General features: G+C 34.3%; 9 protein-coding genes across 21 annotated transcripts in view; 5 read left to right on the top strand and 4 right to left on the bottom strand.

The window, feature by feature from the left end:
- Positions 1-4098, bottom strand: part of LOC127802724 (alpha-L-fucosidase 2) — a 19384-nt gene extending 15286 nt beyond the window's left edge. The window contains exons 1-3 of one of the 2 annotated variants that reach the window (XM_052338710.1): positions 3632-4098; positions 2893-3038; positions 531-1435 (exon numbers count right to left, since the gene is read on the bottom strand). In XM_052338710.1, the coding sequence (XP_052194670.1) occupies positions 531-1435; positions 2893-3038; positions 3632-3839 (1259 nt within the window). In that variant the 5' untranslated portion in view covers positions 3840-4098. The remainder of the gene's footprint in view (positions 1-530; positions 1436-2892; positions 3039-3631) is intronic. The other variant, XM_052338711.1, reaches the window with a different exon arrangement.
- Positions 4099-9651: 5553 nt separating this feature from the next.
- On the top strand, positions 9652-12395 carry LOC127801291 (transcription factor bHLH113-like). Of its 2 annotated transcripts, none has more exons than XM_052336255.1 (5): positions 9652-10068; positions 10220-10333; positions 10435-10500; positions 10592-10657; positions 11804-12395. In XM_052336255.1, exons 1-5 carry the CDS (start codon positions 9781-9783, stop codon positions 11969-11971), a joined length of 702 nt encoding a protein of 233 aa, XP_052192215.1. In that variant the 5' UTR covers positions 9652-9780; the 3' UTR covers positions 11972-12395. The 2 variants fall into 2 exon arrangements, with proteins under 2 accessions (XP_052192215.1, XP_052192214.1); XM_052336254.1 differs by having other exon boundaries at positions 10592-10714.
- Positions 12396-25974: 13579 nt separating this feature from the next.
- Positions 25975-28036, top strand: LOC127802253 (protein MAIN-LIKE 1-like). The gene is made up of 5 exons (XM_052337966.1): positions 25975-26058; positions 26583-26765; positions 26846-27517; positions 27605-27757; positions 27827-28036. Exons 1-5 carry the CDS (start codon positions 25975-25977, stop codon positions 28034-28036), a joined length of 1302 nt encoding a protein of 433 aa, XP_052193926.1.
- A 27228-nt stretch (positions 28037-55264) lies between these two features.
- Positions 55265-96732, bottom strand: LOC127801073 (methylthioribose kinase-like). Of its 7 annotated transcripts, none has more exons than XM_052335912.1 (7): positions 96341-96732; positions 93949-94258; positions 90684-90858; positions 90361-90562; positions 88314-88528; positions 84692-84867; positions 55265-55474 (listed from the first exon to the last, which is right to left on the bottom strand). In XM_052335912.1, the coding sequence occupies exons 1-6, from the start codon at positions 96524-96526 to the stop codon at positions 84696-84698; spliced, it is 1260 nt and encodes a 419-aa protein (XP_052191872.1). In that variant the 5' UTR covers positions 96527-96732; the 3' UTR covers positions 55265-55474; positions 84692-84695. The 7 variants fall into 7 exon arrangements, with proteins under 7 accessions (XP_052191872.1, XP_052191867.1, XP_052191869.1 ...); XM_052335907.1 differs by lacking the exon at positions 55265-55474 and adding an exon at positions 64515-64968; XM_052335909.1 differs by lacking the exon at positions 55265-55474 and adding an exon at positions 64515-64962.
- LOC127801074 (uncharacterized) lies at positions 60522-83097 on the top strand. 2 transcript variants are annotated; one of them, XM_052335914.1, is made up of 2 exons: positions 60522-60772; positions 82386-83097. In XM_052335914.1, exons 1-2 carry the CDS (start codon positions 60576-60578, stop codon positions 82891-82893), a joined length of 705 nt encoding a protein of 234 aa, XP_052191874.1. In that variant the 5' UTR covers positions 60522-60575; the 3' UTR covers positions 82894-83097. The 2 variants fall into 2 exon arrangements, with proteins under 2 accessions (XP_052191874.1, XP_052191873.1); XM_052335913.1 differs by lacking the exon at positions 60522-60772 and having other exon boundaries at positions 82126-83097.
- Positions 60855-61509, top strand: LOC127801435 (uncharacterized; the record flags this gene model as incomplete). Its single annotated transcript, XM_052336595.1, has 1 exon — positions 60855-61509. A coding segment is annotated over one exon (426 nt), but the record flags the coding sequence as incomplete, so codon positions are not given.
- LOC127801072 (methylthioribose kinase-like) lies at positions 64515-75750 on the bottom strand. Of its 4 annotated transcripts, none has more exons than XM_052335902.1 (7): positions 75378-75750; positions 73045-73354; positions 69737-69911; positions 69414-69615; positions 67375-67589; positions 66475-66650; positions 64515-64968 (listed from the first exon to the last, which is right to left on the bottom strand). In XM_052335902.1, the coding sequence occupies exons 1-6, from the start codon at positions 75561-75563 to the stop codon at positions 66479-66481; spliced, it is 1260 nt and encodes a 419-aa protein (XP_052191862.1). In that variant the 5' UTR covers positions 75564-75750; the 3' UTR covers positions 64515-64968; positions 66475-66478. The 4 variants fall into 4 exon arrangements, with proteins under 4 accessions (XP_052191862.1, XP_052191863.1, XP_052191864.1 ...); XM_052335903.1 differs by having other exon boundaries at positions 64515-64962; XM_052335904.1 differs by having other exon boundaries at positions 64515-64928.
- Positions 96733-99411: 2679 nt separating the features above from the next.
- Positions 99412-118794, top strand: LOC127801626 (triacylglycerol lipase 1). The gene is made up of 9 exons (XM_052336905.1): positions 99412-99702; positions 100653-100763; positions 102329-102469; positions 103682-103792; positions 103881-104024; positions 104109-104149; positions 104252-104328; positions 112518-112613; positions 118207-118794. The coding sequence occupies exons 1-9, from the start codon at positions 99520-99522 to the stop codon at positions 118530-118532; spliced, it is 1230 nt and encodes a 409-aa protein (XP_052192865.1). The 5' UTR covers positions 99412-99519; the 3' UTR covers positions 118533-118794.
- A 4388-nt stretch (positions 118795-123182) lies between these two features.
- On the bottom strand, positions 123183-125123 carry LOC127802877 (gallate 1-beta-glucosyltransferase 84A24). Its single transcript, XM_052338953.1, has 2 exons — positions 123980-125123; positions 123183-123714 (listed from the first exon to the last, which is right to left on the bottom strand). The coding sequence occupies exons 1-2, from the start codon at positions 125015-125017 to the stop codon at positions 123340-123342; spliced, it is 1413 nt and encodes a 470-aa protein (XP_052194913.1). The 5' UTR covers positions 125018-125123; the 3' UTR covers positions 123183-123339.
- Between the last annotated feature and the right edge of the window lie 19056 nt (positions 125124-144179).

Below are 144179 nucleotides of genomic sequence, written 5' to 3'. Positions count from 1 at the left end.
ACCATGTCTCTCTTGAGGGAAGGAAGACCAATACACAAACTAGGTGCTGTTGAAATTTTTTTTAAGTCATTCAGTCATGATGGTCTCTACTCCCAAGGAAAATTCAGTCATCAGTTCCAGTAATGTGTTCTATGGATGGTTTACACATGGCTGCACTGTGCTGATGTGTCAGGTATATATGGCAGATGCCACATCACAAATAGGTGAAAAATTGCCATGTGCACCAGTAAATAGGATAGAAAATCACATATAACTTCAAGGTTTCTGCATCCACTTTTTTCAAGTTATGAAACATAAAATATTCATCCATGCATCTAATATAAACACATAATAAGAAAAGAAATTATAAACTTCTTTTTGCATTTCATATGAGAATTCCTTCCAAATTTCATATGAGAATTCCTCACATATATCGAGAAAACACAATTATCCTTCAAAACAGACATTGGAAGAAGCAAAAGATGAAACCACAAAAAAACTATGCAAAACAACATAAAAAGAAACAAGAGGGGGGAGGGAGGAAAACTTACTCCCATGCTGGCTCAATATCATTGTTCCATATTCCCTGCAAGTTTGCCACCTGAGTTCCAGGCCGGGAACAGGAAATTAGCAGATATCGACCATACTGAAACAAAAGCTCCACTAGAGAGGGATCTTCATCAGTTTGAAAAGATTTCACCCTCTTTGCAGTCGAAACTGACTCATCTCCACTGCTTCCTACATATAGACTGGTTGCACAAGAGAAGAGTTCCTTCATTTTCAAGTACTCATTTTTTCTCACTCTCTTTGAGCTCTTGGAAAGCTGCAGAGAGACACGGTGAAAAAGGTTTTGGTAGTCATCCAAATGTCGAGTATAAAGAACATTATATGACAAGTTTTTAATTGAATTCAATGTTCTCAGAGACTCTGAAGTAGGATCCCTTTTTGAATCTGAAGGTTTAGTAAACGGGCCATCAAACGAAGATGAGGCCACCAGAAGCATAACAACCCAATCTGAGCCCTCAACCTTCAACTTCTTGTCATCCAAAATATGTATTGAACCCACCCCATCACTAATCTGCAAATTAAGAATTGCAGAAAACTGAATACCCTTGGGATTGTCATTTCCATTCACTTTTGGTGGGATTCGTTTACCAGGGCAACTTCCTTCCATGATGATCTGATTGTTTCCCTTTACATATGAGTGATGATGTAGTTTGCAGTCAAGAAATACAGTAAATGACAGAGATCCAGATTTACTTCCAGAAATCCTTGTCACAATAACTTGATCTGGATTTGAGGCAAAATGTTCTCTTGTGAATTCAACTTCACCCACAGAATATTTCACTTTTGCAGTTGCAGTATCCAAGTCCAGCACTCTCTGATAGGTTTCCTCTCTATATGCAGCATGAGAACTATCAAATTCTAGCTTGATATCACCCAATAGCTGGTAAACCTTCATCATCACAAAAAAATTACAAGAATACAATCAGAAAACTTTGTGCTCTATCATCAAGATAAAAAAGTAGAATATCCCAGTGAGGAACAAGATACTGATCCATTAAAATATGCTAACCAAATCATAAGCAAAGCAGGTACTATTTGAATAATTGAATTCAGATGCCAAAAAGATCTAGGAATTTTTCAATCAATGAGCCTGGAAGCAAAGCAACTTTGTCTATCTTTAGTGAATTGCATTTTCTAGTTTCACCTACAAGCCTCAAAGGAATATGTGCTTATAGATGCTATAATTGAAGCTATGCCTCAGAAATGGCACTGCATAGGCATAACAACTATATAAACTTATAAAATTGAGGAGATTGTTTGAGTGAAAACTTGAAACAGCAAAAAAAAGAAGTTGCATGAAGTATCAAATCATCCAAGAAGCTCAGATGCTTCTAAAATGTGAAGAATGTGTCCTGACACTGAGTATCATAACAGCATTTTAACTTGTAGAATGATGGAACAAGCTTATATGATTGATAATTGACATGTTGGCTTTTAAACTGTGAAATACATAGCGAGAAAATCATCTTGCACTTTCTGAATTATTCTTCTAGATATGTATAAGTAACTCGACATATAAAGATATACAAAGACACATTCTTGCCATGTTCCCGAAATTCCATGTCCTGAATTTTCTAGAAGACCGTAACTTCAATGTTTCCATGTATGTTTCAATCCCACGTAACTTCGCCATGCTTAGATGAGAACCTGTTACTGGCATAAGTGTTTTAACTTTTAAGGGTATAATGAGGAGATGTTACAATAATAGCATATTTTGCATAAGCATATGCTATCCAAGTGCTTCAATGGGTGATGCCAAGATCAATTAAAATGATAGTCTGCAATCAACATACTCTAATATACAAGTAGCTTACCTGGTAGCTCAAGTGTTGAAATTCTGCAAACTTAAAAGGTTCGAATGTGTGTTGAAAATTAAACAACGGAGCATTGGGAAACAAGAAAGTAAGGGAATGTTTGGTTGTGGAAAACTTTTACAGAAAATTACTCCACATAAAACGGGAAATTAGAAAATTTGTTCAAATACAAAAATTTTCCAAATGGAGATTTGGAGAACACAGTTTTCCAAAATTGAACCAAACTTGAGAAACTCCAAACATGAGTTTTCTAAGTTTTCCTAATTAATTTAGAGATTTGTAAATATGCATTTTTCCAAAAATTTTCCACATATCATCTTCGTCTCCTTCTCTAACACAAGTTACATGAAAGAAATTCAAACATCTCTCCTTTTTTTTTTAAAATATGTTCTAATTTTCTAGATTGGTAATTAATTTATGCATTTCTAAAGCTTGAATGCGTTTTCAAATTTTTCTACGGAAAATGAGAACTAGAGATTATATAGAAAATTGAAGATAGAAAAGTGGAGATCATTTTCATGAAGGAGCATACATCAGAAGGATTGTCTGACAACTTCACGGCGGCAGCAGTAGCTTCAGCATATTGGCCATCATCAACAAGTTTTCTGACCTCTGAGAGTGCCTTTGGGGCATCTGGGTTCGTGTAGTTTCCAGGTATCCCGGTCCAAAGAGTGTCCTCTACCAAAAGAATTCGAGTAATCTGCACTCAGTTTTACATTTGTACAGAGAAAAAGAGAGAGGGTAGACAATATTTTTTTTTAACTACCTTACCTCAAAACCTCTAGTTTTAAGAATTATATATTTAGACTCAGTGTTGAATTTGCATTGACCCGCTTGATCTGAAAAATCACAATTCGGATTTTTCTCCTCAAAGTGGGATCAGATCAGTAATGCAGGCATATTCACAAATTCAATGCGAACCCAAAAAGGAATTCTCTCCGAATGATCAGTTAAACGGACGCATCTAACAGATTTGCAATCCACGACTAGAACAAGAAACAGAGCAAAGCGCACAAACAATTCAAGTACAACAGATAGATAACAAATAATGATGATAACAAAAAAGAACTCATCCCACATTCACGATCTACCATTTCCATGAAATTTCGGAAGCCTTGGTTGTAATGAAAGCATTCATTAACGTATCAAGAAAATGTGAGAAAGAGAATAACCAAGACTCAAAGAGAACATTGTTTTCTCAATTGTTTTATTTTCTTTTCCTGGGAACCAAACAATAGGAAACCAAAACTGCGCTCGCGTGTTCTGTTTACCATTGAGATTGAGAGTCTCGGACTGAACACCGCCCCAAACCATAGCGCCGAGCCGGCCATTGCCGACGGGGACTGCGTCCGTCCAGTGCTTGGCCGGCCCATCGAACCTGACCTCGAGAGGCTTCGAAGGCTCGTCTCCGACAAAGCTCGGCTCCCACAAGTCCCTCTCGGCGGGCCTACTCACCACAACCCAATCAGCGTCTTCCATTTCAACAAAAAGGAATGAAAAAGCAAGGAAGCTTTTGGCGTGTTCAACTCTTAACACTTCTTTCTTGGGTTGAATCCTTTTTGATCTTTCTTGCTTCTTTATCACTGTTCTTGCTCCAATGGCCGGTACGATGCGAACCCGTGACGAGGATTTGAGAAGATTCCAAGAAGGAAAAAAGTGAAGAAGAGTTAATGAGAAGCGTGAGGCTGCGAGCGAGGCGGTGGGTGAAACTGAACGGAGGAGACAGCGCCTGGAGGGCCAGCCAATGCCTTAAAGTCTCAACCCGCCTTGTACAGTACAATCCTCGCGGGACCATCACTTACATTAAATATTAAAATATCACATCAACTTTCACTTAAACATTTATGCACGCCGAGTTCATGTTTTCCCTCCTTTCACCCTTTCTTTTATCATTTGAATTTTTAATTATTTTAATTATATATATTTAAATTTTTAATTTAATTTTTTTATTATTTCAATTACACCCTTCTAATTTTTTTTCAAATCAACTTAATTTTTATATTTTTAAATATTTTTTTATTTTTACACAATAAAATATAAGAGTTAAATTCACTCAATAATATTAAGAATGTATTTGAAATAATAAAAAATTTAATTTATTATGTAAAAAAGTTAAAATATAAATATTAAATTAATTTAAATATATATATTTAAAAATATAATTAAAATTATATAAAAAAAAAAAAACTGTCAAAGCATATCTACAAAGTGGGAACCCATGCCGACCGAAATGGTCGTCATCACATGCAGCCCAGAAAGTGTTTTCAAGGATATTTACCAAAATAGGAAAGAATACCTTAATAACGCATATATTAAGGTATTTCTCATAAGATAACTAATTTTAAATAATATATGATATACGAAAATTCCTTTAAGGCATCATTTTAGTGTTTTCAAAATGATTATTGTATTGAAACGTTGAAAAACATTAAAAAAAATGTTTCTGAGTAATTTTTACAAATTTAAAAAGGTTTCAAAACTATTTCATAATATTATGAAAATATAAAAAATGCGTTTATGTCCATAAATATGTTAGAGATGGACAAAATTTCATCTCTAATCAAGTTATATTTGATTATTTTATTTTTAATTAATAAATCATGATTCATGAATGATAAAGATAATATCTCTATTTGTTTGAATGTATACAGACTTTATGTTTATTTTGAAATTACGTAACTATTTTTATATTATTCTATATTAAAATAATATTTATAAAAAATTTTCTATATATTTTTATTTATGCGTTGCCATTATTTACTTTTTTTAAAAATATTATTTTTCTATTACTGTTTCGTATCATATCCGTTTGTCATTTTCATTTCCATACAATCTACCAAGTAATTGTGAAGAACATACAAATATAAGAGTTAAATATATTGATTAAACTTGTTTTATTTAATTAAGGTTTCGTTTGGTGTGATTTAAAGTAAAATTTAAGTTTAAACTTATAATACTTTTAATAAGTAATACGAAAAATTTATAATGTTTGTTACAAAAATATGCCATGCATATCCATACCAAACCTCGCGAAACTTAAAGCCCAAAGGCACATAGGCAAGATAAATTAAACCATGTTAAAAGGGATTTTAGAAGACTTTATTGAGTAAATACCCTTATCAGTAATCTCCAACTAAAAAAAGACCAATAAGCCATATGAAAGTCTCCGACATTAAACCATTTATTTTTAAAATCTTCTCTTAAAAATGTGTAACGAATAAGAATTATCTATAACAATTATAATTTCGATATATCAATGACCGTTTTGGCTTCCCAACAATCTTATCTAAAAATATAATTATTCACCCCATGAAAGTTACTTTTGACTAGTTTAGGAGCTTTGCAAATTATTTTGTAATTTTTAATAATTTAACGTAAATATTATCATGTTTAAACAAAAAATATCATGTGTCTACTGACGAGATTATTCGTTGTAAAGTATTTAAAGTTTCAAGACCATTATCTCTCAACAAATAAATCTTATTATTGTGTTCAAGTAATAATAATATGAAATTTTATTTATTAATGAGCTTTTAACTTCTTAAAGTATTGCTAATAACCTAACAAGCAGATTAAATATTTTATTCAAAACATTAGTTATGTATTTCTCACTTTTAACTTTTTAACTAATTTATAGTAAACCTAAGCAAAGAGGTCATATAATACATGCCCTAATATTAAGGATTAAGGGGGTGTGGGTCCGATTTGGTATGATTCTAAAGAATTTTGAAACAAAATCATGTATTATATATAGTTTGATTTTGAAGAATTTTCAAAATCAAAGTCATATATTATTACTAGTCCCATGCCTAGACATGGCCGAAGCCATGGGTTGTGTTGGGACGAGTGCCATGCCATGGCCTGCATGCCCAATAAATCAAAATAACATTTTAAAAAAATGATAATTTTAAAGAAATATATCGACGTATAATTTTAGCATATAGATTAGCCATCTACCGGCCCATAAAAAAAGCTCGACGGCCCATGGGAGACGATCACTTGGGCCACGGGCCTGGCTGCCGGAAATGGCCCATTATGGTTCGCTTATAATCCAAAAATCCCACACGGACCAAGCTTCTTATTCCTACTGGGTACAATTAATGCCTTTATAAATAGTTTGGTACTTATTAATATTATAATAATTAAAATGAGTAATATCTCTCTCTATATATATCTATTATAACAAAATAGTCGTCAAATTTTTTTCCCGCCCATTTTCACTTTCTATTTCGATATTTTATTTATTTTTTTGCTTATCCAAAATATAATTTTTATAGGTCATTAATTAAATATAGATTTATGAAAAACGTGTAGTTCTTGAAACCTGTAAATAGTTTTATTTATGGTTGAATAGTGTTTAAAGAATGTGTAAATATGCTGTAAATAGTTTTATTTATGGTTGAATAGTGTTTGGAGAATGTGTAAATATGCTGGTATATGAAGAGGTAAAATCTAATCCATATTATTAATTTTAAATATTAATATAAAATTTAAATTAAAATAAATTACAAAAAAATGAGATTTTTTTAAATCGAGAGAAATCTTGAGATATCACGTAATACTGCCAAATACTGACTACCAAATATATATATTTTTTAAATAAATTTAATTTTTTATTTTATTTTCCATAATTTACCTCTCATTCTCTCTCAATAAAACTACCACTCAAAACTCTAAAACCCTTAATTAATTTTAAAACCATACCCAAAAAAGTACAAATCTTATATATGTTTATGTTACTACTTAATTTTGAAAAATAATTAGTTTGTAGGTTATGTTAAATTAGTTATTTATGTAAAATTGAATTATTTTAAATAAATCGTTTAAGTTATTTTGACAAAATTAATATTTTGTATAGACTATTTATATTTATCATATGTTGTCATATTTATTTTGAAAATTTTATTATGTTTTATTATTTATATTATTAATTTATTATATGTTGTCATATTATTTATTATTTTATATAATCTATTTATATTTATCATGTATTAAATTAATTATTAGTTTATGAAAAATGTGTAGTTTTTGAAATCTATAGAAGAAATTTATGATTGTAAAATTGTCAATTTTAAATAAATTTAATACATATAAACTTTTGTGCAACGCAGGGAGATAAATTAGTTATAAGTTATAACAAATGACACTGTCATCAGTTATGTGTCGCATCTTTATTAGAGGAGATGTTAGGCAAACGAGACAATGATCGTCATTAATTATGTGTCACATTTTCATTAGAGGAGATATTAGACAAATGAGGAGACAATGACATATAATTTCTTTAACCTCCTAAAACAACCGTAACTCATAGCATTAATTGAATTTAGTTAAATAATTTTTCTAACATGTTGAAATGCTTTCATTAATTGATAAAATATATATCAATATTTAATATTAAAAATAAAATAGATTAAACGTACCATAATCAATGAGATGTGATTTAGAATGGCTGACTACAAATTAACAGTGATTTTTGGTCCAAACCAAGAGGTTTATAATAAAAATATATAGTTAAATAATTATAAAAAATTCAAGTAATTTGTGCTGTTTAAATATTTATAATAATACAAAAAAATCACATTATTTACGTGGCATAGATAGTCCACGGCATGTGTTTGAGAGTATGGAATATCTTGAGATTATTGATTTGAGTATGTTTTCATGTGAAAATGGGATAGGCCATCGAGTTTCGATGCATAACGAACTTGTTCGTTTGCCTAGAGTTGGAGCAAGTGAATCGTATGCTTTAGAGAGGATGAGATATGTCTGAGTTGAAAGTTGACTACGATCGAATGACTCCTCAAGTTTTACACGTTAAAAAAAAAAAAAATATCTTGCTATTTAACCTTTAACTATAACACAGATGGTCCATCGCATGAGTTCAAGAGCTCGGTATATTGAAAGATCGTGGATTCGATTATGCTATAACTCGAAATTATACAATTACTTATGTTTATCTTATGGGCTAGATCTCGAACTTCGGTTCCCGACGAATCTATTCGTACGCTTAAATTATGTTCAAGGTGAATCATGAGTTTTAGAAATAGATAAACTGTCCAGCTCAAAGACTATCTATGATCGGGGACCTCTCGAGTTTTTCAAGTTAAAAAAAAAAAACTTATATTGGAAAATATTTTTCAATCAATATTACTATTTCGCAATTTTGCATAATTATACAAAATTTTTAAAAAATGGCAAGGGGGGGCGGAAGAAACAGGTGTCGACCCGTGGGTCTTCTTGACACACGTGTCTCCTCGATTAGACCTCTTCCTACGTGGCAGTCAATTCAATTATCTCCTTGTCCTTTCCGCCACCGAATTTCCCCAATAGAATTAATAATAAATTAATTTGTTAGCTACATAATAATAAATTAATTAACTTGAGAAACTACTAAATATAATTAAGATAAATCTTGACCTAATTAATAATAAATTAACATTGACGAAATAACTTGCTACAAAACATTATTTTAAAGTTACTAATGTTTATAAATTAACTAATAAAACAAAACATTACTAATAAAGTACAATTATTATTAATGTAAATTACATAATATTTTGTATCCTTATGTCATTAAAATATAATTATTATTAATATAATAATTGTTAATTGTAAAATTATTTTAAAGTTGTGAGGAAGGCTGGAAAGTCAACTCAACAAAATGCCTAATCTATTTTTGTTTTTTAATAATTATTTTTATGAAAAAATAAAGTTTTAGTTAAAAAATTAGTATCAATTTTATTTAACAGATTATGTATATTTAAAAGTTTTGGGATTGATTGCGACCATAACATTACTAATGCCCTTTTAATTTATGTCAATATAACAACTAAATTTTAATTTATTTTAAAATTAGTACCTTATTTTAATTTTTTATTAAATTCTGCTAACAAAAGTTAAGGCATCATATAATTAATATAAATCCCAAAATTACTTCATCATGGTGTTTAAGTTAATCTCAATATCAAGCAATTTTTGGGTTTATATCAATACGTGTGATACTAACTGAGCAAAATGTGATGAAAAATTAAAAAAAAGGACAAAATCTAATAGATTTGGAAGTTTAGTAGTTATTATAGTAATAAAAATAAAAATTTAATAGATAATTTAGTATAAAATGTAAAGTTTGAGGACTGAAATTATAATTAAGGTGAAGTGACAGGATAGAAGTTGAAGGGGGATTTGTGTAAATTAAAAGTCTTACAAATATATATGTTTACATAGTAAGGAGAGAGAAAGCGAGGAAGAAGAGAACAAGAGAGCACAGATACATATACTGAGAGAGAGAGAGAGAGAGAGAGGGGGGGGAGGGGCGGGGGGGGAACTCTTTTCATAGCTCTGTCTTTATACTCCTTTTGGCTCTCCAAAGAACCTTCCGTCGTTTACTCCCAAAAACCCCATTCCGGAGCTGCTGGCTTCCATGGCCGAAAACCGGGGCTTCACCGGCGCCGGCGGCGGGCGCTTCTCCAAGATGCTCTTCTCCGCCGTCGAAGACGTGGACGTCGCCCTGGACACCGACGGCTGTTACAACTACACCTCCTCTTTCTCCACCGAGAATCCCCCCAAAATGCTCTGCTTTTCCGACCACCGCAATGCATGCGAGTTTGGCTGCTTCTCCGAAACCGCTCCGAAATCGGGCCTCACATGCAGCGACTCGTCCTCCGCCTCTTCCACCGCCGCCGCCGCCGTCTCGTCGTCGAAATCCAATGTGAGTCCCGTTTCAATTTCTCTCACTCGGAAAAAGCAAAACATATTTTGGGCTTGTAACGTTTGTTCGGGAAAAACGACAAGTGAAATGCTGATGTTTTCGCTTTCATTGCTCTTGTCTTGTTCTTCCTCCGTTTTGTATTCTTCCGCAGAAAAAGCGGAGTGGGCCCGTGCTCGAACCAACTCCGATCACCACCGTCGCCGGAGCTCCGCCTGGACGCCAGAGCGACTGCAAGAGGGCCAAATCCGAGAACGGCCATGGAAAGGTCAGCCCAATCGCCTTGCATGGCCACCAATTCCTTCTTCTTCTTCTCCTTCTCCTTCTTTCTAATTCCTCAAAACCTGCATGCTTGGATTGTTCTATCAGGCGAAGAGAGAAAAGCTCGGAGAACGAATCACGGCTCTGCAACAACTGGTTTCGCCGTACGGGAAGGTCGATTCTAAATTCCGATCACATGATAACTTAATTAATATCGTTAATCGAAATTAAAAAATGTGGGTTTGCAACATTGAATTGATTACAGACGGATACGGCATCGGTGCTTCATGAAGCGATGGGATACATCAGGTTTCTGCAGGAGCAAGTTCAGGTCCTTTCTTCTCCATACTTGCGCCGTCTTCCCCCTCCTCCTTCCCTCAGCCTGCAAGTAAGCATTTTTCTTCTCCGATTTCTTTAATTAAATATTTAAATTAACTCCCCTTTACCATTTTGGATTTCCCTTTTTGTTTTTATTATCCAATTCCTATAATTAATTTTATCCCTTCTTTAATTAATCTTAATGATGTGGTTTAAGCCACTAATTATTGGGTTCTCATGTTTGTATTCAGCAGTTAATCCATTTTTTTAATTTAAATTTAATATTATAAATTGTTGGGCGGTTGATATTCAGACAAAAATCTCATTCTTCTTCCTATCTCCCGTGTCTTTCCCTTATTAAGCAATATTCTTATTGAATTTTAATTAAACAAGTGATCATAATGATTTGATAATGATTAGTTTTGTAACCATACCTTATTCACAAAATCTCTCTTTTTTTTTTTTTTTTTTTGGGAGGGGGGGGGGGGGGGGGGTTTCTTTACTTGTAGAATACATATACAAGCCAAGCCACATTGTAATTAGAAAGCTACTTGTATTATTACATTGCCCTTTTAATGTACAAGTTGTAAGTAGTACTTGAGTGATACAATTCCCATGCCTTGCCATCTCATGTGTTTTCTCATTCTTTTCCTCAGATAACTAAAAAATTTAGAAAAATATAGTTATTTCGATAAGTGTTATATTTTTATAAAAATTTGAATAAATGACGTGACAATAAGACCTTTATATTATCATTTACTTTGAGATCATTGCAAAAGTTTTGTATGAACTTGTTGTTCACATGTCTTTTGTTCCATATAAACTGGTCGAAGTTTATAATATTTCTAATACTCAGAGTCAAGATGGTAGGTGATTCCATTTTTTCAAATGCCATTAATGGCAATCAAATAATGGGTTCTATAGTTGTACATTGGGTTTTTCAGGTACCAATGTTGGCCGGATGTACCCTATGATCTTGTAGGACTAAGCCATCGGCTGAAATGGGAGGAGGCCAATGGGCTATTTTTCTTATCTTTACCCCTAAGTCAACATCACTCGGCCCAACTTTTGGGCCCTGTGTGCCTATCCTTTATCATTTATTTATTTTTTTGGTTTCCTCATTCTTGGAATTCCTTTCCAATACTGTGATTAATGACAGGAAAATGGAGGGAATGGAGAAGACACAGGGGAAGAGCCAAGAAAGGATCTGAGAAGCAGAGGCCTGTGTTTGGTCCCAATTGAGTCCACTACCCGTGTTGCCAACGACAATGGTGCTGATTTCTGGTCCCCTGCCATGGTCAACTATTTCCCACCAACTCGCGGATAAACAAACAGGGGGCTTTGAACTGTGAATTACAGAGGGTGGGAGAAGGGTATTTCTGGGATTTTGCTATCGGATAAAATGTCTGTTTTGCCACCACCTTTTTCCGGGTGGGGAGGAGGTGAAGAAGGGTGTTCTGGGGGTTCTTTTGTTTTTTTTTTTTTTTGGCGGGGGGTGGGTTCTGGCACTTCCGGCGGTGGCTGATGGTGGCGGGTGGAGCATGGCTTACATTACATCTGGGTTTGGGACCTTTGTTATGATCTAGGCATTGTCAAATACCAATACCGATGCTATCTGGGAAACAGGGCTTGTGTCCCTTTTACAGTTGGTTTCTTCCTTTTCCGAGTAAATCTCTATAGTTTGGTTTTGGAAGCTCTGTTTATTTTAGTGAAAATCATATTATAGAAAAAAGACTCATTGGTCGTGCCCAGTTTGTATGCTTAATTGTTTGGATGATCGCTCGTCATATAATTTACACATTTATAGGAAAATGCATTTGTTTTCTGGGATTGAACTAAATTATCATGGGATTAATTATTATTACACCCATATTTGAAAATTCAATAACATGGGTTAAATAATTTACATATTAACTCATTCCATCGTTCCTCTTGAGTTTAACTTATCTCATCAATTAAAAAAATAAATGGTGTTGTTTTTGTGTTTTAGTTTTTAGTTTTGAATTTATTTTTAATTTTATGTCTTGAGTGATTGTTTTGAAATCATTAAAAGTATGTTATTTTTGTTAAATTTAAAAATTATTTTTCAAAATAAATACTAAAAAAAACGTTTATTTTGAAATTTTAAGAAATTTTATTTTATAATATGTTGTTCAATAAATTTGATTCAAAATTGTAAATATTTATTAATAAATTATAAATTTAATTCAAATAATTTAAATTATAATATAAAAGATAACGGATAATCTAACCTATATAATATATTAAAATTACAAAGCTTTCTAAAATTATTTTTAATTTGACTTAACTGTTAATCTCATGATAAATTTATTTTTATTTATAAATTGAAATTTGACATTAATTTTGAGATTTAGATTACCCACAACATAAATATTAAAATAAATTATAAATCATAAAATAATAAAATATTAATTTATCCAACATTTTTAAATATCATTACGTTGAAGGAGCACGGTGAAGAAACGACTTATGGTGGATCTGGGTGTGGAGGACGAACGATGATGGTGGTTGGAGGAGGAAGAATGACGACAATTGGTAGAGGTTGATCTCAGTTGCTGATCGATGACAATAGTGTTCTTTGGAAGAGAGAGATAATATACAAAAGAGGCATGGGCATTTGTTTTGAGTTTTAATAACGTATTTTGGCTAAAAACAGTCAAAATGTATTTTTGGTGTTTTGAGTTGTGTGAATAAATTTTTTGTTGTGTTTTGAAAAATATATTTTTAAAAATTGATAAGTAAATACGTTTTGGATGTTTTAAAAAATTGAAAACAGAAAACAATAAAAATAATATGCCCTTGGCTATTTGAACCCATGGTTCCTAGAAACGCTAAGACTGTGTTCTCTTTACTTTTTAATTTCCAGTTTTGAGTTTTGAATTCATTTTTAGTTTTCTATTTTGATAGTCTATTTTTTGAAAATTGAAAACGCATTCTCTTTGTCATTTTGAAAAATTATTTTTCAAAACAGAAAATTAGAAAACGCGTTCTCTTTGAAATTTTGAAAATATTTTTTTAATGATATTTTATTCAATAAATTTGATTATTAAGTAAATTATAAATATTTAATGTTAATATATTATTAAAAAAGTATATACATTTTAAAGTTAATAAATTTTGTAATATTTTTTTCCATTACAATAATAAAATATGAATAAATAAATATGTTTTGAGTTTAGAATTTGTTTTGAATGAAAACACTCAAAATAATATTTAGTTGTTTTGAGTTTTCTTTATAATTTTTTTTTTATTTTTAAAAATAAAATTTTAAAAACAACAAAGAGAATGCGTTTTTATTATTTTAGAAAACTGAAAACTAAAAATGACTTAAAAACAGTAAAAAGAACACAACTTAACGCTCTAAGGTGTTGTTTTCACGTCTTCGAAATGTTTCTTAGATCGAAATGTTAAAAAACTAATATATATATATATATATATATTTAGATTGCTTTTATAATTTTAAAAATCTTTAAAGGTCATTTTGTAATATTAAAAAAAAGAAAACACGCTTTCTTTTGAAAATAGGTTACGGAATTTGTTCAGTCTCTAAATTAATTTTTAATTCTGTATAGAATTTATTTAAATGCATTATGATTTTTATATTTATTTTTAAATTAAATAAATATTTTTTATTTAAGCATTTTTTTCACTTTTTTGAAAAATAATATTTCACCATTTCCATTTAGTCTTGAAATATTTTCTGTTCCATTTTTGGGCAACCTATATTTAAGCAAAAATACTTTCTAACTACAAAAGATAAGACTTCTACCTCATAACCCAAGGTCCTGACTCCACTATTAATTAACACTGTTAGGTCACTAATTTATTTCACTTACCAAACTTAATAAATGATGATGTTATCTCGATTAGCTCTTTTATTCAAATGTTCTTATCTCGATTAGCTCTTTTATTCAAGTGTTCTAAATGATCGGGTGACCTAAATATTAATCACCCACCATCTCTTTTTGATGTAGTTATACCAATAAAAAAGAAATTATCGAAACCATTTGTTAGAAAGATCAAAAGCTCAATTTGTATATATGAAAAATTAATATTAATATATGCAATATAAAGTTATAACCATTAATTAATTAATGTTTGTAACATTATTTTGTTGCAATGTGAGCGCTTATATTTGTGTTGTTGTTTAGATATAATAATAAATTTGTAAGTGTGTCGAATTATCTTGATGAGATAATAAATGACTTGTTCGTTGATGACTTGAGTTCTAGTGACTTTCTTGAGGACGACTTATAAGGAAAAAATCAATTAAGGGTATAGGATGAGTGTTGTGCGTGGATTATTCGATAATGCCTAAGTCAGTCTTCAAATGAGTAGATAAAATGTGGAGAGCAAATGAAATTTCAATAGTATTAGACTTATGAGTGTATTTGAACAAGTTGATGGATCTCCTATTTATAGAAAATAGTATATTGGAAAGGCTACATTTTTTGCTGAACATCTTAAACACTCATTTGAAAATCAAAAGGAAGTTTGACCTATTTTTTGAGGTCTCATGTTTGGATATTAAATCTCTCAAAGTCTATAGTCTATCGCATAGCAAAGTTTCTCACCCCCACTTAATCACTCAGCCCATTCGATTGGAGGTTCCAACAGTCCCTTGAATTGGTCTCCCGATGGGCTCTCTTGATGTGTTCTGAATCCATTTCATTATATTTGGACTTATTATTGGGTATAACAGTTTGAATAAGTTTATTTAATTATTTTATTTGTTATTTATAATTTAAAATTTATTATTTAGTTACATCACTGTTGACTTATACGATTTGAAAATGACATTCTGTATAGTTTAAATGACATTATTTATAATTCAATTTTGTAAATCGTCTTAATCTTAAGTTATAAGAAAATATTGTTACTAATTCAACTTAGTAAATTCTCTTAATTTTAAGTTATAAGAAGACATTGTTACTAAATACAAATTGAACTGGACGAAAATGTTTAATTTATTAAATAAAAATTAAACATTTCCAAAAAATTTAAATTTTGTTTCAATATTGGACCTAGCACTGTACTCAAACGCAATTTTAAGGTGAATTTGGAAATTAAAACTGGGCCCAATACCGGGCAAAAACGAAACTTGGGCTCGGCCCAAATTTCCAAAACCATATTGGGTTGTGCCGGCCTTTTCAAATGGGCCGATGCATCACAGGAAGCACAGACCCGGATTGGGATGAGCCCATTACCTCTTCTTTTGAATCTTCAGAACATCAATATGATATTCAGTTTGAGTTTTACTTTTTCTGCATATTTTCTTGCTAAATTGACTGACGAAGGCACACTTTAAAATCGCAATAATCTTATAAAAAAAAGAAGAAAATACGGTGTGTCTACAATCTCCATGTTTTTTTTTTCTTATAATTTTAATAAAATAAAAAATCTCATATACTAAAGTTAGAACCCGATCCTTTCGATTATCACCCTTATATGGTCTCCCGTCACTCGCGCTTTTGATTTTGACACAGAAGATAAATTATAGGTAGAGATTTTGCCTTACTATACATAACACGAAATTAAACTCACGATTTACTGATGCAAATTTTAACTTATCATAATTCAATCATTTTACCTGTATCTTGAGAGTCCGATCATTTGAACTCTCGTTGAGTAATAAAGAGGAGTGGGAACATAAGCTAATTGATGGGAGATTGGCCATTGAATGAAGTATGGACCATGTTGGAATCATCAATCCGTTTCCCATGTAATGAGTTCCAGTTGAAGTATTAGTTGTTTGATACAACAGAAGGATGAAATGTTATGCCTACCAAAATGGACTAACATGTACTGTGAGACGCATATATTGAATGTCACAGGCTACCTTTCATTTTGTGTTGATTTTATTCCTTCTTGTGGCACATTCAAAAGTCACGGTGGTTGACGACGACAACAACAATGTCTTTAATTACAATGCTAATAAATTTTAAATTATAAGCTTTTTGGGCGTGATTTAGGGTGTTATAAATAATTCATCAAAACCTGTGTCACATGATTAGCTAGATTTAAGGTTTATAATATGAATTTCTCCTAAATTTTCAAACCATAGCCGTTATTTAAATAAGTCAAAGTCAACAAAATTAGACGAAAATTCTCAATTAGTGAGAAACACGCGTCCTTGACTTGAATTGTTCTTACAAATTGAATGCCCTTCACCACAAGATCCTCTTGCCCTGCATTGGTCAACTATATATATATATATATATATTATGATAGAGAGATGGTAGAGAATTGGAGTAAGCAATATTTTGGTTAAATCAAAATAATTGAATTGAATTGGATAAAATTGTTGGGTTAGTTACATTCAATTTGTAAGTTAGTTTAGTTCGATTTCTAAATTTAATAATTTTAATTATTTTGGTTCAGTTTGAACTTTATATTGAAAAAAATTAAAATAATCAAAATGTCAAAAAATGGCATCATTTTTTTTTGGATTGTTGGGCTTGAGCATTTATTTGATCGATTTGGTTTAGTTTTTGACATAATTTTATATAATTTATTCATTTTAATCAATTCAGTAACCTAACTAACCCAATGCACACCCTAGTAAATGATATATATTTGATCTATTGACATGTATAATAATTTTTGGGTTAGTCCCTTTTTCATTTGGTGGCTAAAGTTGGGTTCCTACTTGACCTATTTTGTTATTTTTAATATAAATTTGCACTGAAATAGTCAACTACTAGAACCCCTAAATTCCACCTTTTATTCTTTTTTATACCACTTTGGTTAACATTGTGACACGAAACAAACAAAGGATATAGATTTGACCGATTGAGATGGATAATAATTTTTTGATTAGTCCCATTTCATTTGATGGCTAAAGTTGGGTTCTTACTTGACTTATTTTGTTATTTTTAATATAAATTTGTATTGAAATAGTCAACTATATATTAGAACTACTAAATTCCACCTTTTATTCTTCTTTATACGTACCACTTTGATTAACATTGTCATACAAAACAAAGGATATAGATTTGACTGATTGACATGGATAATAATTTTTGGGTTCATTCCCTTTCATTTGAGGGCTAAAGTTGGGGGTCCTACTTGATTTATTTTGTTATTTTTAATATAAATTTGCATTGAAATAGTCAACCTATAAGAACCCCTAATTAAATTCCACCTTTTATTTTTTTTATACCACTTTGGTCAACATTGTGATACAAAACAAACAAGGCTTAACATGAGTATATATTATATATGTTTAAGTTATCAAAATTTAAACTAACAATTAGCTTCATATATATATACGCACACACATTATGAGTTGGTTCGTATTATGTATGTGTAAAAAAATTAAATGTAAATTATTTTTAGATGGGGTTAGACAATTATAATTTATTTTTTTAATTTTTAAACAATTTTGAACAAAATGTTTCTGGGTTTAGTTAATATTTATTTTTAGTGAATAAATAATTTTAAAAATATTTTATTAACAAGATTTCATAACATCGATTTGTGTTTTTTTATATAATTATTGATAGAAATATTATTAATTAATTATTTTGATAATAAATTTGATAAAAAAAAATATTATCTTCATGACCGCAGTTGCATGATCAACCAGAAGTTGGTCAATTCAACATTTCAAAAGTGGCTTGCAGTCTTTATGTTCCCCAATTCTATGTTGGAATATCTAAAGCTCTTCCCATTTTTTTATTTTTTTAATCTAACTTGCCAAAAGCTTATTTGGGTTCACATCATGGCAAATGAGATTCCTTTGAATCTAGTTTTAAGGGAGTCGGGTTCAAATATAGATCGAAAATTTTTAATTTTTTAGTGTTGTATTTTATAATTACTTTTAAGTAAGTCGGTTTGAGATATATAAATTTTTAAGAGAGTCTAGTTTTAAGGATGTTTGGCTCAAATATAAATAGAAGATCTTAAATTTTTGAGTGTTGTATTTTATAGTTAGTTTTAAATGAGTCGAGTTTAGATATATAAATTTTTGAGGGTTCTAATTCTTTAAATGTCTACATATAATTGTGCAATCTCATACAGAATTAGGTTTAAACTCACAAACTTGCGATATCCCAAATTTTTAAGTGTATGTGGTGTGGATTATCTACGCTACCTTAAAGAGTTTAAATATAATATTTATGTACGAGGTTTTGTATCTTATATTATATTATATAATATATTAATGTATAAATATGATTAATAACATTAAAATCAAGCCGTCTAAATGACATTAATCATCCAAAACAATAGTATAGTTTTGCAAATATTTACATAATTTGCATGAAGGGAAGCAATTAGGTATATATAGAATGAGTCAAATAAAGCAAATGGTTGGATGTTGGATCGCTCTATAAATATGCATACGCATAGAGAGAGATCAAACGAAGAAGCTTCTTCATCTTGAAGCCATATTAATTAAACTGGGACACGATGATGAAGAGCGGCCGCTACTCTTTCGTCCTGGCCTTGACTGCCATCGCCGTGCTTGCCTTCTTCCTTATGCTCTCGCATTCGCCGGCGCCGGCGGAGGGCTCGAGACCTCTGAAAGATCAAATTCAGCCACCTTTTCCTTCTTCGTCCTTGAAGAATATGAAGGGTCTCTTCATCAGTCACCAAGCTTACTCCGGCCCCAGTCACCGTGGAAGCGGTCACTAGCTAGCTAGAGAGGGTGATTGATTTCATAGAAATTAATCAAACAATCTGTTTCGTTTGTTCTCTTTTTTGTTCTTATTAATTGATTCTTAGAAACAAGATTCTCTCTCTCTCTCTCTCTCTCTCTCTCTCTCTATATATATATATATATATATGCAGGATGTAAACTGAAAAGTTACATGCACACAAGAAGGTTAAACTTCCAATTCTTTCTTCTTCTTCTTCTTCTTCTTCCACAGCAGCTGAGCTGAAGAAGAAACTCATCGCTGTAAGTTATCTGTAACCATCTTTCTCCGGAAGTTGTGGTCGCCGGCCGCCATGTGGGCGGTATGAACGGCAACCGCATCCCGGTGATGTGGGCTCACGTGCACACGCGTTGGCTCTTAGCGGGTTATACTGCCACTGGTAAAACTTGTCAAAAAATGGCAAGTTTTACCATCAATCGATCGATTGAACTGATCAGTTCAATCGATCAGTTCAAAAGCCCTCACTCTCGTTGGCTCTTAGCGGGTTATACTGCCACTGCCACCATTCACACAATTGGATTACATATACTGCCGCTGCCCCTGCCCCCTTCTTGGATGATGTGTCTGTTTGAGGTTTGAGTTTGGTTGAGGCTTCATTGAAACTTAATTTTGAATTCTAACTTGTTTATAGTACTAAAACATCTCTTCTATTGAGTTTAAAATTTAATAATAAAATAAACAACATTTAAAACAACACAATCCAATCACACTACTACTATTGTATTAGTTGCATCAATCTCCAACACAAAACCAAACAATTCCTGAATTCTAAACTTAAAAAAGATAAACAAAATCTTACATAGGTCGCAATAATATTATTTTTGACATTAAAATGTTGTGTACATTAAACCATACCGCTTCCTTGTGATAACATCCTTCCCAGGACCACAATGGGGTGAGAAGGGTGTCCCACATGCATGGTAACATCAATTCCGTTGTTAATAGCAATTTATTTATTTATTAGTGGAATGTGTACATTAATTTTAAATTCAAGTGTAGTTTGGGATAAAGTGTAGAACATTATTTAATTAATTTGTAATAAATATTTATTAAATAAATATTTTATTTTTGATTAGGTCCCATTCACTATTTATGTAGTAATGTTGGGTTAGAATTTTTGTGTATGTCTAACTTTTATATGCTTGTATTGAAAAGTTATATGTCTAAAAAGTAATGAAAAAAGATGATCTGACATAGAATTTGTATTCATATTAGTATAATACTGAATCACTTATAATTTTATTCTATGATAAATACAAATATGTCATCTATTGTCAATTTTGTTTGTTTTATTTAATTTATACAATTTTATTATTTAATTATATTATTTTGCAAGGCCAAGAATCAAAGATGCTACTTAATCACAATATTTTCCTTTATTTCTCCTTTTTCAAAAATTTCATTCTTGACATTTCATTATTGTTAAGTCGGTGAAGAAGTTTTTCTTACTATTGTTTCTTTACTCATCTTCTGACCACACCCCTTTATTAATTATCTCCAAAAACCAATTCACTAGCGAGAAGTCCTCGAAAAAGTCTTTCTCCTCCATCCATTTATATATATATATGTGTGTGTGTGTGTGTGTTTGCCACTAATTGTAATAGACATGAACACATAATTATATATAAATATATGTATATCTAACTAATATTTATTTAAATAAATAAAATAAGATTATAAAATTTTTCAGATCAAAATATAAAATGATTAAAATAAAATTGAGAAATACTTTAAAAATTTTATTAGATTGTTATTAATTTTTTTAAAATGCATTAAGTGACATATGTATTCTTTTTTTTTTTTTTTTATCTTTAAAGTTCAACATAACTTTATTTAGAGAAGAGGGATAAATTTATCTAAACAATTCCAAATAAGAAGTCATGTAACTCATTTTCTAAGTGTTGTCAAATAAATTTAACAAAAATAATACAAAACATTTTTATCTTAAATATTTTTTATATCTTATTTTTTTCAATATATATCTTAATTTACAAATATTACCATAAACCATCATATTTAGCTTGTTGAAAAAACAAGTGGAGTTAGAATGCAGGGGTGAATTTAAATACAAAAACTATAATTTTAAAAATAAGAAAATAGTAATAATATTAAAATACAAAAAATTTTATAGTTGTTCCCTACGCCTTTTCATACTTTGATAATATCGTATAATAATCTTATTATCAATTTTATTAAATACATCATTTTTAACATACATAATTAAATTGTCATTTATCTATTCATCTTCAATCCTATTATTCCTATCATTTTGCTTGGAGAGTCATTGTCATCACCCGCGAATGGCAATGGCAATGGCGGTACCAATTGTAAAAGTCATTATCATCACCCGCGAATGGCAATGGCAATGGTGGTAGCGGTGCCATTCGCGGGTGATGACAATGACTCTCCAAGCAATAGAACGACTCTCCAAGCAAAGGCAAAATGCCAACCCATTCTACAAACAGACATATATATATTATACACCACACACATATATATATATATATTATACACATATTAACACCAGTAGTACCAGAGCCACCAAGGCAACTCCTTACTGTATTTAATTTCCTATTCCCTTTATTTTTTCACTTCTTCTTCTCTTTCACGACTATGGCCCTCCCACTAAGGCAAACTAGTACTCCACCACCCTCGCTTGATCCTCAGCTCTCTTTGGCAGTCGAGGCCAAGCAGCCCACGACTGAAGTAGCAGAACAACCACAAGTTTCTGATTCTTCAACTACACCAGTAGGGAACCAAACTGCTGATCATAATGATCGACTGCAGCAGAAGAAGAACAATCGCCAGTTGGATTGGCCGACGCTTACGATCGGATTCTGCTTGGGGGCCGCGGCACAGATTGCCGTCGAGGCTCGCAAGACAGATGCTGTAAGCTTCCACTTGCTATGTATGCTGATGGTGCTTTCGTTTTCTGCCGTCCTCGTTGCCACGAACATTACTAGTAAGCACGCTAATGTAGCTCAACTCCTGGAGCATGTTGGTGGGTTTCTCGGGATCACTGCTATCTTCTTGGCCATCACAATTGCTTTCCCGTTGAGTCTCAAGGTCTTCTCTTGGGCCATTTACGCACTTGCATTGCTCGTCATCTTCATCTGCAACTACCGCCAATGAGCACTACGCTAGCTTCCCATCACCACCCTGCTGTTGCTAGACCTGTTTTGATGCCAAAAATAACATTATTGGAACTTAAATAAGGTTTTGTTTTTTCTTTTTGAGTGTATTTGCAGTTCTAGTAGAATTCAAGAGTTATTTGGTCTTGTGATCATTGTATTTGCAGGTCTAGTAGAATTCAAGGGATGTTTGTACTTTGTAGAATTCAAGGGATGTTTGTACTTAATTTGTAGAATTCAGCACATTTAATATATTTGGTTCGGTTTTAATTTCGATTCGGTGGCAATGTTCAATTAATTGGGTCAAAATGACAGCATTTTTTAAAATTTTTGTCTATTCGATTATTTTAATTTTTTTACAAAGTAATCAAATTGAACCAAATTACTCAAAAATCTTAACCAAATTTAATTATTATGCAAAATAAACCGCATCATTGGGCAAAATAAATCAAATCCAACCAATAATTTTAATTTGGTTCGGTTAATTTGATTTAATTAAATTTTTGCTCAATGCTAATGACAACCAACTTTATTTCTCTAATTATGTGTAACTATGAGAAATAAAGTTTTTCCTCAGACAAAGTATAAACTATTTTATAATAGTTATAGTGGTATTTATCTTAGTAAGAATTTTACTCTTTTTTTTACTGTAGATCCAAATATATTAATATAAGATATTATTGAATTAAGAATGTATTAAAAATGAAACAGTTACGATTTGAAAATATTCGTATTAATTGATGACAATACGTATATTTAATATGTTGACAACGTCGCTATGAAGAGAAAAGTTTGAGTTATCTTGTGTAACTCAAATGAATACGAAAAGAAAAGTATTATATATTATATTAACACAAATATATAATACTCTTTTAATTTTTATTTTTTTATATTTTATTTATATTTTTGCCATTTGATAATAATTTATATTCTAAAATAAAAGAAGCCAACTAATACTCTTTTGATTTTTATTCTAAAATAGTAAAAAAAGAAAAAGTTACATTTCACTGAAATTATTTTCTTGAAACCTAAGACCATTATTTCTATTGAGTATAAAAGTTCTCATATTTGTTTTCTCTTGGAGACTCTTTTTAATTAAAAATAAATGGTATAAATTAAGTACATCTAAAATTGAGTTAGGAAAAGAGATGAGGCATTTAAAATTGAGTTCAAAGATATATTTAACTAATATATATGTTAAATTTAGAATTTAGAACTCAAAACTTTACTTTCCAACATTGTTATGGTAATTTAAATTGTAAAAGTGTATTATAATTTCTATCACATAAAAGCAGTATCAGAAGCTTGTAAAGAGTTGGTGTAGATGAAAAAAATTATACAAGATATTAATTACTTTTCACTATAGATTGAAACATATTGATATAAAATATAAGATATCATTGAATTAAGAATGTGTTGAAAATAAAGCAGGCAGTGTGAAAAGATTCATATGGATGACCTCCGAGAGTGATGATGGTTTAATTTTAAATATATTTTATAAAAATTAAAATTTAATAATTAAATACACAATATTTAAGACAACACAATCCAATCTGACTAAAATAGTAAAATTATATTGAGGCAATTGAGCAATTATCAAACATCTCCACACTACTATTATATTAGTTGCATCAATCTCCAACTAGTAATTTATGAGGGCCGGAAACATGCCCCTTTATATTCACGTCACATTGTAATAAGATTATGTTATTATTGCTAAAATATATTATATATCAATCAACCATATAAAATACATCTATGGTCATTGATCACTTCAAAGTTGATGGCGCTAGTAGGGGGAGCTACAGGGGACAGGGGACAAATCTAGCTAGTTTATGAGTGAACGTCCATGAAGAAGAGGATGGTTTGCTATATCAGTACATAACCGGTAAAATATCACTGGATAATGTCACTTGCTTGAAATCTGCGCTAAATCAATGGTATTGCACAAAAGGATGTACATTAGTACATAACCGGCAATAGCTTTTGGCTTCCCATATTGAATAATCATAGTTAAATTACACCCACATCTCCACTAAGAATACTGGCTCACCTCAACGGTGTATCCAACTCCCCTGAGAATAGGTCCATGAAACCCTTTGTTCGTATTTAAAAGATTTCTCCAACTGGTGAGAACAAAGCAAACAAATAGAGGTGGAAGGTCTCAATCTGGGAGAGAACTGAGTAAAAGACAAAGGAGCACAATCATTAAGAGGATGGATGACCATATAAAAATCAGACGGAACCCAGGTAATCTTTTAACAGAGATAAGATGGGGCTGGAATAAGAAGCACCATTAACCTTCTAAAACATGATCCCGTCCCTCCCCATGCCACATTTTTATAGAAGTATAGTTTCATCTGATGCACTGACTACCATGTACTTAAATGTCCAGGGAGAATCATATATATTTTAAATTAATTTATCTGCCATGTCAGGAGGCATACATTTATGAGGCAGGTCTTCCAGTCGGCTCTTCTCTCTGTTGCTTACAGGTAAACGAATGCCTTAAGAATAAAGTAAATAGACTTTGATCTCCCTTTTTAGGCATAAATTGTATGTTTGCAAAATAGATGTAAAAGCATAGAACAACAATTAAATTTTATCTTTTCAGGAATTGTTAAATATCAACCACGGCATCCATTTCCATTATTGATCAATGAATTGTTTTCTTCTGGTTCTACGTATTTAATGCCTCTTGGTCTAAAATCCAAATGTTCTGTTCAAACACCGCCCTTTCATCAACTAGTTGGACTTTAAAATCCAGGGAAAATGGAAAATAGAACAAAATGTGGTGGAATACCAAAATATCTCGGCAATATCAAACCAACACTGACAGATCCCTAGGCTTACATAAAACAACTCCAATTGAACCATTTAAAGTAAGATTCTCTGCAACAACTCCTCTTCCCATTGCCATGTAGTATCCTCCACTAGCCGCCACATCAACCATTGATGCAATGACTGGCTTTGTGGCAGCCAGAAGTCTGATTTCCCTCCATAGGAAAATTCTATTGGAACCCGTCAAATTACTCAATATAATCCGTTAAACTGAATTTTTATTTTTATTCTTTACGACCACAAGAATTACTATTTATAACCCATAAATTTCTAAATTTGCCCTCACATCCACACCATTTCTCAAACAAACCCTAGCAATCTTCGACCATTATTTTGCGAGGAAGAAGAAATCGGACTGAAATCAAGTACGCTTTTAATGTTTAATTTCTTCAATAATCGTATATGGCGGCATCACCATCGGCCGCGATGGCAGTCACCATGGTCGCCATCATTACCACGGACCTTCGCATCGCGAGGTGCGGGGGTTTTAGAAACCCCCTTCCCCCACCTTGGCGACAACGATGGCAGCCACCATGGCCGCCATCATTACCACGGACCTTCGCATCGCGAGGTACCATCGCGGCTGATGAAGGCGGCCATGGTGGCTGCCATCGTCACTGCTGGGTGGGAGAGGGGGGTTTCTGAAACCCTCGCACCTCGCGGTGCGGAGGATTGAGATGGCTCCGCACGTCGCGGTGCGGAGGTCTCTAAGATCTCCACACCACAAGGTGTGGAGGGTTTCAGAACCCCCGCACCGCGAGGTACGGAGCCATCTCAATCCCTCGCACCGCGACGTGCGGGGGTCCGAACCCGTTCTGGGTTCTTGAACCCGCAATTCCAGGTTGGAGAAACCGGAACCAGATTTATTAATTAATCTATTTATTTATTTTTTTTAGTTTTGTGCCATTTGAATTTTTTTAAAAAATATCATTGATTTCATATTAATCTCACATGTTATTTTTTATATTAATTATAATTTTACAGTTCACCTTTCTAATAAATCTAATTATTATTAATTTTATTATAAACAATTTTATTTGTCATCATGCATTTAGACATTTAATATAACATTCTTATATGAATTAAATTAATTTTGTAGCAGATTATTATTATTTTAAAAATGACTAATATGGTACATTCATTTATAAGTATGGCACGTACTCGAGGAGGAAGAATAGAGGGAGCTCGTCAGCGTTCGACAGCTTCCACGAGGAGGAGGAGGGTAGAGGGTCATGATGGTCATTCTATAGCTGATACATCTATCTCAGATGCGCATATTTTTTAGCAACCAGGTACTTTGGACTCATCACCTCCTAGTGCTCCAAAGCAGCCACCTACTAGTGCTTCAGAGCAGCCACCTACTAGTGCTCTGGACGATACTACTGAACTATTTTTGGGAGGCCCTGAAGATCCATCCATTTTAAAGAGTTTTAAAAATCATGTTGCTGTTAGTATATGGGCTGGAGAGGTAAGCGATTATGAAAATAATTTTACATTTAAAATAATTATTATAATGTTAGTAATTATTTTATTATTTTTATGTAATAGGAAAGAGGTGTATTAAAGTGCAATAGCCATGGACAAAGAATTCCTGATTGGCCATTGGCAAATCAGCAACGTATTTATGATATTGTTGTAAGATCTCAGTTGGCACCTTTGATAGAATCCACATATCGATTTGTGAATCCTACAGTTGTGTCAGCCTTTTCAGAGAGATGGCAACCTGAGACTAACACATTTCATCTACCATTTGGTGAGATGACACTCACGCTAGATGATGTTGCTACTATTTTGAAGATACCAGTTGTTGGCAGCCCTGTATCAGTCCCTCATTTGACAGGTAATGAAGCTCAGAATTTACTTTGTCGTTTACTTGGGGTCTCAGTAGTAGAAGCAGCAGGCCAGATAGCTGAGACTCGGGGACCGTATATGAAATTAGATTGGCTGAGAAAAACATTTATGAACGTACCAAATTCAGCTCCGGATGAAGAGATGTACAATGCTAGTAGGGCGTATTTGTTATTTATATTAGGTTGTACATTATTTGTGGATAAGAGTGGTATCATGATTTCGATTTCCTATATTGCATTGCTGGAAGACTTGAGTATATCTAGTATGTATGCATGGGGGGCTGCTTATTTGGCATATTTATATAGGCAGCTGGGTATCGCGAGTAGAAGAGATGTCAAGGAAATCTGTGGATATTTAACATTACTTGAGGTAATAATTTAAATTTTATTATTTTGTGCATATTTTTACTATGTCTTTCCATATATCTTAACAATTATTTACATTAAATGTATACAGACTTGGATATACGAACATTTTTCATTGACTAGAAGTAAACATAATTTATCATATACTGACGAGTTGCCTAGGGCTCATCGCTGGCTTCCTGTTCGTGAGTATGATTCTTTGCAATCTTTGCGAGAGCAACTTGATGACTTAATTGAAGATCAGGTATTCTGTTCACACATTATATTTTGCAACTTAATATTGCTCATCATTGAAATTCTGAAACATGTGCAGGTCATATGGACACCATATAGGAGGCATCGTGCACAACACCCACTGCATGAGATTGCATTCTTCTCCGGATGTCTTAAGTGTGGAGGCGTGATTGAGCCATATCATCCAGAGAGAGTTCTACGACAATTTGGGCATATACAGAATATACCTCCACCTCCATTATCTCCTATTGAAGCCAAGCGGGTAGAGCTACGGCAACATATAAGGTAATTTATGATTTTATCAATGATAGTTGGTCTCGCTGGGATTTTCACTTATTGCTAGCACACCGCCGGGGTGGACTTGCCCTAGTGCCATGGGAGTGCAGTGAAGACTACTTGGCATGGTATCATCACATTATACAACGAGTCATACAAAATCTTACAAATAGATCCGGGTTTGACAGAGGTGATCGAGATAGAGTGACTCTTGCTGATGTGGTAAGATTAATTTTGTAATTGTAATTTTTTAAAATATATTATGTTTAATTTTTTATATTTAAAATAATTGTGTCTTGTAGCGCATCATGGCATCACTATCTCCTCTTAGGCAAGTCATATCAGGTGGATCCACTCAAGATGTAGATGCATGGAGACGGGCATGTCTTCAGGTATATGATATTTTGACTATTCGTATTGGATCTTTTTCTACTGGGTCTCATGCATATACAGTATTTCAAGAAGTGCCTTCTAGTATGGTACGAACACCGACGGTAGTTACATCACATCCGGCAGTAATTATAAATCCACCACCTACGAGTTCATATCCACATCATCTAGCCCCAAGCCCCCCTCGAGAGACAAGAAAAAGGACTGATAGAGATTAATTTTTTTTTTTTGTAATATGAGACTTTGTATTTGCTATAATAAGTAGAGTCTTATCCATTTGACTACTTCTGATGAGGTTCGGATATGTCGCTAAGATATAAATGTTACTATCACATTTTCTATTTGGATTTAATTTTCTTAGTTTATTTAAAAATTATTTCCATAACTCGAATGTATCACTTCTATGCCACTCCACATAATTACAATCTTTCAATTTTTTCATCAACTGTTGTATTTGTGATTGACCACCTTTATCCATGACTCTATATCTTTGTCATACATCATATATAGTTTTGATGGTACTCACATTTTTTTTTATCTTCTGCCTTTAACGCCATTAAAATATTTCTTGGCTTCACAAGATTGTTAGACATTGTTATCATAATTTATTTCTCTTTCTCTGTAAGTCGGCCAGCATATGAATGACCCTCAAGTTGAGCTGCTGGTAAATGATTGTACAATCCACATACAATTTTCAATATCTAGTGTTCATTTGACAATTTAACACCAAGTAACTCAAATGGACAACCACACTTTTTAGAACCTGTCGTCCTACGATTTGTTTCCCCTATTGTCTCATCTCCTTTTTTTGATGATTTATACTTTCCACTCCGTTCACAAGCAAGACGAACTCTAGGTTTTCTTCCTATACCCCCAGATTCAGAACCCTTTATAACAATAACCATTCCATTTTCTTTTCCAACTGTCTTAACCCATTCAATCAGTGTTTCCCTATTACTGAAAATCTCATTCATAACAAAAATTTGACTAGCGTTTGATATGCCATTCTCATTCTCAAAATTCTCTAAATTTTGATGATCAAATCCCTATTATCAAAACAAAAATAAGATACATAAGTTAAAAATGGGTTGTGCTTTAACCAAAATATGAATAAAATATATAAATTAAAAATAACAAAATGGAGAATGGAATCGCGGGTCGAGCCATTAAAAAAAAATCAGGGATCAGCCTCGGGTTCACTATACTGGTCGGGAACCGGGTGTGAGTCGGGGAACCCGAGGGTTCCCAACTGTAACAAGTCGGGAACCCGAGGGTTCCCGTCAGCTAAGAGTCGGGGAACCCAAGGTTTCCCCGACTCGAAGCTGTGGGGGAATGTTCGGGTTCCCGACTCTCTCAAGTTGGGAACCCCAACTTTCTCCCACAGTTAACAGTCTAGGAACCCGAGGGTTCCGGTCAGCTAAGAGTCGGGGAAGCTCGGCTTCCCCCACTGTAACTCTTCGGGGAAGCTCGGGTTCCCCGAAGAGTTACAGTCGGGGAACCTGGGTATCCCCGACTGTAATGTGTCGAAAGCTCAGGCTGCCATTCATGTAGTGATTCTCAGCATCAGTTAATAGCATGCATCAATCTAAAATACATTACCAGAATATTGACGTGCTGCTCGTGCGATTCATTGTAGTCCACCTGCTCATTATGCACGATCTGGTGCTCATCATCTTCTCCATAAAACTCTTTCCATCTCATCAATTTTTGGATATAATCATCCATAGAGAAAAGTTAAAATTAACAGAAACAAGAAGAAGGTAGTCGCTATAAGTGATTAGAATCAGAAACCTTCACAAATGTTTAGTGAAAGTGATCGAAGATAGGGCTGCGAAGCTTAGAATTAGAAACGTTCGTAAAAATTTAATAAAAGTGATGGGAGACTGGGCTGCGAAGAGTTAAGAAAGTAGTTGGGAGAAAGTAGTTAAGTAAGGATAATAAAGGCTTTTTAATGAAGGGTAGTTGAGGAAATAAAACAACGGATTATATTGAGTAATTTGGCGGGTTGCTGATAAAATTACTCCCCTCCATATCCTATACATAGATAACATCGACAATATTTCCACTAAAGAAGCTTATCAGAACTTTTCACGCAACAGGAACAGAACTAAATCATAAGTGAAGATGCAAAAGAAAGCACACCAACACTGAAATTGATGTTCTTTTCGATGTTACATTTTCCGCTATTGATATCAAGCTTGTCTTAACTGCATTGCTGGCCAAAATATTTTTGGAAAAAAAGGGAGGACTTATATTACTAAACTTTTCATATAGTTGACATTCTCATATTGGTGACCACCAAGATAGATAGAACATAAGAAACATTTGGTCAAGAAATATAGAAAACATGTTCCCAAGATATAGCTATAAATTTTTTTATCGCTATCCTCCCATTAGACTTTAGCACCAGCCAAACAAAAGATAAGCCATCATCAATTCTTGCGAGGTGAGCCAAAATTTATAAGGGTATAGAAGAGAGGGAAGGAACTTGGACGGGAATTTTCTTGAAGTGTTGGAGAGAAGTAACGGAGTTTGTTGCACTGTGGGACTTCACTTAGGAAAAGAGGTTATATGGGGAGCCCATTATTTCAGAGAGATTTCCTCTCCATCTCCATGAAGATTAGGGATCAGATATTTTCATTCAATAGGCAATAGAAGGCAAAAGCCAGACAGCAGCTAGAGCATCACCCCCAGGACTATCGATTCGGACTGTTACAGCCTTAGAATCTTTTTGACTCTGGAGGAAGAAGAAGACCAGCATTAAAAAAAAAATGAGTAACAACAGGGAAAGAAATAAAATAAAAGTCAACTAAAGAACAGTGGGGTGTTGAATTGTGCATGAAGCGAGAAGTCATCTCTAGAATCCAGCATGTAAAAATATAAACAAAAGCTCACCACACTTTTAAATGCATGCGCTAGTCCAAACATGTACTTTTTTTTTTTTTTAACTACAATACGTTTGATAAACACTTAAGGTGCGTTTGACAGAGTTAAAAAATAAGGGTGGAATTCCAATTCTCATCCGAATTCTTAGGAATTCCAATTTCTTGATTTCAAGGAAAATAGTCACTTTTTGAACTAAAATAGAATTCGAATTCCATAGAATTGAAAAACTGTTTTATAGAATTTCCTAGAATTTAGATGGAAAATGAATTATACTCTTATTTTTCATGTCTATCAAACGCACCTTTAAGGTATATGTTCTTTTCAAAACATATATATGCATTGATTAATCAAATTATAACTACATTATATATATGTTTTAAAATATAAGCTAAAAACCAATTACAAAATAAAACAATATGGGTTTATGTTTATGGGCCTCCCTCAAACTTAATGTTAAGAATTTTAAACTGTGTTTTCTTTGTTTTCAATTTTTAATTTTGAAATTTGAATTCAATTTTTAGTTTTGAATTTTGAATTCATTTTTAATTTTTTGTTTTGTTAGTCAATTTTTATAAAACTAAAAAAGCGTTTTGTTTGTCATTTTGAAAAACTATATCTTATATAAAAAATTAGAAAATGCGTTATATTTAAAATTTTGAAAATAATTTTTTAATTACATTTAATTCAATAAATTTAATTATTCAATAAATTAGAACTATTTAATAGGAGTTTACAAATCCTCAAATTAGATATATAACATAGATGTATGTTAATCCTTTGTTTCTTTATTTAATGATTTGGCTGCTATTACTCTTTTGTTTTTCAATTCTCATTTATATTTATACAATTCTTCCTTTATACGTGTATAAATGAAAAGAAAATTGTAAAAGAAGCCAAAATTCATTATATAGATATTTAAATATATTCTACAAAGTTTCTAAGCGAAGCTAAGTTTGAAGAAAAAGTTATTAGGCACCTCATTAGCAATTCAACGTATGAAAAATTCGGAATGATAAAAATATAATTATTATTTAGCTCGATATATTTTAAATATGGTCAAACATTTGTTATACAAAAAATATTCAAGATATAATTAATTTATGTTTAATACGTTTTAATTAGATAAATTTAACATTTTATATATAAATAATATTCTAAATATATGTATATAATATATTTATAAACATATTATTTTATAATTACATAATATATATTAGATATATATATATAATAACTAACCTCATAAATCCTCACCTTCTCCAAGAAATCCTCTTCCTCTCTCTCCCTTTCCCTTGTTATGCCCACGGCCTGCTTGTTACTATTCTTCTCCAGTAAGCAATCGCTCTTCTTCTTTCCCTCCTTACCTTGCCACCGGTGAGGGCGGCAACACCGTCACCAGTGAAGAGTCAGTGTCGCTGCTACGAAGCACGAAGATGATGGTAGAAGGTGATGCCGGAGAACGACAATCACGGGCGCAACTAGGACAAAGATAAAGGGACAACCTATGGCAAAAACGAATCAAAGTTGTAGGGGACCATTTGACAACTATTGCGGGAGACCCACCACGAGAGATCGGCCATGAAAGGCCGACTAAGGTGATGGTCGACGACAACTGCAATGGTTGCCGTGACGGGCTAGTGAAGACTGCAAGCCAGGTGAGTGATAGGCATGGCTAACAAGGAGCGTAGCAGCATTTTTTGCATTTTGGTTGAAAACAACTATTTGGGTTTTTTTTATAATTTTTTTTTATTTTAAAAAATACGTTTTTAAAAATAATAAAGTAAATCGTTTTTATTATTTTAGAAAATTAAAAACTAAAAATAAATTGAAAATAGCATAGAAAACACAGTGTTAAAGTTTGAAACTTCTAAGAGTTTTCTAGAATATATAACTTCTTAGTTCTTAATCACTTTTTTCCCCTGTTGATATAGAATGTGATTTATTCTATTTGTATGCATAAAATATGTAATTCGTTACTTGCTTGATCCCTACCGTTGCCATGTTCTAAGTTTTTAAATTTTAATTTTAATTTTTATTTATTTATATTTTTGCCATCTAATAATAAAATTTATTCTAAAATAAGAAAAATAAAAAAAGTTAAACTTCACTCAAATTGTTTTCTTGAGATTTAAGACTATCATTTTTTATTGTGAGTAAAATTCTCTTATTTTATCTTTTTTTGGAGATTTCTTTTAGTTAAAAACAAATAATATAAATTAATTACATCTAAAGTTGAGTTAGAAAGAGAGATCAAACATCTAAAATTGAGTTCAAACATATACTTGAACAATATGAATGTTAAATTTAGAACTTGTAACTTAGAACTTTACTTCCTCTCATGGTTGTTAAACTCCAAATTTTACGGGTATAATTTTATGATTTTTTACACCGAAAATTCTTACAATTTTACAATTTTGAAGTTGAATTGTACTTGATTTTACATGTCGAAAACCCTCTTATGATTTTAATAACCTTACTTTTTCCATATTGTCATGGTAATTTAAATTGTAAAATATATTATATTTTTTATCACTTAAAAAGTGGATTAGAAGCTTGTAAAGAGTTTATATGAATGAAGAAATTTATTCAAAAATTTAATTTCAATCAAGACAAGTACGAACTATTTTATGATAGTTATAGTGGTATTTAGCTTGATAAGAATTTTATTTTTCACTCTTGATCAATGTTGGCTCAATGCATAGGCCATACGTATGGCCCCAAAGAGAGTAAGACCCCTCAAAAATTGAGAAATGAGAAAAGGAGGCAAGCAAGGAAAAATTTATTTAATTGGATAGAAATTGTATCAAATATTATATTTTTCTGTATTTCTCATATTAATTTGATTTAACGCAAAAAATGCCCTACCTAATCTGGAACAATATAAAAATTAAAAATGAAGGTAAATAACCATGATCAGTGGTGGTGTGAACAATTTAAATTAATAAATAAATTTAGAGTAATAATTAGATAAACTACTATTATGTTATATTTATAAATTAAATCTATTATAATATATTTATCTCTCTAAAGACTAGATGAGATAAGATATTCAATTTTCAACAAATTCTAATTTATATACTCCATCTATTAGATGATATGTCTAATTTGATTTTTGGTGTAAATAAATCTAATCTATTCATAGATTTGAACATATTGTTCATGTAACCCTCAATCTAGTTAAAGTATTTTTATAATTTTTTAAAAAAATATTTAAATCTTGAAAATTTTCTAAAATATGACATGCTATCTAATATTGATGGTTTAGATTTATTTTTAAAATTTAAAGTTTTAAAAGAAATTATAATCATAGAAATAAAAATATTTCTTGTAATACTAAATTTTATAGAAAAGGTAAATTCTTTTTTAAATGTATTGATAGTTTATAAAATACTGTTAACCATTCATGTTATTATAGTTTTAGCTTAAAGAAGTTTTTTAAAATTAAAATTAATAAAATCTTATTTACATTCAATTATGTCACAAAAAAAATTCAGTAATTTGATTATATTGTCAATAAAAAAAATATTTATTTTTAAACTTGAATACAAAAAATTAATTAATAATTTTGAATCTCAAAAAATAAAAAAATAAAATTTTAATTATTTAATTATAAAAATAAATGACCATTAAAATAATTGTTACCTATATCCTCTTCTAGACTTAAAGACGACGCTGCTCTAGATCCAAACATATTAAAGTAAGATATGAATGTGTTAAAAAGAAATACTTACAAATTGAAAAGAGAATGCATCTAATATGTTGACAAAGCCGCTATTAAGGGAAAAGGTTTGGGTTATGTCAGCCTAACTCAAATGATTAATATAGGGAGAGAATGGTTAAGAGATTCTGAATTGTTTTTGAAATGAAAAATGTTTTTTGTTTTAAAATTATTTATACCTATTTTTTAAAAAAAATATCTATTTTTTAATTTTTGTTTTGTATTAAAAATACTTTTTACATTTATTTTCATACAACCTAGATTAGAACCACTCAAGGCAGAGGAGGGCATGAAATTCCAGCATATAAAAAAAGAGAATCAAAGATGCTCTTTATGTTAGCATTACTTGTCTCCAACAGTACTTAAAAAGAAACTTCCCCCCAAGTTCCTCTTCCTCCCTTCTCCTCTATACCCTTATAAATTTTTGCACTCATGATAGGCTTATTTTTAATTATTTTATAAAAATTAAAATTTAATAATAATAAAATACACAATATTTAAAACAACACAATCCAATCTCACTAAAATATTAAAATTATATTCAGGCAATTGAGCAATTATCAAACATCTCCACAGTATCATTGTATTTAGTTACATCAACCTCCAACTACTAAAACTAGAGCTAGACTAGATCTAAACAGGTCCGTTGAAGGCATAGGTCACTAAGGTCTATGCTGGCTCCAAAATAATTAATTGATTATTTAAATTAATTGATTATTGACAGCAAAAATATGTGTAGTCATTATGGATAATTAATTTTGAAATTTTGATTATTATTATTTATATAATTAATTGATTATTTAAATTATCTTTATTTTTTTATATAGTTTAATTAATTTATATTTAATTTTTATAATTTAAATGTTATAATTTTATATATAACTTAAATATTATAATTTTATTTTGACTTTTTTTTTGTTGCTTTCATAAAATTTTGACCTATCTTAAATGTCATAATTGATTGATGGGAGGAATATGTAAAGTTATATATGGATAATCAATTTCAAAAATTTTATTATTGTCATTTATATAATTAATTGATTATTTAAATTATCTTTATTTTATATATAGTTCAATTAATTTAAATTTATTTTTTATAATTTTAAATGTTATAATTTTATTTTTAACTTTTTTTTTTGTTATTTTCTTAAAAATTTGACCAGTCTTGTCTTGAATGTGGTAATTGATTGCAAGGAAAAATATGTGAAATCATGTATGGATAATTAATTTCAAAAATTTGATTATTATCATTTATATAATTAATTAATTATTTAAATTATCTTTATTTTATATTTTTAAAATTAATTTAAATTTATTTTATTATAATTTTATATATAACTTAATAAATTATTATCATTTATTTAATTAATTTAACCATATTTTCTTATTTTCAACCAATTAGTTTTAACCGTGTTTCTGGTTTGTCAATGTAAAGGAATTTTGTGTAACAGTTTAATTTTTTAGAAGTCGTCCCAGCATTAAAATTTCCAATTAATAGTTATTTTTTAACTTTAAGTTTTTTATGAGAAATATGTAAAATCATGTATGGATAATCAATTTTGAAAATTTGATTATTATTATTTATATAATTCATTGATTATTTAAATTATCTTTATTTTATATATAGTTTAATTAATTTAATTTATTTTTTTTAATTTTAGATGTTATAATTTTATATATAACTTAATTGATTATTATCATTTATTTAATTAGTTTAATCGAGTTTTCGATTTTCAATCAATTAATTTTAATCGTATTTCTGGTTTGCCAATGTGAACAAGTTTTGTGTAACAACTTAATTTTTTGAAAGTCATCCTAGCATTAAGTTTTTCAGTTAATTATTATTTTTTAATTTTAATTTTTTTGTTACTTTATTTAAATTTTAACCTATCTTAAATATGAGTATAGATAATCAATTTTGAAAATTTGATTATTATAATTTATATAATTAATTAATTTAAATTTATTTTTTAAATAAGTCGTTTAAGTTATTTTGACAAAATTAATATTTTGTATAGGCTATTTATATTTATCATATATTCTCATATTTTCTTTTGAAAAATTTATTATGTTTTATATTTTTATTATCGATAAGAAAAATATGTGAAGTCACATAAGGATAATTAATTTTAAAAATTTGATTATTATCATTTATATAATTAATTGATTATTTAAATTATCTTTATTTTTTATATATATAGTTTAATTAATTTAAATTTATTTTTTATAATTTTAAATAAAAATATTTTGTATAGACTATTTATATTTATCATATGTTGTCATATTTTTTTTTGAAAAATTTATTATGTTTTATATTTTTATTATTGATAGGAGAAATATGTGAAGTGACATATGGATAATTAATTTTAAAATTTTGATTATTATCATTTATATAATTAATTGATTATTTAAATTATCTTTATTTTTTATATCTATAGTTTAATTAATTTAAATTTTTTTTTATAATTTTAAATGTTATAAATTTATATATAGCTTAAATATTATAATTTTTTTTAATTTTTTTTTTTTTTTTTACTTTCTTAAAAACTTGACCTGCCTTGAATATGGTGATTGATTACAGGGAGGAACATGTAAAGTCATGTTAATGTGAACAGATTTTGTGTAACAATTTAATTTTTTAGAAGTGATCCAAACGTTAAGTTTTTTAGTTAATAGTTATTATTATTATTTTTTTTGTTGTTTTCTAAAAATTTTGACTTATCTTGGATGTGGTAATTGATTGTCTGGAAGAAGATGTGAAATCATGTATAGATAATCAATTTTGAAAATTTAATTATTATAATTTATATAATTAATTGATTATTTAAATTATCTTTATTATATATATAATTTAAATTTATTTTTTTTATTTTAAATGTTATAATTTTATATATAACTTAAATGTTATAATTTTATTTTTTAACTTTATTTTTGTTAATTTTTAAAAAATTTGACATATTTTGAATGTGATAATTGATTGTTAGGAGGAATATGTGAAGTCATGTATCGATAATCAATTTTGAAAATTTGATTATTATCATTTATATTATTAATTAATTATTTAAATTATCTTTTTTTTATATAGCTTAATTAATTTAAATTATTGTTTTATAATTTTAAATGTTATAATTTTATTTTTTAACATTTTTTTTTTTGTTTCTTTCTTAAAAAATTGACCTATTTTGAATGTGGTAATTGATTGACAGGAGGAATATGTGAAGTCATATATGGATAATCAACTTTGAAAATTTGATTATTATTATTTATATAATTAATTGATTATTTAAATTATCTTTATTTTATATATAGCTTAATTAATTTAAATTTATTTTTTATAATTTTAAATGTTATAATTTTATATATAGCTTAAATGTTATAATTTTATTTTTTAACTTTATTTGCAAACATAGTGAAGTTTTTAGTGTGATAAAGTTAGTAATTAACCCTAATTTGATCTCTAAGTGCATGTGTATACTAGAAGCAAGTCAAGTTAGTATAGTATTTAAGGTTTTAAAGTTTGCAATGTGTTAAGAATGACTATGTGCTAAAACATGTTCTAACATGTTATACCCACATTTCTCAACAGCAAAAGTTTGCTCTTTATTGAAAAATTGAAAAGACCGAAATTATAGAGGAAAATGTACTTTATCAATTTTCAGAATTTAATATTTATAATTGTAAAATAAGTTTGGAGGTTCCTAATACGTATGACATAAGTACTAATTAATGACATTATACTCTATATTTCTTCATCTAATGATGAAGTTACTACGTCATCAAAGTCGGGTTGTGAGTTATACATACATTGAAAAACTATGAAAGGTGTTTTGCCAAAAGGGTTATCTTTGACGATTTGTTGACTAATGCAACTAAGAAAATTCAATCGATGATCAAGAAAGAGGATAACTGAAAAAAGTTTATATAATTGATTTCGGATTAAAATGTTTTTTTTTTTGTTATTACTTATTCCTATAAAACTTTTCAGATTGTTTTGTTAATTGCTACTAAATTTTATTTGTTAGCTTTTGTTATAATTTCTTATGCAAGGTAAACTTGGTTTGCTAATTTTTTATTTTTATATTTTTTGTTGTTGCTAGATTTATATCTAGGCAATTTGTTTGATTTACATGTTTTTTGTTTTCTTTTATTATTTAATTTTTTTTCTTTTTTTTTTTCTGATTCACACTCATGTATTTGCTCATTTTTTATGTTCTTTCATTTCTATTTATTTGTATATTTTTTTTAGTCCACTAATTTATAGTGGGTGTTTAACGTTCCTACATTCTTACCTGCATTCTTTTTTTTTTTCACTGCACAAATTATTTTTTCCAGCATATTGCACAAGAATTTATAATAATTAAGTTATAATTTAATAACATACACAATATTGAAATCATAACGAACGAAAAACATCTTCAATCAAATAATTAATAAAATAAATCAAGAAATCATCATTTATACTGAGTAATCAACTACCTTGTTACTGAGAGTTCAGAATAAAACATGCCACATTTTTAGTGTTTCGTGCATCAAAATAAAAATAATGTGTTAAAAATGGTAGACGTTAATCTTACTCTAACAAGTCGCGAATACTATAGACGTTGGATATAATTTTTTGTTAAAGACACACATATGTGTTAGTAGAAAGACTATAATAAAAGCATAAAAAATGTCAAAAAATAAAAAAAGATCAAACAAAAAGGGGCATACATATTTAATAATAATTGAATAACTAATTTTGTTGTATGTTTGTTCATTTCTCATGATTGTAATATGATTATTTTGTTTTTTTTATACTTCTTTATTATAATGTTAATTTATTATAACTTCTGAATTATGTAATTTTTGTTTTAAAGATTTTTTTTTTCTTGCAATATCCGTGCATTGCACGGGTGATGCACTAGTTTTTAATTATTTTATAAAAATTAAAATTTAATAATAATAAAATACACAATATTTAAGACAACACAATCCAATCTCACTAAAATATTAAAATTATATTCTGACAATTGAGCAATTATCAAACATCTCCACAGTATCATTGTATTTAGTTACATCAACCTCCAACTACTAAAACTAGAGCTAGACTAGATCTAAACAGGTCCGTTGAAGGCATAGGTCACTAAGGTCTATGCTGGCTCCAAAATTAATAATTAATTAAAATTTATTTTTTTATATTTTAAAATATAAAATTACTAATTTTATTTTATGATAATTTTCTTTAAATTCATACTATATTTATTTTATTATTTTATTTAAATGAAAAGATCTCTTTAACTCCCTAAGTCCATAGATCATTTTTTAATATTATACTATATATAGTGAGATGTTATTTAGATAAGGAGACCTCAACTTTTAATTATAATAAATAATGTGGTGTACTAAACTAGTAACGCAAATAAAAAAAAAATACAAGAAGTGATATTATTTTAGAAAAATAATTTGATAAAATGATTACTTGGACCACAAAAATTTTATCTGAAAAATCTGCAATGATCAGGGCATTAAAGAAATAAAAAGTAAATCAATAATTTTTTAATTTATAAGCCTGACCGTAAATTTTTCATATTTTTTTATTCAATTTTTACATTTCATATCTTTTTCTCATATATATATTATTAATTGAAAAAAATTACTTTTAAAACTAAAATACAAAAATTTAATTATTTTACATCTCAAAAGATAAGAAAAATAAAATTTTAATATTTTTTTTTATTTTTTCAGAAAACTACTAAATTAATTATCTTCTAGGACCGGAACAACCAAATCATCATGGACCGGAACAACCAAATCGTCTAGGATCGGATCGATTGAACCGATCAAATCATCTAATAGGACCGATTGAACTTAAAACTTGTCAAAAAATAAGTTTGGTTCGGGACGAAAAGTGAGTTGTCAAAAAAACTCATAACTTTTTTACATTAATCGTAGTTGAACTGGTAAACTGATTGAATTAAGCTGGTTTAATTGGTCAATATTTTTTATTATATTCTATTTTGTGTCTTTTACTTTATTTTAAAATATAATAATAGTAATAATTTTAAAAAATACAAAACTACCCCATGTCAACATTTAAAATTACAAAAATGACACATATTAACTATGTATAAACACCTTTTATGAGTGCCATTCATACTATTTGTTGAATTTGAAGTCAAGAAATGCTGAAATAGGATGATTTGAATTGGCCCTTCCTAAACATTTTTTCAAATCAACCTCTTTGGTAGTGGCGAATTTAGTAGTGAGCTGCCCTGATCTGAAGCTCAAGACAACTCACAATAAAATTTAAATTTTTAGTGTAAATTTTTTAATTTTTTAGTAGTAACCCACTCTTAATTTTGTCCAACCCAGCCCAACTCGCTTGCCTGGATCCGTCCATCTTCTTTGGGTATTGCAATTGGTTGTCACGTGCATTTGTGATATCATAAAGTAATGGATTAAATTACATTTTTGTTCAAATTTCACCTGTCCAAGTCAAGTTAGTCCCGAACTCTAGTTTGTGACTTATTTGTTCAATCACTTAACTTGTGACTTATTTGTTCAGGCTCAGTTAAGTCATATTATTAATTAATTATGATTCAAACATATTTAAAATCACAAAATTTTTTAAAATAAAATAATTATTTTTTTTATTAACGCATCATCACCAATGCACGTAAAAGAATTATTTCAAACCATATTTAAGATCTCAATGGCCGAACATAATATAAAAATATTTGTCACCGTCACGGTGACGGTGTGATGATAGAATGCAAGAAGAGAAAAAATCAGCCAAACAAGCCTCCGGAGTTGACAAGTTAACGTGGGTGACCAAGAAGACTGACTTTGTTTTATTGAAGGAAGTTGAGCGGTAATTTCTTATTGGTTTAGATAAATATTAATTTAAAAAAATTAAATATCTTAAGTTGGAATTTGTCAATGGCGTGTTCACTCAACCTTAACAAGAAGTTTATTTCTTCTAACATGCCACGTATCATGTAGCCCTTGAATTTTCATCTCATTTTGAAATTATATATTGTATATGATTTGTTAAATTTTTTAAAATACATTAGAGGATATATAAATCATTTTTTTCTTATATATAATGTCTAAAATATGATTATCTAGAAGAGGAAAGAGATAAGCATTGTTATACGTATTTCTCACACTATTTCTTAAGGGCTAAATCCAATCTAATAGGCTGGTCCAATCGCTTAAGGTCTAAGTAAGTCCGTTAGGACAAGCTCATACATCGTTGAAATTCGAGTTTAGATCGCAGAATCAAGCAAGCTCCAAGTGAGTTCCCAGTAAGGCTTCTAGTGAGTTTCTGCGATATATTCATCGAGCTTCCAGCAATGCTCATAGTTTGCTAATCTAACCATTCAGTTTGCTAGTTTAAAATCTTTCAGCTCGTATAGACAACAAAGTTGCTGGACAGTCAGAGACATGGACTCGCTCACTTTATTTGATGCGAGCCATATCCCTCGTAATAAGAATTCCACTCCCGATTTTATGCAGATGATAATGACTGTTTGTCCCCTATTATATCATCTTTATATTTTTATATCTTATGCAAATTGTAAACGCCTCTTATTATAAATAAGAATTAGAAATATCATTGAGAAAAAAGAAATAAGAATAATCAGATACTGTCATTCTGTTAGAATAATCAGAGTACAATCGTTGAGTAGGCATCGTTCTGCCCGAATTACGTAAAAATTCCTTGTGTTCTTTCTATTTCTTTCTTCCTCATTGGATCTTGGACTCGATTATTCATTGCGGGCCTAACGGATCACGGTCGGCTTAAATTGATCGTCGACAAACATATTTAAAAAATGCCAGATAAAAAGTCACGTTATTTCTTTTTCAATAGCTATCAAATAAGTTTAACAAACACATTAAAAAAAATAAAAATTTGAAATGCTTTTCATATTTTATCTTTTTCGATCTAAATATTAGTTAACAAACATTACCTAAATAAAAAAATCTTATTATGTTACGAACATGACACTTCAAGTATTAAGAGTATTAATTATATTATTTTTTTTTGTAACTTATTGATACCTTTAACTATATGTTCGGCAGGTCTGCCAAAATTGTAACATGGGTCTTAATTACCCAATATATCTTATATGTCAAAAGTATATAAGTAACTATACAAGTAATGGCGGATCTACAAATTATAGGGTGTGCAATTGCCGCCCCTCCCCCTCAATTTCTAAATTGTCTTTAAATTACCTTTAATGTTATGCATAAATTATTATGCTTTTAACATTGTCCCTATAAGGTAGAAAAGATAGAGGACAATTGAGTAACGTCTATTAATTAAAATGGGAGTGAGAATTGAAAAAAAAAAAAAAAAAAAAGAGATCGGAGAAAGATTTTGTTTGGATAGAAAAAATAAGATCATATTTTCTTTGCTATTTTTAGATTGTTTTTAATTTTAATTTTTTTAAAATAGTGAAAACGTGTTTACTTTCATATCATAAGAAATATATTTTTAAAAATAATATTTAAAAAAAATTAAAACAAGAAAAAGTCATTTTGGATGTTTTAATTATAATTACGTGAAAAACGTTATAGACAAAAAGAATATGTTTTCAGTAATATCAAAATAGACTTTCATAATACAAAACTGAAAATAAATCTGAATATGTGTATTTGAATTTGATTATGGATAGACCAACTTTGTTGGCGACTTTGCTCCAATATTGCATTTTTTGTATGTATAATATTTGGTTCTAGAACGTGAATTTGTGACTTACTTATTCGTTTACTTGAATTGAGAAGAAAATTGATCGTGAATTTTAGAGAGAGCTAGATGAGTCAAATCTTAAATTAACTATAATCCAACACCTCAAATTTTCCACTATAAAAGAATTTTTTCAAACCATATTTAAGATCTCAATGACCAAACATAATATAAAATTTGTTGTCACTGTCACGGTGACGGTCACGGTCTGAGGATAGAATGCAAGAAGAGAAAAAATCAGCCAAACAAGCCTCCAGAGTTGACAAGTCAATGTGGGTGACCGAGAAGACTGACTTTGTTTTATTGAAGGAAGTTGAACGGTAATTTCTTATTGATTTAGATAAATATTAATTTTTAAAAATTAAATATCTTCAGTTGGAATTTGTCAATAACGAGTTCATTCAACCTTAACGGGAAGTTTATTTCTTCTAGAATGCCACGTGTCATGTAGCCCTCGAATTTTCATCTCATTTTCAAATCGTATATTATATATGCTTTAAGCACATTAACATATGGACAAAAAATTTAGAATTTATAATATAATCAATTTTTAAATATTTGTTACGTCAGTAATCTATATAATAAATTAGAACGATTTTTAAAAATATCTAAGATATATTTTGATCTCATGAGTGAAATAAATTTTAAATGTTAATCAATGATTGAAATCAAATACAACTATTCCCCCTCCGCCTCCAAAAACCATCCCATCATCTCTCTCTCTCACTGAGAGATCCCACTTATACATACAAAAAAAAGAAAGGAGAGGCAACAAGAAGAAAATATGGAAAGAAAAAAAGAAAATAAAATATAAAATATAGAAGAAACGAAAAGGTTTTGAAAAAAAGAAAATAAAATATAAAATATAGAAGAAACGAAAAGGTTTTGACTGGAGGAGAAGCAGGAGGAAGAAGAAGATGGGAAGTAAAAAAATAAAATAAAGAAAAATAAAAAATTCTAAAATATGGAAACAAAAATAAGGAGAAAATGACATTGTTGATGAGTGTCCTTTAGTGCAAGGGAGGCTGTTAAAAAGGCGACACAGGTGTGAGCGTTTGGTGAGTTTCTCCTCCAAATTGATTAATGCAAAAATAATTATTTTTGAATTATTTAAACTTTTGATTGGTATTATTTGGAAATTGTTGATGGGTGAGTTTTGCGGGTAGGGTCCTTTCTTCCTTTTATTTTTTTGTGAAAATATTTTTAGATAAAATATTTAAAATTAGAAACATTAATAGAAAGTAAAAAAAGAAGAAGATAAAATTACCTTAATCAATATTTAAAATTAGAAACATTACATTTATAATTTGTGTCTATTTATATATCCCTGTTAATAAGATAAAGAATATCATAACCTACGATTTTTTTTTTTAAATTTTCTTAAAGAGTATCATTCTAAATATTCTAATTTTAAAAACATTTAATACTTAGTTTTTAAGTATTTCTAAATATCCACAGTGTAAGTTTTGAAATATCATGTAAGTTTTAAATAAAAAAACTCGAACAATGTAAGTTTTAATGTATAAGAATTTGATATTTAGAATTTGACATGGATGATCTAAAAGAAATAAAAATATCTTATTTAAATCATTGACAATCAAATGTTATTTTCAGTGTAAAATTTTATTCAAAGTAAGAAACTTAATTTAAAATTTAATTTTTTTATTTTTAGGTGCTTAATCTTTGATATTTAAAGAAATGTAAAATTAGTTAATCTATTCTATTTAGTTACATAAAGATGCAAATATTCAAAAATATATATTTTTTTAATTTTAATTTTATTAATTTTATTTTTTAAATTAAAATAATATAAAAATTAAAGAATTTCTGACCACGCATAATTGGAGAATCCAAGGTTTGAGAACACAAGGGCCCCGACCACTCACGGTCAGAAACCCAAGGTTCTCTAACCCCAAACTGAGGTCCCCCCGTTGATGGTTGCGGCCATGACGACCGAAGATAGCTAATATGTATTATTTGATATTTAATTTTTAATTTAATTTATTCAGATTATAAATCACTTATTGATATGCTTTATTATATAGATTTGGTGATTTTTTTCTTTTTATTATAAAACGTTAACAAGTATACAATAATTTTTATTTTTTGTTCAATGTTTATATTTTTTTTTTTGCTCTTATATCTTGATTTGCAATATTAGTGAACACTATAAATCTTATATGTTTGAGTTTTGTAGAGTGTTTAATACAAATAAAATTATTACAACATAATACATGTAAGGCCCCGGCTTTCGAGCGCGGTATGTAATACCCCATGTTCGTATGAGGCTGCCACGTAATTTTGATAGGTTTAGAATACCAAAAAAATTGGTTTGATAGCAGTTATTAGTACCGAATCGGTTGCAGGGAATACTTCGGAGTGAAATTGTTTAAGAAAAATGACATGGTCTCGATGAGCGTTCCGAAATAAGATTTATGGTATAAAAAGAAATTGGATCGGGAACAGTTTTCGGTACAGCTAAAATATAGCTATTATTTAGGCTACAAAACCGAATCGTCAAAGGAGACTCCCGAAAAATCAACAGAACCCTAGGGGGGCTCCGGTTTTGTGTAAGAATCAACCCTTAAGTTGTTTCGGGATAAAACAATAGTCCGGTGAAGACACGGGTGAAATCGGCATTATCGAGTAACCTTAAAGTTATTAATTTTGTGTTTTTGGTATCGTAATTTAGTGTTTGAGGATATTATTATAATTAGAGAATTATTCTAAAGAATTTAAGATAAAATTTGGGGTTAATACATAATTTTTATATTTATTAAATGTAATATATATCGTATATATATATATATATATGTGGGTGTGGCTGTGTGTGCGTGAATGGCAGGGTCTGTGAGATTTCGATGGCCAAGATTGGAAGCTAGATTTGAGGAATAATCCTGCAAGAGAAAAGATTTGAATACATTAAATGTGTAATAAATTAGTATAATATATAATTATATATATATATATGCATGTGCGTAGCAGGCGCCCTGCAAATTCACCCATGCCCTGAAAATCTGCCATGCTCTTTGCACCCGCGATTTGCGCAAAACCCACGCCTCTGCAAATCTATGACAGCCAGTTGAGTGTGTCAGACGACATGGTAGAGAGCGAGCGGCGATGAGCTTATAAATAGCAGCTAGAATGTGAAGTAAAGGGGCAGGGAGCTCGCGGCTTGGCTGAGAGAAAGAAGGAGAAGGAGGGAGATCGCGAGGGAGAGATTGAGCTCGGGCTGAGCAGGGCCGAGAGAGAGAGAGTTGTGCGAGAGAGGGAGGCCGGCCGAAGGCAGCCGGAAGCAGCTACAGCGAGCGGACAACCACCATGGCCGCAAGCCGCGGCCATGGCAGCGCATGCGGAGGTCGGCCAGCAGCTGGGGCGAGGTCCAGCAAGCCCAGGCGATGTCAGCGAGGTCAGGAGAGTTCGTTGGAGGCTGGACCATCGGTCGAAGTGGCCAAAGGCGGCCTGCTGCAAGCAGCGGCGACAGGGGCGGCGCGCGGGCGCTGCAGCGCGGGAAGGAGGCTGCGGCAGCGGCGGCGGCTCGCGGAGGAGGGCATGGCGCGGGTGGCGGCGATGGTGCTGGCAGCAGCTCGCCGCGGCGGTGGCGGCGAGCTGAGGCTGTGCGTTGCAGACGTTCGCGGGGAAGCAGGGGAGGGAAGAAGAAAGAAGAAGAAGAAGAAGAAGAAGAAGAAGAAGAAAAAAAGAAAAGAAAAGAAAAAGAAAAGAAAAAAATAGGAAAATCCTAGAAAATTCCAAAAAAATAGGAAATTATGTTTCGGTGATATTCTGAAAATTTTGGTGAGAAAAACGGCCCGGGCACGCATTTTGAGGATACGACACGCATACCGAGAAAATTGGAGAGGTTAAGTCAAGGTAAGTAAAATTTCTTAGAAAATTTCAGAAATTCAAGAATATTATTTTATGAATTATCATAGTGAAATATTTGAGATAATATTTAATCTGGATTTATTGAGGAAAAATAGGAAGAAATAGAGGGAAAATTATAGAAAATGCCAAAAATTATGGAAAAATAGGTTTTAATATTTATTTAAATAATTATGGTGATTAGGATACTTTGAGGCTGAAGTTGAAGAGATTCGTGAAAATTTTGAGGTTGACACACAAATCGAGACGAGGCACGGATATTGAGTTAGCCCGATAAGCTTGAGAAGGTAAGTGGTACTTCCTCGAAAATGTTTTCATCATATTGACATGCCCTAATATGTATCCATCACGTAGAATGCATACATGATTATGAAATGCATGAATACACGTTGATATCATCGATCACACGCATATGAGGCCGTAGGGAGTACGAACTGGCACCGCTGCCTTACCAAGGGTGCACCCATACACCCCGGCTTCGAAAGAGGTGGCCGTTAAAATGGTAGGTAGCATGAGGGGTGCAGTTGACACCTACGATGAAAGATATTGCATACACTCATGACATAGCATTATGTACTCTTACTTAGATGGTTCATCATCTAACTTGGGTTCGCCCCTGGAACATTCAGCGTTCCAGTCGGGACTTGCAGAGATGATTCCGAGAATGGTGATATGTAGTGACGCGAGACGTCGAGAGGCGAGTAAATGTACCATGTTATGTTGTAATATGAGTAGTTTAAGAATTATGTACATTGTATTTATTGTCAGACGCTTATGAATTAACTTTGTAATAATGAATGTCATGTCTAGTGTGAGCAGGTTCGATTCAGCTTCCGCTTTGTAAATCGTATTTATCTCTGGTATGTAAATTAAACACTAGATAGGCTTTAGGGAATTTCGGGATAATGTAAAAAAAAAAAAAATAATAATAATAAGAAGACCCAATTTTCCTAAGGTATAACACGCCCGAGAAAGTGGGCTGTTACAATTGGTATCAGAGCCTAAGGTTATTGGAAGCCTTAAGTGACTCAGATATAATTGATTTGACCCTATTTGGAGATTAGGGAATAGTAATTTGGAGACTTTAGAGGATCTGGTAGAACTTGTTAGTAGGAACCCGAAGTGGAGGTTTAGGGGAAAGAGACTAAAGGTTCATAAAACGAAATCCGTATTTGGAGATTTAGGAATGGACGATTGAAGTCTTAGAGGTTATTGATTTGAGGATCTAATCTTGCTAAGCAATAGAATGACCGGTTGAGATAATCTAGCTATTGATGTTAGGATCTGATGATATGATTCGGGTGTAAGTTTGACTCGGTAACCATGATTATGGATTCGAGAGATTCAGAAACTGTTGATTTAAAGTAATTAGTCGAAATCGTTGCAAGATATGATAGGATAATTATGGTTATCAAGGATGATCGAATCATGGATGATTAATTTGATGTGACATGGCCTAGTTAAAGAGTTATGATCAAATGATAAGTATTTTCAAGGATCATTTAGTGTCCCGGTAATGAGATGTAAAGATCAGGGATCCAACGGATTAGGTCAAGTAAGAGGCCAAAGATGGTCAAATGATGGCGTATGAGTTGTGTCAATTAATCAGTGATAGTGGTGCAACCGATGTGACTCGCAAAAAGGGGATAAGGAACTCTAGCAAGCGTAACGACACTACTGGCTCGGTGTTCGTAGTGACAGATCTGGATCTAGGGACCCACGTGCAGATGGTTGAGGAATGGCTTGCGATAAGGTACGGGAAGCCCGTCGATCGAAGCATCATGTCAGACCGCCTGGGAGACGATCAGATGATGAAAATCTAGGACCGCCCAGTAGGGTCTGTACCTTGTATAGAGTTTAAGTTCCAATGGTCTAGGATGCAAAGTGTGCCAGTAGCTATGACTGATCGAGACCAGAAGCCTAGGGAGTCAACCCGAAATAAAATCGAGTGTCATATTTAAAGAATTGTATCGGGGTTCGCAGTCATCTTAGGAGTAAGTGACACAAAGAACAGTGCGAAGCTCAAGACGTAGAATACCTCGGTATCTAGTATGACAATAGGGTCATGAATGGTCGTGTGCCGGTAGTCAGCTGGATCTAAAGATCGAAATGTGAGAGTCAATGAAATTCTCAGTAAACGAGACTATGACCAGTTCAAGGCCTTGGCGATAAATAGTGAGATAGCAACATTGGTTCGAGTAGAGTTCGGGTTATCAAAAAAAAAATGAAAGAGTTTCTTAATAGGTCGTATCAACCCTAAAGGAATGATAAGGAGACCTAGTCAATAGAGGTTGTGATTACGGTTCGGTGTGCCAAGTGGGTTTAAGGATTCGAAAGTCTGTAAAAGAAGATTCGCGAATAAGTTATGCCTTGTGCATCAGTATGTGGACCTAAATCGTTATTTGAGCTTTAAAGTATCATTCGGTAAAGAGTTCTTGCAAGTTTAAGATTCAGTTGTTTTTAATTGGAACCAGGTAACGTGATCTGAATAGAGATTTTCAAAGATGAATCGATTTTAGATTTGCAAGGAATTTCCTAAGGGATTGGAGTACCATGGGAGACATAGGAACTTACCCACTCTAGTTAGCGGATGGTTACGAATAGATGTCTTTGAGAGTTTTGGCATGCTTGAGAGAGACAAGTAATAGCAAATGTGCCAGGGTGTCAGATTACCGTATGAAATGTCGCGTTCTTAATAGATCAAAATTTATTGGAGATCTAGAATTTTTGATTATTGAAGAATAAAGGTCTTGTTAGGATAGACGATTAGTCTAAGATAGCCTTGGTGGGCAAATCGAGGATGTGTAGCTGGGCGATGATTAAAATGATGTCAATGAGTAAAAAAAAAAAAAAAAATCCAGCGAAGATTGAAGTATCGTGGATAACATAAGTACCCACCTACTCTAGCTGACAGTATAGTTATGGATTGTCGTCTCGAAAATTGTGCAAAACTGAGATGTGGTTGAGAGAATCAAATGATGGCAGATGTACCAGGATAATGGGTCACAGTAGGAAAAGTTGCAGACCTAGATCAATTAAAATCAATTTTGAAAAATAAAACCCTCGTATGACTAAACGGTTAGTTTAAGTAGCCTGGTAGGCAAATTGGGAGATGTATAACTAGATAATCATTAAAGTGATGTTAGCAAGTTATGATTACAAGGAGCCTATTAATTTATTGTACAAGCACTTGCTGTTAGTGAAAAGCCATAAGAAAAAATGAAAAATACCATGAGATATTCTCGGAAGATTTAATAGGATTATTTCTTAATAATGAAATTGCTAATAAATAGCTTGAGATTATTAGACGCTTAGTTATAAGTGGCTTGATTGAGGACGTAAATTATCAAAGAGGTGATAATTAAGAGTCGATATCTTTACCTCAAATTTGATAAATTATAAACAGTTGCAAGAGGCTGGGATCATTGCGATTGATGTGCGACCGAGGGATGAGACATTCCGAAAATCGAAAATGGAATAATGATTTGATGATTTGACCAAAGTACGATTTGCATTGAAGTCACGTGATAATTGTGTTTATTGAGGATATATTGGTGTACTCCTCAGGTAGGGAGACGCATGAAAACATTGAGGATAATGTCGCGATAGATGTTGAGACTGAGACTTGCTTGCCAAGTCGTGAGCCAATCGAGAAAGAAATGATGAGGCTCTGTGTCAGGAACGTGAAGTCAAGGTCGAGGATTGAAAGTTCCAAAAGGTCAGATATCCCAGTAGGTTTCGAGAAACAAACCAAATGTTTTGAGTAGAGGTTGGTTCAAGCAAAAGTTAGTAACTTGAGTAAGTAGCTCCAAAAAGGATCGAACATGACTAAAGTTAGTTGGCATGAAACGTTATTACTCAAGGATTAGTTCAAGCAAATTTGAGGATTAAATGGTTAACCTGACGATAGAAAACGTTAATTAAGGATCACTTCGAAAAGTGCGACGAGTTATAGGTATATGGATGAATAGGTGTTAGTTTGGTGACCAAGTCACAAAGGAGCAAGCGATGTGAGGATATTAGTATTGCTAGACTTGGAAGACAACATTAGATTACGATCGATATTAAAGATTACGGAAGGAAGTTTTGGAGACAAATAGAATCTATTAATAAAGATTTCTTGAGGAAATAGTTCATGACATGATTAGAAGATGATTATGGTCAATTGACAGAAACTTAAGATTATATCGGGTAATGAATACCTACAAGAATGAAGAAACGATAGAAATCTCGAATAGATTAGCGTAAGGATTAAGTAATAGCTAGTTTCAAGGATATTTTATGACGTATATTTTTGATGTTTGTGGATCCAAAGGTACGTGAAATAGTTTGACGACATAAAAGTATTTCCTCGAGGATCGATTTGATAAAAGTTAAGATGTATCAAGATAAGAGACTTTGTGTTAAGGTTGGAAAATTGTCAAAGCATGATTGATTGATTCAAAATAAATGACGTCGTAGGAAATCAGAATTAAAGAAATGTCATGATGACTTAAGAAAATTAAAAATTGAGAATGTGGATATGAGAGCCGCAGGCTCATTATGATGATGTGAGTACCGACTTAGATAGGAGCTCGAGCGGAGATTCGTGGCCCAAAGACCGAGTTATGCGATTATAATTTGAAAGGTATGCATCGTTGACAAGTGTACTTGTCTATAGGTTGATGGGTATGGTCAGTCTAAGGGTTCGGATTTTGATATGTGCATTGGTATTCACGAGTTTCGAGTGGGATCTTCTTTATTTGATCAATCAGATGTTGATTTCGATGATGAAACTTTGAGGTTTAGAACATGTGGCAAATTTCGAGGACGAAATTTTTATAAGGAGGGGAGAATGTAATACCCCATGTTCGTATGAGGCTGCCATGTAATTTTGATAGGTTTAGAATACCGAAAAAATTGGTTTGATAGTAGTTATTAGTACCGAATCGGCTGTAGGGAAAACTTCGGAGTGAAATTGTTTAAGAAAAATGACATGGTCTCGATGAGTGTTCCGAAATAAGATTTATGGTATAAAAAGAAATTAGATCGGGAACAGTTTTCGGTACAGCTAAAATACAGCTATTATTTAGGCTACAAAACCGAATCGTCATAGGAGACTCCCGAAAAATCAACAGAACCCTAGGGGGGCTCCGGTTTTGTGTAAGAATCAACCCTTAAGTGGTTTCGGGATGAAACAATAGCCCGGTGAGGACACTGGGGAGAAATCGACATTATCGAGTAACTTTAAAGTTATTAATTTTGTGTTTTTGGTATCGTAATTTAGTGTTTGAGGATGTTATTATAATTAGAGAATTATTCTAAAGAATTTAAGATAAAATTTGGGGTTAATACATAATTTTTATATTTATTAAATGTAATATATATAGTATATATATATATGTGGGTGTGGCTGTGTGTGCGTGAATGGCAGGGTCCATGAGATTTCGATGGCCAAGATTGGAAGCTAGATTTGAGGAATAATCTTGCAAGAGAAAAGATTTGAATACATTAAATGTGTAATAAATTAGTATAATATATAATTATATATATGCATGTGCGTAGCAGGAGCCCTGCAAATTCACCCATGCCCTGAAAATCTGCCATGCTCTTTGCACCGGCGATTTGCGCAAAACCCACGCCTCTGCAAATCTATGACAGCCAGTTGAGTGTGTCAGACGACATGGTAGAGAGCGAGTGGCGATGAGCTTATAAATAGCAGCTAGAATGTGAAGTAAAGGGGCAGGGAGCTCGCGGCTTGGCTGAGAGAAAGAAGGAGAAGGAGGGAGATCGCGAGGGAGAGATTGAGCTCGGGCTGAGCAGGGCCGAGAGAGAGAGAGTTGTGCGAGAGAGGGAGGCCGGCCGAAGGCAGCCGGAAGCAGCTACAGCGAGCGGACAACCACCATGGCCGCAAGCCGCGGCCATGGCAGCGCATGCGGAGGTCGGCCAGCAGCTGGGGCGAGGTCCAGCAAGCCCAGGCGATGTCAGCGAGGTCAGGAGAGTTCGTTGGAGGCTGGAGCATCGGCCGAAGTGGCGAAAGGCGGCCAAGCCAGCCGCACAACAGCGGCGGCCATGGCGGCCCGCTGCAAGCAGCGGCGGCAGGGGCGGCGCGCGGGCGCTGCAGCGCGGGAAGGAGGCTGCGGCAGCGGCAGCGGCGGCGGCTCGCGGCAGAGGGCATGGCGCGGGTGGCGGCGATGGTGCTGGCAGCAGCTCGCGGCGGCGGCGGCGGCGGCGGCGAGCTGAGGCTGTGCGTTGGAGACGTTCGCGGGGAAGCAGGGGAGGGAAGAAGAAGAAGAAGAAGAAGAAAAGAAAAAGAAAAAGAAAAGAAAAGAAAAGAAAAAGAAAAGAAAAAAATAGAAAAATCCTAGAAAATCCCAAAAAAATAGGAAATTATGTTTCGGTGATATCCCGAAAATTTTGGTCAGAAAAACGGCCCGTGCACGCATTTTGAGGATACGACACGCATACCGAGGAAATTGGAGAGGTTAAGTCAAGGTAAGTAAAATTTCTTAGAAAATTTCAGAAATTCAAGAATATTATTTTATGAATTATCGTAGTGAAATATTTGAGATAATATTTAATCTGGATTTATTGAGGAAAAATAGGAAGAAATAAAGGGAAAATTATAGAAAATGCCAAAAATTATGGAAAAATAGGTTTTAATATTTATTTAAATAATTATGGTGATTAGGATACTTTGAGGCTGAAGTTGAAGAGATTCGTGAAAATTTTGAGGTTGGCACACAAATCGAGACGAGGCACGGATATTGAGTTAGCCCGATAAGCTTGAGAAGGTAAGTGGTACTTCCTCGAAAATGTTTTCATCATATTGACATGCCCTGATATGTATCCATCACGTAGAATGTATACATGATTATGAAATGCATAAATATACGTTGATATCATCGATCACACGCATATGAGGCCGTACGGAGTACGAACTGGCACCGCTGCCTTACCAATGGTGCACCCATACACCCCGGCTTCGAAAGAGGTGGCCGCTAAAATGGTAGGTAGCATGAGGGGTGCAGTTGACACCTACGATGAAAGACATTGCATACACTCATGACATAGCATTATGTACCCTTACTTAGATGGTTCATCATCTAACTTGGGTTCGCCCCTGGAACATTCAACGTTCCAGTCGGGACTTGCAGAGATGATTCCGAGAATGGTGATATGTAGTGACGCGAGACGTTGAGAGGCCAGTAAATGTACCATGTTATGTTGTAATATGAGTAGTTTAAGAATTATGTACATTGTATTTATTGTCAGACGCTTATGAATTAACTTTGTAATAATGAATGTCATGTCTAGTGTGAGCAGGTTCGATTCAGTTTCCGCTTTGTAAATCGTATTTATCTCTGGTATGTAAATTAAACACTAGATAGGCCTTAGGGAATTTCGGGATAATGTAAAAAAAAAAAAAAAAAAAAAAAAAATAATAATAATAATAAGACCCAATTTTCTTAAGGTATAACACGCCCGAGAAAGTGGGCTGTTACACGCTATAACTTAGAACAATTATGGGATAATAATTTTTTTTTATTTAAAACTACGACTAAATCATATCATTGCTCTTATCCATCCCAAAATTTTTATACATTTATCTCGAAAGAGAATCAACATAAACATTAAATGTGGAAGCTAAAATCGAACATAATATCTTAACATTAGTTATAAATCAATTCTTATATCCTCGTTTTCTATAAATAAGATTTTACATCATCATTCCTCAGAACGTTTAGAATTCGAAATAACATAACTTAAATACATGAGTTAAATAACATACACTCAATTCATCGTGCACTTTGCCAAATGTCAATTCATGTCTCATTTATTCTCATTTCTGCTACAATCTCCATCTGGAACGTTTGAATATTTTAGGGGCAAAGCCCAAGTTAGATGATTAATTATTTAGGTAAGAAAACAATAAACATATTTCGTGTATGGATGCAAAATGTCATTTTTCATATCATTTCGGTTTGAGCTGACTGTACCTTATTGCTACTTCTTATTTTCATAGTCTCCTTACCAGGCCGAGATGTATGGGTACTGTAACGCCCCGCTCCCACTTACGGGTGTTACTCACGAATAATCAGTTTATTATCCACACGTTAGGGCAAAGATGAAGAGACGACTACGTTTAAATGAGAAACGACCTAGGTGGGAACTAGGCTTTGCCCTCATTTAGCTCCACTCAAGGACTTGGAAAATATCGAAACGACCCCGCGAAGATAAAACCCGAAATCTCGCAAAGTACCACCCCTTCTCAAGCTCTTAATGAAGAGCTAAGGGTGACCTCCCAGGATCGAAAGAAATAAACTAACTCCCATGCTTCATATAAATTATGGCATAACGCCTTAATTATAAGAAAATAATTTTTCTTTTCTTTGCCCCAACCATTAACCCATTTATCTCACTTCCAATTCATTTGGAAAATATTTGGATTAATCTTTCTTTGAAAAAATTTAATAAAATTTTCCTTATTAAATCTCCATTTATTTTTCCCTTTAATTATTTCAAAATACTATAATTTTCCAACTCTTAGGAAATTAATTTTTGAAATACAACATCAAGGCATCCTTAACCATTTTTTTCAAAATGTAAGGAAAATACTCTATTATTTAATTTCCAAAATATAGGAATTTTTCCCGTAATTGCCTCAAATTTATATTAATTTAATAATTAATTTGGAGGCTAAAAATACTCATTTAATTATTTATTTAAACATAATTTATTTCAGAAAATCCCAAAATAGCATATTATATTTAAATAAACAAAGAATAAAAAAAATAATAAAAAAATAAAAATAATCACAAACAACAGAGGAGGGGCGGGTAGCAGCCAACTGTGCCCCCCACATCGGCCATGCATCGGGGGGAGATCTGGGACTAATTGTAAGGTCGCATGACGAGGACGTCATGTGCTCAAGGGGGGAGAATGTAATACCTCGAGAGCCTAGAGAAGTTAGTATTTATTGAGGATAGTGTAAGGAAGGAAACAACACCAGCTGGATATCTTTTAAGCTGAATGTTGGCAAAGAACTCCCAAGTTAAGCGTGTTTGACCTGGGGTAATCTAAGTATGGGTGACCTCCTGGGAAGTTCGTGTAGGTCCATCAGAGTAAGTTGTTTCGGTTCTTCTTATCGCTCGATCGGGTTGTTACAGGTGGTATCAGAGCCGACCCCCGAGCCTCTGAGCGCGGTGGTGGGGCAAACCTCAGTAAGGACGCTGAGTCTATGAGAGGGAGTGTGTATAGGCACCTTAGGCGAATCCCACATCGGCCATGCATCGGAGGGAGATCTGTGACCAGTTGTAAGATCGCATGACGAGGGCATCATGTGCTCAAGGGGGGAGAATGTAATACCCCGAGAGCCTAGAGTAGTTAGTATATATCGAGAATAGTGTAAGGAAGGAAACAATACCAGCTAGATACCTTTTGGGCTGAATGTTGGCAAAGAACTCCCAAGTTAAGCGTGCTTAACCTGGGGTAATCTAAGGATGGGTGACCCCCTGGGAAGTTCGTGTAAGTCCATCAGGGTAAGTTGTTTCTGTCTTTCCTATCGCTCGATGAGGGATGTTACAGGTACACTCTTGGCAGAGCAACAGTCCCAGCCCATACTCTTAAACCCTTACGCAAATGCATGATCAATAATATTATCGTGTACATATACATATTTCATCATCAATACATGTAAATGCAATTTACATGAACATATTTACATCAAAACATGACAACATAATAAAATCATTTACTTAAAAATTAAGTTTTGGGTAGAACTACTTACAGACCAAGTATTTTCATAAAACTAAATGCAGTTGGGAAGTGCCACTTATCTTGTAAAAAGATAATTTTGTTTTTAATGTAATTTTGCCTGAAAATTCACTTCGAACTTCCAATCGTACTCAATTATGAACCTTGACGTACTTTGAGCATCATAATTACTTAAGAAAATCACATTTCTAATTTTCTTAATTTCTCTCATTTCCTCTAGATTATGAAAAAAAGATTTTCTCGTAAAATTTTCTCAATTTCTCTTCACAATAAATCATAAAACAATATTCTTAAGCCCCAAAAATTTCCTCATAATTTTAATCTATGTTTTATTTATTTCTCATTTTCTCTTTGATTTTCAAGCATTTATTGCCTAAAAAATCCATAATAAATACTAATCATGTATTTATCTCCCAATTTCATCATCAAAAATTCTAAAATATCATTCTCATGTTTCTGAAATTTTTAAAGAAATTTTCGAAGATAACTCACATTCCCATGGAGCAATTCAGTATTCTTCTATATTGCGACAAAGTCTCAGTTTGCGTATCCAGTAACGCCTTTTGTCACAAATTTTCACACGAACTATTAAACCCAACCTATAGAATTTTTCTAGAAATTTTTGGTATTTTTCTCTATTTTTTTCCTATTTCTTTCATTCTCTTTTTCAAATCTCTTTCTCATTCTCAAATATTTATTTTTTACAACCTTTCTCTTTCTAATTTAAGTACTCAAACCTTTCAAATTTTCTCTATTTATAGAAGGTTGAATTAAGTTTAGCATAATTATAGTGACCCATTATTTTTAATTATTTTGTCATATTTTTTAATTATTTTTCACTAAATCTCACCCGTAATATTTAATTATTTGTCCACACCATACTTTGTTTCTCACATTTCTCAATTATTTCACTCATTATCTTTGATTATTTGTCGACACCCTATTTTATCTCCCACATTTTTTAATTATTTTACTCATTATCTTTAATTATTTTGTCACATTTCTTAATTATTTTTCACTAAATCTCACATATAATCTTTAATTATTTGTCCACACCTTACTTTGTCTCTCACATTTCTCAATTATTTCACCCACTATCTTTAATTATTTTGTCACCTTAATTATTTTCCACTAAATCTTATTTTGAATAAATTATTCTTTCATTTATTCTATTAATTTTAACCTCACTTTCTTAGTCTACTAACTCTAGACCCATTTACTTAGCCTTTCTTTTTTTTCGACTTAGCCCATTAGCTCTAAAGCCATTTACTTAGCCTTTCCCTTTTTAACTTAGCCCACTGACTCTAAACCCATTTACTTAGCTTTTTCTTTTTCAACTTAGTCCACTAACTCTAAATCCATTAGTTTTCTCAATTATAATCTCTAATAGATATTAAAAAATATTTTAAATATAATAAATTAATTATTATTATTCTCAAAATATTAAAACATTACAATACGTATAAATTATCATTGCATTTTAATCTTAATATTATTTATACTGTGTCTTTAGGCACGCATATACGTTAGTAGATATAAATAGAATTAAGGTTTCTTGTAACTAGAGATGACAAATGGGCGGGCCGGGCCGGGCCGGCCTAGCCCTTCTCCTGTTTAATCCACCCATTTGGTTGGCGGGGCTGAATTTGGCCCGCGAAAGAGCCGAGCCGGGCAGGGCCGAGGCATTGGAAATTGGGGCCTGGCACAACCCTATGGCCCTTAATAAATGGGCCAAGGCGGGCCGGGTCGTGCTGAGGCTTGCCGGCCTGGCCCGTGGGCCTATTGAGCCAGGTCGACCCATGGGTCTAGCTATATGGGCCAGCTCGTGGGCTATTTATTTTTAAATTTTTAAACATAATTTTTTAATTTTTTTCTTAAATATAACAAATAATTTTTAAAATATGTTTATAATACAAACATAATGTTTACTTTAAACAATCAGTAAATATAATGCTTACAGTAAACATAATTTTACAAACATAATTTTTAATTATTATGTTTAAAATATATTTATAATTACTAATTACAAACATATTTTTTTAATTTTTTTTAATTTTTTGATTGGCCGTCACACAGACTATTTTGGTAGGACGGGCCGCAAGTCATAGATCAATGGCCCCGCACGACCCATATTTTTCTAGTTAGGCCAGCCCGACCCGTCTGCTACAATATCGAGTCGGGCCAGGCCGTGAGGCTAGCTGGCCGGGCCGGCCTATGGGCCGCCCGACCCATTTGCCATCTTTACTTGTAACTAAACTTAAAGTTGTGGATACAAAAGATCTTAACCTTTAAAGTAATATTTGTTAAAATAAATAAAATAAAATCATATCAAGATAATGTTAAAATATTTTTTAGATCAAGATATAAAATTGTTAAGATAAAATTGAGAAATATTTTAAAATTTTTATTAAATTATTTATTAATTTTTTTAAAATACATTAGAGAATATATGCTTTATTTTTTCTTATATGTAATATTCAAAATATGTTTATCTCTCATCTCTTTAGATAAACATATTTAGAAAATATTAGATAAGAAATCACGTGACTTTTTTTTAATAGCCATCAAATAAGTTTAACAAATACATTTAAAAAGATAAAAGTTTAAAATACTTTTATATTTTATCTTTTTTGATTTATATCTTGATTAATAAATACTATCTAAATAAAAATATTATATTATATTATAAAGATGGCACTTCAAATATTAAGAATATTAATTAGATAAATTATCCATACACACACTTAGACCTGAATGAATTTGGGTACGCGTATTTGAAATTGAATATGAATAGACGAACTTGGCTAGTGACTTGGCTACGATATTGCATTTTCTTTATGCATAATATTTGTCCTTTTTTTTATAAATTTATCTATTTATGAACTATTTAATTAAATTATGACTTTACGACCATTTTAATATATTACAAAAAAAATTAAATATACGGACTTAAATGACTTTTTTATCCCGACTATGCGGGACCGCGATTGTACGTAAGGGCAGCCACATACATAACCAATAATTAACTAAGGCGGCCACCCAAGTCTTCGCTTGACTTAGGCAGAAGACCCGTAGGGTCCGCCATGGCAGCCTATGACGCGACCTTCGTCCATAAATTAAGGATGCAATGCAAACACAAACCGGCCAACCTGAAAACACAAGATCGAGAAAGATCGCTGTAACAGAGCAATGCCCAGCACCAACGCGATGTTCCTCTTACCTCTTCTGGTTATTCTAGCGGCGGCCCTCCAAGGGACCCTTGCCGTCGAATACAGTGTTACCAATAACGCGGCCGGCACCGTTGGCGGAGACCGATTCTCTAATGAAATCGGCGAAAACTACGCCAAGCAAACCCTGGCCTCCGCCACCGACTTCATCTGGCGGACCTTCCAGCAAGCCTCCGAGGCCGACCGGAAGAACGTCCCTCACGTCAGCTTATTCATCGACGTCATGGACGGCGTCGCCTAAACCATCCTCGATAAGAACGAGATCCACGTCAGCGCAAGCTACATCGAAAAATATTCCGGCGACCTCAAGACGGAGATAACGGGGGTGCTCTACCACGAGATGACGCACGTGTGGCAGTGGTTCGGGACCAACGAGGCTCCGGCACCGGGAGGGCTGACAGAGGGGATCGCCGACTATGTGAGGCTGACGGCGGGATATCCGGCCGCCCACTGGGTGAAGCCGGGCCAGGGCGACAAGTGGGACCAAGGCTACGACGTGACAGCAAGGTTTCTGGAGTATCTTGAGGGTCTGAAAGGCGGGTTCGTGGCGGAGCTGAACAAGAAGATGAGAGGCGGTTACAGTGCCGCCTACTTCGTGGAGCTGTTGGGGAAGACAGTTGATGAGCTGTGGAGTGATTATAAGGCTAAGTATAACAATCCCACCTAGACAGTTGATGAGTGATTATAAGGCTTAAGTATAATAATACCACCTTAGACATAACAAGCCGTGGGGGAAGACAGTTGATTTGCTGTGTAGTGATTATAAGGCTAAGTAGAATAATACCCCCTACCCCATAGACATGAATATATATCATAAATGCTTGTGTATGTGCTACACTTTGGAAATTATTTTATCATTTTCTTAAATAAAATTCTTAATAAGAATTTGTCTTCCATTCCAAGTATCAAAGCAACCTTAATTCTGGACATATATCGATGGAAAAAATAATTTGTTAAATATCAATTCAATAGATTGTGAATTTAATTTTCATCCTGAACAAGAATCAAACGCCCAATTTACGATTTATCTCTCGTAGGATAATCGATGACACAAACACTAATAATCATGCAAAGACAATCATCCCAAGAATGACCAAGCTAGGTTTAATCCCAATATTTTCAAAACCTATCTTATGGCCTTTCTACATTATTTTGGATAAAAAATAAAAGAACCCAAATATATATTTTTACTTATATATTTTTAACTTTTTTTCAATGTAGTCAATTAAATTTTTTAAGTCAATTTAATCTCCTACACTTTGACTCAAACCTTTTTTTAACGTGATAATTCAAATTTTTCGTTGTTCCAATTACACATCTAAACTAACATTTTCAAAACTCATGTATTTTCATGTGTATAAAAATAAAATAAAATAAAAATTAAATTGACTAAAAAATATAAGTATATAGGTACAATTAAAATAATAAAAAATTTAAATTACCATAAAAAAAAAGAGATCAAAATATATAGAATTAAATTAAGTCAAAAATATAGATCCAAATGTATAATTGAAATAATAAAAAAAATTGAATAATTACACAAAAAAATATAAAAATATAAAGACAAAAATATAGATTTGACCCAAAATACTCATTTTGGAGATTGGGAAATAGCCCTAAAAATAGTAATGGTTGGTGCTTTGCACAAAGAGGAGAGGGAAAATTCTATTAGCAGCCTGTCAAATTACTCTTCATATCTCACACCATGCAAAATTCTACACTAATTTTAAAATTCCCATTTTAGCCCCACAACCCACTATTTCCTCTGACCACTTCGATCATCGCCTCACCTTTTTTTTTTTTTTTCTCTCGGACCATATACACACATACACAAACACATACGTATATATATTATATACAAACGGGCGTCAGCCATGGCTGCTAACCCACCGCCATTAGCCGCCCCCCACCACACACACTCTTACTTTCTCTGTGCAATGGTTGTGAGCCGTATCAGAAAGAGAGAGACAAACAGAGAATGGGTCGGCTGCCATGGCCGACCCCCCCCCACACACACCACATATATATATACACACACACACACACACTCTCTCTCTCTCACACACACACGATTTCATGGCCGCGGCAATGGCAATCGTGGCCATGGAAGCCGACCCATCTGACGGAGAGAGTGGGTCGGCCATGGCCGACCCCTCCCCCCATATATATATATATATATATATATACACGCGCGCATGGCCGCGACCATGGAAATCTTCGCACTGTGAGATGCGGAGGTTGCTGAAACCCCCCATCTCGCAATGTAGAGGTTTCCATGGCCGCGGCCATGCGTGTGTGTGTGTATATATATGTGTGTGTGTGTGAGTGTGTGTATATATAAATGTGTGTGTGTGAGTGTGTGTGTGTATATATATATATATATATAAATGTGTGTGGGGAGGTCGACCATGGTCGACTCACTCTCTCTCTCTCCACCAGGTGGCTCGGCTTCCATGGTCGCGGCCATGAAATCGTGTGTGTGAGTGAGGGTGTATATATATATATATATGGTGTATGTGTGTGTGGGTCGACATAACAACCAACCCCCTCTCTCTCTAATACGGCTCGCGACCATTGCACGAAAAGAGAGCAAGAGTGCGTGTGGTGGGGAGGTTGGCTAATGGCGGTGGATCGGAAGCCATGGTTATCGCCTGTGTATATATATATATATATATACACACGTATATGTTGTGTGTATATGGTGTGAGAGAAAAAGAGAGAGGTGAGACGACGGTAGGGGTGGTCGAAAGAGGTAGTGGGATGTGGGGCTAAAATAAAAATTTTAAAATTTTATATGGTATGAGCTATGAAGAATAATTTGACGGGCTGTAGATAGAATTTCCCAGATGAGAGCAATAATAGAGTCACACTACACAAAAGAACAAGCAAATCAGATTTACATCCTCAAATTTCGTAGTCTTAACCCTCTCTACCGACAAGAGTGATAATTAGAACTCTATTTTGTAATGAATAATGCTACTTGTAGAGAAATGTTTAGAGAAAGGTTTACCGAAAATAATAATTTATTTTTGAATTATTTTTTGGTCATTTTCTCTTATGCCCGCGCAGCTGCCCAACTTCACTCTCACTCTCTCTCTCTCTCTTCCACTATCCCTCTCTCTGTTTCTCTTATGCCTGCTCAGTTGCCGTCGCCGTCACCCCCGCCACCGATGCTCGCACCGCCGTCACCCAAGGATGGCGCCACCATCGTCGCTCGTCGTCTCCCCTGCCAATGTCGTGAGCACCGCTCGTTGATCTCAAGTCCGCCGTGATTCTCACCGATGCCATGGGCGGGGACTATCTGGCGACCAAATTCCCCTCTGTGGGTCTTCACCTAAAACTGTCGATCACCACCATGCTTGCCTTTGTCATCACTTTCTCTAGCTAAGGTTACTGCCGTCTCACCATAACCACCCATTCTCTGTCACCGAGCTCCATCGTGAAACAAACCCTGCCCTCTCTCCGAATGTTGGGTTCCAATAATGGCTGGAACCCATCGGCCAGAACCCACCTGGGTCTCGGCCATCTAAACCCGTATGGGCTCCGACAACATTGAAGCTTTTGTTTTTTCATTTTTTTCCCTTTTTTTTTTAATTTTAAGTTTTCTTTAACTTCAAACAGTGATTCTGTGAAATTTTGATGCATGTTTAGAGGAAGAGAGCGCAACTGGCACTATTTAATTTATATAAACAATCTGCATCGTAGGAAACATTTTCACATGAAAATAGTGTTAAAATTTTATCTAAATGATCGCAGCAACATAGGCTTCTAGTGTAAATTTTGTTAAGACTCTTTTTATGCATGTATTTGTATTGCTAATCTTAATTGTGTCACTGACTAAGTTTAGTTAAGATAAGGTCCAAATGCTATGTTTAGAACTAGAATTTGTGAACAGAAAAGATAAAAGGAAAATAAATGCGCTTATGTTCATGTCTAAATATATGTACAAGTCAGACTATGATTCTTGAATCAACATCTTCGAATACAAGAATCACTTTGGATGAAGAGAAATTTGATGATGCCTCCCCCTCTCCCCCCACCCCCCCCCCCCAAAAAAAAAAAAACTCCAGTTGTCAAGATCAAACTAGCTCTCTAGTTCTTACAATTCCTCCACCAACAGTCCAAATATGGTGAGCTCAATCTCTTTTGCAGCCTCCGCCACCAACTCTCCATCCATTTCTCTCCACCCATTGAGCTCTTTTCTAAAATCCAACTCGACCATCGTATCGATGGTCTTAGATTCCGCCTCCTTCCACCAAATCAAGCTGTCCGAAGCCATCTTCAGAGCGGCTTCAGTGCCATCAACCCTGCGATCCTGATTCTCCACAAGTCCAAATCCAAAACTCCTCCTCAACATGCACACAATTAAATAAAAAAAATAAATAATTTTTTTATAACTCAAAAAATAAATCAAGTTCTTTATTTTCCATTTTTACAACCAAATCATCATCTAAACAAAACAACAGAAGCAAAGAAGTAAATAGAAAAACTAAAGCAGAAAAATAAAAAAATATAAATATATGCATATACTCGCAAAAACAATCTAAATCAGCCACAACTGCCGCCACCGGCGACGGTGGCTTCCAGCGATCAGAGCCAATCACCCGACACCTTTATTAACATTGACCCACATACCAAAAAATAAACAAAATCTAACGACTAAATCTCCATAGATCTAAGCTTGAACTTTCGGCAATTGCGAGTTTCTGTGACCAGCGAATGGGGGGCGACTGGCAGTGGCGCGTTTCTGTGGCCAACTGGGAGGGAGGGCAATTTGAGGGTGGGACAACGGCGGTGCGAGGGGGGGAAGGGCGACGGCGGGCGGTGCTCGCGGCATTGGCGGGGGAGACGGCAGGCGAAGACATCCTTGGGCGACGGCGATGCGAGCAATGGTGGCGAGAGTGACGGCGACGACGATGGCACGTTCCGCCCTCAAGGCCGAGAGAGAGAGAGAGAGAATGAGTGAAGTTTGGGTGGCGTGGGTGAGTCAGTAAGTGAGTGAAACAGAGAGAGGGATAGTGGAAGAGGGAGGGGGAGAGAGAGGGAGAGAGAGAGAGTGAAAGTGAATTGGGCAGCTGAGCGGGCATAAGAGAAAATGGCCAAAAAATAATTTAAAAATAAATTATTATTTTTGGTAAACTTTTCTCTAAACCTTTCTCTACAAGTAGCATTATTCTTTTGTAATATGCCATCGGCCACGTAATGATTTAGACCTACAAGAAGCCGATAAAAACAATATTACAATACAACCCATAGGAAACTCTTACAGTGCCATCTTAACAACTAACAAGCTCCACAACTGCAGTCTTGACTCTCATACTCCAGTGCAACATTGACAAAACTATACTAGCACGCCACCAAGCGCCCAGAGAGGAAACCAAAGCTCGTTGAGATCTGAACCCGAATTTACCATCAACAGGATATAGTGCGATTATGAGGCAAAGCGAGCAGCAACGCCTGCAGCTTATGCATCCAAGTTAGATGAGCAAGCTGCAACTATTTATCAGATTTCTAAACTATGCATGGTTTAGGAGTAGGGCTTTGAGGGACTCTAGTTAATGGTATCTTTTATCTGCTAAAGTCCATCTTTTTCATGTTATCATTCCCCAGAAGCAGATCAAAGGTTTAGGAAATCTCAGGGTAGGGCACAATAGACCAGTTCAGCTTCAACAATCATAACACAACCGATGCAATTTGTTCCTTTGTTTTTCTTTTATACCCTTTTTCAGTATGTAACAAACTATCAGCTTGTTTCATAATGACGTGATAATCAAAATCCCCAATCAAGTTAAGAGCATCCAAGCAGTACTAGAATCAGGAGCTATATGACATGGAAAAATGTGTAACATGTTACCCAGTACCTTGTCATGGATGGACTTTCTGGATTGCAGAAACAACTTCGCTGATGCTGCGAAATTTCCGCCTTTCTTTCATAAGCATCTTGGCAAAGTCGAGAGCTCTACGCTCACAATCTGCTCTTTTGCCAGGATCACTGATTGATTCAAAATCCTCAACATGAGCTACTCCAACAATTCGCCTGTGATCAAGACAAAAAACCCACAGCACATTGATATTTTCATCAATCAATTCAAAACTTAGTATTGTTAATCTATCCCTGTAAACAGATAACTGAATCAATAGACCATCCACCTAAAACTATGGAACATCTAGTGAGCAACAACACTGGCTTCTTAATGCATCAACAGCCAATTGACACAGGATTCAATTACAATGTGATGTTTAAAAACGAAAGTAAAAGTACAACTACATATATTACCATGTTTTGATAAATTAATCCATCTGATGAGTCTACCATCTTAAACATGTTTCTAAACCACAAGCAGTTGCAAACAAATTTTTATTTATATTTCAAATTTTAGATAAAGGATTAACTTTATGGGCAATATGAACTACCTAAGTGGTAATACCAGTAAAATATCAACAGATGATAACTTCCATGAAAATATTGCTTCGGGAAAGTGGGCAAAGGACATGTTTGTTAAACATTTCAAAGCTTAATTGGAATAGCATTCATATAATATTCCTATCTGCATCATTACAACCAAGTCCCAAAATATGGCAATCGAACTGTAGTCACCGTCACCTGATTTCTTATTAGAATTTGTTGAACTCGGTAATTCTTTCTGATACACTTGACACTTCGTTGGCAACAGTTATAAAGACATAATAGCATGGGTAATAAAAGCTAAGGGAATAGAAATTCAAGCAAGCAGTGAAGGAGGTTGATCTCTAAATCTAACCTTATCATTTTGGCGGTACCAAAACCAAGACTGTCATGGAACAAATCTTCCATGAATTTCTGTTTTACAAGGAGCTGAAGCTGAGGGTTGTTATAAATTGCTGGAAGATAAGCCTCACCGGAGCCATCCTTATACTCATCCCACAAAGCAATAAATTTTTTGTGGAAGAGATCCCATGTCTCCTCAGTTGTCCTCAATATCCATTCTTTATAAGACTGCATAAATGGCATGCTTTTTAATCATTAAGTATAAAGGTAGAGTAACCATTTATCTTAATCAAAGAAAGGACAAAGCTATCATATTTATATCAAGTTTAACGTCGCTATAACACCAACACAATCATGAGGGCATTACGTGCATGATACAGAGTCACAAGCAAAATGCAGTCACAGACAAAATGCATTCCCATAGTTTTCTCCATAGAGCAAGGACAACAAAATGACAAAATACCATAGACTACATGTTATCCTAGTCCATTACTTGAAACAAACCATTGGATTTTTGACAAGCCATTATCTAAATGAAATTCCTTAAGAAAACATAATACATGCTTAAAGCTGGTCAGCACCAGGTTATAAGCTGCATATGAGCTTTTTAATTTTAGTTATTTGTTTGCCTGTTGAAAATGAGCTTTTAAGCTTCATAGCTCAAAAGTTCTTCATGAAGCACTTTCCAAAAGCTATCTCACCCCAAATTTTTTTTTTTATTTTGAAGCTTATAAGCTGCACAAAAAAAGCCTATTTTAACCAAGGACAAGACAAACATACCCTCATACAAATAAAAATTTTCCATACCAACTCCCAAAATCCTTAACACTGCTGTTTGCCAGAAGCAGCAACAGTGGCAGCTCTCTCTCTCTCTCTCTCTGGATTTCAGATCACTGAAGCCCATAGTCTCAACAGCAGGTTCCAGAACCCATCACATCGGGTTCCATTAGCAACAAAACCCTCCAGCAATTGGTTTGCTTTTGTTTTTTTTTATTTGTTATTTTTATTTAAATTTAACTTTTGAAAAAATATAAATATATTTAATAAGGTTTGAAATATATAAATTTATTAATTAAACATAAATTTAACTTTTTATTAATTGGATAAAAATAAATTTATCATATTATTAATTAAATATTGAAATTTTTAGTTTTATTAATTAAGCTCAAATTTACGCCATTGATAAATAACACATTTATTAATTGAATTTAAATGTGCTTTACTATCCAACATTCAGTAACATATAATAAAAATAGTTTTATTGTTGTTTGATAAAACTTTCCATTCAGCTTTAAAGATATTTTACAATCACATAAAACACTAGAACCAATTCTTCACTTTAACCATCTTACTTTAATTCTGTGAGTGAGATCCTCAACAATCTACCCATCCTTTTTGGATAATCAGACCGAAATATTTGAACTGATTTTTCTTGAAATGACTTGATTTTTAAGTCTCCCTATAACATTATCCACATTTATACATCTACTAAACTTACAATCCATGTATTCAGTAGTTGACACATATAATTGGGAAAATATTCAGTTAAGTTGAAAAAAAAAATCCAAAAGGTAAATCAGACATCAGTGGGCAGCCTAGTAGCACATATTGTTGATGGGCAACATATCAGAAGGGGAAGAAAAATTATAAAAGAGGAGAAGGGTTACTCTTCCTCTGAATAATAATTGATAAGGAAGGGCAGGAGAGGACATAAAGTAATACTGTTTGGAAGAGAGGGGAAGTGAAAGCAACAGAGTAATGTGCTTATCCATAGAGGGGGCATACAGAAATTGGCTTGTAGTTAGAAGTAAGAACAAAATTTGTGATCTCTAGACCTAATATTTTGATTTGAAAACCCTCCCAAATTTGGGGGCAAACAAAAGTGCCGGGAAAAAAGAGGGTCAAACATTCTTTTCTTCCTTAGACAGCAAGTACGGAAAGTCATACATTTCACTTGCCTTCACATCCCCACCCAACCCAGAAATAGCAAAATAGTTGGAACAGCTAAATGTAACTGAACGAGTATGAGATATATGAATAGGTAGGACATACTTTTCGGTCATTCTCCCCATTTGCATGACCATCTTGGGCAAAGAAGGCCAAAATCAGATTTCCCAGGAAGGCTCCAATATCAAACCCCATAGGCCCATAGAAAGCAAATTCTGGATCTATAACCTGAGTTGAGTCATGCGTAACCATGATAGAACCAGTATGGAGGTCTCCATGTATAAGGGCTTGGGCTCTCTCACAAAACCTGTACAAATGCCACCAGCTAGTATGAGGAAATTTCATCATCCATAAACAAATAATGAACACTTAATTAGTAAAACTGCTAAATTCATCCCAAAACTGTTCTAGTAAGATGGCTGCAGTACATAGATTTCAACTCAGCAACTTCAAGCTTCAAAGCATTATCCTCACGAACTGCCTCCACATCACGATCAAGATAAGGAGAAGTCCAACGATTATATTGAGACACTTTATAAGGGTCAGAAAAGACAACCTGCTCGGTGAGCCTGCATAACTCCACATTCCCACAAAATTCCGCTACTGCAAAAGCATTCAGGTAAATAATAAGTTTCATGAATTCAAAGCTACAAGAATGCCATTAGAATCATAAGGTGAGCAAAAGTGGGTGCATACAATAACTTCTGCAAAAGATCCTGAAAATAGACAACTAACTGGCAGAATAACGAGGATTCACTGATATCCATTGCTTGGATTATAGAGGAGACCCTCCCTCCACTGTATCTCTATTTAGGAATTATATAGTGCCAACATCATGTTGCCAGATGTCAAGAAATTTAGAGAAAACTGGAGAAAAAGAATGTTAAAGACTTATGAATGCCTTGGGACGCACACACTTTTGAAGAAGGGAATTTGTGCTTCTGGAAATTAAGCAAATACACCAAGCGTCCTACTTTTTACTCAAATGGACTTCCAATTCCACTTTCTTTTATTAAATTGGTAAGGTAAGACTTTTCTTTCCTTTTACTTGTCCCATTTCCTATATATACATCTTGTGTACAAGGGTTGTGGCATATTTGGCTCTTTAATAGTGATGATTACTTTTATACGTGAAATATAATGAATCAACATTCTATTAATATAAATCAGACATTGAAATATAAAGTCGATCCACAGGAACTGAATAACAACAAAAACACAGATAAGCTTAAGAAGATCATTTAAAAAAATGAATCAGCAAAACTTTTAATTTCAAAAGCAAGATTTTTTTTTTTTTTTTAAAGATAATTGTATTCACAACAAAACACCCTAAGAATTTGAGGAGATAGATGTAGCATTAGGAGACCAAAAAACTAAAAAAGCAACTCTCCTATAAAGTAAGCCGCAACACACAAAATCAAAAAACAAAACAGATATGGGTACTGCATCATCATTTGATGAAATTGACACAGTTTTGACCAAAGTGGCACTACCAAAGAGAGGATCACATGGAAGACAATCACTCAGGCTGCAGATTGGCCTATGACCTAATGATGCCAGAGTGCTGAGAAGACAGCAACTCCAAAGCAATTATGCAGCACTAATAGATTGTCAGTAGTATTATATTAATAACTCCTTGATTTTTCCATTTAGTTACAGATCCTTTTGCTCATATTCTTTGTTAAGGTTTGAAGTCATTCTAGGGGTTTAAGAAATTTGCTATGCCGATTTTTTTTTATTTTTCAATAGTTCCATGCTCTCTAGTTCCCATTATGGTTAAGCATAGTTCAACAGTTTCATATTGAGTTTGTTAGAGCTCCTTTGCTGGGCCACAATCAGCAAGTTAGTTATTTGGGGATTTGATAGTTTGCTGAAATTATGTCTTAAGTCATTAACATATTATATGGGCTGATTTTCAGATTGTTGAATCAAGTCTTTAGGGTTCTCTATTATCCATTAATGGGTTCTCTTGCTGTAAAACAAGATCAGAGTTAAAGGGAAGTTTTTCCTTAGTTGAAGAATCAGTTTGGAAGCCTTTAGCAGTTTTGAGTGTAGATGTCACTCATATTTCTTATTTTCTAGATTGTTCACTATTTCAACATATTTGGAGCATGCCAATGATCAATATCTAAACCTTATGCTTGCAATCTTTCTTTTTTTTCTTTTTATGAACCCTAATCATATTACCTCTAGTCAACCACTTTCTCTTCACCTTGCTGTGCAGTCAATAGTAGCAACCTGATATAAAGTATATATGGATGAAAGAAAGGGAAACGTGGCATGGACGTATATCACAAGAGCAACGGTCTTTTGTTATGAATTTTCCCTTATATCTCAAAATATATGTAAATAATTTTCATGTAACTAAAAGCATGCAAGGAAAAACTTTAACATTTACATTTTTATTAAAGTGAAAAAAATGCACTAGCAGTTATTATCTTAGGAGCTTAGATACAAGAGACAACTTTGACAACATGGAAATTTTTAAAAGTTGTACAACATGTGAAATCCTAAGAACAAACAAATCAATATTTATATATATTTCATTTACAATTAATAGATGCTTTGTACATACATGATAATATGTTTTCCTTTTTTGGTCTTCTATTTTCCTTCCAGAATACATTAGTATAGACATAACAAGTAGAATTTAAAAAAACAAGATACAACACAATGAAAAGAAAATAGGGAAAAAAAAAGCAATCACATACAAGAAAATAATAATTTCTTTCTATTTCAAATATATTAATACTTATTGTGCAAAAAATCCGAGAAAATTTTTCCAAGTTCGATATATTGGAAAAATGGAAAAAAAAAAAAATCTAGAATCTTTATCTATCTTAGAAAACCCTATCCATAAACAAATTGGAATAATCTAAACTATAAAGGAAAAAAATCAACAGAGGAGGAAAAATTAGTTGGTAACCTCCACCTTGTTCAAGGTCGAGAAGGAGCCTATGTATCATATGGTAGAGCCATAAAGGACCTAACAAGTACCAAAGCTGCTAGCAATCACTTGTAAACCACCAGAATCAAGTAAGACTAGCAAGCAAAAGTTCCTTCAAACTTGTAACAAGTTTTTTATATAGAAGTGACAAATGTATGCATCATTCAAGTTTTAAAGTAAATGACACATTTCACGCATGTCTAACACTTGTCAGGACATTCCTAATGAATATATTATCTATTGTGTCTAGACATGAAATCTTCTAATAAATCCTCATGCATGAGGTTTACCATTCTTGACCTATTCTCACAATAGCTCAGTGTAAAACAGACCACTAATTCATTTACCTTTTTCAATTTGTCAGAAAGTGTTTGATATTTTTTTTTTTCTTTCATAGTCTAGAAATAAGTAAAGGCATAATTCCACCCAAAAAAAATACAATAAAGGCATACTGAGAGAAAATATGCAAAGCCTGTTTTAGTGTCTACATGTTTCTACACCAAAATTTGTGTGTAAAACAGACCACTACTTCATTTACCTTTTCAATCAAGCAAAAAGCAAGTGTTTGGTAGGTTTTTCCTTAATATATTAGAAACATGTAAAAACATGCCAGGAGAAAATATATTCAGACAAGAGTATGCGTTCATATCCAATGGCTAAACTCGAATCCTATATTTACACACCCCACCCACCGGGGGGGGGGGGGGGGGGGGGGGCGCGGCGGCGGTGTTCCTGGTACAAGGTAAGTGAGTTCAAAAGACACAGGATATAACCAATAAGAACAGTTACCAGCTTGTTTGTGTTCTGTAGTGGTACGATAAAGAAGGGATGTGAAGAAAAGAGTCCTCGCCATATATTCTGACATGTGCTCGGCAAGCAATGGATACTCAATTCCAGCAATTAATCCTTTCCTCAGGATTATATGTGGAGGTTCCAAGTAGCGCATGACAATCAAAGACATAGTGCGGTCAAAATGATAGACTTCTGGGACATGACCAGGACACAAAGCACCGTGCTCTTTCAGGGCCACTGCTTCAAAGTAAGCACGTTCTTTTGTCATTGGCCATGATTCCCCAATGCAACGGATGTACGGAAGAGCCTGTCCACCCCGACAACCACTTTCAGAAATGGAAATAATTTTATTGATTGGAATACGTCCAAATTAGTGTTCATGTGTAGATTTTCAATATATCCAAGTAGAAGTGTCCTTTAAAATTAGCATGGTTATATTTATCCAAAGGAAGAACTCAACAGGGTTATAATATCCATAAAAGTCTCCAACTTGGAAGCATGATTTAAGAGTTCAAAAGAGTAATATTCTTAGAAACCTTTCTTATTGGTAAGTATAAAAGGAACTCCCAATGCAAGAGGCATCTGGCATTGCAAGGGTTGGAGGAAAGTTGTTTCTGCCAGCAGCAATAACTTGCTCTGCATAGAGTCTGTTTCCCCCACTCAAACCAGTGGCCTTTCAGTCACAAAAAGTGCAACCTTACACTTTCTTAGCTTCGTTTGGGAGAGAGTTAGGGCCTGTTTGGTTTGCTGGAATAGAAGTAGAGGAAATGACAAAGGGAATAAGAATAGGATGGAATGAAACCATTAGTTTCATTATTATGTTTGGCATAGCCAGGAATGGAATGGATTCCACTGTTATATTTGGTATGCTAGCACGAATGGAATGGAATGAAAAAAATAACTCAATAAAAAACTACGCTTAGTTTAAAAAAATAATAAAATATTATTTTTATTTTTTGTCTAAGGATATTTTTGTAACTTACAAAAAAGAGGGAGAGTAAAAAGATAATTGAAACTATTTTTGAAGGAATGGAATTAGGATTTCATCCAGATTTTAAGGGTATAAAACCATTCCGAATATGATGGAATGGGAATTCCCTAGGAATGGTGATTCCTTTTCCAAAGTTGCAACCAACACAATTTTACTTCATTGTCATTGCCAATCCCATTCCCTTCCCTCCACTCCCATTCCAGTGAACCAAGCAGGCCCTTGGTAATGGAATGAAATTGGAAATGGGTGGAAAAAAAAAAAAGGAGCAGAATGAAATATAAATATTTTCTCCTCATTTGGGAGAGTATGAAATGAAAAGCAATGTACAACGTCTCTCCTTGCTTGAGATAGGAAAATGAACGAAATGAATGGATATTTAACAACAAATAACCATTAATACCCTCTTGGTGGAAAGATAAAGCATTATTAAGTCAAGGGCGATTTTGAACTTTTAAAAAAACTATTAAAGTTAATGTTGTTAAAACAAGAAATTAAGTTTTTCATCCATTTCCATTCATTTCATTCTCCCTCAAGAGAAGAGCCCTCTTCAATTAATTTCTATTCCAATCCTCTCTCCCGAATGCACTGTTAGTGATAAGTATAAACCATTTTTCTAAAGATCAGAAAGATGTTGCTCAGCAACCTATGCCCACCCCACCTATTAAATCGAAATTCACGTTGCAGATATTGAAAGCAATAGTTTATACAAGATATTCCAAGCTTAACAATACCCCCAAAACTGCCATCCATTCGGCTCCCTGTTCCACAAGTAGAACAACCACCCCAACATGGTCATATGGCCTGCTAGTATGGCAGCAACCCTTCTTCTAAATTATCCCCGTCCACCCTTACATTCCCTTCAGCCAAGGGCTCTTTCAGTACCTGAAATTGTGTACCTTACCTAATCTCTACACAAAACGCAGTGTATTTTAATATAAATACACAAAATTTAGTTATACTAATCGGGTATTAATACACTTCAAGTATTCAGTTCTTGGTTTTAATTGGAGCATTTCGATAATCTCAAATTACTACCGTTGCCAAAAATTGCTTCGAAACCCAAATCCTCCGCGTTTCCCTCTTTTTCTAATTCTCAACATATGTATTTCCATAAAATAATTAGCCGCTTTTTATCAAGCCCACATACTTCCAATTCTCAGCATATTTATTTCATCGTAAACTTATTCATCACGCCCACGTAATTCCACCACTCGCATCGCCTACGCAGCAAACGGCTCAATATCCTAACTCCGCCCCAACAGTTAACAGTCCCCGCGCAGTAAACCCTCGCATTCCATGAATTCGAACACGAAACTCAACTTTGTGATGAAATAACTACCTGTTTGGCAACGAAGGAGCCGGAGCCGTTGACAACGATGAAGACGAAGTTGAGATTACCGTCGCCGACCTCTTTGATTTGAAGGTCATCGAGTTGATCGCCCAGCTTCGACGACAGGTGTGGCACCGCCTTTATGTACTCCACCAGAGACTTCTCGTCCAGCACCCGGAAGCCGTCGGATGCCATCTTCCGCTACCGTCTGTGGCGGCGATGAAGTGAGGGTGGCCGGTGGGGTTTAAGAGAGAAAGGGGTATTTACTATTTATTAGACTTTTCAGAAAGTGGCATGAAGCATGATGGATGGTTGATCAGCTTCTGGTGAAAGCCCGAAGAGGACCCGATTCTCACTCTCAGTGTCAGCCACCGGATGATTGAAAATTGGAATCCAATGAACCTGCTCGTTTTGACGGACACTTGCATGGTTATTTATGTTTGGATCCATATATTTTAATTTTTCATTTTTTAAATTTAAATCCATTTTTAAATATTTATGTAACTATAAATTATAAATGCTAATCATAAACACCAAATAACGCCTTTTAAATATATCTTCGAGCTTTTCCACAGAACCGGTCGATCTCTCATAGTCGATCTCCTGAGAATTCAGATCGCGATTAGCCCTCCATTAGCTAGTCGATCGCGGGCCATCTTTTGGGATGATGTTTACTTTTTTTCCTTTGCCTCCCATTTTTAAGGCGTCTTTATAGCAACGTCTTGTGAGGTGTTGCTCGCCCCGTACACATCCCACTCCATTGGGGATCGGGAATTTCACAGTTAGCGACTTGGTTGAAATGACCAGCCGTAGGTCATTCATTGCCGGCCTTCCGAGCACGACGTTGTATGCTGAGAGGCAATCTATAATTAGGAACTTCGCCAAGGTGGTGGCCTGGCGATTCACATCCCCAATGGTAAGGGGAAGGCTAATCCGACTGACAGGGATCACTGCGTCCCCCGTGAATCCGTAAAGCGATTCTGAGGACTAGCTCAACTGTTCTGGTCCCAAACCCATCTGATCATAGCACGCTCTATACATTACATTTGCCGAACTGCCTGTGTCCACCATTATCCTTCGCACTTCAGAGTTGCCGATCTGGGCCAGTATAACGAACGCATCGTTGTGCGGCCAATCGACATCTCTGGCCTCTTCTTTCGAGAAAACCATTTTTTCCGGAATTGGGTTACCCTTAGGTCGCTTTACGGGAAACGGTTGTTCGTCTGATCTCGCCAGCAAGATATAGTTAGCCTCACGCACGTACTTGTCGTGAGATTTGTGGGAGGATCCCGTGAGGTGAGGTCCACCATGAATCGTGTAGATAGTTCGCACATCTGGTGAGCGCTCATCATTGGAGAGGAGCGGTTGCTGTGCCGGTGGTTCGCTCGATTGATTGGTCAGTCGCACCACGTAATCTTTCAAGCGACCTCTTCTTATTAGATCCTCAATGGCGTCCCTTAGCGCCCAACATTCGGAGGTGTTGTGACCCGCCTAGTTGTGATATGCGTAGAATTTTTCCTTATTTATGAATTTGTTAGGGGTTCTCAACGGGTTGAACTTCCCAAACTCCTCTTTGTTCCTTTCTATGGCGATGATCCTTTCTTGGGGGTCGGACATGGCACAATAACTGTTAAAGCACTGCAACCTCTGAGGTCGCTCATCTATTTCTGCCTTGTGAGCTCGCTTGAAGACTTCATTGTTGGAGTGCTCCCCCCGAGCTTCCCTTCCGGCATCTCCGTTATTCCTTCTCTTATTTTGGTTGGAGTCCCCAGCTTCTTCTTTCAACTCGATAGGTTTCTTTAACCCAAAGACGTCTTCCCATCGGATATCCTTGGAAGTTCGTTCGTAAAATTCCCCCAGGTCTTTAATCGGAGTCCTGTAGATGCTCTCGTAGAGCTTCCCGTCTTTTCAGAGCCCGGCGGAGATCGCTGTCAAGATACTTTCGTCGGAGGGATCCTCGACGTTGCTTACCCCGCGTTTGAACCTGGCGATATAATCCCTCAGGGGCTCATTCGCTTTCTGGAACACTGTGGCGAGGTGACAGGGTAGTGTGAGCTACCTCCTTAGGGCCCTATATTGGTTGAGGAATCTCTGTTGGCATTCCTCCTAACTGCTGATGCTGCGAGGTGGGAGGCTCCTGAACCAAGCTCTGGGAATATCACCAAAGATTGCCGGGAAGGTGCGGCATTTAGCCAGTGAGCTGGTTGTCTGCAAATCCATTTGTATGTTGTACGCATTCAGGTAATCATAGGGGTCGCTGTCCCCGTTATACTGTGGCATGCTTGGGACTTTAAATCTTTGGGGGAAGGGTTCGAGTTCAACCTCCTGGTGAACGGCGTTCTGTCCCCACGGCCATTATTCTGGTTGTGAACTCCTTGTCGTTCTTCTAGCTGGCGAATCCTTTGATATAGCTCCTCCACAGTTGAGTCCGGTCCTGCTGATTGCTGGGCTTGCAATCGCCTACTTCTTTCCCTGATGGGGGAGTGGTGATTTTGGAATGGATAGTTATCCCCGATATCCTCTTCTACGGGTGGGGGTCTCTCTTCTCGTGGTTGATGGACCCTACGAGGCGAAGCCGGTGGATCGTGGGTAGCCCGCGCCTGAGCTTAGGCCAGAATTCTAACTGCGTTAGCGAGCTGCATTATTGTATTCTCTAATGCCTCCTGGCGCTACTGTCAGTCCCAGATCGTCCATGTTCCAGCAATTTGAACAGCGGGTTGAACAGGAAATCGCAGCAGTATGCCGGTGGTGTCTCCGGATGGCGGTGGTAAGAGGATATATACTGTCAAGGCAACGGGTCCTCCATTTGGTGGAAAGTCTTGCGGTCGATCGTGGTGATTTTCTGGTGGGTCGATCGCTGCCTCGAAACTTTGAGTATTCCTTCCTCTTGCCATGGCTATTAATTAGAGCGGCCCCTTGCTCTAGCACCAAAATGTCGACGTTCAATTTCAGTCGACAGTGATTCGTTTTGGGTCGCGGTGAGTAAGTTCAAAGTGCCAAGAAGAAGAAAACAAAAATTCCAGACGTGAGTCAACACCAGAATTTTTACGTGGTTCAGCCAAAACGATGCCTACTCCACGACCGCACTTTGATTATTCTTTTAGAATAGCGGTGTACGATTATTCTCTCTGTCCCTACCCCTCATGATATCTCCGATTCTTATTTATACCAAATGGCCTTTTCAATTTAGATAACATATAGAAATACAGTGATTACATAATGGGGGACAAACAACCCTTATCATCTACACAAAATCGGGAGTGGGATCCTCATTACGAGGAGTATGGGCTGTTGCAGATAAAATAAGTGGTCTCTACCTCTGACTTCCCAGCAGCTTTACCACTTATGCGAGCTAGAGGTTTTATGCCAACGATCTGGATGGTCAGCGAACTTAAGGTTTTACTGGGAGCTCGTTAATCGACTATTGAAAGTGCGCTAGGGGCTTTACCAAGAGCTCGCAAGGTACTTGCCTTACGGGCTTCGGTGGTGTATGAATTTCCTTTAACGAGGTCGCCTAAACTTTCTAGGCTCTGAGTGATTGGGCCGGCCCATTGGACTGAGCTCGGCCCATGAGGAGTGAAGCAGGAATGGCGTATAACATAAATAAATGTTAATTAAATTAAATTGAGTTTAAGAATTAATTTAACAAAATAATAATAAAATTTAAAGAGCGCACAAATTATATGTTCAAAATTTAAGGACTATATGATTAATTAACTTAAATGTCCTTTTTATTTCTTAAGTATGGAAAACACATTATTTTTCAATTATTCGTAGTAGTCTTAGTTTGAACACGTTGTGATAGTATTTCGAAAATGTCTTTTGAATATTTAATTATGATATTTTTAATAATATTTATATTATTGTTAGTTGAATGTAACAATAAATTTATTAGTATCAAATGTTATTGTCAAACTATTTAGACTCTTAAAGAAAGAGAGCGATCATATGGTGTTGGATAGTTTTCGCGTAAACACTTAAATACTTAAATTGGATATTAAATTTTATTAAAAACTTGAATGTATTATTAAAATTAATATAAAAGACATACATTTTTTGAATAAGGACTCATATATTTATAGAGGAACATAAAACTTTATGATAAGTATATATTACATTTCAATATTTACTAAAATTATGATTTTTACGGATAATGTGGATCTTAGTATTCTAAAATATATTAAAATTATAATTTTTATAGATAATATTTATCATTTTCACATAATTCTCAGAAAAATTTTTAAATATCAAAATTATTCAAAAATTTACATAATAAGTTTTAGAATTTTACAATATTTTAGAACTTGTTATAATATTGAGAGACTCTAAAAGTCTTTCAAAATAACTTATCAAATCTCCTAGTTATTCTGATATTCGAGAGACAGTATTTAAGAGATGGTTCGATCTCTATGAGACTGTATTCCTCGGAGACAATATTGATTTCATTTTTCAACTTAAAAATTATTTTAAATTTTTAAACATTTATTTTGATTTTTTAACTAAATTTTATTTATTATATATTTATATTTATACAACACAAAATATACTATATTAATGTATACACATGACGACAATATTATTTAACTTGAAAAGGAAAACAAATATTATTATACTCCGTCGCAAAGGAATGGCATTGGATATTTACCCCGTTGAAATTGAGAGGGCGCAAAGTGAGCCAATCCATTTCTGGTCGTTGCAGTCACACTCTCTCTTACCGCTCCTTTGCGATCTCCGACCGGCATGGAAGGATCGATAGGCGGGGCTGTTGTGGTGGCGACGACTTTCTTTCTCAGCCTCTCGTTTTGCGCCGTAGAATCTGCCGACAACTTCACCGGAGATTCGAGCATCCGCCGCAAGCAACCGGTGAGGGGCTTATGCTCTGGCCTGATCGAACGCTATCCCTATCCTTGCTCAGAATACTGAGTAATTGCTCCTCCCTCTCTCTATCTTCATGTTCTAAGTGTAGTCCGCGAAGTGGGCAAAGAAGATGATAAATGTATCTCATGTGCGTGTATTTTGCCTATTTTATCAATTCCATAGAAACTTGTTCGAAAATAAATTTGGTCCGAGACCAAAAGTGATTTGTCAAAAAACTCATCAATTCCGTAGTTGAATTGGTGAACCGATTGATCTAAGTTGGTTTAATTGGTCAATTTTTTTAATTATATTTTGTATCTTTTATTTTATTTTTAAATATTAAAATAATAATAATAATTTTTAAAATTAGAAAAACTGCCCTATATCAACATTTAAAATTACAAAAATGACACATATTAACTATAAATAAACACCTTTATGAGTGCCATTCATACTATTTGTTGAATTTGAACTCAAGAAATAGTGAAATAGGATGATTTGAATTGGGCCTTCCATTTTTTCAAATCAACCTCTTTGGGCAGCACAATTGGTTGTCACATGCATTTGTGATATGATATAGTCATAGATTAAATTTTATTTTTGTGTAAAATTATGTATCGATCGGTATCTACCTAAGAAGTCAAGTTGACTCTCGAGCTTGAATTTATCACTTACTTGTTCATTCATTTAGTTTGAAAAAAAATGGACCGTAAATTTTAAAAAATATTAAATAAGTCAGATCGTTACTTAAGTATGATTCAAGGACATCTCAATTTTTTTCCGATATAAAGACTTATTTCAAACCATATTTAAGATCTCAATGACCAAACATAATATAAAAATATTTGTCACCGTCACGGTGACGGTGTGATGATAGAATGCAAGAAGATAAAAAATCAGCCAAACAAGCCTCCAGAGTTGACAAGTCAGCGTGGGTGACCAACAAGACTGACTTTGTTTGATTCAAGGAAGTTGGATGGTAATTTCTAATTGGCTTAGATAAATATTATTTTTTAAAAATTAAATATCTTCAGTTGGAATTTGTCAATGTCGAGTTCATTCTACCTTAACAAGAAGTTTATTTCTTCTAACCAGCCACGTGTCATGTAGCCCTTGAATTTTCATCCCATTTTCAAATTGTATATTATATATGGACAAAAAATTTAGAATTTATAGTAGAAAAAAAAAAGTAGAAAAAGGAAATGAGAGAAGATAGATATTGTTTGGATAGAAAAAATAGAAAAAATAATATCATGTTTTCTTTACTATTTTCATATCATTTTTAATTTAAAATAATAAAAAAGTGTTTATTTTTATATTTTAAAAAATATATTTTTGAAAATAATTTTTTTAAAAAAATTTAAACAGGAAAAAATCATTTTAGATATTTTAAATAATATTTTCAAAAAATAAAAAATATTATAAACAAAAAGAATACATTTTTAACAATCTCAAAATAGACACTCCTAACACAAAACTAAAAATAAATTTAAAATTTAAAATTAAAAATTAAAATAATCCACACTTAAATGAATTTGGGTAGGCGTATTTGAAATTGAATATGAATAGGCCAACTTTGTTAGCCACTTGGCTACAATATTGCATTTTCTTTATGCATAATATTTGTCATTTTTTTATAAATTTATCTATTTATAAACTATTTAATTAAATTATGACTTTACGATCATTTTAATATATTACAAAAAAAATTAAATATACGGACTTAAATGACTTTTTTATCCCGACTATGCGGGACCGCGATTGTACGTAAGGGCAGCCACATACATGACCAATAATTAACTAAGGCGGCCACCCAAGTCTTCGCTTGACTTAGGCAGAAGACCAGTAGGGTCCGCCATGGCAGCCTATGACGCGACCTTCGTCCATAAATTAAGGATGCAATGCAAACACAAACCGGCCAACCTGAAAACACAAGATCGAGAAAGATCGCTGTAACAGAGCAATGCCCAGCACCAACGCGATGTTCCTCTTACCTCTTCTGGTTATTCTAGCGGCGGCCCTCCAAGGGACCCTTGCCGTCGAATACAGTGTTACCAATAACGCGGCCGGCACCGTTGGCGGAGACCGATTCTCCAATGAAATCGGCGAAAACTACGCCAAGCAAACCCTGGCCTCCGCCACCGACTTCATCTGGCGGACCTTCCAGCAAGCCTCCGAGGCCGACCGGAAGAACGTCCCTCACGTCAGCTTATTCATCGACGTCATGGACGGCGTCGCCTACACCATCCTCGATAAGAACGAGATCCACGTCAGCGCAAGCTACATCGAAAAATATTCCGGCGACCTCAAGACGGAGATAACGGGGGTGCTCTACCACGAGATGACGCACGTGTGGCAGTGGTTCGGGACCAACGAGGCTCCGGCACCGGGAGGGCTGACAGAGGGGATCGCCGACTATGTGAGGCTGACGGCGGGATATCCGGCCGCCCACTGGGTGAAGCCGGGCCAGGGCGACAAGTGGGACCAAGGCTACGACGTGACAGCAAGGTTTCTGGAGTATCTTGAGGGTCTGAAAGGCGGGTTCGTGGCGGAGCTGAACAAGAAGATTAGAGGCGGTTACAGTGCCGCCTACTTTGTGGAGCTGTTGGGGAAGACAGTTGATGAGCTGTGGAGTGATTATAAGGCTAAGTATAACAATCCCACCTAGACAGTTGATGAGTGATTATAAGGCTTAAGTATAATAATACCACCTTAGACATAACAAGCCGTAGGGGAAGACAGTTGATTTGCTGTGTAGTGATTACAAGCACCCGATAGACATTAATATATATCATAAATGCTTGTGTATGTGCTACACTCTGAAAATAAAATTCTTAATAAGAATTTGTCTCCCATTCCAAGCATCAAAGAATAAGAATTTGTCTCCCATTCCAAGCATCAAAGAATCGCCCTAGCAGTCCGTCCTAGGCACATTAATTGGTTAGATTACTATAAATTGAGATTCCCATTAAAAGGTTATGAGTTCTATTTTTTTGTTCTATACAGTGAGATAAAATCTCTATCTGTGATTTATTTCTTTTGTTGAAATAAAAAATACAAACGACGAGAAACAGTGCAAATGCAATAATTCAAAAAAATGACCCTAACCAATATTATCTCAAACCCACTATTTTCAAAACTCATGTTATAGGCTTTCTACATTAGTTTTAAATAAAAAATAAAAAAACCCAAATCTATATTTTTACTTATATATTTTCATATTTTTTCAGTGTAACCAACTAAATTTTTTGAGTTAATTTAACCCTCCCAACTTTGACTCAACTTTTTTTGGTGTAATAATCTATTTTTTTTATTATTCTGATTAGATTCCTTAATTTATATTTTTAAGTCAATTAAAACCAGGTGATTCTAAATATAAAAAAAATATAAAATGAGATAAAGAACAAAGACTAAATTGATTCGAAAATATAAATATAAATGTGTAATTAAAATAATAAAAAATTTAAATTGTAGATCAAAATATAAAAAATTAAATTAATTCAAAAATATAAATTATAATCAAAATAATAATAAATTTAATTGACTACACACAAAACGTAAAAATATAAGGATAAAAATATAAATTCGACACAAAATACTCATTTTGGAGATTGGGAAACAGCCCTAAAAATAGTAATGGTTGGTGCTTTGCACAAAGAGGAGAGCAATAGCAGAGTCACACTACACAAAGGAACAAGCAAATCACATTTACATCCTCAAATTTCGTAGTCTTAACCCTCTCTACCGACAAGAGTGATAATTAGAACTCTATTTTGTAATATGCCATTGGCCACGTAATGATTTAGATCTACAAGAAGCCGATAAAAACAATATTACAATACAACCCATAGGAAACTCTTACAGCGCCATCTTAACAACTAACAAGCTCCACAACTGCAGTCTTGACTCTCATACTCCAGTGCAACATTGACAAAACTATACTAGCACGCCACCAAGCGCCCAGAGAGGAAACCAAAGCTCGTTGAGATCTGAACCCGAATTTACAAATCAGCAGGATATAGTGCGATTATGAGGCAAAGCGAGCAGCAACGCCTGCAGCTTATGCATCCAAGTTAGATGAGCAAGCTGCAACTATTTATCAGATTTCTAAACTATGCATGGTTTAGGAGTAGGGCTTTGAGGGACTCTTAGTTAATGGTATCTTTTATCTGCTAAAGTCCATCTTTTTCATGTTATCATTCCCCAGAAGCAGATCAAAGGTTTAGGAAATCTCAGGGTAGGGCACAATAGACCAGTTCAGCTTCAACAATCATAACACAACCGATGCAATTTGTTCCTTTGTTTTTCTTTTATACCCTTTTTCAGTATGTAACAAACTATCAGCTTGTTTCATAATGACGTGATAATCAAAATCCCCAATCAAGTTAGAGCATCCAAGCAGTACTAGAATCAGGAGCTATATGACATGGAAAAATGTGTAACAAATTATCAATGTTACCCAGTACCTTGTCATGGATGGACTTTCTGGATTGCAGAAACAACTTCGCTGATGCTGCGAAATTTCCGCCTTTCTTTCATAAGCATCTTGGCAAAGTCGAGAGCTCTACGCTCACAATCTGCTCTTTTGCCAGGATCACTGATTGATTCAAAATCCTCAACATGAGCTACTCCAACAATTCGCCTGTGATCAAGACAAAAAACCCACAGCACATTGATATTTTCATCAATCAATTCAAAACCTAGTATTGTTAATCTATCCCTTTTAACAGATAACTGAATCAATAGATCATCCACCTAAAACTATGGAACATCTAGTGAGCAAAAACACTGGCTTCTTAATGCATCAACAGCCAATTGACACAGGATTCAATTACAATGTGATGTTTAAAAACGAAAGTAAAAGTACAACTACATATATTACCATGTTTTGATAAATTAATCCATCTGATGAGTCTACCATCTTAAACATGTTTCTAAACCACAAGCAGTTGCAAACAAATTTTTATTTATATTTCAAATTTTAGATAAAGGATTAACTTTATGGGCAATATGAACTACCTAAGTGGTAATACCAGTAAAATATCAACAGATGATAACTTCCATGAAAATATTGCTTCGGGAAAGTGGGCAAAGGACATGTTTGTTTAACATTTCAAAGCTTAATTGGAATAGCATTCATATAATATTCCTATCTGCATCATTACAACCAAGTCCCAAAAGATGGCAATCGAACTGTAGTCACCGTCACCTGATTTCTTATTAGAATTTGTTGAACTCGGTAATTCTTTCTGATAGATGTGATGATTAGGAGAAAAATTAATATTATGTGCCTTCAAGAGACGAGATGGGTAGGAAAAAAAGCAAAAACTTTATCAAAAACTGGATATAAAATATGGAATACAGGAAATGATCGAGCGAAAAATGGAGTGGGGATTATTATGGATAAAAACTTAGTAGATGAGGTAGTGGATGTGAAGAGAATAGCGGATAAGATTATTATGGTGAAAGTTAGTCTAGGAAGAATGACTATGAATATCTTTAGTACATATGCACCACAAGCAGAGTTAGGTGATGAGATAAAAGCAAAATTCTGGGAGGACCTAGAGGGACTCATACAAATGATACCAAAATGAGAGAAAGTGATTATAGGAGGTGACCTAAATGGGCATGTGGGTAGAGACGGAAACGGTTATAGAGAGGTACATGGAGGGTATGGATTCAGGGAAATTAATAATGAGAGCAAGTTTATTTTAGATTTTGCTATGGCATATGGGCTCATCATAACCAATACTAGGTTCAAAAAACGGGACGAACACTTAATCACATATAAAAATATCACATCAAGCACCCAAATAGATTACTTCCTCATGAGACAAGGGGATCGGTTATGTTGGAGGGATTGTAAGGTGATACCGGGAGAGTGTTTGACTACTCAACATAGACTTCTAGTACTTGACGTCCAAGTAAGAAATTGGAAGAGAAAAAATCACATAAAACAAAATCTAAGAATCAGGTGGTGGGATTTAAAAGGGGAGAAACAACTAATCTTCAAAGAAAAATTAAGGAGTAGAAGGGAATGGAATGGAGAAGGACAGACAAACCAAATGTGGAAAGAAATGGCTAACGCTCTGAGAAGCACGGCAAAAGTAGTCATTGGAGAGACAAATGGTAGAACTCCTAACCTTAAGGAGTCTTAGGGGTGAAATGAAGAGGTACAATTGAAAATTAAAAATAAGAAAACTTGCTATAAGGCTGTATATCAATGCAACAATAAAGAAAATCAAAAAAATTATAAAGAAGCAAAAAGAGCTATTAGTGAAGTAAGATCAAAAGTATATGAGAATCTATATAAACGACTTGATACAAAAGATGGGGAAATGGATATATATAAATTAGCTAGAGCAAGAGAAAGAAAAACACGGGATTTAAATCAAGTGAAATACATAAAAGATGAAAATCAAAATGTATTAGTGAATGAGAGAGCGATTAAGGAGAGATGGAAGGAGTATTTCACAAAATTATTCAATGATGGTGGCGACACAAGAGTTAGGTTGGGACATCTTAGTAACTCCGAAGGGAACGTGAGCTATACATTTTATCGACGCATAAGTTCAAATGAAATAAGGCAAGCATTAAAAAAGATGAAAAATCATAAGGTGGTGGGACCAGATAATATACCAATAGAAGCATGGAAATGCATGGGAGAAGAAGACATCTACTGGCTAACGCAATTATTTAACGCGATCCTTAAATCAAAAAAGATGCCAGATGAGTGGAGGAATAGTACTTTGGTTCCTATATACAAGAACAAATGAAATATTCAAAACTGTGAAAATTACAGAGGAATTAAGTTAATGAATCATACTATGAAACTCTGGGAGAGAGTAATAGAGCATAGGCTCAGAAAAAAAACAAAGGTCCTAGAAAATCAGTTTGATTTCATGCCTGGTAGGTCAACAATGGAAGCTATATACTTACTGAGGCGCCTAATGGAAAGGAGATGTTCAGGATCATCAGAAAGACCTACATGTGGTGTTTATAGATCTAGAAAAGGCCTATGATAGGGTCCCTAGAGACAAGGGTCAGAACATGCGGAGGGGATATTGAACCGTTTACAACTACAATAGAACTGCATCAAGGTTCTGCACTAAGTCCATACTTATTTACTCTAGTAATAGATGAACTCACTAAAAATATTCAGACAGAAGTGTCATGGTGTATGCTATTTGCAGACGACATAGTGTTGGTGGATGAAACAAAAGAAGGAGTGAACACTAAGCTTGAGTTGTGGAAAAACAATTTAGAATCTAAGGGATTTAAATTAAGTAGAAAGAAAACAGAATATATGGAATGTAAATTTAATAAGAATGCAAGAGTGGATGATGTTATAATAAAACTAGAAGACCAAATCTTACAAAGAAAAGACTATTTTCGATATTTGGGATCAGTGATTCAAAAAGATGGAGAAATTCACGAAGATGTCGCACATAGAATTAAGACAAGTTGGCTAAAACGGAGAAATCCATCGGGGGTGTTATGTGATGGTAAAATCCCATTAAAACTGAAAGGAAAATTCTATAGGGCAGCTATAAGACCATTCTTACTGTATGGCTCAGAATGTTGGGCAGTCAAATACCAGCATGAGCAAAAGACGAGTGTAGCGGAGATGAGGATGTTAAGATGGATGTGCAGCCATACAAGAAAGGATAAAATTAGAAATAAAGTTATTTGTAATAAGGTAGGAGTAGTGTCAATCGAGGAGAAGATGGGAGAAACTAGACTAAGATGGTTTGGTTATGTGAGAAGGAGACCAAGAGACGCTCCTGTGAGGAGAGTTGATGAAATGGAACAATTAGTCAAAGAAAGAAGTAGAGGCAGACCCAAGAAAACCTTGGGAGAGACATTAAAGTTTGATATGAAGTGTATGGATTTAAATGAAGTTTAGAATTCATATAGCCGACCCCACATAGTGGGATAAAAACTGGATATGTTATTATTGTTGTTTACACTTGACACTTCCTCTAGTATGGTTGGCAACAGTGATAAAGACATAATAGCATGGGTAATAAAAGTTAAGGGAATAGAAATTCAAGCAAGCAGTGAAGGAGGTTGATCTCTAAATCTAACCTTATCATTTTGGCGGCACCAAAACCAAGACTGTCCTCGAACAAATCTTCCATGAATTTCTGTTTTACAAGGAGCTGAAGCTGAGGGTTGTTATAAATTGCTGGAAGATAAGCCTCACCGGAGCCATCCTTATACTCATCCCACAAAGCAATAAATTTTTTGTGGAAGAGATCCCATGTCTCCTCAGTTGTCCTCAATATCCATTCTTTATAAGACTGCATAAATGGCATGTTTTTTAATCATTAAGTATAAAGGTAGAGTAACCATTTATCTTAATCGAAGAAAGGACAAAGCTATCATATTTATATCAAGTTTAAGGTAGCTATAACAACAACATAATCATGAAGGCACTACGTGCATGGTACACAACAAGCAAAATGCAGTCACAGACAAAATGCATTCCCATAGTTTTCTCCATGGAGCAAGGACAACAAAATGACAAAATACCATAGACTACATGTTATCCTAGTACATTACTTGAAACGAACTATTGGATTTTTGACAAGCCATTATCTAAATGAAATTCCTTAAGGAAATATAATACATGCTTAAAGCTGGTCAGCACCAGGTTATAAGCTGCATATGAGCATTTTAATTTTAGTTATTTGTTTGCCTGTAGAAAATGAGCTTTTAAGCTTCATAGCTCAAAAGTTCTTTATGAAGCACTTTCCAAAAGCTATCTCACCCCATTTTTTTTTTTTTTTGAAGCTTATAAGCTGCACAAAAAAAGCCTATTTTAACCAAGGAAAAGACAAACATACCCTCATACAAATAAAAATTTTCCATACCAACTCCCGAAATCCTTAACACTGCCGTTTGCCAGAAGTCGCAACAGTGGCAGCTCTCTCTCTCTCTCTCTGGATTTCAGATCACTGAAGCCCATGGTCTCAACAGCAGGTTCCAGAACCCATCACATCGGGTTCCATTAGCAACAAAACCCTCCAGCAATTGGTTTGCTTTTGTTTTTTTTTTTTTATTTGTTATTTTTATTTAAATTTAACTTTTGAAAAAATATAAATATATTTAAAAAGGTTTGAAATATATAAATTTATTAATTAAACATAATTTAAACTTTTTTATTAATTGGATAAAAATAAATTTATCATATTATTAATTAAATATTGAAATTTTTAGTTTTATTAATTAAGCACAAATTTACGCCAATGATAAATAACACATTTATTAATTGAATTTAAATGTGCTTTACTACCCAACATTCACTATCCAACATTCAGTAACATATAATAAAAATAGTTTTATTGTTGTTTGATAAAACTTTCCATTCAGCTTTAAAGATATTTTACAATCACATAAAACACTGGAACCAATTCTTCACTTTGACCATCTTACTTTGATTCTGTGAGTGAGATCCTCGATAATCTACCCATCTCTTTTGGATAATCAACCCGAAATATTTGAACTGATTTTTCTTGAAATGACTTGATTTTTAAGTCTCCCTATAACATTATCCACATTTCTACATCTACTAAACTTACAATCCATGTATTCGGTAGTTGACACATATAATTGGGAAAATATTTGGTTAAGTTGAAAAAGAAAATCCAAAAGGTAAATGACATCCGTGGGCAGCCTAGTAGCACATATTGTTGATGGACAACATATCGGAAGGGGAAGAAAAATTATAAAAGAGGAGAAGGGTTACTCTTCCTCTGAATAATAATTGATAAGGGCGGGCAGGAAAGGACGTAAGTAATACTGTTTGGAAGAGAGGGGAAGTGAAAGAACAGAGTAATGTATGCTTATCCATAGAGAGGGCATACAGAAATTGGCTTGTAGTTAGAAGTAAGAACAAAATTGGTGATCTCTAGACCTAATATTTTGATTTGAAAACCCTCCCAAATTTGGGGGCAAACAAAAAGTGCCGGGAAAAAAGAGGGTCAAACATTCTTTTCTTCGTTAGACAGCAAGTAGGGAAAGCCATACATTTCACTTTCCGTCACAACCCCACCCAACCCAGAAATAGAAAAATAGTTGGAACAGCTAAATGTAACTGAACAAGTATGAGATATGAATAGGTAGGACATACTTTTCGGTCATTCTCCCCATTTGCATGACCATCTTGGGCAAAGAAGGCCAAAATCAGATTTCCCAGGAAGGCTCCAATATCAAACCCCATAGGCCCATAGAAAGCAAATTCTGGATCTATAACCTGAGTTGAGTCATGCGTAACCATGATAGAACTAGTATGGAGGTCTCCATGTATAAGGGCTTGGGCTCTCTCACAAAACCTGTACAAATGCCACCAGCTAGTATGAGGAAATTTCATCATCCATAAACAAATAATGAACACTTAATTAGTAAAACTGCTAAAATCATCCCAAAACTGTTCTAGTAAGATGGCTGCAGTACATAGATTTCAACTCAGCAACTTCAAGCTTCAAAGCATTATCCTCACGAACTGCCTCCACATCACGATCAAGATAAGGAGAAGTCCAACGATTATATTGAGACACTTTATAAGGGTCAGAAAAGACAACCTGCTCGGTGAGCCTGCATAACTCCACATTCCCACAAAATTCCGCTACTGCAAAAGCATTCAGGTAAATAATAAGTTTAATGAATTCAAAGCTACAAGAATGAGATTAGAATCATAAGGTGAGCAAAAGTGGGTGCATACAATAACTTCTGCAAAAGATCCTGAAAACAGACAACTAACTGGCAGAATAACGAGGATTCACTGATATACATTGCTTGGATTATAGAGGAGACCCTCCCTCCACTGGTTATCTCTATTTAGGATTTATGTAGTGCCAACATCATGTTGCCAGATGTCAAGAAATTCAGAGAAAACTGGAGAAAAAGAAGGTTAAAGACTTATGAATGCCTTGGGACGCACACACTTTTGAAGGAGGGAATTTGTGCTTCAGGAAATTAAGCAAATATACCAAGCTTCCTACTTTTTACTCAAATGGACTTCCAATTCCACTTTCTTTTATTAAATTGGTGAGGTAAGACTTTTCTTTTCTTTTACTTGTCCCATATCCTATATATACATCTTGTGTACAAGGGTTGTGGCATATTTGGCTCTTTAATAGTGATGATTACTTTTATACGTGACATATAATGAATCAACATTCTATTATTATAAATCAGACAGTGAAATATAAAGTCGATCCACAGGAACTGAATAACAACAAAAACACAGATAAGCTTAAGAAGATCACTTAAAAAAATGAATCAGCAAACTTTCAATTTGAAAAGTTAGATTTTTTTTTTTAAAGATAATTGTATTCACAACAAAACACCCTAAGAATTTGAGGAGATAGATGTAGCATTAGGAGACCAAAAAAATAAAAAATAAAAAAGCAACTCTCCTATAAAGTAAGCTGCAACACACAAAATCAAAAAACAAAACAGATATGGGTACTGCATCATCATTTGATGAAACTGACACAGTTTTGACCAAAGTGGCACTACCAAAGAGAGGATCACATGGAAGAGAATCACTCAGGCTGCAGATTGGCCTATGACCTAATGATGCCAGAGTGCTGAGAAGACAGCAACTCCAAAGCAATTATGCAGCACTAATAGATTGTCAGTAGTATTATATTAATAACTCCTTGATTTTTCCATTTAGTTACAGATCCTTTTGTGCATATTCTTGGTTAAGGTTTGAAGTCATTCTAGGGGTTTAAGAAATTTGCTATGCCGAATTTTTTTTTATTTTTCAATAGTTCCATGCTCTCTAGTTCCCATTATGGTTAAGCATAGTTCAACAGTTTCATATTGAGTTTGTTAGAGCTCCTTTGCTGGGCCACAATCAGCAAGTTAATTATTTGGGGATTTGATAGTTTGCTGAAATTATGTCTTAAGTCATTAACATATTATATGGGCTGATTTTCAGATTGTTGAATCAAGTCTTTAGGGTTCTCTATTATCCATTAATGGGTCCTCTTGCTGTAAAACAAGATCAGAGTTAAAGGGAAGTTTTTCCTTAGTTGAAGAATCAGTTTGGAAGCCTTTAGCAGTTTTGAGTGTAGATGTCACTCATATTTCTTATTTTCTAGATTGTTCACTATTTTAACATATTTGCAGCATGCCAATGATCAATATCTAAACCTTCTGCTTGCAATCTTTCTTTTTTTTCTTTTTATGAACCCTAATCATATTACCTCTACTCAACCACTTTCTCTTCACCTTGCTGTGCAGTCAATAGTAGCAACCTGATATAAAGTATAAATGGATGAAAGAAAGGGAAACGTGGCATGGACGTATATCACAAGAGCAACGGTCTTTTGTTATGAATTTTCCCTTATATCTCAAAATATATGTAAATGATTTTCATGTAACTAAAAGCGTGCAAGGAAAAACTTTAACATTTACATTTTTATTAAAGTGAAAAAAATGCACTAGCAGTTATTATCTTAGGAGCTTGGATACAAGAGACAGCTTTGACAACATGGACATGCCAACATGGAAATTTTTAAAAGTTGTACAACATGTGAAATCCTAAGAACAAACAAATCAATATTTATATATATTTCATTCATAATTAATAGATGCTTTGTATATACATGATAATATGTTTTCCTTTTTTGGTCTTCTATTTTCCTTCCAGTATACATTAGTATGGACATAACAAGTAGAAAAAACAAGATACAACACGATGAAAAGAAAATAGGGGGGAAAAAAAAGCAATCACATACAATAAAATAATAATTTCTTTCTATTTCAAATATATTAATACTTATTGTGCAAAAAATGTGAAAATTTTTCCAAGTTCAATATATTGGAAAAATGGAAAAAAAAAAAATCTAGAATCTTTATCTATCTTAGAAAGCCCTACCCATGGAATAATCTAAAACTAGAAAGGAAAAAAATCAACAGAGGAGGAAAAATTAGTTGGTAACCTCCACCTTGTTCAAGGTCGAGAAGGAGCCTATGTATCATATGGTAGAGCCATAAAGGACCTAACAAGCACCAAAGCTGCTAGCAATCACTTGTAAACCACCAGAATCAAGTAAGACTAGCAAGCAAAAGTTCCTTCAAACTTGTAACAAGTTTTTTATATAGAAGTGACAAATGTATGCACCATTCAAGTTTTAAAGTAAATGACACATTTCATGCATGTCTAACACTTATCAGGACATTCCTAATGAATATATTATCTATTGTGTCTAGACATGAAATCTTCTAATAAATCCTCATGCACGAGCTTTGCCATTCTCGACCTAATTCTCACAATAGCAAAATTATTTCAATTTGTCAGAAAGTGCTTGATAATTTTTTTTTCTTTCATAGTCTAGAAATAAGTAAAGGCATAATTCCAAGCAAAAAAAATACAGTAAAGGCATACTGAGACAAAATATGCAAAGCCTGTTTTAGTGTCTACATGTTTCTACACCAAAATTTGTGTGTAAAACAGACCACTACTTCATTTACCTTTTCAATCGAGCAAAAAGCAGGTGCTTGGTAGGTTTTTCCTTTATATATTAGAAACATGTAAAAACATGCCAGGGGAAAATATATTCAGACAAGAGTATGCGTTCATATCCAATGGCTAAACTCGAATGAATCCTATATTTACACACCCTACCGACCGCGGGGGGGGGTGTTCCTGGTACAAGGTAAGTGAGTTCAAAAGACACAGGATATAACCAATAAGAACAGTTACCAGCTCGTTTGTGTTCTGTAGTGGTACGATAAAGAAGGGATGTGAAGAAAAGAGTCCTCGCCATATATTCTGACATGTGCTCGGCAAGCAATGGATACTCAATTCCAGCAATTAATCCTTTCCTCAGGATTATATGTGGAGGTTCCAAGTAGCGCATGACAATCAAAGACATAGTGCGGTCAAAATGATAGACTTCCGGGACATGACCAGGACACAAACCACCATGCTCTTTCAGGGTCACTGCTTCAAAGTAAGCACGTTCTTTTGTCATTGGCCATGATTCCCCTATGAGACGGACGTACGGAAGAGCCTGTCCACCCCCACAACCACTTTCAGAAATGGAAATAATTTTATTGATTGGAATACGTCCAAATCAGTGATCATGTGAGGATTTTCAATATATCCAAGTAGAAGTGTCCTTTAAAATTAGCATGGTTATATTTATCCAAAGGAAGAACTCAACAGGGTTATAATATCCATAAAAGTCTCCAACTTGGAAGCATGATTTAAGAGTTCAAAAGAGTAATATTCTTAGAAACCTTTCTTATTGGTAAGTATAAAAGGAACTCCCAATGCAAGAGGCATCTGGCATTGCAAGGGTTGGAGGAAAGTTGTTTCTCCCAGCAGCATTAACTTGCTCTGCATAGAGTCTGTTTCCCCCACTCAAACCAGTGGCCTTTCAGTCACAAAAAGGTGCAACCTTACCCTTTCTTAGCTTCGTTTGGGAGAGAGTTAGGGCCTGTTTGGTTTGCTGGAATAGAAGTAGAGGAAATGACAAAGGGAATAAGAATAGGATGGAATGAAACCATTAGTTTCATTATTATGTTTGGCATAGCCAGGGATGGAATGGATTCCACTGTTATATTTGGTATGCTAGCACGAATGGAATGGAATGAAAAAAACAACTCAATAAAAAACTACCCTTAGTTTAAAAAAATAATAAAATATTATTTTTATTTTTTTGTCTAAGGATATTTTTGTAACTTACGAAAAATAGGGAGAGTAAAAAGGTAATTGAAACTATTTTTGATGGAATGGAATTAGGATTTCATCCAGATTTTAAGGGTATAAAACCATTACCAAATATGATGGAATGGGAATTCCCTAGGAATGGTGATTCCTTTTCCAAAGTTGCAACCAACACAATTTTACTTCATTGTCATTGCCAATCCCCTTCCCTTCCCTCCACTCCTATTCCAGTGAACCAAGCAGGCCCTTGGTAACAGAATGAAATTGGAAATGGATGGAAAAAAAAAAAAGAGCAGAATGAAATATAAATATTTTCTCCTCATTTGGGAGAGTATGAAATGAAAAGCAATGTACAACGTCTCTCCTTGTTTGAGATAGGAAAATGAACGAAATGAATGGATATTTAACAACAAATAACCATTAATACCCTCTTGATGGAAAGATAAAGCATTATTAAGTCAAGGGCGATTTTGAACTTTTAAAAAAACTAATAAAGTTAATGTTGTTAAAACAAGAAATTAAGTTTTTCATCCATTTCCATTCATTTCATTCTCCCTCAAGAGAAGAGCCCTCTTCTATTAATTTATATTCTAATCCTCTCTCCCGAATGCACTGTTAGTGATAAGTATAAACCATTTTTCTAAAGATCAGAAAGATGGTGCTCAGCAGCCTATGCCCACCCCACCTATTAAATCGAAATTCACGTTGCAGATATTGAAAGCAATAGTTTATACAAGATATTCCAAGCTTAACAATACCCCCAAAACTGCCATCCATTCGGCTCCCTGTTCCACAAGTAGAACAACGACCCCAACATGGTCATATGGCCTGCTAGTATGGCAGCAACCCTTCCGCTAAATTATCCCCGTCCACCCTTACATTCCCTTCCGCCAAGGGCTCTTTCAGTACCTGAAATTGTGTACCTTACCTAATCTCTACACAAAACGCAGTGTATTTTAATACAAATACACAAAATTTAGTTATACTAATCGGCTATTAATACACTTCAAGTATTCAGTTCTTGGTTTTAATTATAGCATTTCGATAATCTCAAATTACTACCGTTGCCAAAAATTGCTTCGAAACCCAAATCCTCCTCCAATATACTGAGAAAAAAATGCATAAAAAATCTCGGATGCCTGGAAATCTGCCCCGGCGTTTCCCTCCTTTTCTAATTCTCAACATATCTATTTCCATAAAATAATTAGCCGCTTTTCATCAAGCCCACATACTTCCCATTCTCATCATATTTATTTCATCGTAAACTTATCATCACGCCCACGTAATTCCACCACTCGCATCGCCTACGCAGCAAACGGCTCAATATCCTAACTCCGCCCCGACAGTTAACAGTCCCCGCGCAGTAAACCCTCGCATTCCATGAATCCGTACACGAAACTCAACTTTGTGATGAAATAATTACCTGTTTGGCAACGAGGGAGCCGGAGCCGTTGACAACGATGAAGACGAAGTTGAGATTACCGTCGCCGACCTCTTTGATTTGAAGGTCATCGAGTTGATCGCCCAGCTTCGACGACAGGTGTGGCACCGCCTTTATGTACTCCACCAGAGACTTCTCGTCCAGCACCCGGAAGCCGTCGGATGCCATCTTCCGCTACCGTCTGTGGCGGCGATGAAGTGACGGTGGCCGGTGGGGTTTAAGAGAGAAAGGGGTATTTACTATTATTAGACTTTTCAGAAAGTGGCATGAAGCATGATGGATGGTTGATTGGCTTCCGGTGAAAGCCCGAAGAGGACCCGATTCTCACCCTCAGTGTCAGCCACCGGATGATTGAAAATTGGAATCCAATGAACCTGCCCGTTTTGACGGACATTTGCATGGTTCTTTATGTTTGGATCCATATATTTTAAATTCTTATTTTTTAAATTTAAATCCATTTTTAGATATTTATGTAACTATAAATTATAAATGCTAATCATAAACACCAAATAACGCCATTTAAATAAAACGTTTATATATTTTATATAAAGAATTAGCAAAAATAGCACATACAATGCGTGTGTAAATAACATATCAATGGTCAAATAGGTATTTGATTTTGTGATATTGTATTCAAGTAAGTAGGAACATGCCTCATAGTAAATCAAAATACAAAGAAATAAGCGTATAAAAAAATAAGCTCACAACCCATCAAAAGACCCATATGAGTGATCTCACTTAGGGCTCTCGTATGAGTGACATAATGACTAAAATCGAGTGATCATCTGTTCAAGTGATTGAAATCAAGATTGAGTAATCTTACCTGAGAGTCTTTGTCTATGCCTTCATGAGATTTTTATAGGAATTTATGAATTGCTTAGCAACTGCTATTTAGAAGATTCTCGTAAGTCAACTATTTTCAATATCATTGTTTACAAATTTATAAGAGAGCTCAAAATGCTCGTAGAAGTTTGTGAGTTTCCCTCCCTTTGTTAGTCTTAGTCTTGCTAAAAAATATAATTTCGATTCGAACAAGATACTAATTTAAATATCAGAGGGTGTATGAGTGATTTTACTCACACCCTTAACCAATTTATTTCTTATTGGAGACACTCTTTTACATATTGATTGAGATACTCTTTTGCACAAATAAATTTATTATTGTATCGTGGTAGCAACATGTGTTTTTTAAAAATTAACTAAAATAATAAAATATGAAAAACAAAATCTCAAATTGTTTTGGAATTTATGATAATATTATTTAATATTTATTCTGTAAATAATCAACAACCAATAAGGTAATTTAATATTTATTCTGTGAATATTATTTAACATTTATTTTATTAATTAAGTAAATAAGTCATTGAGGTTATCAAACATTTGAATTTTAAAAATATTTGTATATTTTATTTAAAAAGTAAAAATCTATATCGATATAATTTAAAATTCGTATGGAATATTGAAATTTAGGTTAAGAATCAGGGCGGATCTACACTTGAGCTTCAGTCCAGAGCAGCTCACAATTATAATTAATTATTAATATTAAAAATTAGTTTTTTTAATGTAAAAAATATTTTTTAATAAAAAATTAGTCAAAAAAAATTATAAGATATCCCAAAATCTGCTAGGTATAGTTTTACATGTTAAAAAAAAAAATCCAGCCTCCTTTACATAAATTTCTAGATCTGCCCTTGTTAAGAACAATCTAGATTCGCACCACTCCACCTTCTTGAGGTGCTATCATTAGTCAATCATAAAATTTAAATTCATAAAAAAATTGTACTAAATTTAGGTTCCTTACATGCGCGATAAGCGTTGATTAAATTGTAAGAATATTGACTCCTTAACATTATCAACATTATCCAAAGGAAAACGACTAGAGGTGCTCCTTTTTTTTAAATTTGACTCAAATGATTTAAGGAATTATTTGAAAATACTGTCAAACATTTTTATTTAATTTCTTAATGCATCTTATTTTTTATATTTTTTTCAAAATGGTTATAAAGTCACATTTGTAAGAAATAAATAAATGTTAATTAAATTAAATTGAGTTTAAGAATTAATTTAACAAAATAATAAAATTTAAAGAGTGCAAAGATTATATGTTCAAAATTTAAGGACTATATGATTAATTGACTTAAATGTCCTTTTTATTTCTTAAGTATGGAAAACACATTATTTTTCAATTAATCGTAGTAGTGTTAGTTTCAACACGTTGTGATAGTATTTCGAAAATATTATTTGAATATTTAATTATGATATTTTTAATAATATTTATATTATTATCAATCGAATGTAATAATAAATTTTTTAATACGAAACGTTATTGTCAAACTATTTAGACTCTTAAAGAAAGAGATCGATTATATGGCGTAGGGGAGTTTTCGCGTAAACACTTAAATACTTACGTTGGATATTAAATTTTATTAAAAACTTAAATATAGTATTAAAATTAATATAAAAGATATATATTTTTTAAATAAGGACTCATGTATTTACAGAGGAACATAGAACTTTATGATAAATATTTATTGCATTTTAATATTTACTAAAATTATGATTTTTACGAATAATGTGAATCTTAGTATTAAAAAATATATTCAAATTATAATTTTTATGGATAATATTTATCATTTTCACATAATTCTCAAAGAAATTTTTAAATATCAAAATTATTTAGAAATCTACTTGACAAGCTTCAAAATTTTACAATTTTTTAGAATTTGTTATAATATCTGAAAGACTGTAAAAGTCTCTCAAAATAGTCTATAAAGTCTTTTAGTTATTCTGTTATTCGAGTGACATAGTATTTAACAGATGTTCAATTTTTATGAGATTATATTTTTCGGAGATAATATCGATTTCATTTTTCAGCTTAAAAATTATTTTAGATTTTTAAATATTTATTTTGATTTTTTAACTAAATTTTATTTATTATATATTTATATTTATACGACACAAAATATACTATATTAATGTATACACATGACGACAACATTATTTAACTTGTAAAGGAAAACAAATATTATTATACTCCGTCGCAAGGGAATGGTATGGGATATTTACCCCGTTGAAATTGAGAGGGCGCAGAGTGAGCCAATCCATTTCTGGTCGTTGCGGTCACACTCTCTCTTACCGCTCCTTTGCGATCTCCGACCGGCATGGAGAGATCGGTAGGCGGGGCCGCTGTAGCGGCGGCGGCTTTCTTTCTCAGCCTCTCGTTTTGCGCCGTAGAATCCGCCGACAACTTCACCGGAGATTCGAGCATCCGCCGCAAGCAACCGGTGAGGGGCTTATGCTCTGGCCTGATCGAACGCTATCCCTATCCTTGCTCAGAACACCGAGTAATTGCTCCCCACTCTCTCTATCTTCCTGTTCTAAGTGTAGTCCGCGAATTGGGCAAAGAAGATGATAAATGTATCTCATGTGCGTGTATTTTGCCTGTTTTATCATGTCGTTCAATTGCTCCGCTATTCGAGGGGTTATTTTGTATTCCGTGTTAATTGATTCTCCATAAGTTAATTGTTAGACAATTTGTTAGCATTCGAAGATTTTCCAACAGAATTGCTACAAATTGGCATTTGAAGATTTTCCACCGAGGTTTCAGAATTGCTACAAATTGTTGTATACTTTAGCCTCTTATTGGCTTTTGCATTTCAATGCGGTTCTTGAACCTATTTTTGTTTTTGTACATAAAAGAACTTCATCAGAGAGCCCTCTAGTAAGCCCATTTTCTGTGCGTTTCATAAACCTATTTTCTTTGAGGGTTGTTTTCCAAGAAATATTTCACGAGAATACCCTAGTTCGAAGAAACAAGGCCCATGGGTTTATGGTTTATGTGCTTTTGTTTACCTTGTTTTCAATGGTTTTTGTGTGATAGCTACATTTGGGACAAATAGAATTGTATTGTTATTATTTAATAATATTAGTTTATTCTGACATCAATTTTATGAAAACATTTTTTGGTAACTAATTCACCAAGTGCTTTTTTTTTGTTTTGAGCTTACGTGGCTTTAGAATCAGAAAATGATTATTGACCCCATACAAAATGGTCCTACTATTTGAAAGCTGATTTTGCATGAAACCAAAATTATACAAAAACAATGTGCATTTGAATTTTGCCCGTATTTCATTTCCAAAATCAGTTAGAAACAAGCATATTGTAAAAGGCAAATCTAGTTCATGCACCAAACAGGGCCTTTAGGATATTTGTTTGTTTGGACCATTGTTGTTTCATTGCTAAGTTGCTTATTTGCTGAATGAGGTTGTCTGCCTTTCTTTCGTAAATGTGCAGGTGCAGACAAATGATGGATACATATTGGGTCTTCATCGCATCTCATCCCGTACTGGGAGCTTGAGAACACAAAGGGGTCCTCCTGTTCTACTCATACATGGACTCTTTTTGGTTAGCTTTGAAACCACTGTTAAGAGTATAAGCTGTTTAACAACATTTTTGGAATATCTGTTACATCAAAACCTAACCAAGAGAATCATGACTGGGGCAAGTCCCTAGGTGGACCATGGGTCCACTACGAAGCCACAAGTCTCGGAGCTTGAATTAAACTTGGAGATCACATATAGTAAATAAAAATCCTAACTAGATAAGTGATGAGTCATAACAGTCCTAGCTAGAAAAGGTGGAGCAGGTTTCTAAGATACCAAGGAAAATGAATATCAAAATTCAAGAATGTACGTACCCAAAAATAAGTTTGACAATGGCCACTATGCTGAAGTGACACAAAGGTCTTCAAAAATAATCAACTGAAATTTGAAAATATCAGACAGATAATAAAATGAGTCAAATCTCAGGGTATTTTGGTCCTGTTATTTCCCTTTTCTGTTAGTCTTCAGCCCGTTGCATCATTATTTTAACAAATCTCATTGTATTTTGGTTATTTTCATATGTCGACTAGTTTAGTGAATATCTTTTACAGAACTACCAAAAATGAAAAAGAAATGGCTATACCTCTGACTTTGAAGGGTGCCCTTTGATCTTCTCTCAGTGGAGTTGCACTTATTGTGCCTCCTGTTATTATCTTGCTCAATAGACTGGGTTCTTCAATGGTTTAGTTGATGAAGCTTTGATGGTTTCCTAATTTAATTAATTTATTTATAAAAGCCAAAATACTCTATGAAAGATAAATGCTCTACAGATCCTCTACTATCTTTCATATACTGCCATATGATTTTTTTTTTGGGGTTTTGGAGGGAGGGAAGGTGTAGTTTTGCATCATTCTAAGTGGTCATATGTTACAACACTATTTAAGCATTTGAGAAATGTGTATATATGGATATTGGGGGTTCCTTTGACTTATTAATGTAAAGTGGCTCTATTCTTGTCTTCATGACGTCTGTTTCCTTCTAATAACTAAGGATGATCTGCTTCCGAATTTGAGCTATTTGGTGATATTGCACAGTTTACTAATCAAATAACTATACATTAGGGATAGGATCATCTGCAATTGAGTTGAATAATTTAGTTCTTGTATCTGCGTGCAGGCACATGTGTCTTTTTTTTTCTTATTGAGCCATGTAAAAAGACAAAATGTCGGGTTAAGAAGTTCAGACCAAGGTGCTTATTTTCTTATAATTACCATGTGGCATCTAATTTCCCTTGTCATATTCAGATGCTTTGGTGGCTGATTTCACATTATATTAAGATTGTTTGGTGAGTGCTATTTAGTGGAAGTACTATGTTTATTTAGATAATCTCACTTAAGGTTCTACAGGCTTGTGCAAACCTAGGGGTGCATTACTATTGCTTTCTTGGCTTAATGACCCTATTTGCTTTAACCCAGCTGCACTTACAAACAGAATGTGCAATTATTGATTTAAGTGTCAATGAGATATATTCTTAATCATTTAACATGCATCTGGGATGAAGAATAATTTATGCATGCCACTTTCCTTTTTAACTGTAATATTCCTTATACAAGAGTAGCATCTGCATTGTTCTCTGTTTCCAAGTAGGCTGGTGACGCTTGGTTTTTGGATTCTCCCGATCAATCACTGGGGTACATACTTGCTGATCATGGTTTTGATGTTTGGGCTGGAAGTGTCCGTGGGACACGTTGTAGTCACGGGCATATATCTCTATCTGAGAAAGATAAGGTCTCATTTATCTTTATCTATTTTCAGCCATTTGTACTTTTTTGAGTGTGTTTAGTTTCTCTAGGTATTGTGAACAGCCTGTGTAATGCATGTCCATTTTCTGCCTTATTTACAAACATCAAGGGTTATATTGCTGCTTGGGTACAAAATACACGAGGTTAATTGCCATAATTGCAGTCAAAGGAAAAGTGGATTGAGTCAAAATGTAATTCACATATTTTTTGTTAGTTCTATCCAGAATTTATTAATTGGGAAGCAAAAACATTAGGAAGAAAAGAAAAGAAATAAGGTGGATAGAATACTAAAAGATTCCAAGAAACCAGAATGTTCTCTCATATTGGCATCACACATCTACTGTTACATCACATAACAGGAACTCAGGGAACATGTAACTGTTTAGGCCTCTATAGATAGCCTCATATTCAATTATATTATGCCTTTCCCTTTGCCTGAATTTTCATTTTGCTGATGTTGCCAGTGCCAAAATTTCAGTATCAAACCTCCATCTTCTTCTACTTAACAGATTGACTGAAGTTGACCACCTGATAGTCACATGATCTGTCAATTAGACCTTGTGAACTGAACTAAATCTTCAGATAGACTGGTGGAGTGTAATGCTACAGACTAGGTTATGTGGCAACATCATCTAATTTTTCCCAAACTTAATGCGAGGAGGTTAACGTTGGAACTGAACTAGAGATTTTGGGTTTTCACCATCATGACTTGAAGTCTATGGCTCAAAGTGAGATTTGGGGTCACGTGCAAGCAGAAAAAGACTAAAAGAAAATTTATTCTTCTAACTGAAGTTGTCATTCTAGTAATGAATAACCTTCAAAGAAAAATAAAACAGGAGAACCACATCTTTCTTGAATTGCAAGTTTTATTCAGCATGACATAAAGAACAGGAGAGTCATAATATACGGATTAAGGAGGGATCGCATGGACACGACTTGTAGGAAATTTTTACCACTCACATTGTAATGAAATGACCTGCAAATTACCCGAAAAAGGTTTCCATTATATTGGGAAATTTGTGCACACGGTCATTTTACAAGATGTATGTTGTTATTTATCTTAATATTGGAATTCTGCTTTGGGTTTGATGTATTTATGCTTAATAGTAAGTCTTAACAAAAACTTTCAGAATTTCCATCTTGCTTATACATGTTCTTGCCTGTGAGATGTTATCTTCTGTCTGTATTTCTGTTTTAGGAATTTTGGGATTGGAGTTGGGAGGAATTGGCTCTCCATGACCTTGCAGCAATGCTCCATTATGTAAATTTGAGGTCAAACTCCAAAGTATTTGTTGTTGGACATTCACAGGTTCCATCTCTTTGTAGCTTGGCCTCTGCTTGCAGTAATTTGCCTATGGTTGCTTCCCTTATTGTATAGTTCAAGTCTTACTTTGCAGGGGACAATTATGTCTCTGGCTGCTTTTACTGAACCAAACATAGTAAAAATGGTCAAGGGTGCTGCCCTTCTCTGTCCTATATCGTATTTGGGACATATCAGTGCTCCACTTGTTCGTAGGCTGGTTAGCATGCGTATTGACCAGGTGAAGTTTAGCGCTTTTGTGTGGTAATATTACAACATGAAACAAATTCTGCTAAAATTGTTTGATTTAAGTTCATCCTGACAGGTGGTTCTTGCATTGGGCATTCATCAACTTAACTTCAAAAGGTCTTTTTAAATCCTGCATGTATCTTATTCGGGCTCAATGTTTTCCAGCTCTTTTTTTTTTGGTTCTAATTATTCTTTCTAACACTTATTTAATGTTTTTAGTGATGTCGGACTACAAATCTTGGATTCTGTATGTGATGGGCATTTAGACTGCAAAGACATGTTAACTTCAATCACAGGTTTTATTTTCTTCTTCTCTTCCTCATCTTTTATGCGTTTTCAAATTAGGGAGCATTTTAAATAAAAATCAAACCATGTTTGACAGGAACATATTTCTTGATTACCTAGGTATGTTGTGTCTGTTTTTTTTTCATTGATGCAAACAATTCACAGAACATTACGACCTAAATACTGATAACTGTGTGCCTTACTCACAACTCCCTGGTTTCTTTCTGACTGATTTGTTATAAGCCCATAGCTAATGATAGTCTGAAATTTGAATTAGTGAGGGGATGAAGAAGTTGTTTTTTTGCTAAATGGTCAAGCACCTTAGCTTTGGTAGCAATTATTTGTACTAATTTTCAGTCATGTGACACTGAAACATCTGTTTAATTGAACTGGCAGGATTATCTAAATTGAGCTAATTATTGGGCCTTAGAAGAATATCAAGGACTGATTAAAAGTGGTTGGGCCTTGCATGACTGTTGATGACATTAAGTTTTGATTGATTATGTTCTGATGTAGAACGAATGCTGCAAAATTGTTACTGATTTTATTGTGAATCAAGGCTTTGATTATATGTGTGATTGGTCAATATTCTGTAGATTTAAAAGCTGTAATTGGGATGTGATTATATCTATGTTACTGTAAATAGAAGCTTACTCAATTAGGAGATTTGTTTCCATAGTTAGGTAAGCATCCTATGTGTATATATGTGTTTACTAGTTCAATGAAAATTATTGCCATATTTTTCCACATGGTATTAGAGCCTAAGAAAACCTAGGACTCTTTTTTCAAGCCTTCATCGCCGACTGCCCTTCTGCCCTTCTACTGCTACCGACAACCAACCACCAGCAGCCTTTATTGCTGCCTAGTCTTACCTGCTACTACAACCACCACTAGCAGCCTTCATTGCTGTGATGGTACCTTATTTACCATTCTTCTCTCAGCCCTTCCCATTAACAGGAGATGTTGGCCACCACTCATGAAGTTAGTTCCCATGACATGAGAGAAACACCAACACCCTTGTTGATTTAGAGCCTAAGAAAACCTAGGACTCTTTTTTCAAGCCTTCATCGCCGACTGCCCTTCTGCCCTTCTACTGCTACCGACAACCTACCACCAGCAGCCTTCATTGCTGCCTAGTCTTACCTGCTACTACAACCACCACTAGCAGCCTTCATTGCTGTGATGGTACCTTATTTACCATTCTTCTCTCAGCCCTTCCCATTAACAGGAGATGTTGGCCACCACTCATGAAGTTAGTTCCCATGACATGAGAGAAACACCAACACCCTTGTTGATTTAGAGCCTAAGAAAACCTAGGACTCTTTTTTCAAGCCTTCATCGCCGACTGCCCTTCTGCCCTTCTACTGCTACCGACAACCTACCACCAGCAGCCTTCATTGCTGCCTAGTCTTACCTGCTACTACAACCACCACTAGCAGCCTTCATTGCTGTGATGGTACCTTATTTACCATTCTTCTCTCAGCCCTTCCCATTAACAGGAGATGTTGGCCACCACTCATGAAGTTAGTTCCCATGACATGAGAGAAACACCAACACCCTTGTTGATTTAGCTGTCGGGAGAATTGCAGCAAATCAATCTTGCCTATCGGTTGGATGGGAAGAATTATCTTAAATGGTCCCAGTTGATTCAAACCATTTTGAAAGGGAAAGGGAAGATTAGCCATATTATAGGGACTGGACCAAAGAAGGAAGATCCAACCTATGTAGTATGGGATGAAGAAGATTCCATGATAATTACGTGGCTGTGGAGTTCCATGGCACCCGAAATCAGTGACACCTGCATGTTTTCATCAACAACAAAGGAGGTTTGGGAGTCTATCCAACAAATTTACTTGAAGGTTAAAGATGCAGCCCAAATCTATGAAATGAAGACCAAAATAGCTTTAGCGAAGCAAGGGAACAAAACTGTTACCGAGTATGCCAATTTCCTAAAGGGACTCTGGCAAGAGATGGATCACTATCAGGCCATTGAGATGAAGAACAGTGATGATGTAGCCACCTTGAAAACTTTCATAGACAAAGATCGCACCTACGATTTCCTTGCAGGTCTCAACGTGGAGTATGATTAGGTGAGGGTTCAAATCTCTGGCAAAGATGACTTCCCTTCACTTAATGAATTGATTTTGATTATTCTAGCTGAGGAAAGTAGGCGGGGTGTCATGTTGGACCTAATACCAGTTGAGGACTCAGCAATGGTGGCAAATGGAGGAAGTCTTGGGTTTAAGAAGGACCAACTGATTGGAGAGAATGGCAAAACAAGTCCCAAATCCATAGGCATGGACAAACGTGAGAATATGTGGTGTACTTTCTGCAAGAAACCAAGGCATAGCAGGGATATGTGCTGGAAGGTGAATGGAAAGCCACCAAGCAAGGAATGGGGAAATAGAGGTGGACAACATCATCACAGCTAGGGGCAAGCCAATATGGCAACCCCACAAGGGGAAGAACAGTCCCACGAACCAAAGGAATTCAATAAGGAGGAGATTGAAAGGTTGTAGTACTTCTTAAGTACTCTTGACAAATCATCCTCTTCAGGTACCTGCTCATTGCTACACTCAGGTAAACCTTCAATTTCCCATCCTTTAAATGCCTCTGATACATCCTTTAAGGACTTATGGATTATTGCTTGGAACCACTGACCATATGACTCATTCCTTTTGGTTTTTTCACTCAATACTTATCTTGTTCTAGCAATCGGAAAATTGCTATAGCTGATGGCTCTTTGATCGCAATAGCTAGAATAGGAGAGATTAAAATCAGTCCTACCCTGACCCTAAAAAATGTTATTCATGTGCCTAAATTGTCCACCAACCTTCTATTTGTATCCAAAGAACCAAACTATCCTATGATGTCAATTACAAAATGATTTTTCTCCCTTCTTGCTGTTTGTTTTAGGACAATGACTCAGGACTGATGATTGGACGTGCTAAGGAACGGGATGGTTTATACTATCTTGAGAAATTTGAAAAATTACCAGTTGGCAAGTGGAACTAGCCCTTAACATGCCTTTCAGAACCACATATACCCCCCTAGGACACTATTTGGCTACATCATTACAGGCTGGGACATTTTGCTTTTTCCACTAGTAAAATCCTATTTCCTTCTTTGTTTAAAGACTTAGTTATTAGACCGTTTCATTGTGATGTCTGTGAGTTTGTCAAATATAGACGTGCTGTTTTTCCTGCTAGTAATAACATGTCATATTCCTTTTGAATTAATTCATAGTGATCTCTAAGGTCCATCAACCATTCCAAATATTTCTGAGGCACGTTGGTTTGTTTTGTTTATTGATGATTGCTCAAGGGTTATGTGGGTCTTTCTTCTTAAATCTAAATTTGATGTGAGTGATATTCTCCCCAATTTCTTTTTTATGATCCACAATCAATTTGGGGCACAAATCAAAAGGTTTAGGTTAACAATGCAAGGGATTATTTCAACCAAACCCTTTCCACCTATTTCCTTCAACAAGGAGTTATTCATAAGTTCTCATGTGTTTCTACCCCTCAACAGAATGAGATTGTAGAACGAAAGAACATCCATCTCCTAGATACCACTAGGGCATTATTGTTTTACAAAAATGTGCCTAAACAATTTTGGGGGGAAGCTGTCCTCACAACCACTCATGTCATCAACCAGTTACCCTCATTAGTGTTACATTTTCAGACTCCAATGGCAGTTTTATCCCACTTTTATCCTGCTCTTCCCGCCACGAATCAGCTTTACCCTAAGGTATTTGGGTGTGTTTTATTTGTTCATGTTCACAGCCTTAATTGGGGGAAGTTGGATCTTAGAGCTCTTAAGTGTGTCTTTATGGGCTATTCTTCTACACAAAAAGGGTACAAATGCTATCATCCTTTGATTGAAATTTTTTTGGTTTTTGCCGATGTTACTTTTGTTGAGATTGAACCCTATTTTACTCACCATTTTCTTTAGAGGGAGACCTCAAGTATGGAAGATAAGGATGAGTTGTCCCTTCCTAACTTATCATCAGCTCCTAAACCTCTGTTAGCTCCTAAACCTTTGCTCAAACCTGCATCTGAATCCACCAAACCTGCATTTAAACCTCCTCTTGACCTACTGCCCAAACTTGCACTTGACTCTACTCCACAAACTCATGAACTTGAATCCTCTCTACAACTTGGTTTCCAAACTGCAAGGGGAGAGGCCACCACTAACAAACGATTTTTCCATATTTACTTAAGAAGGACTAATCTAGAACCCAAACCAAGGCTGCACCTATCATCAAATCCAATGTCTAGAATTGAGGTAACATGTCTTGGCTTACCTTCTAATTTTGATTCCATGATTGATATTAATCTGCCTATAGCACTAAGGAAAGGAATTAGAGAGTGCATGAAATATCCCTTATATCCACTCTCTCACTTTGTATCATTTAAAAGACGCTCTCCATCTCATAGAAGCTTTCTTACCAAAATACATACAACATCCATTCCTACCACATTATCAAAGGTTTTAAACTATGAAAATTGGAGGAATGCCATGAATGTTGAAATGCAGGCTCTGAAGAATAATAATACATGGGAGATTTTGGATTTATGAAAAGGGAAGAAACCTATTGGGTGTAAATGGGTCTTCACAATAAAGTATAAAGTAGATGAGACACTTGAAAGATACAAAACTAGGTTGGTAGCTAAAGGTTACATCCAAACATATGGAATAGACTATCAAGAAACCTTTGCCACGGTAGCCAAGTTGAACACGGTGAGAATTCTCTTATCCTTAGCAGCTAACTTTGATTGGCCTTTACTACAGTTTGATGTGAAGAATGCTCTTGCACAAAGACTTTGAGGAGGAAATTTACATGGATATACCCCTAGGGTTCAACAAAAACAAACCTGAGACAAAGGTTTATAAACTCAAGAAGGCACTATATGGCCTAAAACAGTTACCTATAGCTTAGTTCGAGATATTTTCCAAGGTAATGTAGGCTATGGGTTACAAACTAAGACAAGTGGACCACACTCTATTCATAAAATGTTGAAGGTTTGCCTTGAGTAAAAAGTTGATAGAAGATCCATACAATTCCGTTACCAACGACGGAATAAGCAGGGGCAGAATAGTGATACGAGTAAGGGAGGAAGCGACAAAAGTGGGTAAAGGGTATTATGGGTAGAGCAAGCTGGTGGCATGTGCGGATAATAGAATCGGTTAGAGGGGGATGGCTGGAATAACAATTAAGTAGGAAAGATAGTAGAGGGGGAAGGCATCTTTTTGAGTAGTAAGGAATTCGGGAGAGTGTGGACCTCTCGAAAGTCTACTTTCGTTTCATTTGTTTCTCATTTTCAGTTGTAATTTTCTCCAAATTCAGTAAATCCAGATAGATTATCTTCAATAATCTATCAAGAGTCTAATGATTGGTGGAAACAACAAGTGTCAAATGTCTTCAATAGATAGGCGGTTTGTGTGACTCAACTGTAATTTCAATTAAGTTGAGGGGTAAATCGGTAATATCTTTCCCAATTAGTTATATAGGGATGTCTGCCACTTATTCTATAAATAAGGGGCAAGGGGTAGACACTTGGTTATTCTATTCTTACGGTGAGTACATTCTACGCGGTAGAGAGAAAAAGCTAGAGACTGTAAATTCTATGGTAGTCTTTGTAATCTCAGGTGAGTCAAAAGATTGTACTTGGGGTAAGGTTGTACTGATCATTCTCAATAAGAAGAACTGGTCTCGGTGGGAGGTCTTGAGGTTGGATGTAGTATCGTTCCAAGAACCGCTTGAATTAGGATAAATATGGTGTTCTCGTTGGTTTGCGTTTCTGTTTCTATCTCTATTTCAATTCAATATTTTGTTGTTTTATGTTTCTGTTTTGTTTCATTCAATCCATGAGTGTGCAGTTGAGAGAGGCTCTAATTCCGTCTAAGAAATTAGTTTCCAATATCCCTAAGATAACATAAAACGCTCAAAAGATGTTTGGGTAGATGTTTGGCTGAGGAGTTTGAGATCAAAGAATTAGGGAATTTGAAATATTTCCTAGATATTGAAGTGGCACAATCTAGACAAGGGATATTTATATTCCAACACATGTATGTCCATGACCTCTTGCGAGACTAAGGGAAAATGGCTTGCAAACCATCTAGCATTCCAATTGACCCTAATCACAAACTTGGTGAAGTTGATGGAGATAGAGACATAGACAAAGAGGCATATTAGAGGTTGGTCGGCAGGCTAATTTATCTATCTCACACACGGCTGTTAGCATAGTAAGTCAATTCGTGCACAAACCTGAGGAACTTTACTTGCAAGCAGTCTACAGAATTTTGCATTACCTCAAGGGTACTCTAGGAAAGGAATTTTTTTTATTCAAAAAGGGGGGCAAACTCACCCTAGAGGCCTATACTGATGTAGATTAAGCAAGTTCGATGGTTGATAGAAGGTCTACCACCGGATATTGTACTTTCTTGGGTGGAAACTTGGAGGAGTAAAAAACAACTTGTCATGGCAAGGTCAAGTACATAAACAGAATTTTGGGCAATGGCATAGGGGATATGCGAACTGTTATGATTAAAGATTATCCTAAAAGATCTAAGACTCCAGTTGGATGGCCCTATGAAAATCTATTGTGACAATAAGTTGGCTATTAGCATTGCACATGATCCTATGTAGCATGACCGGATAAAACACATTGAGGTGGGTTGACATTTTATTAAAGAGAAATTGGACAGTGGTCTTATTTTCACATCTTATATATCAAGTGAATCACAACTAGCTGATGTTCTAACCAATGGACTCAACAGTCAGATCTTTCACAAGCTTCCAGCCAAGCTGAGAATGGACAATATTTATTTACTAGCTTGAGAGGGAGTGTTGACTTGTGAATCAAGACTTTGATTATATGTGTGATTGGTCAATATTCTGTAGATTTAAAAGTTGTAATTAGGATGTGATGATATCTATGTTACTATAAATAGAAGATTACTCAATTAGGTGATTTGTTTCCATAGCTAGGTAAGCATACTATGTGTATATGTGTGTCTATCAGTTCAATGAAAATTATTGCCATATTTTTTTACAGATTTGATTCCATTATTGGTTCACAGCACAGGAGCCACTCTTTGGCTGTTGTTCTAGTCCAGAACTGGAAATGTTGATTATTGAAATTTTAATTTCATAATTTATATGTAATGATGTGACAGAGGATGCATCTTTTGGGTTCCTTCATGCTTTGGTTTTGTAACCAATATTTGGTCCCTAAATGATCAATCAAGTCATCTAATTTTACCTAGATATGTAAAAAAGCAAGAAAGCTCCACTTTTGAAGGTCATGTTAATTTAACCAGTGATTAACATTCTATGAGATCAGTAGAGATGCATCACTGGCTACTTCCTCAAAGTAGCCTAGTGGAAACATAAACTGTTGGAAAGCTTGATATATATTGTTGAACCCTTTCTTAATAGTTTAAACTTTTGAGACTAGTTGTAACAATGTAACTTAAAGTGGTCCCAAAAATATTCTTGGGTTCAAGTCATGTGTTTGTTTCTCATTACTCACACATTTTTTGTACTCTTGTTCTATGTGCACTGGGGTACCTTGGTTTAGTCTCTGAATGTGCAGAAAAATGTGGTTGCAAATTAATAGGGTATTAAATAGTTTAATATGCTTTGTTGAGTGTATTTCCTGATAGTTTAAACTTTTAGCACTAGAGGTATTTTAACAGAGGATAACATATAGTTATTTTTTGCAAGCAGGTTTGCTGTATTATTCTTCAAATCTTCCCCACACACTTAAAGCTAATAAGCTATTAAAATGCACAAAATAAACAAATAAATCTATAGCTTTGTTAACTGACACATAAGAAATCCTGGAGCCAGCTATTCTACTTCTAAACTCAGACTATTCTACTAAACTCAAACTACTTAGATGAGCATTGATAATATATATTCCAATTGTGAACTTGTAGTCAGTTCCTTCATGGCTGGACCAGTAATGTAATGCATAATTAGGGTGTTTGTATGCTTAATGAATCTGGACGCTAATATATTGGTTAGGTATAAGGTCAGTCGCCTGCTAATCTTGAAGTTGGAAATGATGGAAAATGCACACTCTATTTTGTGGTGCTATGTTAAACTGTATCTGAATAATGTTTTATTTTTTTGTTTTATATTGGTTACAATTTGGTCAATTGATTAAGTTGCAATTCATATGCTTTGCAGGGCCTAACTGTTGCATTAACATGTCTCGTCTTGATTTCTATTTGGAATATGAACCTCATCCATCATCGTCAAAGAATTTGAATCATCTTTTCCAGAGTATGCCCCGTGCTCTTGTATTTTATGCTTTTGGTTGATTTAACTTTAGTATGCACCTTCATCTTTTCCATGGCCCCATCTAATGAAATTGTATATTTTGAAACTTGTTGGAATAAATGTAATTAGCTGTCATAACTGTCAATGAGGCCTTATTTTTAGGAGTAAATTATTGTACATTCCTACTATAAAATCTAAATGAAGATGCTAGACCTCAATCAAGTTCTTTGATTCAACATGGTATTAGAGCCTACCATTACCAAACTGGCAAACCCTAGTTGTAGTCACCACCTCCTTTAGATCTCGTCTCAGCGGCTGCATGCATCTCTGGGGTCCTTCTTTCGTAGTTCATCTTTGTTTTCTTTACTGCTGCCATTGCTGCTGCTTGCTGGTGTCATAGCGTTCCCTCGTCAGCGACTACAGATCTGTTGGCGTTTGCAGTAGTTGTCACCGGAGCATTGCCATTGTGCCACCGTTGTTGCTAGTATCCACCATTGCTTCTTAGATCTAGAGGAGATCTGGCCTCCATAGCCACTGTCGTCGACTGCCATCACCAAAATCTAGCCACCGTTGCTCAGATCTCACTCGGCCCGCTGCTCGCGACCTCCATCGTCGCTCAATGGCCCAGGCCTTCACTAGATCTCATGGCTGTCAGCCTTTGCTAGCCTTTGTGCTATCGTTGTCCGCAACCTATTCTGTCGCCATTGCTGCTTGCGACTTCCTCCGCATGCCAACTAGATCCACCCAGATTCGAACGCCGCCACTGCCTTCGTTCGACAATCGCCTTCCAGATCATGACCTTTGTTGCCATCGCCCAGATCCGTGCCCACTACCGTTGTTGTCGCCGCCCAAATTTGCGCCCGCTGCCGTTGTTGCTGTTGCCCAACATTGTCGCTGCTACTCGCGGCTTCCTTCGCGCCTGCATCACTTAGATTCGGCCACATACACCCAACTCTGGCCGCTGTTGCTCCCTTCCTCACGTCTGATCTGTCGTCGCTGTTGCTTCCAACACCTTCTAGATTGCGGCCTCCTCGCCTCAATATCTCTAATTCGCCGTGTCGCAGTCGCTTCCGCCAACTCACCCAGATTTGACCACTTCCTTGCTGTTCTCTTTCTTTAGGTCTACCATACACTTGTGATTTTTCAATCTGATATGCTTTTCAATTGGTTTCTAAGCTTAAAACCTAGATCTTAAATCGGATCTGGTCTGACCGGACCTGCCAAGCACGATCCATTTCAGATATGTTTAGCCCATATTTGACCTATCAAACCAAATTCAACCCATCAGATTTGTTTAGAATTACCTAAACCAGATCCACTCCATGTCCGACATATCTGCCATTAAAGACACTTCAAAAGTGACTTCCATCCAAAATATGGAGTCCTTCTGACAAATTTGCCATTGAAGACACTTCAAAATTGTCTTCCATCCAAATTATGGAGAGTCCAACATTTTCAGTTGCCTCTGGAGCTATTTTTATAGGTTTCTCTTCGCTTTTTTCTTCTTCACCTATCATTACTTTTGAAAAACTGGTTGGAAGTTCCAATTACATGTTTTGGGCTGCCTCTGTTGAGTTATGGTTCATGGGTCAAGGAATGGAAGATCACCTAAGTACGAAAGCCGATGCAATTCTCGTTGTTGAGAGAGCAATGTGGAAGAAAACCGACGCTTTTCTTTGCAACATGTTATGGCAGACCCCAAACTATATGTTATTTACAAAGCATACTAGACACTTGTGTTCAGGTATGGACAAAGGCCAAATCTCTTTATACAAATGATATACAACGTCTCTACTCTGTTGTTTCCACTATTGTTCACTTGAAGCAACAAGATATGGATATGTTTGAATTCCTTGGCCGCCTAGAATCCCTGAAGGAAGAGTTCAACTCTCTGTTACTAGTTGGTAATATTGCAGAAGAATAGTTGCAGCAACAAGATAAATTCTTTATGGTTCTAGGATTGACTGTCATTCGATCTGACCTTGCTCCGGTCCAGGATCAAATATTATCCAGTTCGATTGTTTCGACGCTAGAAGATGCCTTTGCTAGACTTCTTCGAGTTTCTTCCTCGTCTTCAGTCATCGATGGTTTTCTCCTCTGTCTTGGTGTCACAAACCTTTGGCAGAGGAGAACAAAGAAATAACCAAGGCGGTAACTCACAACGAGGTAATCGTCCTAAATGTAACTACTGCCATAGGTGGGGCCATCTTCGAGAACGGTGCCACAAACTACATGATCGACCCCCTTGTGCTGCTATTGTAGCTTAGTCTGTCGTAGCCAATTCCTCAATAGAAACATTTGAGAATCATTCTTCTCTATCCCTTGTTTTGACTGGAAGTGATTATGAGGACTACCTTCGATATCGGGCTTCTAAACAAATTGCATTGTCATCCACTGCTTTTGTGGTGCATACTGGTAATTCTATTGCTTGTGTTATTCGGTCTACCACTTCTGGACCATGGGTTCTCGATTCTGGTGCAACTAATCATCTTTATGGTAACTAAAGTCTTTTTCCTCTCTCTACTTCTTCTTGTTTGCCATTTGTTACTCTTGCCAATGGTTCCAAAACATATGCTACAGGCACTGGTCAAGCACGACCGCCCCTTTCGTTACCCTTATATTCTGTTTTATATATTCCTGACAGCCTCTTTAATCTTACTTTTGTTAGTAAACTAACACGTGCTCTTCATTATTCCATAACCTTTTTTGCTGATTTTGTTATTGTGTAAGATTGGGGTACGGGACAGATGATTGGTGTTAGGCGTGAGTCGTAGGGACTTTATTATCTCAACAAACTATCTTCTCCAACAACCTGCATTTCTACTAAATCTCCAACTCTTTTTCATAATCGTTTGGGACATCCGAGTCTATCCAAGTTACAAAAGATGGTCCCGCATCTTTCTAATGTTTCCACTTTAAATTGTCAGTTGTGTTAGCTTAGAAAACAGTCTTGTACTTCTTTTCCAAAGCGTGTCAATAATTGGCTACATCCTCTTTTGAACTTGTCCATAGTGATGTTTGGGGTCCTTGTCATGTTCTCTCTGTTTTAGGTTTTCAGTACTTTGTCGCTTTCATCAACAATTACTCTCGCTGTACTGGGATGTTTTTACTGAAAAATCATTACGAGTTATTTACTATTTTTAAGTACTTTTGTGCTGAAATTTACACTTAATTTAATGTTTCTATTCGTGCCTTCTATAGTGATAATGCTAGAGAATATTTCTCAGCTCCTTTCACTTCTTTCATGGCTTCTAAGGGTATTTTATGCCAATCCTCTCGTGCCTACACCCCAACAGAATGGAGTTGCTGAGCCCAAAAATTGCCATTTGATTGAAACTGCTCTCACTTTTTTACTACATAGTCATGCTCCTTCCCATTTTTTGGCTGATGTTGTCCTCACTGCATGTTTTTTCATTACCATATGCCTTCCTCTATCTTACAACATGAGGTCCCTCACTCCATCCTTTTCCCTGCTCAGAGCTTTCAGCCAAGGCTATCAAGTGCATCTTCCTTAGTTACTCATGACTTCAAAAAGGCTATCGGTGTTACTCTCATGATCAATAGTGTTATTTCATGTCTGTAGATGTTATCTTCTTTGAGACATCTCCTTTCTTTCTCTCCTCCCCTGTCGGGAGTTGTCCTAGTTTTTGAGATTCTTCCTATTCCTTACCTTTGTTCTCCCTCATTCGGTACTGCTCCTACGTCCATGAATGCCCCCTTCAGGTTTATCATCGCCGTCCACATCCTCCTGTGGCTGCTAACAAAGAACTTGCTAACTCACCTCATGCTCCGACATCCTTGCCTACCTCGAACTTGCCAGTTTCTTCTGAGCCTGTTGTTGAATCTTCTCTTGAGCTCATTGCCACTCAAAAAGGTATACACTCTACTCGTAACCCTTACCCCATGTACACCTTCCTTAGCTATCATTTATGCTTTTATGTCCATTTTATCTTCTATTAATGTCCCTAAAACTACCAGTGATGCACTTTAGATCTAGGGTGGCGCCAGCCCATGGTTGATGAGATGGATGTTATACATTCTAGTGGCACTTGAGAATTGGTTTCTATTCCTCTTGGTAAACCTACTGTTGGTTGTTGTTGGGTCTATACCATGAAAGTTGGTCCAAATGGGAAGGTCGATCGCCTTAAGGCACGTCTGGTTGCCAAAGACTACACTTAGATTTTTGGATTGAATTACGACAACACTTTTTCTCTAGTGGCTAAGATTGCTTCCGTGTGCTTGTTTTTATCCATTGTTGCGATGAATCATTGGCCTTTTATCAGCTGGATATTAAAAATGCTTTTCTTCATGGGGATCTTCAAGAAGAAGTCTATATGGAGCAACCGTCTGGCTTTGTTGTTTAGGGGGAGTCTGGATTAGTTTGCAAACTTTGCCGCTCTCTTTATGGGTTGAAACAATCTCCGTGAGCTTGGTTTGGATAGTTTAGTGTAGTTCTTCAGGAATTTGGTATGAATTGCAGTGAGGCCAACCACTCTGCTTTTTATCACCACTCATCAAATGGTCAATGCATTTATCTAGTGGTTTATGTGGATAATATTGTCATCACTAGTAGTGATCAGGTTGATATTCTTCAACTAAAGACACATCTCTTCAATCGTTTTCAGATTAAAGATTTGGGTAAGTTGAAATATTTTTTTAGCATTGAAGTAGCCCAATCCAAAAGTGGCATAGTTATTTCACAAAGGAAATATGCCTTAGACATTCTTGAGGAGGCTGGTCTGCTTGACTATAGACCAGTTGATACTCTCATGGAGCCAAATATCAAGCACTTACTAGGACAGGGAGAGCTATTATCTGACCTTGGCCTTTGTGTTTGGAACTAAGTTTTATGGAGATGATGGAAAAGAAAGGAGGAAAAGATAGGAAAGAAAATGAAATCATTGAACTAAGTTGATTGTTTCTTTGGTTGGGTTACAAAATGACCAGTGCATGGAGTAGATATTATCAAGAAAATGATTTGTGGTATGCTTGTCCATAGAAAATGCATATATTTAAGCTGTCTCAGATAACAACTTTTTGATAGAAAAAAAAATATAGAGAAAATGACATATAGCTAATTTATATGTTTTTCTTCATGTACATAAAAACATGGAATTTCCTTTTTCTTCCACAAATCCTAGTCCTGAGCATATTTAGCAATGTGGAATTTTATTTTCCTTTTGCTGACAAACCTAGTGCTAATCTAACATTAAGGTTATGTTTTGCTGTTCCAAACATAGTGTCTTGTTCTGCTAGTAACTGCTTTAGCTTATGGTTGCCCCAATCTTGATGGCAAGTTTTACACGCGATCAGCGTCCCTTGAATAAGAATGCAACAGTTGTATTAGATTGTTATGCAGCATCAGGCTTTGCTAGTTGGCATGTGGTCAAGTTGATTAGAAATCAAACCGGCATACATTCTTTTAGGGGTATTATTCTTATAGAGATGGATTATTTGCAGGATCTAATATCCCTTCACGCACACTTTCTTTAGAATTTCATACTTAGCTATAGCTTGTTTGAACACTGCTGCTTTCCTTTCTCCCCCGCTCACTCCCCTACTTGATGGTTTCTTCTGATCATAAATGTTTTGGCAGTGATCCGTAAAGGCACCTTTGCCAAATATGACTATGGAATCTTGAAAAATATGAGGAGATATGGCCATTTGAAACCCCCAAAATTTGACCTTAGCCGCATACCCAAATCATTGCCAATATGGATTGGCTATGGGGCAAAAGATGACTTAGCCGACATGTTGGATTTGGAGCACACTCTCAAGGAACTACAGCCCAAACCAAAGATGCTTTTCCTCGAGAACTATGGTCATGTAGACTTCCTTTTGAGCCTGACAGCAAACCGAGACGTCTACGACAGTATGATCGGGTTTTTCAGTGCATTAGCCGTAAAGTCCAGCAGCTTCTGAGTGGATGCTTTGCAGTATAGAAGTCACTGAATAGCAAGTGTTGAGCACTGGATCACTATTGTCCATGGTTGGCATGGTGAAAACTGCAGCTAGTTTGGCAATACCCCGTGGTGTCCTGTATTAGGGACTTGCATATATTGTACAAAGAGGAATCTCTTATTCTTTGTTGTGCAAAAACAATCACTTGTACATTATAGTTGTGATTGCTGTTACGTGATCGATCTTGCTTTAAATGATGACATATAGAACAAAACCTTGGTTATTGATGGTTTTTGACTTGGAAAAGAAGACGTATAGACGCTTCTGGAGAAATAGTTGATAGCATAGAGAATAAGTTCGCAATGAAGAAAGACTGGGAAACATATATAGCATAGAGCAAGTTTGCAATAAAGAAAGAGTGGGAAACATAAAGAAAATCATTTTGATGGAGACCTTTAGAATTTGTCCTTTTATATAAGGATATTGTATAGTAAAAGAAGACTATAATGGTGCTAGGTAGGTAGGTAGGTGATTAGATTGTAGTTGATGAGCCAGTTTGGGTAAGCAAAGATTCGACCTTGGATCGGGATGGATTTGATGAAATGGCGAGGTCGAGTGGACTCATACCTAAATTTAAATATCTTGGAATACATGTTACTTTTAGATATCTTGGATTTCTTGTCATCGTGGAATCTTTGATTCATTTATTTAATATGTTTTAGTCTTTAGATCATTATAAGCATTTGAAATTTACTCAATTCATGTTTAAAAGATAATATTTTTGGGTTTCTTATCATAAAAAAACTGTCATAATCATTCATTTTTAAAATAATTTAATATGATTGTGACATGCACTTTATAAGTAAATAACCAATGGAAGTGATTTATATATTCTAAAATGATCATTATCACATTACTTTTATTGTAACATCCTCCACCAGCATGAATGATAGCTGAAAAAGAAAATAATTTTTAACTTCAAAAACAAAAATTACCTCCTCTTAGATGAGACTTTTTCACGAAAAGAGGTTAAATGATACTTTAATGATTGTACCATAAAATTGAATTTTATGAAAAATATAATATGGTCAAACAATAAAGGAGAATTTAATTTTTGGGATAAGATATTTTTTATGTATTTTTCATCTTATCAAATACACCTTTTAAAAGTTTGATGTTTCCTATTAATCTTGTTTTCATGACTCTTAACTCTTTATTTGTTAAGATAAATACTCTTAACTCTTAACAATTTCTTAACGAGAAACGTGTCTGATAAGAAATGAAAATGTGAAAATAATTTTTTGTTTTAAAAAATAAAAATAGAAACGCTAGATAAATTATAAAATTAAAAAATATAATTTTATATATGAAAAATAATTCAAACATAATACAAATAAATATAAATAATAAATATAAATTACATAATATATTTAAATAAATATAAATATAAAATTGACAATGTATTGAAACAACATCAACGTACAATATTTCCAACAAATCAAATTGATTATCCAAATCAAATCAATTAAAAGTAATGCTGGAAACTTTCCTATGTTTAACTCATAGGTAATGTGTCACTTTCCTATTCCACCAAATCAAACTCCAGTGGAAAGTTTCCACATAGTTCAAAAACTGATTGTTTATCTCATCTTGCAGAAATAAATAAAATAATTATTTAATTTTAATTCCTATTCCACTCTTCAATCATTGGCCTTACCACGCTAATCAATACAAAAGTATCGTTCTGGTCTGGAGCAAACTATAATTGTTAAAAGACAACAATTACATGGAAAAATACCAAGAGAATGAAAGTGCATGGTGCAAGCGAGGGAATTGGAAATCGAAGCGAAGGGCCTGATCTTTGATAAATTATGGCGGGGGAGCACCAGAGTAGCAAGAGGGGACGTGGAATTCAGAAAGTAAGGTTGTGTTTTTTTTGGTTTTTAATTTTTAATTTTAAGTTTTGAATTTATTTTTAATTTTCTATTCTGATAATCTATTTTTAGAAATTTAAAAACGCGTTCTCTTTATTATTTTAAAAAATTATTTTTTAAAATAGAAAGTTAGAAAACGCGTTCTCTTTGAACTTTTGAAAATAATTTTTTAATAATATTTTATTCAATAAATTTGATTATTCAGTAAATTAAAAATATTCAATGTTAATATATTATTAAAAAATATATACATTTTAAAGTTAATGAATTTTATAATATTTTTTTTATTATAATAATAAAATATAAATAAATAAATGTGTTTTGAGTTTGTTTTGGATGAAAACACTCAAAATAACTTTTGTTGTTTTGAGTTTTCTTTGTAATTTTTTTTTTTTGTTTTCAAAAATACATTTTTAAAAATAGCAAAGAAAACGAGTTTTCTTTATTTTAAAAAATTAAAAATTAAAAATGACTTGAAAACAATAAAGAGAACGTAGCCTAATAGTTGGAAAAAGAAGAAGAAGAAGAAGAAGACTGGAAGTGTAGAAATGGAAGCGAAAGGGGTGAGGGAATTGGAAATCGAGGCAATGGGCCTGATCTTCGGCGTACTACAATGAAGCAGCATCCTAACAACAAGAGGGGACGTTGGATTCGGAAAGTAATTGTTGGAAGAAAAAGAAGAAGAAAAAAACTACAAAGAAAGAGGAAAGAGGGAAAAAGGAGATTGAAGAAAAACATTTGAAAAAAAGAGGGGAAAAGTAATTGTTGGGATTTGTGCTTGATCTGTGCAGCACTCACTGCAAATTTATATAAATTTTGAAATGGCTCGAAACTTTTCATAACTTACAGAAATGACTCAAAAAATATTTCGAGTTATTTTTTCCATTTCCAAAACTCAAAATGGTTCAAAAACGCCAAAATAGCGAATCTGGATCGTTTCGTGCTTTATAGGTGGATAATTCTACAAAGCCATGCATTTATTTGATTACATTCACTATTCATACACTAGGAATGAACAAATTTCATTAAAATAAATCATAATTACAAAGACTGCCCCATTCTATCATTTTAATTGTATTTTTATACCATGGTTTTATAAAAATATATATTTTCCATCTAATTATATCACTTTATCTCTTTGTTTCATATGGGTTCTTTACTAATGACATAAGAAAGGCTCTTAGGCATTTTAGGTAATATCATTTCCATAATATATATTACATAATGAAAGTCCTTTTTTAGTATTATTCATCAAATTAATTTTTGTCACTGCCCTTCTATACTTCATATGGGTTTCGTATTATCATTGTTACTGTTTGATCTCAAGTTGATAATTTATTAAAATAATTTTGAAAATTTACTTTCGCTTAATATTTTTTGAAGCGTTTGTTAAAATGAGCAAGATAAGAGGTATCAAGATAAGGTTGAAATGCATTCCAGATCAAGATATGGAATGATTAAGATAAGACTGAAAAGCATTCTAAGATTTTTATTAAAGTATTTGTTAAATTTTTTAGAATCCACTGATACTTATATTTTTTCTTTTTATATATTTGTTAATGCATATGATAAGTATCAAGATAAGAATTTTTTTATCAAAATATTCTTATTATTAAATTTATGATTAAAATACTATTTTATGATTAATATGAATTGTCATAAAAATAAAAATAAAAATTTTATTTTATAAATTCATGTTCAAAAATAAATTTAAAAAGAATTGAAAAGTAGAAATTATTATTATTATAATTACAATAATTCCACCTAGATAATTAAATATGGTCAAAACATATTTTTATAATAGATAATAAAATATAAAATTAAATAAAATAATTTAAAAATTGGTGAAAGGAATTATATTAGTAAATAAATGTATTAAAAATGTATAACAATTTAAAACATATAATAATTTAAAAATGTATTAAATAATATTAATTATAAGACTTAAATAAATAATTTTTTTTAATAAATTTAAATCTTTAAAATGCATTAAATGATATTAACTATCTTACAAATGGCATATAAATAATTGAGCCTTATCTTGAAAGAGCCAGATAAATTTATCCAAATAAGAGGTCGAACAAATTTATCTTCAAAAGGGGAGATAAGAAGTCACATGAGGCTTTTCAAAAAATGATCAGATAAACTTAGCAAATACGTTAAAAAGACCAAACATCCAGAATACTTCCCATATCTGACATTTTCTCACTTTTATCTTGATTAATAAACACTCCATTTGAATAATAACCCTTTGTATTGAAAGTCATATTAGAGTTAATTTGGACTACTATTGAGTATATATAAATAAGTTAAGAAAGGTGATTAAGACTTATATCTCCTTGATGAGTTTGTCACGATCTAATTAATCTAGGCTCGTAATTTAGTAAAAAAATATTAAGAAAGTTAGATGAATAAAAAATTATATTCAATTAATATTTTTGGATGAAATATGTGTGAGATTGACAAGAAAAGAATGTTAAGATCATGTTACAAAATTTATTATTTCCATATTATTATCGAGAGTTTGTGTAAGACATGGAATTAAATCGACTCAATACTTGACCTATTTGAGTTGGGGTAGTAAATGGCACGCTAGATGGGCAAAACATTTATAAACTTTAATAGTCAATTTTTTTTTCCATCTTTGTATAAATTATACCAAAGTTTTGTTATTTTATTTGTGTTTGTTATTTCACCAATTTTAATATTTCTTTAAGAAATAATTTGGCCAGATATATACTATTTTAAAAAGTATTTATTAAAATTATATAATACAAAAACAAAAAAGCATAGAGGGCACTCATTTTATTGCAAACGACACGTGTGCATCGCACACGTGTTCGCGGACGATACACATCCAAAGAAAAGGAATATTTATAAGGTTAAGGTTGTAGTCACACTGCCGCCCTTCGGATAACCTCGTCAACGAAGTCTTGCATGTTCCGGTCGGAGGAGCCACCCTCAGCCACCGCCGCCTCCGCCGCCTTCTTCCACCGCAAGGCGTTGGCCTTCATCTCCGCCGCCTTAGCTCCGCTGGTGGCCTGTCTCAAGCACTCCGCCACCTCCTCCCTTGGAATTATCCTGTCCTCCGCCTCACCCCTACACATTCTGATCCCAACTTTGAAAACGTCAACCAAGTACTTGGCGTCAGTAACCTGATCGCCCCACTGCGGGAACGCCACCACCGGGATGCCGATGCTCAGAGCCTCCATGCTCGAGTTCCAGCCGCAGTGCGTCACGAAACACGCCACTGACGGGTGTGCCAAGACCTGTGTAGGATAAAACACGAGACGAGATTCAAAACAATGAATAATATTGTATTATTTTAAACTAATCATTTGATTGTCATGTAGGGTTATTTATATAGACGGACGCAATCGGCTGTAAATAGGTGTGAATAGGAGATCAGATAAGAATATGTATTGAGAGACTGATTCATCTATATATGGTGTTATTACTAATAAATAGCTTAGTTCTGAGTAGTTGGAATGGAGATATATAGTTATTAGTTTTGAGAGGGTTTTGGTAAATAACCTGCTCCTGGGGGCTCCACTGCACTACCCGGCCATTGTCGCCGGCTTTCTCCAGGAACCCATCGGGGAGAACGAGCAGCTCGTAGCCGGAATCCTTGTGCGGAGGCTTCATCACCCACAAGAACGACAACCCAGAATCCAAAACCCCGTTCGCAATCTCATTGATTTGCTTCTGCTTCAAGTACACGACGCTGCCGAAGGAGATGTACACGACGGAGCCCGGCGGCTTGGAGTCGAGCCACTCGATGCAGTTGTCGGCCTTGATGAAGTCTCCCCGCACGGTCGAGTTCGGAGCCTTCGGGTTCTTGAACAAAGGCCCAACTGGCTTGATCGGGCAGATCTTCGACATGTAGTTGAGAATCTCCGGCTCAAGCTCCTGGAACGTATCCATTAATATACAGAACGGCTTCGACAAGTTCTTGTACTGACCCAATATGGCTCGCCTCAGAAATGGGTAGGGAGTTGTGGGGTACAAGAAGCTGGGGATTTCGTCGTGCTTCAGCAGCGGCGTGCACGGCAACTGAATGTCAATTTCCATGGCTTTTTCGCTCGGAAAAGGGACCAAATTATGGTAAAAATGGTAGTAAGACGAGAAGCAGGCGCAAGATTGGACCCAAAGCATGGCGCTGGGGATGCCGAGGCTCTCCGCGACGTCGGAGACCCAGGGAATGAACGGGTTGTTGATGAGGCAGGAAACGGGTCGGAGCTCCGCCTTGTGTTTCTCGAGAATCTTGGGGAGAAGCTCCTTGCCAACGCGCTCGAGCTGGGGGAGGTACTGGTCCAGGTCTTGCCGGCGCGGCTCGTCTTCGGCCCAGCCGTCCTCGAAGAACTCGAACCGGATGAAGCCGTCGCCTACCGGAGTTGGCTCATCGCCGATGTTGCTGGCCTTTCTCATGTCCTTCCCGATGCTCTCCGGCGTCGAGAAGGTGACCAGAAGCCCTCTAGAGGCTAGGCGCTTGCCGAGACGAAGCAGCGGGTTAACGTGGCCTTGCCCCGGGAAGGACACCAGGAAGACATGGACAAGAGGTTGCGAGCCCATTTCGTGTGTGAATGAGAGAGAGAGAGAGAGAGAGAGATGGATGTTGTATAGAGGGAATGGAAGAGAAGAGCGAGGATTTTATACGGTTGGTTAGCTGGAGGAATTAATCAATCGTCATATGCAGTGCAGATGCCATATTATAATTGAACATTGGAATTGGAAGAAGAAGAGGAGGTAGACTGACTGTTAGATGGGTTTAGCGTCTCCTACTGCATGCATGCTTGAACGTTAGGTTACGATACCAAGCTGAGGCAAGGCAAGCTTTCACCTTATCTTATTATCAACTTAATTGGTACTACCATTCGTCACCCAATCAGCTTAGCCTAATGCTAGGTTCAACCCTTAATTTACCAATTTTTGATAATTAATTAGGTCCACGCCAAGGTTCTTGGCCATGCATGGGACCAATAATTATAATTATATGTGTTAAGAAACAAAATTCCATGGTTTTAATTATAGTTTATTAATCCACGTTCAGGTTGAGACGATTTTGTCTAAAATTTCACTGATACTATAATTAGATTGTTACAACTCTTGATGGATATTGGTATACTATTTGAGGTCTAAAAATTATGGTTTATATATATATATATGGTACAAAGAACGGCCCTCCCGAGCCCCCTTTGAACATAATTAATTATGGTTTATCATTAAATGTTTTGACAAATTAATGCATGATCGATGTTTGGAACATTAATTAATTCAATCTGCATGGTTGGAAGTAATTAATTAATTTTTATGGCCAAACATCACAAGATGACTGGAATTGAGTTAATAGTATATATATATATACACAAACTGTGCTCTTAATAGGTTATTGGCAGCTTCTAATGTTCATCCAACCTTACCTTCTCGTGTAGATATATTAGGCTGGCCTCACGGCAGCTGCAACGTTTCATCATCGATCTTTCAAAATCAAGAAAATAGAAATTCTACATATCCCCTATATAATTCCTTATATAATTCTATTATTACTGTCTAGAATCTCTAATCCCATTAAAAACTCATAGTAAAAAGACCCTAATCGAATCGAACACTACAAATACAAATACATAGCGATCCCCATCTCCAGTACTTTTGTATCTTGAATTAACCATTTGTTTAGTTAACGATTGTTTTTCGGGTTTTAGACAAACTAATTAATTATGACAAGACGAATTATTCGGTATAATTAAGGAGACTTAATTAGACTTATATGCTTTGATTATTATATATTGTTGATTAAACTAATCTAATAGTCTCTTAATTAAATGAATTAATAAGAGAGGTTAGAGAGCTTGGTAGTTGTTGAGAGGGAGGGAGGGGGTGCATTTGAGTAGCTGGCTAGCAACTGTGACATTGGATGTAGCTGCATCCATGTTGGACGGCACGCATTTGCAAATGCAACCGCTCCCTCCTCTGCACCTTCCAGTCAATGGAACCAAATACCATACATAATATCCACATATTATGTTTTTGTTTATGGCCAGTGACATAGGTATATATATGTTTTAGACGGCCCAAGGCCCAGTGACAATTTAAGGGCCTGCAACGGTCCAAGCTATCACCTTTCACGTGATTTGCTCTAATTTGCATTTATGAATCTCTATTTTTTCAATACTAGTTTAAAACTTGTGAGGCATGAAAATGTCTCTGGTTGTGGTTTTAGTATTTTTGAAACGTTTTTTTGTATCCAAATATTAAAAAATATAAAATAAAAAACGTTTCTGACCCATTTCTATACTTTCAAAAATGTGTTGGAACTATTTCATAATATTTTCTAATATCATACGTTTGTTTCCGATTTGAAAATACATTTTTTTATCTGTGAAGAGGTTCGGCACGAAAAAAATATTCTTTCTAACTAGGTTAGAGATAGGATTTTTTATTTTTTAAGGAATTTATTTTCAAAATTTATTTGAATACATTATGGAATTTATATTTATTTTTAAATTAAATAATTATTTTTTATAATTTTTTATATTAAAATTTATATTTACAAAAATGCCCATATATTTTTATTTATTTATGCAATTCCCCACGTTTTCATTTCTTACTTTTTTGAAAAATGTCATTTCTCTATTCTCGTGTCGTATTGTATCCATTTCTTATTTCTATTTTCGTGTAATCTAATTTAAAATTACTAATTTGTTTTATAAATAAAAAATTCATTCCATATAAAATGAAAATAAGTTCACAGAGCAAATTAGGGTATATCCGAGCAAAAACATAAACAAAATAATCAAATTATAACAAAACAGACATGATGCCACACCAAAAAAACAAAACAGATCCTAACTAGAAGATAGAGCTAACTAGACTGCTTTGATTGCTTCTTTTTCTTCTAATGATCCCGTTTACGTTGAGATTTAGACGTTAATGGAAGTTCTAATTTGGATAATGCTATAAGGACAAACACATTGATGCACAGGTTGACAAACTGAGGTTATCGCGAGATTTTGACACTGAAAATCTTGCAATAACCTCGATTTCAATTTTGACGCACAGGTCAGTCTCTATCCTCGCCCAATTTGAAAATTAGGGTTTAGTCGCTTTATTTGTTGCTCGCACTATCCTTACCCCCCATTGCCGATGACTCTATTTCTCTCTCTCGCTCGATTTCCATCCTTACCGTCACGGGTTGTTCCTCCATCGCTGAAAGTAATCTCTCTCTCTCTGATTTAGGGTTTAGGTCGCACTATTTTACTCTCTGTTTTGCTCTATCTATCGCTCACTTTCTCTTACTTTCTCCGTCCTCACTGTCACTAGTTGTTCCCCCATTGCCGACGACTTTCTTTCTCTCGCTCGCAAGCTCTCCGTCCTCACCGTCACGGGCTATTCCCCCATTGCTGATGGTAATCTCTCCCTTTCTCTCTCTTTCTCTCTGATTTAGGGTTTAGGTTGCACTATTTTACTCTGTTTCGCTCTGTCTATCACTCTCTCTCTCTCTTACTCTCTCCGTCCTCACTGTCACCACCTGTTCCCCCATTGCTGAGGACTTTCTTTCTCTCGCTCGCTTGCTCTCCATCCTCACTGTTACAGATTGTTCCTGTAATATCCTAGCATTTTGAGAATAATAATAATTAATTTTGTATTTAAAATATTTTTAACATCAATTAGAGATTATAATTGAAAAAAAAATTAATGGGTTTAGAGTTAGTGGGCTAAATTGGAAAAATAAAGACTAAGTAAATGGGCTTAGAGTTAGTGAGCTAAATTGAACAAATAAAGACTAAGTAAATGGATTTAGAGTTAGTGGGCAAAGTTGAAAAAAATAAAAGGTTAAATAAATGGGTTAATTAGTAGGTTAAGAAAATAGATTTAAAATTAATGAATTAAATAAAAAAATAATCTATTTAGAAGAAGATTTAGTGAAAAATAATTAAGGTGACAAAACAATTAAAGATAGTGAGTGAAATAATTGAGAAATGTTGGAGACAAAGTAGGGTGTGGACAAATAATTAAAGATTATGAGTGAGATTTAGTGAAAAATAATTAAGAAAGATGACAAAATAATTAAAGATGATGGGTGAAATAATTGAGAAATGTTGGAGACAAATTAAGGTGTGGACAAATAATCAAAGATAATGAATGAAATAATTAAGAAATATTGGAGACAAAGTAGGGTGTGAACAAATAATTAAAGATTATGAGTGAAATTTAGTGGAAAATAATTAAGAAATATGACAAAATAATTAAAGATGATGGGTGAAATAATTGAGAAATGTTGGAGATAAATTAAGGTGTGGATAAATAATCAAAAATAATGAGTGAAATAATTAAGAAATGTTGGAGACAAAGTAGGGTGTGGACAAATAATTAAAGATTATGAGTGAGATTTAGTGGAAAGTAATTAAGAAAGATGACAAAATAATTAAAGATGATGAGTGAAATAATTGAGAAATGTGAGAGACAAAGTAAGGTGTGGACAAATAATAAAAAATAATTGATGAAATAATTAAGAAATGTGGGAGACAAAGTAAGGTGTGGATAAATAATTAAGGATTTTTAGTGAGATTTAATGAAAAATAATTAAGAAAGGTGACAAAATAATTAAAGATAGTAGGTCACTACAATTATGTTAAGCTTAATTCAACCTCCTATAAATAGAGGAAACTTGAAAGATTTGAGGATTTAAATTAGAATGAGAAATGTTGAAAGAAAGATTTGAGAGTGAGAAAAAGACTTGAAAAAGAGAAAGAAAAAAAACATAGAGAGAGAGAGAGAGATAAAAATACCAAAAAATTCCTAGAAAAATCCTATAGGTTGGGTTTAGTAGTTTGTGTGAAAATTTGTGGTAGAAGGCGTTGTTGGATGCGCAAATCGAGACTTCATTGCAATATAAAAGAATACCAAATTGCTCCGAGGGAAGGTAAGTTATCTTCAAAAATTTCTTGAAAAATTTCAAATATATGAGAATGATATTTTAGAATTTTTGATGACAAAATTGGAAGAGAAATGCATGATTGGTATTTATTATGAATTTTTTATTCAATAGATGCTTGAAAATCAAAGAGAAAATGAGAAATAAATAGAATATGGATTTTAAAAATTATGAGGAAATTTATGGGGCTTAGGAATATTGTTTTAGGAATTATTGTGAAGATAAATTGAGAAAATTTTATGAGAAACTATTTATTTCATAACCTGGAGGAAATAATAGAAGAAAATTAGAGAAATTAGGAAAATTAGAGAAAATTATAAATCTAATTTTCTTAAGTAATTATGATGCCCAGGATACCTCAAGGTTCATAATTGAGAATGATTGGAAGTCCGATGCGAATTTTGAGGCAAAATTATGTTATGGGCAAAATTGTCTTTTTGGAAGGTAAGTGGTACATCCCAACTGAATTTAGTTTTATGAAAATATTTGGTTTGCAAGTGGTTCGATCCAAAACCTGATTTTACGTAAATAATTTTATCATGTTGTCATGCCTTGATGTGAGTATGTCATGTAGATTGCATTTACATGTTTGATTTATGAAATATGCATATGAGCATTATGAGATTCACGGTCATACGTTGCATGGGTTTGGGATTAGGTACTGGCTCCGTTACTTTGCCAAGGGTGCACCCATACACCTCGGTCTGGCAGGGAGACTAGAAAAATGGCGGATAATCTTAAGATGCAGTCGACCCAAACATGAGAGTTATGATGTTATGTGCATTACATACATACATGAGCATTAAATGTTTTGTATCCTTACTTAGATGATTCATCATCTAACCGGGGCTTTGCCCCTGGAATATTCAAACGTTCCAGATGAAGATAGTAGCATAAACGAGGATGAATGAGGCATGTAATGGCACTTAGCAAAGTGCATGTTGAGTTGTATGATTAGTTGAACGTATGTTATGTTGCTCATGTATTTAAGTTTTGCTACTTCGAATTCTAAATATTTGAGAAATGATGATGTAAAACCCTATTTAGGGTTAATGTTAGTTGAGAACTTATGATTAAGTCATGCTTAGAAATTTATGTTCTCGTGATGTAAGAGCTGAATTTTGATTAATGTTATGATATTAAGTTCGATTCTACCTTCCGCATTTAATGTTTATGATAATTCTCCTTAGAGATAAATGAATGGAAATTTTGGGATGTATAAGAGCAATTATATGGTTTGGTCTTAGTTTTAGTAGTATGAAAAAAAAAAATTTATCCTAGAATTGTCCTGAGTTATAACGGGCTTGAGAAACGGGGCGTTACAAATGTAATATCCTGGGAGACCAGAAGAGAATAGTATATATCGAGGATAGGTAAGGAAGGAAACAATACCAGCTGGATACCTTTTGGGCTGAATGTAGGCAAAGAACTCCCAAGTTAAGCATGCTTGACCTGGGGTAATCCAATGATGGGTGATCTCCCTGGAAAGTTTGAGTAGGCCCATTAGGGTAAGTTGTTCCAATCCTTCATATCGCTTGATGTGGGATGTTACAGGTGGTATCAGAGCCGTCCCTTGGCGAAGGTGGTCTGATAAGGGCCGGGAGTGACACCGGGGCTCGAGGGCCTGTACAAGGAGCGGCTTCTGGCAGCTTCTAGGATGGCAGCCCCCAAGGGGAGAAGATCTGGGACTAGTTGTAAGGTCGCATGACGAGGACGTGATGTGCTCAAGGGGGGGGAGAATGTAATACCCTAGGGGTCTAGAAGATAATAGTATATATCGAGGATAGATAAGGAAGGAAACAACACCAACTGGATACCTTTTGGGCTGAATGTAGGTAAAGAACTCCCAAGTTAAGCGTGCTTGACCTGGGGTAATCCAATGATGGGTGACCCTCCTGGGAAGTTCGAGTAGGCCCATCAGGGTAAGTTGTTCCGGTCCTTCATATCGCTTGATGTGGGATGTTACAGTTCCCCCATTGTCGACGGTAATCTCTCTCTCTCTCTCTGATTTAGGGTTTAGCTAGGTCGCACTATTTTACTCTCTGTTTCGCTCTATCTATCGCTCTCTCTCTCTCTCTGTATTTTTTACATTGGTATGTTTTTACGTTTCTTGTATATTTTGATGTTTCTTGTATATTTTCGTTCGAGAGGCTTGAACTGCTTTCTCTGTTTTCTTTCTTTCTTATGGTTTTTGTATTCACTGATTTGGGTCTTGAAAACCTAGAGTTGGAGATATGGGATTGGCATAAGTTTGGGTAAATTTGAGGGCTTAATGGTGGGTAATGAAAATGGCTACTGAAAATGTTCTTACATACTTTTTTAGATGTAAACTATGAGGTTGGGCATTAGTTGTAAGCCTATGCAGTGTTCTTGCACATACTTTTTTAGAGTCTTGATTACATAAATTCTATGCAGTGTTCTTGCACAAGTTAATTATGGATTATTCTTTACCTCGACATATACTTTTTAAAATGCATTTGAGTTTAGTCCTAATATTTTATTTGAATTCCAGTTAATGGAATTATTTTAGTTCCACAGCTTCCTGTATCTGGATGGATTAAACTATGAGTAAAAATGTGAATAGGATAAACCTTATCTTAAGAGAAACCAAGACTTATGTTTTTATTGCTTTTTCCTTATAATGAATTTGCGTGTTTGTATGCATGAGTGTGTTTGTTGCACCTGTCTTTGAAAAGGATAAATTTGTCTATTATGTTGTTACTAGGCCCCACTATTCTTGGATGGTATTTATTTCTCTAGTTCTTTCTAGAGATGATTGATTCGTAGTATTCTAACATGTTTTAGCTGGCATTCTAGCAATTAATTTTCTCAGTTTGGTCTGGGATAGTTGTGTTGTTATCTTACTTGATTAGCATTTGGTATGTTTTGTTTAGATTTATATTTGTCCCAGCTAGTTTGGTCCTGCACAAACCCTATCATCATTCTTATGCATCATGTTTTTGTAATGTAAACTATGTAATTCTAGGGATTGACTGTTTCTAGGTTACAAACTTGCAACTAATGCGCAAGCTAACAATTAGATGTAAATTTAAATATTTTAGTTAAGATGACGTCCAATTTAGAAATGGGTAAAGTTTCAATCAACTTTTCAACCTCGCATCAAGGAATCATGCGTGAGCATGGTGTGGCAGTTTGGTATTATACTTATGGACTAAATGTAATCCTGGAAGGAGATTTTTGCGATGTCGATTCTGGAAGGTAATTTTTATCTTTTAAATGTAATAATTGTTAATGATTTTCTTAAAATTGATTGTTGGATGGTTTGGTGGACAGGATGATGATTGCAAATGGTTTCAATGGATCAATGATGAACGAACCAGTCGTGAGAAAAAATTATGCGAATTTTTGTTGGATAAGTTAAAACGTAACACGACAGAAAATGAGAGATTACTTCAAGAACAAATGAGGGCTTTAGAAGAAAAAGCTTCAAGGAGAAAAAAAAAGATATTAGCGCTTTAGGAAGACCATAGATGTTTAATGGAGGCGAACTTTCAGTTGAAAATAAAGCTTCATGAGAAAGACAAGAAGTTTGTTAGGGTTCTAATAGTGTTAGGATTGAGTTGTTTTTTATTAATTGTTTTGATGACGAAAAATGATGACAATAGATTTAGGTATTTGGCTTTAGTGTAAAGGATAATCTATGTTAGATAAAATTTGCTTGTTACGTGCAAATTGTTTGTTTATTTAGGGACAAAAAATGGATTGGTAATTCACTTTCAAATACAATGCTCATCGTCTTTGTTGTCTTATACATTTCAAGTGTTAGAATACATGGTTATAATCTTATTGCAAACAGTTGGATTGACATTTGTATGCTGTACAAATCCTGTACAAATTTGTATGTTAACGAGAGAGAAGATGTAAACGGTTCTGGTCCATTTGCTGACGCTGTTAGCGGCGTCGACATTGTCTTGTTGAAGAACCCTTGTTAGGAACTGTTAGAACGAGAGATGCTATGGCACACACCAAGAGGGGGGGTGAATTGGTATAATTAAAAACTTGATAGAATTTTGAAATCCTTTTGATGGAAAATCTGATGCAAGTGAGGATTATTGAAATGCTTGAAAAAATAAATGAAATAAAAACACAAGCAAGAGAGAAGAACACAAAGGATTTATAGTGGTTCAGCTTAACCCAAGCCTAATCCACTACCTTAGCTCCTCACTAAGGATTTTTCAAACCATCCACTATCAACCCCCTACTTAAACCAAGTAGGTCCTCTAGTCCGAGACTAGGAATTACAACCTCCCACTCAAATGGGCCCTCTAGCTACACAAGCTAGAAAAATAACAACGATACAAATGAAAGAGAGAAACTAAGAGTTAACAGTCTTAGTCACAAGTTCTCTCACAATGAAAACTAGGCTTAAGAATAGATTTACAATGATAGAATGAAGCCTTGCATAGAAAAATATAAAATTGAAAGCACAGAGAACACTGTAAGCTCAAATAAAATGATTTCCAAATTCTAGATCATCTCGTTTCCGTCCATTAGCCTTCTCTTGATGCTCCATGAGTTGTATATATAAGCATCCATAAAGATTGAAGAGGAAACTAGCCGTTTTTGTGACCGTTGGAGTTGAAAAACTAGCCGTTATACCTTTCTGCAAAAAGAAATAATCAACAGAAAAAATGTATAGTCGACTATTTTTACAAGTAAAGCAAGAAATAGTTGACAGACAAAACGAATAGTAGACTATCTTATAACATAAAATTTTCAATAGTCGATAGATACACTTGGATAGTCGACAGATGCAAAAATATGAAGAAATTTTTGAATTTCATGAACAAAAATAGTCGACAGATCAAAAGGCGTAGTCGACTATCCTTACTCGATAGTCGACAAATGCTAAAATAGTCGACAGATGCTTGAATAGTCGACAGAACAATCAAAATAGTCGACTATTTTGAGGCATAGTCAATAGAATGAACCTGATAGTCGACTATCCTTTTGAAAATCTTGAATTTTTAATACATCCTTATTCGATTCTTTTAAAAACTCATTTTGATTATCTTGAAAGCAAGTTGAGATTATCAAAGGTATAATTTGAAACAAATCATTCTTTCATCCATACTCAATATTTCATATCTTGCTTTAAGACTTATATACTAAAAATGCATTTTCTCATTCATATAATCCACATAGTAGAAATTGATTTTCATATAGTCATTATCAAAACTATTTTATTACTATCAAAACTATTTTATTACTAAGAGTGAAATATCAATCTCCCCCTTTTTGATGATGACAAAACAAATATGAAAATTGTGAAAATCAATTTACTCATTTTATCTCCCCCTTTTTGTCAATATCAAATAAGAAGAATACTCTCCCTTTTTGAAACACACCGAGGCTCCCCCTTGAACCAAGCTGCACATAGATAATTCAACTAAATCATTCAGCCCGATTGAGACATACATTAATAAGAGTAAAATGTCAATATTAAAACATTCATTCATAAAGTGAAGTTTGAGTTTAACAAACCATATAACAAAAGAGACTGGTAAATCTGTTAACAAATCTCTCCCCCTTTTTGTTATAAATCAAAAAGGTATATCTTAAAAGAAATAATCTCCCCCTTAGACCAATTTTTTTTTTTTCAATAGAAATGAATTGGAGATAATACTACCAAGCAATGATACATATAACTCCCCCAATACATATCTCTCCCCCAACAATAGTTTGAAAAACATCATTTTTAAATAAAAACATTTCAAACGATTTCACAAATCACAAGACTTTTTCAATGCTTCTTTTATAACAACTAGAGATAGCTCCCCCTTAAGATGGCATAATTAGCATCATAGAAGATTTTTGAGCACATGCCATATAAAGAAACCTTATTCATGAGATGCCAAAATTAAAAAAAAATCATACCATATTGCATACTTATGATCATATTAGAGCCGATCTATATCTTTTCAAGAAATCACTCATATTTAAGCAATCAAAACACTGGATCAATTGCATAGCCATTCATCATATAAAAAGGCATATACATTAAGTGATCAATATAAGAGTGAAATATATCATTTCAAGCACATAGAAAGACTCTCTTTAAAAAAAAAAACTCCCCCTTAAACTTACACGGGAAATTTTAGCCATAGAAACATTTTTCATATAAAAATAGTAATTGTCTCAATTCAAATGATTTTCACAAGGGTAAAACATATCAATGGCCAAGTATTTGAGGAATGAACCACATGAACTTACTTTCCATATATTCAAACAATAAGTGGTCATCCAAAAATATAAATCTAAACAAGTTATGACAGATTTAATGCAAGACATATTAAGGATAGGCTTTACGAACATACATTTGTCTTTTGATAATCTTAGTCATACTTGTAATCACATAGGATCATTACATATAGATAACTTCAAGAAGCAAGATGATCCTTTAGCAAATAAAGCATGATTTCATACTCAAGTATTCATTTGTCACACAAAGATAATCAAGTTATTTCATACAAGAAAAATAGCATTATAAATGATTCAAGACATGAATACTATATGCCATCAAGAATATATCATTTATCAATTTTTTGAGATCTAAGAAATTGGCGGCGAAGCCCTTTGGAGAGAAAATCCATAGTAAGATTTGAAGTCAAAACTTCGAGGGAGTAAGTTTGTGTGTTGGTTATCCTAATTTCCATTCCTGAGATTGTATGACCTTTAACCAAAAATCTGATTTAGAATGCTAAATTATTTATTTAATTTTATGCATTTCGGTTTCGAATTTGAAATTTTTACATTCATACAGTTATTGTGAATAAAGTTTGGCAGGTGTATAATCTGATTGCTAAGGGACTAGCAATGTTTAAGTTGGGGGGTATGATTAGTGGTTAATTTTATAAAAATTTTGTTATAATTATACCCTTCTTTTGATCTTAAAAATAGTTTAAATTAGATATTAATATATATTTTATGGTTATATGCAAGTTTAAATTGAAAAATGAATGAAATGAAATTTTAAAGTAAAATTTAATAATAATAATAATAATATATAAAATTATATATAATACATATACATCATTATATGCATTCATGTAATATATATAATATAATATAATATATATATATATGTGCCATGTGTAATACATATATATAATATATAATTTATTAATAATATTAAATTATTTTTATTTTTTTTAGGCATGAAGAATTAAAGCCCATGAAGACTTAAAGTCCATGAAGAATTCAAGTCCATGAAGAAATCAAACCCATGGAGAAATCAAGCCCATGAAGAATTCAAGTCCATGAAGAAATCAAGCACATGAAAAATTAAAGTCCATGAAGAATTTAAGCCCATGAAGAATTAAGGCCCAATTTGAGCAACCCATGGAAGATATTATTTGGAGAAGGCCCAAGGATTATTTTTAATCCTAATGAAGATTAAAAATCAATTTATAGAACTCTATTTTTATTTTTTATGTGAGAGCTTTATTAGGTGTGTTTTTTAGCTAAAATCCACTTAACTATTAGGTGGATATTATAGCTAAAATCCATTTAACTTTATGAATGCTTTATTAGGTATGTATTTTAGCTAAAATCCATTTAATATTAGGTGTGTATTATAGCTAAAATCCATTTAACTTTAAGTGTGTGAGTGCCCATTAGATATAATTATGTCTAGTTGAATAATTGAAATTGTGTGGTTTGTATTGCATCTTGTGGCCTATAAATAGATCACTTGATTGCATTTGTAAGTGTGATTATTATTCTTGAATCAAAGTTTAGTTATTTCCTTAGAATTCTCTCTTTGAGAATTGCTTTTGTTCTCTCTCATTTTCTTTAGTATTTTCTCTTGTGATCTTACTTTCTTCCTTTCTTCCTTTCTTCTTTTAAATTCTTATGTCATTTATTATTACTTTATTATTCACCGCCTAAATGGACGGTTAGTTTATGCCTTTAAATTCTTGTAATTTTAATTCTTGTCATTTAATTGTTCACCGCCTAAATGGACGGTTAGTTTATGCCTTTAAATTCTTGTAATTTTAATTCTTGTATTTTAATTATCTACCGCCTAAATGGCCGGTTAGTTTCTTCTATTTTAATTCCTGTCATTTAAATTCTGTTATTTAAATTATGTCATTTAAATTGTTGTCAATTAATTTAATAGAGATGAGTAGCTAAATCTAATATTGGGTTAAGGCAAGGACAGTGTCTAACGCCAATGATTCCCAAAGAAAGCTACGCTTTAAATGAGTAACATTGGTTTAAACTTCAATATGAGTTTGTTTTGATTATTGAAAAATCACTAGGTTTGGATTGAAGCGTAAACCTAACTTAGAGCTTTCATGTCACGCATGAGAGTTACTAGAACTGGAAACGCTATCATACCCAAACCCGGATGATTAATTTAGTTGTTTTGTGTATTAATTGTAATTAAATTTATGGTAGTTTTTTAAATTAGAATCCCGCATATCATGTATGGGGATTGCTTAAACTAAAGCTATCATTATCTTTAATTGCATTTAATAACAAATCCTCATATATGAAATTAAATTAATGTTGCTAATCTTTTATGCTAATATTTGGGAATCAACGGGTTGGCACTGAAATTGTCTTAACTCAAGTACTTTCCAATTTCATATTCTCACGTTTAGTATTTATTTCAACTTCTGTCTTGCTTTATTTTCTAGTATTTGTTATCTAAAAAAATTATAAAAAATCATGTTATCAATCCATCTAAATGCGTGTGGGTGTGTGTGACATTCTTTTTTTTCTTTTGCCATAAATAAATCTCTCAGTGGACGACCTGGACTTATCCAGAAAGTATAAATTTAAATTTGAACTACAACTGCACTCGTACACTGACGAGTATAAACCTCTCGCCTAAATAAATAAATAAAATATAAAATTTTTATTGTGTTTTGTTTTGTGTTTTAATTGCAGGGTGAGAGTGCAGTCAAATTTTGGCGCCGTTGCCGGGGAGATTGAGGCAAAAACAAAAAGGAAAAAAAAATATAAGAATAAGCATCTCCTGATAAATTCGGTAACTCTGTTTCTTTTTACTTTATTTTTATTTGTGCATAGTGTATGATACTTAGGTCAGGTAAAACTGTAGAAAATCAGTCACTCATGTCTCAACATAATGAGAACATGCCACTTCCACAGAACATGTCTGCACGTGGTAGTGACCACGGTGACCCTGATCCCATTGATCAGGAGATGATCAGACCCCTTAGGGAGTATCTTCATCCTCCTAGGCAGACAACCCCCTCATGCATTATTCTTCCCATCAACCATCATAGGTTTAACTTCAAACCTGGCACAATCCAATTGTTACCAACTTTTCATGGCATGGATTCTGAAAATCCATATACTCATATGAAAGAATTTGAGGAAGTATGTAGCACTTGCATGGACCATACAGCAAATGAGGATGTCATAAGATTAAAACTCTTTCCATTCTCACTGAAAGATAAGGCAAAAATATGGTTAAGCACTCTCCCACCTAGATCTATAGGAACTTGGAGAGAAATGCAAACAACTTTCTTAAAAAAATACTTCCCTGCCAACAGAACTGCTACTCTTCAAAGACAAATCATGAACTTTGCCTGTAAACCAAATGAGAATTTTGCTCAAGCGTGGGAAAGGTTTAAAGACCTTCTTCACACTTGTCCGCACCATGCTTTTGAGCAATGGAGAGTGGTCAGTTTCTTTCATGATTCACTCACTCCCCAATTGAAAATGCTAGTTTCTACAATGTGCAATGGAGAATTCTATGAGAAGACTCCAGAAGAAGCTTTCCACTTCTTTGACACATTGGCTGAGAATACAAGGAACTGGGAAGTTGGTCCAACATCTGCTCTTGATTCAAGAGAAAATCCACAACCTAGAGGGAGATACCAACTGAGTGAGAGTGATGATTTAAATGCAAGACTAACTGCTTTAACAAAGAAAGTTGAAAACATGCAACCCAAAAAGGTGCAATCTGTTAATCAAGTGGAAGTAAAGTGTGTTGTGTGTGATGCAACAGATCATTCAACTGAAGAATGTCCTACCCTACCTGCTTTCAAGGAGGTATTGTATGGGCAGACTAATAATAATCATTCACACAACTTTGAGGGGAGACCAAATCAAAATCAGAGTGGAGCCTATTATGGGAATAATCAGAATTACAATTCATACCATCCCAATAATAGAAATCACCCCAATTTTTCTTGGAGAAATGATTCTGGAAATCATTCTCAACCTCCCTTCCCTACACAACAACACACCTTTCAACAAAATCAAGGTTCTTCATCCAATACTTACCAACCTCCTCATAGGAGATCTTTGGAAGATACCTTGCACCAGTTCATCCAAAGTCAAACAGGTATCAACAATCAGGTTGCTCAGCTTGTCAAAAATCAAGACCAAACAAATAGAGCCATAGAAGACATTAGGAGCCAGTTGACCAAGATAACACAAACATTGAGTGTGAGAGAACCCGGAAGGTTTCCATCCCAAACTAATCCTAACCCAATTAGGCAAACCAACCAGGTAGAAGCTTCAAATAGTGAAACCAACACTCATGAACAAGTGCAAGCAGTGACTGCCCTAAGAAGTGGAAGAATAATTGAGAAACCAACTGATCCTAGGATAAACCAACATGTTGATGAAGAAAAAGAACCAAAAGATCATGAATCCACCGTGGAGAAAAATGAAAAAAATGAGAAAAATGAAAAAAATAAAAAAAATGAGAAAAATGAAAAACAAAAAGAAGATGAGAAAGAAATTCAATACAGGCCCAAACCACCTTTTCCACAAAGGTTGAATCATTTGAAAAAAGGGCAACAAAATGCAGATATATATGAAGTGTTTAAGCAAGTGAGAATCAACATCCCGCTGTTGGATGCAATCAAACAAACACCTTCATATGCAAAGTTTTTGAAAGATCTGTGCACTGTAAAAAGGAAAACAAATGTGCATGAAAAGGCATTCTTAACTGAACAAGTCAGGGCCATTCTCCAATTGAAAACTCCTCCCAAATACAAAGATCCAGGTTGTCCAACCATTACATGCATCATAGGAAGTCAAAAGGTTGATCGGGCACTCTTGGATTTAGGAGCTAGTGTCAATTTGTTGCCATACAGTGTGTATCAACAGTTGGGATTAGGTGAGCTTAAACCCACTAGAGTGACCCTTCAGCTGGCTGATCGATCAGTCAAAGTTCCACGAGGAATTGTGGAGGATGTTTTGGTACAAATCGATAAGTTCTACTTTCCAGTAGACTTCATCGTTTTGGACACCCAGCCACATCAGGGGCCTCAACCTCCTGTGCCAGTCATCTTAGGTCGACCATTCCTTGCCACATCAAATGCCATCATCAACTGTAGGAATGGTGTGTTAAAGCTATCTTTTGGGAACATGACTGTAGAAATGAATATCTTCAGGGTAGCCAAACATCAGGACACTGAGAGTGAAGTGGAGGAGGTAGACTTGATCCAAACACTGACCAATGACTGTTTTGAAGAGTTCATGAGAAGACCCAAAGAAGGAAATCAAGATCTTGAAGAAATAAAAGAAGTGGAAGTCATAAGCAAAGAAAGTGAGAAGCCTACATGGATGCCTGGTTTAGAGCCATTAAGAAACTTGGACAGTAAGCTCATGGCTCCTGATAGCCATCAGTCCACGCCTGAGAGAAAGCCATTGCCCAGTGATTTGAAGTATGTCTTTCTAGGAGAAGGGGAAGCATTCCCAGTGGTGATCTCTTCAAGTTTGACACCTCAGCAAGAGCAACAATTGATAGAAGTTCTAAAAGCACACAGGAAGTCATTAGGATGGACCATTTCAGATTTGCAAGGTATTAGCCCTTTGATATGTACTCATAAGATATTCTTGGAAGAAGGAGCAAAACCAGTTAGGCAAATGCAAAGGAGATTAAATCCCAACATGAAAGAAGTTGTCAGAAAAGAAGTGCTTAAGCTATTGGATGCTGGAATAATTTACCCAATCTCTGATTCTAAGTGGGTAAGTCCAACACAGGTAGTCCCTAGAAACAATCAAGGTTCACATTTCTATGTTGTACAAATCCCTATTGAGAATCACCAGTATTATCTCCTACAAATCATCCCCATAATCTTAGCAATTATACTTGCAATATATGATTGTAATAATCCCTCAATTATAGGAGAAGAATTAGGCTATACGTTGGTTGTAGTTTGTATATAATGTGGATACAGAACATCAATGTAAAAAAGAGCAATAGCATTGTTTCAAATATCTCTATCTCATGAGTATTTAACATGGTATCAGAGCAATCCGATTTCTCATGGCCCTCAAAATTCTTTGAGATTAATCATCTTCTTCAACCTTGAATCTTTCTACCCTTTCGAAATTTCCTGAACCACCCGAAAACATGGCTACAGACAAAAGGGGCTCCTCCACATCCGAAAACCCTTCATTAGTCATCCACGTTCAATCCGAGAACGCCAAATTCAACGCTAGCATTATTTTGAATGAAGAGAACTATAACATCTGGTCCCAGATTATTGAGATGCAAATCACAAGCCGTGAAAAACTTGATTTCATCATTGGTAAATCCTCTCATCCGGATGAAAAAGATCCATCTTATTCGAAATGGTATGCCGAAAATATGAAGGTGAAAGGCTGTCTATTAACATCAATGTCATTGGAAATAATGAAAAGGTATATACGTCTTCGTACTGCTTGTGAAATTTGGAGTGCACTTGTAAAGACGTTTTACGATGGGTCAGATGAGACCTAAATATTCGCTCTGAATCAAAGAGCTTTTGCTGCTCGACAATCGGGTCGATCTCTTCCCACATATTATGGGGAGCTAGTTGAGATTTTCCAGGAACTTGACCATTGTGAAGAGATTGAGATGAAGGATCCCGATGATATTCCGGTGTACTAAAAATCTGTGGAAAGATTGAGAGTTCATATTTTTCTCAATGGCTTGGATATTGAATTTGATCAAATCAGAGGCTAGGTCCTTAGGAAGGATCCAACTTTGGATTGCAAAGCTACCTATGCATATGTGTGTAGAGATGCTTCTCGCCGCACCCTACTGGCTGCTGAATCGAAATCATCTGGGATAACCACTACATTGGCTACTCGTCGTTATGGACTTTCACCACGGCGAAGTCAAACAATACCTGACCGTGTCAATATTGGAACTCAGTCAAAGAGTTTTGAAGTAGGTAATAATGGGGGCTCATCTACTAAGAAATTTGAATGTCATTGTGTACACTGTGGTGGAGTTGGTCACACAAAAGCCCGCTGCTATGAAATCATAGGTTATCCGGAATGGTGGGATCCTGCAAAAGCACCAGTGACTGCACTCTTACCCTGCAATTAAAACACAAAACAAAACACAATAAAAATTATATATATATATATATTTTATTTAGGTGAGAGGTTTATACTCGTCAGTGTACGAGTGCAGTTGTAGTCCAAATTTAAATTTATATTTTCTGGATGAGTCCAGGTCGTCCACTGAGAGATTTATTTATGGCAAAAGCAAAAGAATGTCACACACACGCACACGCATTTAGATGAATTAGTAACAAGATTTTGTTTTATGAAAATTATTTTTATTTTTTTTATAACAAATATTAGAAAATAAAGCAAGGTAGAAGTTAAAATAAATGCTTAATGTAAAGATATTAAATTGGATAGCACTTGAGTTAAGACAATTTCAGCACCAACCCATTGATTTCCAAATTTTAGTAAACAAGGTTAGTAACATTAATTTAATTTCAGATATGAGGGTTTGTTACTAAATGCAATTAGAGATGATGATAGTTCTAGTTTAAGCAATCCCCATACATGATATGCGGGATTCTAATTTAAGCAACTACCATAAATCTAATTACAATTAATATACAAAACAACTAAATTAATCATCCGAGTTTGGGTATGATAGCGTTTCCAGTTCTAGTAACTCTCATGCGTGACATGAAAGCTCTAAGTTAGGCTTACGCTCCAATCCAAACCTAGTGATTTCTCAATAATTAAAACTCACTCATACTGAAATTTAAATTAATGATACTCATTTTAAGCGCAGCTTTTTTTGGGAATCATTGGCGTTGGACACTGTCCTTACCTTAACCCAAGATTAGGTTTAGTTACTCATTTCCATTTAAAAGTTAATTAATAAGAATTTAAATGGCATAATTTAAATAACAGAATTTAAATGACAAGAATTGAAATAGCAGAAACTAACCGACCATTTAGGCGGTGGATAATTGAAAGACAAGAATTAAAATTACAAAAATTTAAAGGCAGAAATTAACCGGCCATTTAGGCGGTGGATAATAAAGTAACAATAAATGACATAAGAATTTAAAAGAAGAAAGAAAAGAAGTAAGATTACAAGAGAAAACAAGAGAGAGAATAAGAGCAATTCTCTAAGGGAAACTCTAAGAACAAAACTAAACTTTGATTCAAGTAATAACCACCCCTCACAAATGCACCAAAGTGAGCTATTTATAGCTCACAAGATGCAATACAAGCCACACAATTATTCAACAAAACATTCACCTAACTAATGGAAGAAAATTAGGTAAAAGACAAAAAATACAAAAGACTTTGTGTGGTGGACTTCTCATAAGAATACAAAAGACTTTAGGTGGTAAATCACTTAAAAAATTTCAAAACAAAGAAAAGTCTTCTACAAATTGGGCTTTGTTGGGCCTTTGATTGGTCTTGGGCCTTTGGTTGATCTTGGGCCCTTGGTTGGATTCCATTTGATAGTTGGGCCAAGTGCACTTGAAATATCCTTTAGCCTCCATAATTGGCCTTTGAATTTGAGCAATTTTAAAA

The sequence above is a fragment of the Diospyros lotus genome, chromosome 5 (genome assembly GCF_014633365.1).
Source record: "Diospyros lotus cultivar Yz01 chromosome 5, ASM1463336v1, whole genome shotgun sequence".
In the NCBI taxonomy this organism is placed as follows: Eukaryota; Viridiplantae; Streptophyta; class Magnoliopsida; order Ericales; family Ebenaceae; genus Diospyros; species Diospyros lotus.
This window is presented reverse-complemented; position numbering and strand designations above follow the sequence as displayed.

What these genes read in the sequence shown, in the direction of transcription:
- LOC127801291 (XM_052336254.1), top strand. Translation starts at nt 9,781, where the DNA reads ATGGCCGAAAACCGGGGCTTCACCGGCGCCGGCGGCGGGCGCTTCTCC. An exon ending in CCGAGAACGGCCATGGAAAG is followed by an intron (nt 10,334 to 10,434) that starts GTCAGCCCAATC and finishes TTGTTCTATCAG; the next exon opens with GCGAAGAGAGAAAAGCTCGG. An exon ending in CTCCTTCCCTCAGCCTGCAA is followed by an intron (nt 10,715 to 11,803) that starts GTAAGCATTTTT and finishes GATTAATGACAG; the next exon opens with GAAAATGGAGGGAATGGAGA.
- LOC127802253 (XM_052337966.1), top strand. Translation starts at nt 25,975, where the DNA reads ATGGCTCCGCACGTCGCGGTGCGGAGGTCTCTAAGATCTCCACACCAC. An exon ending in TTAGTATATGGGCTGGAGAG is followed by an intron (nt 26,766 to 26,845) that starts GTAAGCGATTAT and finishes TTTATGTAATAG; the next exon opens with GAAAGAGGTGTATTAAAGTG. An exon ending in ATGACTTAATTGAAGATCAG is followed by an intron (nt 27,758 to 27,826) that starts GTATTCTGTTCA and finishes AAACATGTGCAG; the next exon opens with GTCATATGGACACCATATAG.
- LOC127801074 (XM_052335914.1), top strand. Translation starts at nt 60,576, where the DNA reads ATGCCCAGCACCAACGCGATGTTCCTCTTACCTCTTCTGGTTATTCTA. An exon ending in ACCGACTTCATCTGGCGGAC is followed by an intron (nt 60,773 to 82,385) that starts CTTCCAGCAAGC and finishes CATCTGGCGGAC; the next exon opens with CTTCCAGCAAGCCTCCGAGG.
- LOC127801072 (XM_052335902.1), bottom strand. Translation starts at nt 75,563, where the DNA reads ATGGCATCCGACGGCTTCCGGGTGCTGGACGAGAAGTCTCTGGTGGAG. An exon ending in ATGGGGAGAATGACCGAAAA is followed by an intron (nt 67,590 to 69,413) that starts GTATGTCCTACC and finishes CCATTTATGCAG; the next exon opens with TCTTATAAAGAATGGATATT. An exon ending in GGTACCGCCAAAATGATAAG is followed by an intron (nt 66,651 to 67,374) that starts GTTAGATTTAGA and finishes TCTTGATCACAG; the next exon opens with GCGAATTGTTGGAGTAGCTC.
- LOC127801073 (XM_052335912.1), bottom strand. Translation starts at nt 96,526, where the DNA reads ATGGCATCCGACGGCTTCCGGGTGCTGGACGAGAAGTCTCTGGTGGAG. An exon ending in TACAGAACACAAACGAGCTG is followed by an intron (nt 90,859 to 93,948) that starts GTAACTGTTCTT and finishes ATGCTTTTGCAG; the next exon opens with TAGCGGAATTTTGTGGGAAT. An exon ending in GGTGCCGCCAAAATGATAAG is followed by an intron (nt 84,868 to 88,313) that starts GTTAGATTTAGA and finishes TCTTGATCACAG; the next exon opens with GCGAATTGTTGGAGTAGCTC.
- LOC127801626 (XM_052336905.1), top strand. Translation starts at nt 99,520, where the DNA reads ATGGAGAGATCGGTAGGCGGGGCCGCTGTAGCGGCGGCGGCTTTCTTT. An exon ending in ATCCTTGCTCAGAACACCGA is followed by an intron (nt 99,703 to 100,652) that starts GTAATTGCTCCC and finishes GTAAATGTGCAG; the next exon opens with GTGCAGACAAATGATGGATA. An exon ending in TCATACATGGACTCTTTTTG is followed by an intron (nt 100,764 to 102,328) that starts GTTAGCTTTGAA and finishes GTTTCCAAGTAG; the next exon opens with GCTGGTGACGCTTGGTTTTT.
- LOC127802877 (XM_052338953.1), bottom strand. Translation starts at nt 125,017, where the DNA reads ATGGGCTCGCAACCTCTTGTCCATGTCTTCCTGGTGTCCTTCCCGGGG. An exon ending in AGTGGAGCCCCCAGGAGCAG is followed by an intron (nt 123,715 to 123,979) that starts GTTATTTACCAA and finishes TATCCTACACAG; the next exon opens with GTCTTGGCACACCCGTCAGT.